Below are 144,179 nucleotides of genomic sequence, written 5' to 3' on the forward strand. Positions count from 1 at the left end.
AAGTTGAAAATGTTCATGAATTTTTTCGACTTCAAAAAAGTCTAAGATTTTCATGAAAAGATTTCTGCTTCAAAAACTTGAAAATTTTCATGAAAAGATTTCGGCTTCAAAAAAGTTGAAAATTTTCATGAAAAGATTTACACTTCAAAAAAGTTGAAAATGTTCATGAATTTTTTCGACTTCAAAAAAGTCTAAGATTTTCATGAAAAGATTTCTGCTTCAAAAACTTGAAAATTTTCATGAAAAGATTTCGGCTTCAAAAAAGTTGAAAATTTTCATGAAAAGATTTACACTTCAAAAAAGTTGAAAATGTTCATGAATTTTTTCGACTTCAAAAAAGTCTAAGATTTTCATGAAAAGATTTCTGCTTCAAAAACTTGAAAATTTTCATGAAAAGATTTCGGCTTCAAAAAAGTTGAAAATTTTCATGAAAAGATTTACACTTCAAAAAAGTTGAAAATGTTCATGAATTTTTTCGACTTCAAAAAAGTCTAAGATTTTCATGAAAAGATTTCTGCTTCAAAAACTTGAAAATTTTCATGAAAAGATTTCGGCTTCAAAAAAGTTGAAAATTTTCATGAAAAGATTTACACTTCAAAAAAGTTGAAAATGTTCATGAATTTTTTCGACTTCAAAAAAGTCTAAGATTTTCATGAAAAGATTTCTGCTTCAAAAACTTGAAAATTTTCATGAAAAGATTTCGGCTTCAAAAAAGTTGAAAATTTTCATGAAAAGATTTACACTTCAAAAAAGTTGAAAATGTTCATGAATTTTTTCGACTTCAAAAAAGTCTAAGATTTTCATGAAAAGATTTCTGCTTCAAAAACTTGAAAATTTTCATGAAAAGATTTCGGCTTCAAAAAAGTTGAAAATTTTCATGAAAAGATTTACACTTCAAAAAAGTTGAAAATGTTCATGAATTTTTTCGACTTCAAAAAAGTCTAAGATTTTCATGAAAAGATTTCTGCTTCAAAAACTTGAAAATTTTCATGAAAAGATTTCGGCTTCAAAAAAGTTGAAAATTTTCATGAAAAGATTTACACTTCAAAAAAGTTGAAAATGTTCATGAATTTTTTCGGCTTCAAAAAAGTCTAAGATTTTCATGAAAAGATTTCTGCTTCAAAAACTTGAAAATTTTCATGAAAAGATTTCGGCTTCAAAAAAGTTGAAAATTTTCATGAAAAGATTTCTGCTTCAAAAACTTCAAAATTTTCATGAAAAGATTTCGGCTTCAAAAAAGTTGAAAATGTTCATGAATTTTTTCGACTTCAAAAAAGTCTAAGATTTTCATGAAACGATTTCTGCTTCAAAAACTTGAAAATTTTCATGAGAAGATTTCGGCTTCAAAAAAGTGGAAAATTTTCATGAAAAGATTTACACTTCAAAAAAGTTGAAAATGTTCATGAATTTTTTCGACTTCAAAAAAGTCTAAGGTTTTCATGAAAAGATTTCTGCTTCAAAAACTTGAAAATTTTCATGAAAAGATTTCGGCTTCAAAAAAGTTGAAAATTTTCATGAAAAGATTTACACTTCAAAAAAGTTGAAAATGTTCATGAATTTTTTCGACTTCAAAAAAGTCTAAGATTTTCATGAAAAGATTTCTGCTTCAAAAACTTGAAAATTTTCATGAAAAGATTTCGGCTTCAAAAAAGTTGAAAATTTTCATGAAAAGATTTACACTTCAAAAAAGTTGAAAATGTTCATGAATTTTTTCGACTTCAAAAAAGTCTAAGATTTTCATGAAAAGATTTCTGCTTCAAAAACTTGAAAATTTTCATGAAAAGATTTCGGCTTCAAAAAAGTTGAAAATTTTCATGAAAAGATTTACACTTCAAAAAAGTTGAAAATGTTCATGAATTTTTTCGACTTCAAAAAAGTCTAAGATTTTCATGAAAAGATTTCTGCTTCAAAAACTTGAAAATTTTCATGAAAAGATTTCGGCTTCAAAAAAGTTGAAAATTTTCATGAAAAGATTTACACTTCAAAAAAGTTGAAAATGTTCATGAATTTTTTCGACTTCAAAAAAGTCTAAGATTTTCATGAAAAGATTTCGGCTTCAAAAAAGTTGAAAATTTTCATGAAAAGATTTACACTTCAAAAAAGTTGAAAATGTTCATGAATTTTTTCGACTTCAAAAAAGTCTAAGATTTTCATGAAAAGATTTCTGCTTCAAAAACTTGAAAATTTTCATGAAAAGATTTCGGCTTCAAAAAAGTTGAAAATTTTCATGAAAAGATTTACACTTCAAAAAAGTTGAAAATGTTCATGAATTTTTTCGACTTCAAAAAAGTCTAAGATTTTCATGAAAAGATTTCTGCTTCAAAAACTTGAAAATTTTCATGAAAAGATTTCGGCTTCAAAAAAGTTGAAAATTTTCATGAAAAGATTTACACTTCAAAAAAGTTGAAAATGTTCATGAATTTTTTCGACTTCAAAAAAGTCTAAGATTTTCATGAAAAGATTTCTGCTTCAAAAACTTGAAAATTTTCATGAAAAGATTTCGGCTTCAAAAAACTTGAAAATTTTCATGAAAAGATTTACACTTCAAAAAAGTTGAAAATGTTCATGAATTTTTTCGGCTTCAAAAAAGTCTAAGATTTTCATGAAAAGATTTCTGCTTCAAAAACTTGAAAATTTTCATGAAAAGATTTCGGCTTCAAAAAAGTTGAAAATTTTCATGAAAAGATTTCTGCTTCAAAAACTTCAAAATTTTCATGAAAAGATTTCGGCTTCAAAAAAGTTGAAAATGTTCATGAATTTTTTCGACTTCAAAAAAGTCTAAGATTTTCATGAAACGATTTCTGCTTCAAAAACTTGAAAATTTTCATGAGAAGATTTCGGCTTCAAAAAAGTGGAAAATTTTCATGAAAAGATTTACACTTCAAAAAAGTTGAAAATGTTCATGAATTTTTTCGACTTCAAAAAAGTCTAAGGTTTTCATGAAAAGATTTCTGCTTCAAAAACTTGAAAATTTTCATGAAAAGATTTCGGCTTCAAAAAAGTTGAAAATTTTCATGAAAAGATTTACACTTCAAAAAAGTTGAAAATGTTCATGAATTTTTTCGACTTCAAAAAAGTCTAAGATTTTCATGAAAAGATTTCTGCTTCAAAAACTTGAAAATTTTCATGAAAAGATTTCGGCTTCAAAAAAGTTGAAAATTTTCATGAAAAGATTTACACTTCAAAAAAGTTGAAAATGTTCATGAATTTTTTCGACTTCAAAAAAGTCTAAGATTTTCATGAAAAGATTTCTGCTTCAAAAACTTGAAAATTTTCATGAAAAGATTTCGGCTTCAAAAAAGTTGAAAATTTTCATGAAAAGATTTACACTTCAAAAAAGTTGAAAATGTTCATGAATTTTTTCGACTTCAAAAAAGTCTAAGATTTTCATGAAAAGATTTCGGCTTCAAAAAAGTTGAAAATTTTCATGAAAAGATTTACACTTCAAAAAAGTTGAAAATGTTCATGAATTTTTTCGACTTCAAAAAAGTCTAAGATTTTCATGAAAAGATTTCTGCTTCAAAAACTTGAAAATTTTCATGAAAAGATTTCGGCTTCAAAAAAGTTGAAAATTTTCATGAAAAGATTTACACTTCAAAAAAGTTGAAAATGTTCATGAATTTTTTCGACTTCAAAAAAGTCTAAGATTTTCATGAAAAGATTTCTGCTTCAAAAACTTGAAAATTTTCATGAAAAGATTTCGGCTTCAAAAAAGTTGAAAATTTTCATGAAAAGATTTACACTTCAAAAAAGTTGAAAATGTTCATGAATTTTTTCGACTTCAAAAAAGTCTAAGATTTTCATGAAAAGATTTCTGCTTCAAAAACTTGAAAATTTTCATGAAAAGATTTCGGCTTCAAAAAAGTTGAAAATTTTCATGAAAAGATTTACACTTCAAAAAAGTTGAAAATGTTCATGAATTTTTTCGACTTCAAAAAAGTCTAAGATTTTCATGAAAAGATTTCTGCTTCAAAAACTTGAAAATTTTCATGAAAAGATTTCGGCTTCAAAAAACTTGAAAATTTTCATGAAAAGATTTACACTTCAAAAAAGTTGAAAATGTTCATGAATTTTTTCGACTTCAAAAAAGTCTAAGATTTTCATGAAAAGATTTCTGCTTCAAAAACTTGAAAATTTTCATGAAAAGATTTCGGCTTCAAAAAAGTTGAAAATTTTCATGAAAAGATTTACACTTCAAAAAAGTTGAAAATGTTCATGAATTTTTTCGACTTCAAAAAAGTCTAAGATTTTCATGAAAAGATTTCTGCTTCAAAAAGTTGAAAATTTTCATGAAAAGATTTCGGCTTCAAAAAAGTTGAAAATTTTCATGAAAAGATTTACACTTCAAAAAAGTTGAAAATGTTCATGAATTTTTTCGACTTCAAAAAAGTCTAAGATTTTCATGAAAAGATTTCTGCTTCAAAAACTTGAAAATTTTCATGAAAAGATTTCGGCTTCAAAAAAGTTGAAAATTTTCATGAAAAGATTTACACTTCAAAAAAGTTGAAAATGTTCATGAATTTATTCGACTTCAAAAAAGTCTAAGATTTTCATGAAAAGATTTCTGCTTCAAAAACTTGAAAATTTTCATGAGAAGATTTCGGCTTCAAAAAAGTGGAAAATTTTCATGAAAAGATTTACACTTCAAAAAAGTTGAAAATGTTCATGAATTTTTTCGACTTAAAAAAAGTCGAACATTTTCATGAATAGATTTCGGCTTCAAAAATGTTGAAAATTTTCATGAACTATTTCGGCATCAAAAAATTGAAAATTTACATTAAAAGATTTCGGCTTCAAAAAAGTCAAAAATTTTCATGAAGTATTTCGGCTTCAAAAAAGTTGAAAATTTTCATGAAAAGATTTCTGCTTCAAAAAGTTGAAAATTTTCATGTATTTTTTCAACTTCAAAAAAGTTAAAAATTTTCATTAAAAGATTTCTGCTTCAAAATAGTTGACAATTTTCATGAAAAGATTTCTGCTTCAAAAAAGTTGAAAATTTTCATGAACTATTTCGGCATCAAAAAATTTGAAAATTTACATTAAAAGATTTCGGCTTTCAAAAAAGTCACAAATTTTCATGAATTATTTCGGCTTCAAAAAAGTTGAAAATTTTCATGAAAAGATTTCGGCTTCAAAAAGTTGAAAATTTTCATGAAAAGATTTCGGCTTCAAAAAAGTTGAAAATTTTCATGAACTATTTCGGCATCAAAAAAGTTGAAAATTTGCATGAAAAGATTTCGGCTTCAAAAAAGTTGAAAATTTTCATGAAGTATTTCGGCTTCAAAAAAGTCAAAGATTTTCATGAAAAGATTTCTGCTTCAGAAAAGTCGAACATTTTCATGAAGTATTTCGGCTTCAAAAAGGTTGAAAATTTACATTAAAAGATTTGGGCTTCAAAAAAGTCAACGATTTTCATGAAAAGATTTAGACTTCAAAAAAGATGAAAACTTTCATGACAAGATTTCGGCTCCAAAAAGTTGAAAATTTTCATGAAAAGATTTCGGCTTCAAATAAGTTGAAAATTTTCATGAAAAGATTTTGGCTTCAAAAAAGTATAAAATTTTCATCAAGTATTTCGGCTTCAAAAAAGTCAAAGTATTTCATGAAAAGATTTCTGCTTCAAAAAAGTTGAAAATTTTCATGAAAAGATTTCGGCTTCAAAAAAGTTGAAAATTTACATGAAAAGATTTCGGCTTCAAAAAAGTTGAAAATTTTCATGAAAAGATTTCAGCTTCAAAAAAGTTGAAAATTTTCATGACACCATTATGGCTTTAAAAAAGGTAAGAATTTTCATCAACTATTTCGGCTTCAAAAAAGTCGAAGTATTTCATGAAAAGATTTCTGCTTCAAAAAAGTTGAAAATTTTCATTAAAAGATTTCGGCTTCAAAAAGGTTGAAAACTTTCATGAACTATTTCGACTTCAAAAAAGTCGAAGATTTTCATGAAAAGATTTCTGCTTCAAAAAAGTTGAAAATTTTCATTAAAAGATTTCGGCTTCAAAAAATTCCAAAACTTTCATGAAGTATTTCGGCTTCAAAAAAGTTGAAAATTTTCATGAAAAGATTTCGGCTTCAAAAAAGTTGAAAATTTTCATCAAGTATTTCGGCTTCAAAGAAGTTGAAGATTTTCATGAAAAGATTTCTGCTTCAAAAAAGTTGAAAATTTTCGTGACAGGATTTTAGCTTTGAAAAAGGTAAAAATTTTCATGAAGTATTTCGGCTTCAAAAAGGTTGAAGATTTTCATGAAGTATTTCGGCTGCAAAAAAGTCGAAGATTTTCATGAAAAGATTTCTGCTTCAAAAAAGTTGAACATTTTCATGAAAAGATTTCGGCTTCAAAAAAGTTTAAAATGTTCATGAAAAGATTTCAGCATCAAAAAAGTTGAAAACTTTAATGAAGTGTTTCGGCTTCAAAAATGTTGAAAATTTTCATGAAAAGATTTCTATTTCAAAAAGGTTGAAAATTTTCATGAAAAGATTTCGGCTTCAAAAAGGTTGAAAATTTACATTAAAAGATTTGGGCTTCAAAAAAGTCAACGATTTTCATGAAAAGATTTCGGCTTCAAAAAAGTTGAAAATTTTCATGAAATAATTTCAGCTTCAGAAAAATTGAAAATTTTCATGACAGGATTATGGCTTTAAAAAAGGTAAGAATTTTCATGAAGTATTTCGGCTTCAAAAAATTTGAAAATTTTCATGAACTATTTCGGCATCAAAAAAGTCAACGATTTTCATGAAAAGATTTCTGCTTCAAAAAAGTTGAAAATTTTCATGAAAAGATTTCGGCATCAAAAAAAGTTGAAAATTTTCATGAAAAGATTTCGGCTTCAAAAAAGTTGAAAATGTTCATGAAAAGATTTCGGCTTCAAAAAGTTTGAAAATTTTCATGAAAAGATTTCGGCTTCAAAAAAGTTAAACATTTTCATCAAAAGATTTCTGCTTCAGAAAAGTTGAAAATTTTCATGAAAAGATTTCTGCTTCAAAAAAGTTGAAAATTTTCATGAAAAGATTTCGGCTTCAAAAAAGTTGAAAATTTTCATGACAAGATTTCGGCTTCAAAAAAGTTGAAAATTTTCATGAAATAATTTCGGCTTCAAAAAAGTTGAAAATTTTCATGAAAAGATTTCGGCTTCAAAAAAGTTGAAAATTTTCATGAACTATTTCGGCATCAAAAAAGTTGAAAATTTTCATGAAAAGATTTAGACTTCAAAAAAGTTGAACATGTCCATGAATTTTTTCGACTTCAAAAAAGTCTAAAATTTTGATGAAAAGATTTATGCTTCAAAAAAGATGAAAATTTTCATGAAAAGATTTCGGCTTCAAAAAGTTGAAAATTTTCATGAAAAGATTTTGACTTCAAAAAAGATGAAAATTTTCATGACAAGATTTCGGCTCCAAAAAGTTGAAAATTTTCATGAAAAGATTTAGACTTCAAAAAAGATGAAAACTTTCATGACAAGATTTCGGCTCCAAAAAGTTGAAAATGTTCATGAATTTTTTCGACGTCAAAAAATTCTAAGATTTTCATGAAAAGATTTCAGCTTCAAAAAAGTCAAAGATTTTCTTGAAAAGATTTCTGCTTCAAAAAATTTGAAAATTTTCATGACAGGATTTTGGCTTTAAAAAAAGGTAAAAATTTTCATGACAAGATTTCGGCTCCAAAAAGTTGAAAATTTTCATGAAAAGATTTCTGCTTCAAAAAAGTTGAAAATTTTCATGAAAAGATTTCGGCTACAAAAAAGTTGAAAATTTTCATGAAAAGATTTCAGCTTCAAAAAAGTTGAAAATTTTCATGACAGGATTTTGGCTTTAAAAAAGGTAAAAATTTTCATGACAAGATTTCGGCTCCAAAAAGTTGAAAATTTTCATGAAAAGATTTCGGCTTCAAAAAAGTTGAAAATTTTCATGAAAAGATTTCGGCTTCAAAAAAGTTGAAAATTTTCATCAAGTATTTCGGCTTCAAAAAAGTCAAAGTATTTCATGAAAAGATTTCTGCTTCAAAAAAGTTGAAAATTTTTATGAAAAGATTTCGGCTTCAAAAAAGTTGAAAATTTACATGAAAAGATTTCGGCTTCAAAAAAGTTGAAAATTTTCATGAAAAGATTTCAGCTTCAAAAAAGTTGAAAATTTTCATGACAGCATTATGGCTTTAAAAAAGGTAAGAATTTTCATCAAGTATTTCGGCTTCAAAAAAGTCGAAGTATTTCATGAAAAGATTTCTGCTTCAAAAAAGTTGAAAATTTTCATGAAAAGATTTTGGCTTCAAAAAAGTTGAAAATTTTCATGAAGTATTTCTGCTTTAAAAATGTCAAAGTGACCCGGTTGAGTTTTTATTTTCTACATCTTTGCAATAAATTCATCTCTTCATTCAGTATTCAAGGTATTCCTCAATTAACTTGTTTTTGATCATCATACATCCTTATTTTATTTTTTCCTTTCTTACTTTTTGAATAAAAAACATTTTTGTATCATTACCCTTCTAATGCACAACATGGGTCAAAAATGAATCCACTTTCTATGTTATTTCATGTATGGCTGAGTGTTTCTATGATATATCTTTGAAATAAATACATTTTATCATTTTCTTTTCCAAGTATGCAGTAAATATCTTGTTTTTGTTAAGCACAAATCATCATTTGTATTTTTCCTTTCTTACTTTATGAACGAGCACAGCTTTTGTATTTCTACATCAAGTCAGAAACGACCCCAGAAACGACCCACATGCATTTACTATAGCATTTGCTGTGAAACGTGGTTGTTTCAGACATTTCACAGCTCAGCACAGCTCCCTTGGAACATCTAATACATGTAAGTATTGTTTTTAAATTGTTCTAACATCACTTTAGAAAATATTTGATGACAATTGTGAAAGATAACTGTACATAACATTTGATTAGGTTTAGGTTACCTTGAGAGTGAGTACATTACTTGTCAGAAAGTTACAAGTAATTACTATTAGCTAGCTAGCTGTTGACACTTCTATTTTAGTTAGCTAATTCTATTGTAGTTAGCTAACTATTATGTAGATTGCTAGGCTACTTAGCAAAGTACTTAGCTAAGCTACTTAGCCAAGTCACCAAAATAAAACTCTATGTATGTGTATGTATATTGATGTGCATCTGAAAATTTTATTGTGCTTTTGATTTTCTTTATCCAGAGTATGGCTGGTCCCAGATTTACTACTGAGATGGTTGTAGCGATGCTGCAGGAAGAACCAGATGAGGAGGCAATTTGTCTTGATTCAGAGTCTGAAATTTCTGATGATGATGACCCAGAATATTTGCCAGAGGGTCAAGCTGGAGTTGTGGGTGTGTCTGGGAATCCATGAAGAAGACTCCTCTGATGATACAGAAGACTCATCTGATGAGTCCTCTGAAGAGGAAACTCAGACCCAGTCCAATAGATTGAGTAAAAACGGATCTTACTGGAATGAGAATCCCCCCATTCATGGCAGAACAAGAAGCCATAACATTCTGAGGAGCTGCCCAGGACCTACACCTGGATCACCAGCTGTTTCACCAAAAGATGCCTGGGATATGTTCATGAGTGACAACATCATTGAGGAGGTTCTAATATGTACCAACTTAGAGGGACAAAGAACAGCCACAGCAAAAGGGAAAGAGTGGAGAAGCATTGATAAAGAAGAATTGATGGCCTTCATCAATTCTTGCAGGGGGGGAGAAGAGCTGGGATGTGGCCTTGCAGGAGCTGTTTGTGGATCCGCTGCAAAATCCAATTTACAAGGCCACCATGGGGCTTAGGAGATATGAAGATATCCGCCGCGTCATACGGTTTGACGACAAGAGGACCAGGGCTCTGCGACTGGAAACACACCACATGGCGACATTTAGGTACGTGTGGGACTGTTTCCTGGACAACTGCAGAAGAAAGTTCATCCCCAGTGACTGTGTCACCATAGATGAGCAGCTTGTGCCATTCCGAGGCAGGTGCAAGTTACGGCAACACATGCCCAGCAAGCCTGCAAAATATGGGATAAAAATCTTCTGGATGTGCGACGCAAGGGTACCTTATGCAATAGATGGAATTGTCTATACCGGGAGACAGCCAGGTTCAGAGGAACCTTGGAGAGAATGTCGTCCAGCAATTGTGCAGTGGAATCAGACAGACAGGTGAATGTAAAGTACAATAGAGAAACTAATGTATTAAGTTTTAGCACAATACCTACATACTTTTTCCCAATCTTTAATAATGTGTATTTTATTTTTTTATTTGATTTCTCTGTAAGCAAAATAGTAAAACAGAATAAAATGCAATGCAATGCAACAGATTATGGCGTTAGAGTTTAAAGAATTCCATGTCGAGTAAATTTACAATCTTTTCCCCCTCTCATAGGTCGCAACATCACAATTAGCAACTTCTTCACCAGTGTCCCGCTGGCTGAGAAGCTCCTCGAGAAGAACCTGACCATTGTTGGGACTCTTTGCCAGAACAAATCGGACATACCACCTATCATGAAGCCATCCAAATCACGGGAGATTCATAGCTCAGAATTCGGATTCAATGGCAACATGACCATGGTGAGCTATGTGCAGAAGAAGGGAAAAGCTGTTGTCCTCCTGAGCACTATGCATGATGACAAAGCAGTGGATGACAGCAGTCAGAAGAAGAAACAATGGGAAGATGTGGGTTTAAAAAACAAAACACAGCCACCACCCAGCCACAAGAGGACATCAGACAGGAGGGCCAAAGGAAGAGGAAGAGGTGCACGATCTGCCCAGTTACCAAAGACAGAAAAGTCAGCAGCTAGTGTTCCCAGTGCACCAGGCCTGTGTGCAAGGAGCACAAACTCTTAGTGATCATTTGTGAGGCATGTCAAAATTGAGAAGGCAATTTGTGCTCTAGTGATGTGTTCAGTTGTATTTCATTTTGTTTGGTCACATTCACCAGTTTACAGTTGTTAAATTACAGATACAGTTCAGTTCAACAGCCGTGTTATCTGTTATCAGAGGTATGTGTATGTGTGACAAAATGACAAATAAACATGTTGCAAATATGAAATACATAAGTGTTTGGCTCCACTCACTGCTAAAGTAATTACTTGAAACAAATTATTATTATAGTATTAATTCATTTAATTTTAAATCACACTTGGATGTATGGGTCATTTTTGACCCATGTGTGTAAACTTGATGTAGTAATAAAAAAAGCTATTTTTGTTCATAAAGCATGAAAGTAAAAATGGAAATAGTGATTGGTGGTAATCAAAAACAAGATATTTAAAGAATACTTGGAATATTCAATCATAAAATAAATTGATTTGAAAAGATAGAACAAAGAACAACTCAGCCAGCATGAAGAAAGTCGAAGATTTTCATGAAAATTTTCAACTTTTTTGAAGCCGAAATACTTCATGAAAATCTTTGACTTTTTTGAAGCCGAAATCTTTTCATGAAAGTTTTCAACTTTTTTAAAGCCGAAATCTTTTCATGAAAATTTTGAACTTTTTTGAAGCAGAAATCTTTTCTTCAAAATTTTCAAATTTTTTGAAGCCGAAATACTTCATGAAAGTTTTCAACCTTTTTGAAGCTGAAATACTTCATGAAAATTTTTACCTTTTTAAAAGCCAAAATCCTGTCATGAAAATTTTCAACTTTGTTGAAGCCGAAATCTTTTCATGAAAATTTTCAACTTTTTTGAAGCTGAAATTTTTTCATGAAAATGTTCAACTTTTTTGAAGCAGAAATCGTTTCATGAAGATCTTCAACTTTTTTGAAGCAAAAATCTTTTCATCAAAATTTTCAAATTTTTTGAAGCTGAAATACTTCATGAAAATGTTCGACTTTTTTGAAGCCGAAATCTTTTCATGAAAATCTTCGACTTTTTTGAAGCAGAAATCTTTTTATGAAAATTTTCAACTTTTTTGAAGCAGAAATCTTTTCATGAAAATTTTCAACTTTTTTAAAGCCAAAATCCTGTAATGAAAAATTTCAACTTTTTTGAAGCTGAAATCTTTTCATGTAAATTTTCAACTTTTTTGAAACCAAAATACTTCATGAAAATTTTTGACTTTTTTGAAGCCGAAATCTTTTCATGAAAATCTTCGACTTTTTTGAAGCAGAAATCTTTTTATGAAAATTTTCAACTTTTTTGAAGCTGAAATCTTTTCATGAAAATTTTAAAGCAGAAATCTTTTCATGAAAATTTTCAACTTTTTTGAAGCTGAAATCTTTTCATGTAAATTTTCAACTTTTTTGAAACCAAAATACTTCATGAAAATTTTTGACTTTTTTGAAGCCGAAATCTTTTCATGAAAATCTTCGACTTTTTTGAAGCAGAAATCTTTTTATGAAAATTTTCAACTTTTTTGAAGCAGAAATCTTTTCATGAAAATTTTCAACTTTTTTAAAGCCAAAATCCTGTAATGAAAAATTTCAATTTTGTTGAAGCAGAAATCTTTTCATGAAAATTTTCAACTTTGTTGAAGCAGAAATCTTTTCATGAAAATTTTAAAGCAGAAATCTTTTCATGAAAATTTTCAACTTTTTTGAAGCTGAAATCTTTTCATGTAAATTTTCAACTTTTTTGAAACCAAAATACTTCATGAAAATTTTTGACTTTTTTGAAGCCGAAATCTTTTCATGAAAATTTTCAACTTTTTTGAAGCTGAAATTTTTTCATGAAAATGTTCAACTTTTTTGAAGCAGAAATCGTTTCATGAAGATCTTCAACTTTTTTGAAGCAAAAATCTTTTCATCAAAATTTTCAAATTTTTTGAAGCTGAAATACTTCATGAAAATGTTCGACTTTTTTGAAGCCGAAATCTTTTCATGAAAATCTTCGACTTTTTTGAAGCAGAAATCTTTTTATGAAAATTTTCAACTTTTTTGAAGCAGAAATCTTTTCATGAAAATTTTCAACTTTTTTAAAGCCAAAATCCTGTAATGAAAAATTTCAACTTTTTTGAAGCTGAAATCTTTTCATGTAAATTTTCAACTTTTTTGAAACCAAAATACTTCATGAAAATTTTTGACTTTTTTGAAGCCGAAATCTTTTCATGAAAATCTTCGACTTTTTTGAAGCAGAAATCTTTTTATGAAAATTTTCAAATTTTTTGAAGCTGAAATCTTTTCATGAAAATTTTAAAGCAGAAATCTTTTCATGAAAATTTTCAACTTTTTTGAAGCTGAAATCTTTTCATGTAAATTTTCAACTTTTTTGAAACCAAAATACTTCATGAAAATTTTTGACTTTTTTGAAGCCGAAATCTTTTCATGAAAATCTTCGACTTTTTTGAAGCAGAAATCTTTTTATGAAAATTTTCAACTTTTTTGAAGCAGAAATCTTTTCATGAAAATTTTCAACTTTTTTAAAGCCAAAATCCTGTAATGAAAATCTTCAATTTTGTTGAAGCAGAAATCTTTTCATGAAAATTTTCAACTTTGTTGAAGCAGAAATCTTTTCATGAAAATTTTAAAGCAGAAATCTTTTCATGAAAATTTTCAACTTTTTTGAAGCTGAAATCTTTTCATGTAAATTTTCAACTTTTTTGAAACCAAAATACTTCATGAAAATTTTTGACTTTTTTGAAGCCGAAATCTTTTCATGAAAATTTTCAACTTTTTTGAAGCTGAAATCTTTTCATGGAAATTTTCAACTTTTTTGAAGCCAAAATCTTGTCATGAAAATTTTCAACTTTTTTGAAGCAGAAATCTTTTCATAAAAATAATCAACTTTTTTGAAAATGAAACCTTTTCATCAAAATTTTCAACTTTTTTGAAGCCGAAATCTTTTCATGTAAATTTTTAACTTTTTTGAAACCGAAATACTTCATGAAAATTTTCAACTTTTTTGAAGCAAAAATCTTTTCATGAAAATCTTCAACTTTTTTGAAGCAGAAATACTTCATGGAAATGTTCAACTTTTTTGAAGCCGAAATCTTTTCATGAAAATTTTGAACTTTTTTGAAGCCGAAATCTTTTCATCAAAATTTTCAAATTTTTTGAAGCTGAAATACTTCATGAAATTGTTTACCTTTTTTAAAGCCAAAATCCTGTCATGAAAATTTTCAACTTTGTTGAAGCCGAAATCTTTTCATGAAAATTTTCAACTTTTTTGAAGGCTAAATCTTTTCATGAAAATTTTTAACTTTTTTGAAACCGAAATACTTCATGAAAATTTTCAACTTTTTTGAAGCAGAAATCTTTTCATGAAAATTTTCAAGCAGAAATCTTTTCATGAAAATTTTCAACTTTTTTGAAGCTGAAATCTTTTCATGTAAATTTTCAACTTTTTTGAAACCAAAATACTTCATGAAAATTTTTGACTTTTTTGAAGCCGAAATCTTTCCATGAAAATCTTCGACTTTTTTGAAGCAGAAATCTTTTTATGAAAATTTTCAACTTTTTTGTAGCCGAAATCTTTTCATGAAAATCTTCGACTTTTTTGAAGCAGAAATCTTTTCATGAAAATTTTCATGCAGAAATCTTTTCATGAAAATCTTCGACTTTTTTGAAGCCTAAATCTTTTCATGAAAATTTTCAACTTTTTTGAAGCAGAAATCTTTTTATGAAAATGTTCAACTTTTTTAAATCCGAAATCTTTTCATGAAAATCTTTGACTTTTTTAATGCAGAAATATTTTTATGAAAATTTTCAATTTTTTTAAGCAGAAATCTTTTCATGTAAATTTTCAACTTTTTTGAAGCCGAAATGTTTTCATTAAAATTTTCAACTTTTTTAAATCCGAAATCTTTTCATGAAAATCTTTGACTTTTTTAATGCAGAAATATTTTTATGAAAATTTTCAAGCAGAAATCTTTTCATGAAAATTTTCAATTTTTTTAAGCAGAAATCTTTTCATGTAAATTTTCAACTTTTTTGAATCCGAAATACTTCATGAAAATTTTCAACTTTTTTGAAGCCGAAATGTTTTCATTAAAATTTTCAACTTTTTTAAATCCGAAATCTTTTCATGAATCTTTTCATGAAAATTTTGAAGCAGAAATCTTTTCATGAAAATTTTCAACTTTTTTGAAGCCGAAATCTTTTCATGAAAGTTTTCAACTTTTTGAAGCAAAAATACTTCATGAAAATTTTCAACTTTTTAAAAAGCTTGAAATTTTCAACTTTTTTGAAACAGAAATCTTTTCATGTAAATTTTGAACTTTTTTGAAAATGAAAACTTTTCATGAAAATTTTCAACTTTTTTGAAGCCGAAATACTTCATGAAAGTTTTCAACTTTTTCAAAGCTGAAATACATCATGAAAGTTTTCAACTTTTTTAAAGCTGAAATCTTTATATGTAAATTTTCAACGTTATTCAAACTGATATTCTACATTTTCTAACTCAAAGTGTCGTTTCAAAGTAAAAATACTGTTAGAAGGAGTGATTCAGACAAAATTAGATGAAACAGCTGTACTGGTAACAAACAACGATATTAACAGCTTTAGTGGTCAAATTGAGCGTATCTTGCGAAGCTGAGCTCGAAAGTGACATGAAACATGTTTTTGAGACATAAAATGACACTTACTCTTCAGACTACATTTTCTAACTCAAAGTGCCGTTTCAAAGTAAAAATACTGTTAGAAGGAGTGATTCAGACAATATTAGATGAAACAGCTGTACTGGTAACAAATGAGCGCAGTTACATGAAATGACATCAAAATCAACATTCCCTGAGCCAGACAACGCTATTAACAGCTTTAGTGATCAAATTGAGCGTTTCTTGCGAAGCTGAGCTCGAAAGTGACATGAAACATGTTTTTGAGACATAAAGTGACACTTACAGTGAATACCTGTCCTGACTACATTTTTTAACTCAAAGTGTCGTTTCAAAGTAAAAATACTGTTAGAAGGAGTGATTCATCAAAAATAAGATGAAACAGCAGCACTGGTAACAAATGAGCGCAGTTACATGAAATGACATCAAAATCAACATTCCCTGAGCCAGACAACGCTATTAACAGCTTTAGTGATCAAATTGAGCGTATCTTGCGAAGTTGTGCTCGAAAGTGACATAAAACATGTTTTGAACAGTAAGTGTCACTTTATGTCTCAAAAACATGTTTCATGTAACTTTCGAGCTCAGCTTCGCAAGATACGCTCAATTTGATCACTAAAGCTGTTAATATCGTTGATTGTTAGCAGTACAGCTGCTTCAACTAATTTTGTCTGAAACACTCCTTCTAACAGTATTTTTACTTTGAAACGACGCTTTGAGTTAGAAAATGTAGTCAGAACAGGTATTCACTGTAAGTGTCACTTTATGTCTCAAAAACATGTTTCATGTCACTTTCGAGCTCAGCTTCGCAAGATACGCTCAATTTGATCACTAAAGCTGTTAATAGCGTTGTCTGGCTCAGGGAATGTTGATTTTGATGTCATTTCATGTAACTGCGCTCATTTGTTACCACTACAGCTGTTTCATCTAATTTTGTCTGAATCACTCCCTCTAACAGTATTTTTACTTTGAAACGACACTTTGAGTTAGAAAATGCAGTCTGAACAGTAAGTGTCACTTTTTGTCTGAAAAACATGTTTCATGTCACTTTCGAGCTCAGCTTCGCAAGATACGCTCAATTTGATCACTAAAGCTGTTAATATCGTTGTTTGTTAGCAGTACAGCTGTTTCATCTAATTTTGTCTGAATCACTCCCTCTAACAGTATTTTTACTTTGAAACGACACTTTGAGTTAGAAAATGTAGTCTGAACAGTAAGTGTCACTTTATGTCTCAAAAACATGTTTCTTGTCACTTTCGAGCTAAGCTTCGCAAGATACGCTCAATTTGATCACTAAAGCTGTTAATATCATTGTTTGTTACCAGTACAGCTGTTTCATCTAATTTTGTCTGAATCACTCCTTCTAACAGTATTTTTACTTTGAAAAGACACTTCGAGTTAGAAAATGCAGTCCGAACAGTAAGTGTCACTTTTTGTCTGAAAAACATGTTTCATGTCACTTTCGAGCTCAGCTTCGCAAGATACGCTCAATTTGATCACTAAAGCTGTTAATAGCGTTGTCTGGCTCAGGGAATGTTGATTTTGATGTCATTTCATGTAACTGCGCTCATTTGTTACCACTACAGCTGTTTCATCTAATTTTGTCTGAATCACTCCTTCTAACAGTATTTTTACTTTGAAACGACACTTTGAGTTAGAAAATGCAGTCTGAACAGTAAGCGTCACTTTTTGTCTGAAAAACATGTTTCATGTCACTTTCGAGCTCAGCTTCGCAAGATACGCTCAATTTGATCACTAAAGCTGTTAATAGCGTTGTCTGGCTCAGGGAATGTTGATTTTGATGTCATTTCATGTAACTGCGCTCATTTGTTACCACTACAGCTGTTTCATCTAATTTTGCCTGAAAAACTCCTTCTAACAGTATTTTTACTTTGAAACGACACTTTGAGTTAGAAAATGCAGTCTGAACAGTAAGTGTCACTTTTTGTCTGAAAAACATGTTTCATGTCACTTTCGAGCTCAGCTTCGCAAGATACGCTCAATTTGATCACTAAAGCTGTTAATATCGTTGTTTGTTAGCAGTACAGCTGTTTCATCTAATTTTGTCTGAATCACTCCCTCTAACAGTATTTTTACTTTGAAACGACACTTTGAGTTAGAAAATGTAGTCTGAACAGTAAGTGTCACTTTTTGTCTGAAAAACATGTTTCATGTCACTTTCGAGCTCAGCTTCGCAAGATACGCTCAATTTGATCACTAAAGCTGTTAATATCGTTGTTTGTTACCAGTACAGCTGTTTCATCTAATTTTGTCTGAATCACTCCTTCTAACAGTATTTTTACTTTGAAACGACGCTTTCAGTTAGAAAATGTAGTCAGGACAGGTATTCACTGTAAGTGTCACTTTATGTCTCAAAAACATGTTTCTTGTCACTTTCGAGCTCAGCTTCGCAAGATACGCTCAATTTGATCACTAAAGCTGTTAATAGCGTTGTCTGGCTCAGGGAATGTTGATTTTGATGTCATTTCATGTAACTGCGATCATTTGTTACCACTACAGCTGTTTCATCTAATTTTGTCTGAATCACTCCTTCTAACAGTATTTTTACTTTGAAACGACACTTTGAGTTAGAAAATGCAGTCTGAACAGTAAGTGTCACTTTATGTCTCAAAAACATGTTTCATGTCACTTTCGAGCTCAGCTTCGCAAGATACGCTCAATTTGATCACTAAAGCTGTTAATAGCGTTGTCTGGCTCAGGGAATGTTGATTTTGATGTCATTTTATGTAACTGCGCTCATTTGTTACCACTACAGCTGTTTCATCTAATTTTGTCTGAATCACTCCCTCTAACAGTATTTTTACTTTGAAACGACACTTTGAGTTAGAAAATGTAGTCACAACAGGTATTCACTGTAACTGTAACTTTATGTCTGAAAAACATGTTTCATGTCACTTTCGAGCTCAGCTTCCCAAGATACGCTCAATTTGATCACTAAAGCTGTTAATATCATTGTTTGTTACCAGTACAGCTGTTTCATCTAATTTTGTCTGAATCACTCCTTCTAACAGTATTTTTACTTTGAAACTACACTTTGAGTTAGAAAATGTAGAATATCAGTTTGAATAAAGTCGAAAATTTTCATGAAAAGATTTCTGCTTCAAAAAAGTTGAAAAAATGTCATGAAATATTTCGGCTTTAAAAAAGTTGAAAATTTTCATGAAAAGATTTCGGCTTCAAAAAAGTTGAAAATTTACATTAAAAGATTTGGGCTTCAAAAAAGTCAACGATTTTCATGAAAAGATTTGGGCTTCAAAAAAGTCAACGATTTTCATGAAAAGATTTCGGCTTCAAAAAAGTTGAAAATTTTCATGAAATAATTTCAGCTTCAGAAAAGTTGAAAATTTTCATGACAGGATTATGGCTTTAAAGAAGGTAGGAATTTTCATGAAGTATTTCGGCTTCAAAAAAGTTTAAAATTTTCATGAAAAGATTTCGGCTTCAAAAAAGTTGAAAATTTTCATGAACTATTTCGGCATCAAAAAAGTTGAAAATTTTAATGAAAAGATTTAGACTTCAAAACAATTGAACATGTCCATGAATTTTTTCGACTTCAAAAAAGTTGAACATTTTCATGAAAAGATTTCTGCTTCAAAAAAGATGAAAATTTTCATGAAAAGATTTCGGCTTCAAAAAGTTGAAAATTTTCATGAAAAGATTTCGGCTTCAAGAATGTTGAAAATTTTCATGAAAAGATTTCGGCTTCAAAAAAGTCGTACATTTTCATGAAAAGATTTCGGCTTCAAAAAAGTTGAACATGTCCATGAATTTTTTCGACTTCAAAAAAGTCTAAAATTTTGATGAAAAGATTTATGCTTCAAAAAAGATGAACATTTTCATGAAAAGATTTCGGCTTCAAAAAGTTGAAAATTTTCATGAAAAGATTTCGGCTTCAAAAACGTGAAAATTTTCATGAAAAGATTTAGACTTCAAAAAAGATGAAAATTTTCATGAAAAGATCTCGGCTCCAAAAAGATGAACATTTTCCTGAAAAGATTTCGGCTTCAAAAAAGTTGAAAATTTTCATGACAGGATTTTGGCTTTTAAAAAAGTAAAAATTTTCATGAAAAGATTTCTGCTTCAAAAAAGTTGAAAATTTCCATCAAGTATTTCGGCTTCAAAAAAGTCGACGATTTTCATGAAAAGATTTCGGCTTCAAAAAATCTGAAAATTTTCATGAAGTTTTTCGACTTCAAAAAAGTCTAAGATTTTCATGAAAAGAATTCTGCTTTAAAAAAGTTGAAAATTTTCATGAAAAGATTTCGGCTTCAAAAAGTTGAAAATTTTCATGAAAAGATTTCGGCTTCAAAAAAGTTGAACATTTTCATGAAAAGATTTCGGCTTTAAAAAAGTCGAAAATTTTCATGAAGTATTTCGGCTTCAAAGAAGTTGAAAAATTTCATGAAAAGATTTCGGCTTCAAAAAAGTTGAACATTTTCATGAAAAGATTTCGGCTTCAAAAAAGTAAAAATTTTCATGGAAAGATTTCTGCTTCAAAAAAGTTGAAAATTTTCATCAAGTTTTTCGACTTCAAAAACGTCGAAGATTTTCATGAAAAGATTTCTGCTTCAAAAAAGTTGAAAATTTTCATGAAAAGATTTCGGCTTCAAAAAGTTGAAAATTTTCATGAAAAGATTTCGGCTTCAAAAAAGTTGACCATTTTCATGAAAAGAATTCGGCTTCAAAAAAGTTGAAAATTTTCATGAAAAGATTTCGGTTTCATAAAGTTGAAAATTTCATGAAAAGATTTCGGCTTCAAAAAGTTGAAAATTTTCATGAAAAGATTTCGGCTTCAAAAAAGTTGAACATTTTCATGAAAAGATTTCGGCTTCAAAAAAGTTGAACATTTTCATGAAAAGATTTCGGCTTCAAAAAACTTGAACATTTTCATGAAAAGATTTCGGCTTCAAAAAAGTTGAACATTTTCATGAAATGATTTCTGCTTCAAAAAAGTTGAACATTTACATGAAAAGAATTCGACTTCAAAAAAGTCTAAGATTTTCATGAAAAGATTTCTGCTTCAAAAAAGTTGAAAATTTTCATGAAAAGATTTCGGCTTCAAAAAGTTGAAAATTTTCATGAAAAGATTTAGGCTTCAAAAAGTTGAAAATTTTCATGAAAAGATTTCGGCTTCAAAAAAGTTGACCATTTTCATGAAAAGAATTCGGCTTCAAAAAAGTTAAAAATTTTCATGAAAAGATTTCGGTTTCATGAAGTTGAAAATTTTCATGAAAAGATCTCGGCTTCAAAAAAGTTGAACATTTTCATGAAAAGATTTCGGCTTCAAAAAAGTTGAAAATTTTCATGAAAAGATTTCGGCTTCAAAAAAGTTGAAAATTTTCATGAAAAGATTTAGACTTCAAAAAAGTTGAATATTTTCATCAAGTATTTCGGCTTCAAAAAAGTCGAAGATTTTCATGAAAAGATTTCAGCTTCAAAAAAGTTGAACATTTTCATGAAAAGATTTCTGCTTCAAAAAGTTGAAAATTTTCATGAAAAGATTTCGGCTTCAAGAATGTTGAAAATTTTCATGAAAAGATTTCGGCTTCAAAAAAGTCGTACATTTTCATGAAAAGATTTCGGCTTCAAAAAAGTTGAAAATTTTCATGAACTATTTCGGCATCAAAAAAGTTGAAAATTTTCATGAAAAGATTTCGGCTTCAAAAAGTTGAAAATTTTCATGAAAAGATTTCGGCTTCAAAAAAGTTGAAAATTTTCATGAAAAGATTTAGGCTTCAAAAAAGTTGAAAATGTTCATGAACTATTTCAGCATCAAAAAAGTTGAAAATTTTCATGAAAAGATTTCTGCTTCAAAAAAGTTGAAAATTTTCATGACAGCATTTTGGCTTCAAAAAGGTTGAAAACTTTCATGAACTATTTCGACTTCAAAAAAGTCGAAGATTTTCATGAAAAGATTTCGGCTGCAAAAAAATGGAACATTTTCATGAAAAGATTTCGGTTTCAAAAAGTTGAAAATTTTCATGAAAAGATCTCGGCTTCAAAAAAGTTGAACATTTTCATGAAAAGATTTCGGCTTCAAAAAGTTGAAAATTTTCATGAAAAGATTTCGGCTTCAAAAAAGTTGACCATTTTCATGAAAAGATTTCGGCTTCAAAAAAGTTGAAAATTTTCATGAAAAGATTTCGGCTCCAAAAAGATGAACATTTTCATGAAAAGATTTCGGCTTCAAAAAAGTTGAAAATTTTCATGACAGGATTTTGGCTTTTAAAAAAGTAAAAATTTTCATGATAAGATTTCTGCTTCAAAAAAGTTGAAAATTTTCATCAAGTATTTCGGCTTCAAAAAAGTTGACGATTTTCATAAAAAAGATTTCGGCTTCAAAAAATCTGAAAATTTTCATGAAGTTTTTCGACTTCAAAAAAGTCTAAGAATTTCATGAAAAGAATTCTGCTTCAAAAAAGTCGAAAATTTTCATGAAGTATTTCAGCTTCAAAGAAGTTGAAAAATTTCATGAAAAGATTTCGGTTTCAAAAAAGTTGAACATTTTCATGAAAAGATTTCGGCTTCAAAAAAGTAAAAATTTTCATGAAAAGATTTCTGCTTCAAAAAAGTTGAAAATTTTCATCAAGTTTTTCGACTTCAAAAACGTCGAAGATTTTCATGAAAAGATTTCTGCTTCAAAAAAGTTGAAAATTTTCATCAAGTATTTCGGCTTCAAAAAAGTTGACCATTTTCATGAAAAGATTTCTGCTTCAAAAAAGTTAAAAATTTTCATGAAAAGATTTCAGTTTCATAAAGTTGAAAATTTTCATGAAAAGATCTCGGCTTCAAAAAAGTTGAACATTTTCATGAAAAGATTTCGGCTTCAAAAAAGTTGAAAATTTTCATGAAAAGATTTCGGCTTCAAAAAAGTTGAAAATTTTCATGAAAAGATTTCGGCTTCAAAAAAGTTGAAAATTTTCATGAACAGATTTCGGCTTCAAAAAGTTGAAAATTTTCATGAAAAGATCTCGGCTTCAAAAAAGTTCAACATTTTCATGAAAAGATTTCGGCTTCAAAAAAGTTGAAAATTTTCATGAAAAGATTTTGGTTTCAAAAAGTTGAACATTTTCATGAAAAGATTTCGGCTTCAAAAAAGTTGACCATTTTCATGAAAAGATTTCGGCTTTAAAAAAGTCGAAAATTTTCATGAAGTATTTCGGCTTCAAAGAAGTTGAAAAATTTCATGAAAAGATTTCGGCTTCAAAAAAGTTGAACATTTTCATGAAAAGAATTCTGCTTCAAAAAAGTTGAAAATTTTCATGAAAAGATTTCGGCTTCAAAAAGTTGAAAATTTTCATGAAAAGATTTCGGCTTCAAAAAAGTTGACCATTTTCATGAAAAGATTTCGGCTTTAAAAAAGTCGAAAATTTTCATGAAGTATTTCGGCTTCAAAGAAGTTGAAAAATTTCATGAAAAGATTTCGGCTTCAAAAAAGTTGAACATTTTCATGAAAAGATTTCGGCTTCAAAAAAGTAAAAATTTTCATGAAAAGATTTCTGCTTCAAAAAAGTTGAAAATTTTCATCAAGTATTTCGGCTTCAAAAAAGTCGACGATTTTCATGAAAAGATTTCGGCTTCAAAAAATTTGAAAATTTTCATGAAGTTTTTCGACTTCAAAAACGTCGAAGATTTTCATGAAAAGATTTCTGCTTCAAAAAAGTTGAAAATTTTCATGAAAAGATTTCGGCTTCAAAAAGTTGAAAATTTTCATGAAAAGATTTCGGCTTCAAAAAGTTGAACATTTTCATGAAAAGATTTCGGCTTCAAAAAAGTTGAACATTTTCATGAAAAGATTTCGGCTTCAAAAAAGTTGACCATTTTCATGAAAAGATTTCGGCTTCAAAAAAGTCTAAGAGTTTCATGAAAAGATTTCTGCTTCAAAAAAGTTGAAAATTTTCATGAAATGATTTCGGCTGCAAAAAAATGGAACATTTTCATGAAAAGATTTCTGCTTCAAAAAAGTTGAAAATTTTCATGAAAAGATTTAGACTTCAAAAAAGTTGAATATTTTCATCAAGTATTTCGGCTTCAAAAAAGTTGAAGATTTTCATGAAAAGATTTCTGCTTCAAAAAAGTTGAAAATTTTCATGAAGTATTTCGGCTTCAAAAAAATGGAACATTTTCATGAAAAGATTTCGAATTCAAAAAAGTTGAACATTTTCATGAAAAGATTTCTGCTTCAAAAAAGTTGAAAATTTACATGAAAAGATTTCGACTTCAAAAAAGTATAAGATTTTCATGAAAAGATTTCTGCTTCAAAAAAGTTGAAAATTTTCATGAAAAGATTAAGGCTTCAAAAAGTTGACCATTTTCATGAAAAGATTTCGGCTTCAAAAAAGTTGAAAATTTTCATGAAAAGATTTCGGTTTCAAAAAGTTGAAATTTTTCATGAAAAGATCTCGGCTTCAAAAAAGTTGAACATTTTCATGAAAAGATTTCGGCTTCAAAAAAGTTGAAAATTTTCATGAAAAGATTTTGGTTTCAGAAAGTTGAAAATTTTCATGAAAATATTTCGGCTTCAAAAAAGTTGAACATTTTCATGAAAAGATTTCGGCTTCAAAAAAGTTGAAAATTTTCATGAAGTATTTCGGCTTCAAAAAAATGGAACATTTTCATGAAAAGATTTCGGCTTCAAAAAACTTTAACATTTTCATGAAAAGATTTCGGCTTAAAAAAAGTTGAACATTTTCATGAAAAGATTTCTGCTTCAAAAAAGTTGAAAATTTACATGAAAAGATTTCGACTTCAAAAAAGTCTAAGATTTTCATGAAAAGATTTCTGCTTCAAAAAAGTTGAAAATTTTCATGAAAAGATTTCGGCTTCAAAAAGTTGAAAATTTTCATGAAAAGATTTCGGCTTCAAAAAAGTTGACCATTTTCATGAAAAGATTTCGGCTTCAAAAAAGTTGAAAATTTTCATGAAGTATTTCGGCTTCAAAAAAATGGAACATTTTCATGAAAAGATTTCGGCGTCAAAAAAGTTGAAAATTTTCATGAAGTATTTCGGCTTCAAAAAAATGGAACATTTTCATGAAAAGATTTCGGCGTCAAAAAAGTTGAACATTTTCATGAAAAGATTTCGGCTTCAAAAAAGTTGAAAATTTACATGAAAAGATTTCGACTTCAAAAAAGTTGAAAATTTTCATGAAGTATTTCGGCTTCAAAAAAATGGAACATTTTCATGAAAAGATTTCGGCTTCAAAAAAGTTAAACATTTTCATGAAAAGATTTCTGCTTCAAAAAAGTTGAAAATTAACATGAAAAGATTTCGACTTCAAAAAAGTTGAACATTTTCATGAAGTATTTCGGCTTCAAAAAAATGGAACATTTTCATGAAAAGATTTCGGCGTCAAAAAAGTTGAAAATTTTCATGAAAAGATTTCGGCTTCAAAAAAGTTGACCATTTTCATGAAAAGATTTCGGCTTCAAAAAAGTTGAACATTTTCATGAAAAGATTTCGGCTTCAAAAAGTTGAAAATTTTTATGAAAAGATTTCGGCTTCAAAAAAGTTGACCATTTTCATGAAAAGATTTCGGCTTCAAAAAAGTTGAAAATTTTCATGAACTATTTCGGCTTCAAAAAAATGTAACATTTTCATGAAAAGATTTCGGCTTCAAAAAAGTTGAACATTTTCATGAAAAGATTTCGGCTTCAAAAAAGTTGAACATTTTCATGAAAAGATCTCTGCTTCAAAAAAGTTGAAAATTTACATGAAAAGATTTCGACTTCAAAAAAGTTGAAAATTTACATGAAAAGATTTCGACTTCAAAAAAGTTGAAAATTTTCATGAACTATTTCGGCTTCAAAAAAATGGAACATTTTCATGAAAAGATTTCTGCTTCAAAAAAGTTGAACATTTTCATGAAAAGATTTCGGCTTCAAAAAAGTTGAACATTTTCATGAAAAGATTTCTGCTTCAAAAAAGTTGAAAATTTACATGAAAAGATTTCGACTTCAAAAAAGTTGAAAATTTTCATGAACTATTTCGGCTTCAAAAAAATGTAACATTTTCATGAAAAGATTTCGGCTTCAAAAAAGTTGACCATTTTCATGAAAAGATTTCGGCTTCAAAAAAGTTGAAAATTTTCATGAAGTATTTCGGTTTCAAAAAAATGGAACATTTTCATGAAAAGATTTCGGCGTCAAAAAAGTTGAACATTTTCATTAAAAGATTTCGGCTTCAAAAAAGTTGAAAATTTACATGAAAAGATTTCGACTTCAAAAAAGTTGAAAATTTTCATGAAGTATTTCGGCTTCAAAAAAGTTGAACATTTTCATGAAAAGATTTCTGCTTCAAAAAAGTTGAAAATTTTCATGAAAAGATTTCTGCTTCAAAAAAGTTGAAAATTAACATGAAAAGATTTCGACTTCAAAAAAGTTGAACATTTTCATGAAGTATTTCGGCTTCAAAAAAATGGAACATTTTCATGAAAAGATTTCGGCTTCAAAAAAGTTGAACATTTTCATGAAAAGATTTCAGCTTCAAAAAAGTTGAACATTTTCATGAAAAGATCTCTGCTTCAAAAAAGTTGAAAATTTACATGAAAAGATTTCGACTTCAAAAAAGTTGAAAATTTACATGAAAAGATTTCGACTTCAAAAAAGTTGAAAATTTTCATGAACTATTTCGGCTTCAAAAAAGTTGAAAATTTTCATGAAGTATTTCGGCTTCAAAAAAATGGAACATTTTCATGAAAAGATTTCGGCTTCAAAAAAGTTGAAAATTTTCATGAAGTATTTCGGTTTCAAAAAAATGGAACATTTTCATGAAAAGATTTCGGCGTCAAAAAAGTTGAACATTTTCATGAAAAGATTTCGGCTTCAAAAAAGTTGAAAATTTACATGAAAAGATTTCGACTTCAAAAAAGTTGAAAATTTTCATGAAGTATTTCGGCTTCAAAAAAATGGAACATTTTCATGAAAAGATTTCGGCTTCAAAAAAGTTGAACATTTTCATGAAAAGATTTCTGCTTAAAAAAGTTGAAAATTAACATGAAAAGATTTCGACTTCAAAAAAGTTGAACATTTTCATGAAGTATTTCGGCTTCAAAAAAGTTGAACATTTTCATGAAAAGATTTCGGCTTCAAAAAAGTTGACCATTTTCATGAAAAGATTTCGGCTTCAAAAAAGTTGAACATTTTCATGAAAAGATTTCGGCTTCAAAAAGTTGAAAATTTTCATGAAAAGATTTCGGCTTCAAAAAAGTTGACCATTTTCATGAAAAGATTTCGGCTTCAAAAAAGTTGAAAATTTTCATGAAAAGATTTCTGCTTCAAAAAAATGGAACATTTTCATGAAAAGATTTCGGCTTCAAAAAAGTTGAAAATTTTCATGAAGTATTTCGGTTTCAAAAAAATGGAACATTTTCATGAAAAGATTTCGGCGTCAAAAAAGTTGAACATTTTCATGAAAAGATTTCGGCTTCAAAAAAGTTGAAAATTTACATGAAAAGATTTCGACTTCAAAAAAGTTGAAAATTTTCATGAAGTATTTCGGCTTCAAAAAAATGGAACATTTTCATGAAAAGATTTCGGCTTCAAAAAAGTTGAACATTTTCATGAAAAGATTTCTGCTTCAAAAAAGTTGAAAATTAACATGAAAAGATTTCGACTTCAAAAAAGTTGAACATTTTCATGAAGTATTTCGGCTTCAAAAAAATGGAACATTTTCATGAAAAGATTTCGGCGTCAAAAAAGTTGAAAATTTTCAAAAAAGATTTCGGCTTCAAAAAAGTTGACCATTTTCATGAAAAGATTTCGGCTTCAAAAAAGTTGAACATTTTCATGAAAAGATTTCGGCTTCAAAAAGTTGAAAATTTTCATGAAAAGATTTCGGCTTCAAAAAAGTTGACCATTTTCATGAAAAGATTTCGGCTTCAAAAAAGTTGAAAATTTTCATGAACTATTTCGGCTTCAAAAAAATTTAACATTTTCATGAAAAGATTTCGGCTTCAAAAAAGTTGAACATTTTCATGAAAAGATTTCGGCTTCAAAAAAGTTGAACATTTTCATGAAAAGATTTCTGCTTCAAAAATGTTGAAAATTTACATGAAAAGATTTCGACTTCAAAAAAGTTGAAAATTTACATGAAAAGATTTCGACTTCAAAAAAGTTGAAAATTTTCATGAACTATTTCGGCTTCAAAAAAGTTGAAAATTTACATGAAAAGATTTCGACTTCAAAAAAGTTGACCATTTTCATGAAAAGATTTCGGCTTCAAAAAAGTTGAAAATTTTCATGAAGTATTTCGGTTTCAAAAAAATGGAACATTTTCATGAAAAGATTTCGGCGTCAAAAAAGTTGAACATTTTCATGAAAAGATTTCGGCTTCAAAAAAGTTGAAAATTTACATGAAAAGATTTCGACTTCAAAAAAGTTGAAAATTTTCATGAAGTATTTCGGCTTCAAAAAAATGGAACATTTTCATGAAAAGATTTCGGCTTCAAAAAAGTTGAACATTTTCATGAAAAGATTTCTGCTTCAAAAAAGTTGAAAATTAACATGAAAAGATTTCGACTTCAAAAAAGTTGAACATTTTCATGAAGTATTTCGGCTTCAAAAAAATGGAACATTTTCATGAAAAGATTTCGGCTTCAAAAAAGTTGAACATTTTCATGAAAAGATTTCAGCTTCAAAAAAGTTGAACATTTTCATGAAAAGATCTCTGCTTCAAAAAAGTTGAAAATTTACATGAAAAGATTTCGACTTCAAAAAAGTTGAAAATTTACATGAAAAGATTTCGACTTCAAAAAAGTTGAAAATTTTCATGAACTATTTCGGCTTCAAAAAAGTTGAAAATTTTCATGAAGTATTTCGGCTTCAAAAAAATGGAACATTTTCATGAAAAGATTTCGGCTTCAAAAAAGTTGAAAATTTTCATGAAGTATTTCGGTTTCAAAAAAATGGAACATTTTCATGAAAAGATTTCGGCGTCAAAAAAGTTGAACATTTTCATGAAAAGATTTCGGCTTCAAAAAAGTTGAAAATTTACATGAAAAGATTTCGACTTCAAAAAAGTTGAAAATTTTCATGAAGTATTTCGGCTTCAAAAAAATGGAACATTTTCATGAAAAGATTTCGGCTTCAAAAAAGTTGAACATTTTCATGAAAAGATTTCTGCTTAAAAAAGTTGAAAATTAACATGAAAAGATTTCGACTTCAAAAAAGTTGAACATTTTCATGAAGTATTTCGGCTTCAAAAAAGTTGAACATTTTCATGAAAAGATTTCGGCTTCAAAAAAGTTGACCATTTTCATGAAAAGATTTCGGCTTCAAAAAAGTTGAACATTTTCATGAAAAGATTTCGGCTTCAAAAAGTTGAAAATTTTCATGAAAAGATTTCGGCTTCAAAAAAGTTGACCATTTTCATGAAAAGATTTCGGCTTCAAAAAAGTTGAAAATTTTCATGAAAAGATTTCTGCTTCAAAAAAATGGAACATTTTCATGAAAAGATTTCGGCTTCAAAAAAGTTGAAAATTTTCATGAAGTATTTCGGTTTCAAAAAAATGGAACATTTTCATGAAAAGATTTCGGCGTCAAAAAAGTTGAACATTTTCATGAAAAGATTTCGGCTTCAAAAAAGTTGAAAATTTACATGAAAAGATTTCGACTTCAAAAAAGTTGAAAATTTTCATGAAGTATTTCGGCTTCAAAAAAATGGAACATTTTCATGAAAAGATTTCGGCTTCAAAAAAGTTGAACATTTTCATGAAAAGATTTCTGCTTCAAAAAAGTTGAAAATTAACATGAAAAGATTTCGACTTCAAAAAAGTTGAACATTTTCATGAAGTATTTCGGCTTCAAAAAAATGGAACATTTTCATGAAAAGATTTCGGCGTCAAAAAAGTTGAAAATTTTCAAAAAAGATTTCGGCTTCAAAAAAGTTGACCATTTTCATGAAAAGATTTCGGCTTCAAAAAAGTTGAACATTTTCATGAAAAGATTTCGGCTTCAAAAAGTTGAAAATTTTCATGAAAAGATTTCGGCTTCAAAAAAGTTGACCATTTTCATGAAAAGATTTCGGCTTCAAAAAAGTTGAAAATTTTCATGAACTATTTCGGCTTCAAAAAAATTTAACATTTTCATGAAAAGATTTCGGCTTCAAAAAAGTTGAACATTTTCATGAAAAGATTTCGGCTTCAAAAAAGTTGAACATTTTCATGAAAAGATTTCTGCTTCAAAAATGTTGAAAATTTACATGAAAAGATTTCGACTTCAAAAAAGTTGAAAATTTACATGAAAAGATTTCGACTTCAAAAAAGTTGAAAATTTTCATGAACTATTTCGGCTTCAAAAAAATGTAACATTTTCATGAAAAGATTTCGGCTTCAAAAAAGTTGAAAATTTTCATGAAAAGATTTCGGCTTCAAAAAAGTTGAAAATTTTCATGAAAAGATTTCGGCTTCAAAAAAGTTGAAAATTTTCATGAAAAGATTTCGGCTTCAAAAAAGTTGAAAATTTACATGAAAAGATTTCGACTTCAAAAAAGTCTAAGATTTTCATGAAAAGATTTCTGCTTCAAAAAAGTTGAACATTTTCATGAAAAGATTTCTGCTTCAAAAAAGTTGAAAATTTACATGAAAAGATTTCGACTTCAAAAAAGTTAAAAATTTTTATGAAGTATTTCGGCTTCAAAAAAGTATAAGATTTTCATGAAAAGATTTCGGCTTCAAAAAAATGGAACATTTTCATGAAAAGATTTTGGTTTCAAAAAGTTGAAAATTGTCATGAAAAGATTTCGGCTTCAAAAAAATGGAACATTTTCATGAAAAGATTTCGGCTTCAAAAAAGTTGAAAATTTTCATGAAAAGATTTCGGCTTCAAAAAAGTTGAAAATTTTCATGAAAAGATTTTGGTTTCAAAAAGTTGAAAATTGTCATGAAAAGATTTCGGCTTCAAAAAAATGGAACATTTTCATGAAAAGATTTCTGCTTCAAAAAAGTTGAAAATTTTCATGAAGTATTTCTGCTTCAAAAAAATGGAACATTTTCATGAAAAGATTTTGGCTTCAAAAAACTTGAACATTTTCATGAAAAGATTTCGGCTTCAAAAAAGTTGAACATTTTCATGAAAAGATTTCTGCTTCAAAAAAGTTGAAAATTTACATGAACAGATTTCGACTTCAAAAAAGTCTAAGATTTTCATGAAAAGATTTCTGCTTCAAAAAAGTTGAAAATTTTCATGAAAAGATTTCGGCTTCAAAAAGTTGAAAATTTTCATGAAAAGATTTCGGCTTCAAAAAAGTTGACCATTTTCATGAAAAGATTTCGGCTTCAAAAAAGTTGAAAATTTTCATGAAAAGATTTCGGCTTCAAAAAAGTTGAAAATTTTCATGAAAAGATTTCGGCTTCAAAAAAGTTGAAAATTTTCATGAAAAGATTTCGGCTTCAAAAAAGTTGAAAATTTACATGAAAAGATTTCGACTTCAAAAAAGTCTAAGATTTTCATGAAAAGATTTCTGCTTCAAAAAAGTTGAAAATTTTCATGAAAAGATTTCTGCTTCAAAAAAGTTGAAAATTTTCATGAAAAGATTTCGGCTTCAAAAAAGTTGACCATTTTCATGAAAAGATTTCGGCTTCAAAAAAGTTGAAAATTTTCATGAAGGATTTCGGTTTCAAAAAAATGGAACATTTTCATGAAAAGATTTCGGCGTCAAAAAAGTTGAAAATTTACATGAAAAGATTTCGACTTCAAAAAAGTTGAAAATTTTCATGAAGTATTTCGGCTTCAAAAAAATGGAACATTTTCATGAAAAGATTTCGGCTTCAAAAAAGTTGAACATTTTCATGAAAAGATTTCTGCTTCAAAAAAGTTGAAAATTAACATGAAAAGATTTCGACTTCAAAAAAGTTGAACATTTTCATGAAGTATTTCGGCTTCAAAAAAATGGAACATTTTCATGAAAAGATTTCGGCGTCAAAAAAGTTGAACATTTTCATGAAAAGATTTCGGCTTCAAAAAAGTTGAAAATTTACATGAAAAGATTTCGACTTCAAAAAAGTTGAAAATTTTCATGAAGTATTTCGGCTTCAAAAAAATGGAACATTTTCATGAAAAGATTTCGGCTTCAAAAAAGTTGAACATTTTCATGAAAAGATTTCTGCTTCAAAAAAGTTGAAAATTAACATGAAAAGATTTCGACTTCAAAAAAGTTGAACATTTTCATGAAGTATTTCGGCTTCAAAAAAATGGAACATTTTCATGAAAAGATTTCGGCGTCAAAAAAGTTGAAAATTTTCAAAAAAGATTTCGGCTTCAAAAAAGTTGACCATTTTCATGAAAAGATTTCGGCTTCAAAAAAGTTGAACATTTTCATGAAAAGATTTCGGCTTCAAAAAGTTGAAAATTTTCATGAAAAGATTTCGGCTTCAAAAAAGTTGACCATTTTCATGAAAAGATTTCGGCTTCAAAAAAGTTGAAAATTTTCATGAACTATTTCGGCTTCAAAAAAATTTAACATTTTCATGAAAAGATTTCGGCTTCAAAAAAGTTGAACATTTTCATGAAAAGATTTCGGCTTCAAAAAAGTTGAACATTTTCATGAAAAGATTTCTGCTTCAAAAATGTTGAAAATTTACATGAAAAGATTTCGACTTCAAAAAAGTTGAAAATTTACATGAAAAGATTTCGACTTCAAAAAAGTTGAAAATTTTCATGAACTATTTCGGCTTCAAAAAAATGTAACATTTTCATGAAAAGATTTCGGCTTCAAAAAAGTTGAAAATTTTCATGAAAAGATTTCGGCTTCAAAAAAGTTGAAAATTTTCATGAAAAGATTTCGGCTTCAAAAAAGTTGAAAATTTTCATGAAAAGATTTCGGCTTCAAAAAAGTTGAAAATTTACATGAAAAGATTTCGACTTCAAAAAAGTCTAAGATTTTCATGAAAAGATTTCTGCTTCAAAAAAGTTGAACATTTTCATGAAAAGATTTCTGCTTCAAAAAAGTTGAAAATTTACATGAAAAGATTTCGACTTCAAAAAAGTTAAAAATTTTTATGAAGTATTTCGGCTTCAAAAAAGTATAAGATTTTCATGAAAAGATTTCGGCTTCAAAAAAATGGAACATTTTCATGAAAAGATTTTGGTTTCAAAAAGTTGAAAATTGTCATGAAAAGATTTCGGCTTCAAAAAAATGGAACATTTTCATGAAAAGATTTCGACTTCAAAAAAGTCTAAGATTTTCATGAAAAGATTTCGGCTTCAAAAAAGTTGAAAATTTTCATGAAAAGATTTCGGCTTCAAAAAAGTTGAAAATTTTCATGAAAAGATTTCGGCTTCAAAAAAGTTGACCATTTTCATGAAAAGATTTCGGCTTCAAAAAAGTTGAACATTTTCATGAAGTATTTCGGCTTCAAAAAAATGGAACATTTTCATGAAAAGATTTCGGCTTCAAAAAAGTTGAAAATTTTCATGAAGTATTCCGGCTTCAAAAAAATGGAACATTTTCATGAAAAGATTTCGGCTACAAAAAAGTTGAACATTTTCATGAAAAGATTTCTGCTTCAAAAAAGTTGAAAATTTACATGAAAAGATTTCGACTTCAAAAAAGTTAAAAATTTTCATGAAGTATTTCGGCTTCAAAAAAGTATAAGATTTTCATGAAAAGATTTCTGCTTCAAAAAAGTTGAAAATTTTCATGAAAAGATTTCGGCTTCAAAAAAGTTGAAAATTTTCATGAAAAGATTTTGGTTTCAAAAAGTTGAAAATTTTCATGAAAAGATTTCGGCTTCAAAAAAATGGAACATTTTCATGAAAAGATTTTGGTTTCAAAAAGTTGAAAATTGTCATGAAAAGATTTCGGCTTCAAAAAAATGGAACATTTTCATGAAAAGATTTCGGCTTCAAAAAAGTTGAAAATTTTCATGAAAAGATTTCGGCTTCAAAAAAGTTGAAAATTTTCATGAAAAGATTTTGGTTTCAAAAAGTTGAAAATTGTCATGAAAAGATTTCGGCTTCAAAAAAATGGAACATTTTCATGAAAAGATTTCGGCTTCAAAAAAGTTGAAAATTTTCATGAAAAGATTTCGGCTTCAAAAAAGTTGAAAATTTTCATGAAAAGATTTCTGCTTCAAAAAAGTTGAAAATTTTCATGAAGTATTTCTGCTTCAAAAAAATGGAACATTTTCATGAAAAGATTTTGGCTTCAAAAAACTTGAACATTTTCATGAAAAGATTTCGGCTTCAAAAAAGTTGACCATTTTCATGAAAAGATTTCGGCTTCAAAAAAGTTGAAAATTTTCATGAAAAGATTTCGGCTTCAAAAAAGTTGAAAATTTTCATGAAAAGATTTCGGCTTCAAAAAAGTTGAAAATTTTCATGAAAAGATTTCGGCTTCAAAAAAGTTGAAAATTTTCATGAAAAGATTTCGGCTTCAAAAAAGTTGAAAATTTACATGAAAAGATTTCGACTTCAAAAAAGTCTAAGATTTTCATGAAAAGATTTCTGCTTCAAAAAAGTTGAACATTTTCATGAAAAGATTTCGGCTTCAAAAAGTTGAAAATTTTCATGAAAAGATTTCGGCTTCAAAAAAGTTGACCATTTTCATGAAAAGATTTCGGCTTCAAAAAAGTTGAAAATTTTCATGAAGTATTCCGGCTTCAAAAAGATGGAACATTTTCATGAAAAGATTTCGGCTACAAAAAAGTTGAACATTTTCATGAAAAGATTTCTGCTTCAAAAAAGTTGAAAATTTACATGAAAAGATTTCGACTTCAAAAAAGTTAAAAATTTTCATGAAGTATTTCGGCTTCAAAAAAGTATAAGATTTTCATGAAAAGATTTCTGCTTCAAAAAAGTTGAAAATTTTCATGAAAAGATTTCGGCTTCAAAAAAGTTGAAAATTTTCATGAAAAGATTTTGGTTTCAAAAAGTTGAAAATTTTCATGAAAAGATTTCGGCTTCAAAAAAATGGAACATTTTCATGAAAAGATTTCGGCTTCAAAAAAGTTGAAAATTTTCATGAAAAGATTTCGGCTTCAAAAAAGTTGAAAATTTTCATGAAAAGATTTTGGTTTCAAAAAGTTGAAAATTGTCATGAAAAGATTTCGGCTTCAAAAACATGGAACATTTTCATGAAAAGATTTCGGCTTCAAAAAAGTTGAAAATTTTCATGAAAAGATTTCGGCTTCAAAAAAGTTGAACATTTTCATGAAAAGATTTCTGCTTCAAAAAAGTTGAAAATTTTCATGAAGTATTTCTGCTTCAAAAAAATGGAACATTTTCATGAAAAGATTTTGGCTTCAAAAAACTTGAACATTTTCATGAAAAGATTTCTGCTTCAAAAAAGTTGAAAATTTACATGAACAGATTTCGACTTCAAAAAAGTCTAAGATTTTCATGAAAAGATTTCTGCTTCAAAAAAGTTGAAAATTTTCATGAAAAGATTTCGGCTTCAAAAAGTTGAAAATTTTCAAGAAAAGATTTCGGCTTCAAAAAAGTTGACCATTTTCATGAAAAGATTTCGGCTTCAAAAAAGTTGAAAATTTTCATGAAGTATTTCGGCTTCAAAAAAGTTGAAGATTTTAATGAAAAGATTTCTGCTTCAAAAAAGTTGAAAATTTTCATGAAAAGATTTCGGCTTCAAAAATGTTGAAAATTTTCATGAAAAGATTTCGGCTTCAAAAATGTTGAAAATTTTCATGAAAAGATTTCGGCTTCAAAAAAGTTGACCATTTTCATGAAAAGATTTCGGCTTCAAAAAAGTTGAAAATTTTCATGAACTATTACGGCTTCAAAAAAATGTAACATTTTCATGAAAAGATTTCTGCTTCAAAAAAGTTGAAAATTTCCATGAAAAAATTTCGACTCCAAAAAAGTTGAAAATTTACATGAAAAGATTTCGATTTCAAAAAAGTCTAAGATTTTCATGAAAAGATTTCGGCTTCAAAAAGTTGAAAATTTTCATGAAAAGATTTCTGCTTCAAAAAAGTTGAAAATTTTCATGAAAAGATTTCGGCTTCAAAAAGTTGACCATTTTCATGAAAAGATCTCGGCTTCAAAAAGTTGAACATTTTCATGAAAAGATTTCGGCTTCAAAAAAGTTGAAAATTTTCATGAAAAGATTTTGGTTTCAAAAAGTTGAAAATTTTCATGAAAAGATTTCTGCTTTAAAAAAGTGGAACATTTTCATGAAAAGATTTCGGCTTTAAAAAAGTTGAAAATTTTCATGAACTATTTCGGCTTCAAAAAAATGTAACATTTTCATGAAAAGATTTCTGCTTCAAAAAGTTGACCATTTTCATGAAAAGATCTCGGCTTCAAAAAGTTGAAAATTTACATGAAAAGATTTCGACTTCAAAAAAGTTGAAAATTTACATGAAAAGATTTCGACTTCAAAAAAGTTGAAAATTTACATGAAAAGATTTCGACTTCAAAAAAGTTGAAAATTTTCATGAACTATTTCGGCTTCAAAAAAATGTAACATTTTCATGAAAAGATTTCTGCTTCAAAAAAGTTGAACATTTTCATGAAAAGATTTCGGCTTCAAAAAAGTTGAACATTTTCATGAAAAGATTTCTGCTTCAAAAAAGTTGAAAATTTACATGAAAAGATTTCGACTTCAAAAAAGTTGAAAATTTACATGAAAAGATTTCGACTTCAAAAAAGTTGAAAATTTTCATGAACTATTTCGGCTTCAAAAAAATGTAACATTTTCATGAAAAGATTTCGGCTTCAAAAAAGTTGAACATTTTCATGAAAAGATTTCGGCTTCAAAAAAATGGAACATTTTCATGAAAAGATTTCGGCTTCAAAAAAGTTGAACATTTTCATGAAAAGATTTCTGCTTCAAAAAATTTGAAAATTTACATGAAAAGATTTCGACTTCAAAAAAGTATAAGATTTTCATGAAAAGATTTCTGCTTCAAAAAAGTTGAAAATTTTCATGAAAAGATTTCGGCTTCAAAAAGTTGAACATTTTCATGAAAAGATTTCTGCTTCAAAAAAGTTGAAAATTTTCATGAAGTATTTCTGCTTCAAAAAAATGGAACATTTTCATGAAAAGATTTCGGCTTCAAAAAAGTTGAACATTTTCATGAAAAGATTTCTGCTTCAAAAAAGTTGAAAATTTACATGAACAGATTTCGACGTCAAAAAAGTCTAAGATTTTCATGAAAAGATTTCTGCTTCAAAAAAGTTGAAAATTTTCATGAAAAGATTTCGGCTTCAAAAAGTATAAGATTTTCATGAAAAGATTTCTGCTTCAAAAAAGTTGAAAATTTTCATGAAAAGATTTCGGCTTCAAAAAGTTGACCATTTTCATGAAAAGATTTCGGCTTCAAAAAAGTTGAAAATTTTCATGAAAAGATTTCGGTTTCAAAAAGTTGAAAATTGTCATGAAAAGATTTCGGCTTCAAAAAAATGGAACATTTTCATGAAAAGATTTCGGCTTCAAAAAAGTCTAAGATTTTCATGAAAAGATTTCTGCTTCAAAAAGTTGACCATTTTCATGAAAAGATTTCGGCTTCAAAAAGTTGACCATTTTCATGAAAAGATTTCTGCTTCAAAAAAGTCTAAGATTTTCATGAAAAGATTTCTGCTTCAAAAAAGTTGAAAATTTTCATGAAAAGATTTCGGCTTCAAAAAGTTGACCATTTTCATGAAAAGATTTCTGCTTCAAAAAAGTTGAAAATTTTCATGAAAAGATTTCGGCTTCAAAAAAGTTGAAAATTTTCATGAAAAGATTTCGGCTTCAAAAAGTTGACCATTTTCATGAAAAGATTTCGGCTTCAAAAAAGTTGAAAATTTTCATGAAAAGATTTCGGTTTCAAAAAGTTGAAAATTTTCATGAAAAGATTTCGGCTTCAAAAAGTTGACCATTTTCATGAAAAGATTTCGGCTTCAAAAAAGTTGAAAATTTTCATGAAAAGATTTCGGTTTCAAAAAGTTGAAAATTTTCATGAAAAGATCTCGGCTTTAAAAAATTTGAACATTTTCATTAAAAGATTTCGGCTTCAAAAAAGTTGAAAATTTTCATGAAAAGATTTTGGTTTCAAAAAGTTGAAAATTGTCATGAAAAGATTTCGGCTTCAAAAAAATGGAACATTTTCATGAAAAGATTTCGGCTTCAAAAAAGTCCTAGATTTTCATGAAAAGATTTCTGCTTCAAAAAAGTTGAAAATTTTCATGAAAAGATTTCGGCTTCAAAAAGTTGACCATTTTCATGAAAAGATCTCGGCTTCAAAAAAGTTGAACATTTTCATGAAAAGATTTCGGCTTCAAAAAAGTTGAAAATTTTCATGAAAAGATTTTGGTTTCAAAAAGTTGAAAATTTTCATGAAGTATTTCTGCTTCAAAAAAAAGGAACATTTTCATGAAAAGATTTCGGCTTCAAAAAAGTTGAACATTTTCATGAAAAGATTTCTGCTTCAAAAAAGTTGAAAATTTACATGAACAGATTTCGACTTCAAAAAAGTCTAAGATTTTCATGAAAAGATTTCTGCTTCAAAAAAGTTGAAAATTTTCATGAAAAGATTTCGGCTTCAAAAAGTATAAGATTTTCATGAAAAGATTTCTGCTTCAAAAAAGTTGAAAATTTTCATGAAAAGATTTCGGCTTCAAAAAGTTGACCATTTTCATGAAAAGATTTCTGCTTCAAAAAAGTTGAAAATTTTCATGAAAAGATTTCGGCTTCAAAAAGTATAAGATTTTCATGAAAAGATTTCTGCTTCAAAAAAGTTGAAAATTTTCATGAAAAGATTTCGGCTTCAAAAAGTTGACCATTTTCATGAAAAGATTTCGGCTTCAAAAAAGTTGAAAATTTTCATGAAAAGATTTCGGTTTCAAAAAGTTGAAAATTTTCATGAAAAGATTTCGGCTTGAAAAAGTTGACCATTTTCATGAAAAGATTTCGGCTTCAAAAAAGTTGAAAATTTTCATGAAAAGATTTCGGTTTCAAAAAGTTGAACATTTTCATGAAAAGATCTCGGCTTCAAAAAAGTTGAACATTTTCATTAAAAGATTTCGGCTTCAAAAAAGTTGAAAATTTTCATGAAAAGATTTTGGTTTCAAAAAGTTGAAAATTGTCATGAAAAGATTTTGGCTTCAAAAAAATGGAACATTTTCATGAAAAGATTTCGGCTTCAAAAAAGTCTAAGATTTTCATGAAAAGATTTCTGCTTCAAAGAAGTTGAAAATTTTCATGAAAAGATTTCGGCTTCAAAAAGTTGACCATTTTCATGAAAAGATTTCGGCTTCAAAAAAGTTGAAAATTTTCATGAAAAGATTTCGGTTTCAAAAAGTTGAAAATTTTCATGAAAAGATTTCGGCTTCAAAAAGTTGACCATTTTCATGAAAAGATTTCGGCTTCAAAAAAGTTGAAAATTTTCATGAAAAGATTTCGGTTTCAAAAAGTTGAAAATTTTCATGAAAAGATCTCGGCTTCAAAAAAGTTGAACATTTTCATTAAAAGATTTCGGCTTCAAAAAAGTTGAAAATTTTCATGAAAAGATTTTGGTTTCAAAAAGTTGAAAATTGTCATGAAAAGATTTCGGCTTCAAAAAAATGGAACATTTTCATGAAAAGATTTCGGCTTCAAAAAAGTCCTAGATTTTCATGAAAAGATTTCTGCTTCAAAAAAGTTGAAAATTTTCATGAAAAGATTTCGGCTTCAAAAAGTTGAACATTTTCATGAAAAGATTTTGGTTTCAAAAAGTTGAACATTTTCATGAAAAGATTTCTGCTTCAAAAAAGTTGAAAATTTACATGAACAGATTTCGACTTCAAAAAAGTCTAAGATTTTCATGAAAAGATTTCTGCTTCAAAAAAGTTGAAAATTTTCATGAAAAGATTTCGGCTTCAAAAAAGTTGAAAATTTTCATGAAGTATTTCGGCTTCAAAAAAATGGAACATTTTCATGAAAAGATTTCGGCTTCAAAAAGTTGACCATTTTCATGAAAAGATTTCGGCTTCAAAAAAGTTGAAAATTTTCATGAAAAGATTTTGGTTTCAAAAAGTTGAACATTTTCATGAAAAGATTTCTGCTTCAAAAAAGTTGAAAATTTACATGAACAGATTTCGACTTCAAAAAAGTCTAAGATTTTCATGAAAAGATTTCTGCTTCAAAAAAGTTGAAAATTTTCATGAAAAGATTTCGGCTTCAAAAAGTTGACCATTTTCATGAAAAGATTTCTGCTTCAAAAAAGTTGAAAATTTTCATGAAAAGATTTCGGCTTCAAAAAGTATAAGATTTTCATGAAAAGATTTCTTCTTCAAAAAAGTTGAAAATTTTCATGAAAAGATTTCGGCTTCAAAAAGTTGACCATTTTCATGAAAAGATTTCGGCTTCAAAAAAGTTGAAAATTTTCATGAAAAGATTTCGGTTTCAAAAAGTTGAAAATTTTCATGAAAAGATTTCGGCTTCAAAAAGTTGACCATTTTCATGAAAAGATTTCGGCTTCAAAAAAGTTGAAAATTTTCATGAAAAGATTTCGGTTTCAAAAAGTTGAAAATTTTCATGAAAAGATCTCGGCTTCAAAAAAGTTGAACATTTTCATTAAAAGATTTCGGCTTCAAAAAAGTTGAAAATTTTCATGAAAAGATTTTGGTTTCAAAAAGTTGAAAATTGTCATGAAAAGATTTCGGCTTCAAAAAAATGGAACATTTTCATGAAAAGATTTCGGCTTCAAAAAAGTCCTAGATTTTCATGAAAAGATTTCTGCTTCAAAAAAGTTGAAAATTTTCATGAAAAGATTTCGGCTTCAAAAAGTTGACCATTTTCATGAAAAGATTTCGGCTTCAAAAAATTTGAAAATTTTCATGAAAAGATTTTGGTTTCAAAAAGTTGAACATTTTCATGAAAAGATTTCTGCTTCAAAAAAGTTGAAAATTTACATGAACAGATTTCGACTTCAAAAAAGTCTAAGATTTTCATGAAAAGATTTCTGCTTTTGAAAAAAGTTGAAAATTTTCATGAAAAGATTTCGGCTTCAAAAAGTTGAAAATTTTCATGAAAAGATTTCGGCTTCAAAAAAGTTGACCATTTTCATGAAAAGATTTCGGCTTCAAAAAAGTTGAAAATTTTCATGAAGTATTTCGGCTTCAAAAAAATGGAACATTTTCATGAAAAGATTTCGGCTTCAAAAAAGTTTAAGATTTTAATGAAAAGATTTCGGCTTCAAAAAAGTTGAAAATTTTCATGAAAAGATTTCGGCTTCAAAAAAGTTGAAAATTTTCATGAAAAGATCTCGGCTTCAAAAAAGTTGAACATTTTCATGAAAAGATTTCGGCTTTAAAAAAGTTGAAAATTTTCATGAAAAGATTTTGGTTTCAAAAAGTTGAAAATTTTCATGAAAAGATCTCGGCTTCAAAAAAGTTGAAAATTTTCATGAAAAGATTTCAGTTTCAAAAAGTTGAAAATTTTCATGAATAGATCTCGGCTTCAAAAAAGTTGAACATTTTCATGAAAAGATTTCGGCTTCAAAAAAGTTGAAAATTTTCATGAAAAGATTTTGGTTTCAAAAAGTTGAAAATTTTCATGAAAAGATTTCTGCTTTAAAAAAGTTTAACCTTTTTCATGAAAAGATTTCGGCTTCAAAAAAGTTGAAAATTTTCATGAACTATTACGGCTTCAAAAAAATGTAACATTTTCATGAAAAGATTTCTGCTTCAAAAAAGTTGAAAATTTACATGAAAAGATTTCGACTCCAAAAAAGTTGAAAATTTACATGAAAAGATTTCGATTTCAAAAAAGTCTAAGATTTTCATGAAAAGATTTCGGCTTCAAAAAAGTTGAACATTTTCATGAAAAGATTTCGGCTTCAAAAAAGTTGAAAATTTTCATGAAAAGATTTCGGTTTCAAAAAGTTGAAAATTTTCATGAAAAAATCTCGGCTTCAAAAAAGTTGAACATTTTCATGACAAGATTTCGGCTTCAAAAAAGTTGAAAATTTTCATGAAAAGATTTTGGTTTCAAAAAAATGGAACATTTTCATGAAAAGATTTCGGCTTCAAAAAAGTTGAACATTTTCATGAAAAGATTTCTGCTTCAAAAAAGTTGAAAATTTTCATGAAAAGATTTCGGCTTCAAAAAGTTGACCATTTTCATGAAAAGATCTCGGCTTCAAAAAAGTTGAACATTTTCATGAAGTATTTCGGCTTCAAAAAAATGGAACATTTTCATGAAAAGATTTCGGCTTCAAAAAAGTTGAACATTTTCATGAAAAGATTTCTGCTTCAAAAAAGTTGAAAATTTACATGAAAAGATTTCGACTTCAAAAAAGTATAAGATTTACATGAAAAGATTTCTGCTTCAAAAAAGTTGAAAATTTTCATGAAGTATTTCGGCTTCAAAAAAATGGATCATTTTCATGAAAAGATTTCGGCTTCAAAAAAGTGGAAAATTTTCATGAAGTATTTCGGCTTCAAAAAAGTTGAACATTTTAATGAAAATATTTCGACTTCAAAAAAGTTGAAAATTTTCATGAAAAGATTTCGGCTTCAAAAACTTGACCATTTTCATGAAAAGATCTCGGCTTCAAAAAAGTTGAACATTTTCATGAAAAGATTTCGGCTTCAAAAAAGTTGAAAATTTTCATGAAAAGATTTTGGTTTCAAAAAGTTGAAAATTTTCATGAAAAGATCTCGGCTTCAAAAAAGTTGAAAATTTTCATGAAAAGATCTCGGCTTCAAAAAAGTTGACCATTTTCATGAAAAGATTTCGGCTTCAAAAAAGTTGAAAATTTTCATGAAAAGATTTCGGTTTCAAAAAGTTGAAAATTTTCATGAAAAGATCTCGGCTTCAAAAAAGTTGAACATTTTCATTAAAAGATTTCGGCTTCAAAAAAGTTGAAAATTTTCATGAAAAGATTTTGGTTTCAAAAAGTTGAAAATTGTCATGAAAAGATTTCGGCTTCAAAAAAATGGAACATTTTCATGAAAAGATTTCGGCTTCAAAAAAGTCCTAGATTTTCATGAAAAGATTTCTGCTTCAAAAAAGTTGAAAATTTTCATGAAAAGATTTCGGCTTCAAAAAGTTGAACATTTTCATGAAAAGATTTTGGTTTCAAAAAGTTGAACATTTTCATGAAAAGATTTCTGCTTCAAAAAAGGTGAAAATTTACATGAACAGATTTCGACTTCAAAAAAGTATAAGATTTACATGAAAAGATTTCTGCTTCAAAAAAGTTGAAAATTTTCATGAAGTATTTCGGCTTCAAAAAAATGGATCATTTTCATGAAAAGATTTCGGCTTCAAAAAAGTGGAAAATTTTCATGAAGTATTTCGGCTTCAAAAAAGTTGAACATTTTAATGAAAATATTTCGACTTCAAAAAAGTTGAAAATTTTCATGAAAAGATTTCGGCTTCAAAAACTTGACCATTTTCATGAAAAGATCTCGGCTTCAAAAAAGTTGAACATTTTCATGAAAAGATTTCGGCTTCAAAAAAGTTGAAAATTTTCATGAAAAGATTTTGGTTTCAAAAAGTTGAAAATTTTCATGAAAAGATCTCGGCTTCAAAAAAGTTGAAAATTTTCATGAAAAGATCTCGGCTTCAAAAAAGTTGACCATTTTCATGAAAAGATTTCGGCTTCAAAAAAGTTGAAAATTTTCATGAAAAGATTTCGGTTTCAAAAAGTTGAAAATTTTCATGAAAAGATCTCGGCTTCAAAAAAGTTGAACATTTTCATTAAAAGATTTCGGCTTCAAAAAAGTTGAAAATTTTCATGAAAAGATTTTGGTTTCAAAAAGTTGAAAATTGTCATGAAAAGATTTCGGCTTCAAAAAAATGGAACATTTTCATGAAAAGATTTCGGCTTCAAAAAAGTCCTAGATTTTCATGAAAAGATTTCTGCTTCAAAAAAGTTGAAAATTTTCATGAAAAGATTTCGGCTTCAAAAAGTTGAACATTTTCATGAAAAGATTTTGGTTTCAAAAAGTTGAACATTTTCATGAAAAGATTTCTGCTTCAAAAAAGTTGAAAATTTACATGAACAGATTTCGACTTCAAAAAAGTCTAAGATTTTCATGAAAAGATTTCTGCTTCAAAAAAGTTGAAAATTTTCATGAAAAGATTTCGGCTTCAAAAAGTTGACCATTTTCATGAAAAGATTTCTGCTTCAAAAAAGTTGAAAATTTTCATGAAAAGATTTCGGCTTCAAAAAGTATAAGATTTTCATGAAAAGATTTCTTCTTCAAAAAAGTTGAAAATTTTCATGAAAAGATTTCGGCTTCAAAAAGTTGACCATTTTCATGAAAAGATTTCGGCTTCAAAAAAGTTGAAAATTTTCATGAAAAGATTTCGGTTTCAAAAAGTTGAAAATTTTCATGAAAAGATTTCGGCTTCAAAAAGTTGACCATTTTCATGAAAAGATTTCGGCTTCAAAAAAGTTGAAAATTTTCATGAAAAGATTTCGGTTTCAAAAAGTTGAAAATTTTCATGAAAAGATCTCGGCTTCAAAAAAGTTGAACATTTTCATTAAAAGATTTCGGCTTCAAAAAAGTTGAAAATTTTCATGAAAAGATTTTGGTTTCAAAAAGTTGAAAATTGTCATGAAAAGATTTCGGCTTCAAAAAAATGGAACATTTTCATGAAAAGATTTCGGCTTCAAAAAAGTCCTAGATTTTCATGAAAAGATTTCTGCTTCAAAAAAGTTGAAAATTTTCATGAAAAGATTTCGGCTTCAAAAAGTTGACCATTTTCATGAAAAGATTTCGGCTTCAAAAAAGTTGACCATTTTCATGAAAAGATTTCGGCTTCAAAAAAGTTGAAAATTTTCATGAAGTATTTCGGCTTCAAAAAAATGGAACATTTTCATGAAAAGATTTCGGCTTCAAAAAAGTTTAAGATTTTAATGAAAAGATTTCGGCTTCAAAAAAGTTGAAAATTTTCATGAAAAGATTTCGGCTTCAAAAAAGTTGAAAATTTTCATGAAAAGATCTCGGCTTCAAAAAAGTTGAACATTTTCATGAAAAGATTTCGGCTTTAAAAAAGTTGAAAATTTTCATGAAAAGATTTTGGTTTCAAAAAGTTGAAAATTTTCATGAAAAGATCTCGGCTTCAAAAAAGTTGAAAATTTTCATGAAAAGATTTCAGTTTCAAAAATTTGAAAATTTTCATGAATAGATCTCGGCTTCAAAAAAGTTGAACATTTTCATGAAAAGATTTCGGCTTCAAAAAAGTTGAAAATTTTCATGAAAAGATTTTGGTTTCAAAAAGTTGAAAATTTTCATGAAAAGATTTCTGCTTTAAAAAAGTTTAACCTTTTTCATGAAAAGATTTCGGCTTCAAAAAAGTTGAAAATTTTCATGAACTATTACGGCTTCAAAAAAATGTAACATTTTCATGAAAAGATTTCTGCTTCAAAAAAGTTGAAAATTTACATGAAAAGATTTCGACTCCAAAAAAGTTGAAAATTTACATGAAAAGATTTCGATTTCAAAAAAGTCTAAGATTTTCATGAAAAGATTTCGGCTTCAAAAAAGTTGAACATTTTCATGAAAAGATTTCGGCTTCAAAAAAGTTGAAAATTTTCATGAAAAGATTTCGGTTTCAAAAAGTTGAAAATTTTCATGAAAAAATCTCGGCTTCAAAAAAGTTGAACATTTTCATGACAAGATTTCGGCTTCAAAAAAGTTGAAAATTTTCATGAAAAGATTTTGGTTTCAAAAAAATGGAACATTTTCATGAAAAGATTTCGGCTTCAAAAAAGTTGAACATTTTCATGAAAAGATTTCTGCTTCAAAAAAGTTGAAAATTAACATGAAAAGATTTCGACTTCAAAAAAGTTGAACATTTTCATGAAGTATTTCGGCTTCAAAAAAATGGAACATTTTCATGAAAAGATTTCGGCTTCAAAAAAGTTGAACATTTTCATGAAAAGATTTCGGCTTCAAAAAAGTTGAACATTTTCATGAAAAGATCTCTGCTTCAAAAAAGTTGAAAATTTACATGAAAAGATTTCGACTTCAAAAAAGTATAAGATTTACATGAAAAGATTTCTGCTTCAAAAAAGTTGAAAATTTTCATGAAGTATTTCGGCTTCAAAAAAATGGATCATTTTCATGAAAAGATTTCGGCTTCAAAAAAGTGGAAAATTTTCATGAAGTATTTCGGCTTCAAAAAAGTTGAACATTTTAATGAAAATATTTCGACTTCAAAAAAGTTGAAAATTTTCATGAAAAGATTTCGGCTTCAAAAACTTGACCATTTTCATGAAAAGATCTCGGCTTCAAAAAAGTTGAACATTTTCATGAAAAGATTTCGGCTTCAAAAAAGTTGAAAATTTTCATGAAAAGATTTTGGTTTCAAAAAGTTGAAAATTTTCATGAAAAGATCTCGGCTTCAAAAAAGTTGAAAATTTTCATGAAAAGATTTCGGCTTTAAAAAAGTTGAAAATTTTCATGAAAAGATTTCGGCTTCAAAAAAGTTGAAAATTTTCATGAAAAGATTTCGGTTTCAAAAAAGTTGAACATTTTCATGAAAAGATTTCTGCTTCAAAAAAGTTGAAAATTTACATGAAAAGATTTCGACTTCAAAAAAGTTGAAAATTTACATGAAAAGATTTAGACTTCAAAAAAGTCTAAGATTTTCTTGAAAAGATTTCGGCTTCAAAAAAGTTGAACATTTTCATGAAAAGATTTCGACTTCAAAAAAGTTGAAAATTTTCATGAAAAGATTTCGGCTTCAAAAAAGTTGAAAATTTTCATGAAAAGATTTCGGCTTCAAAAAGTTAAAAATTTTCATGAAAAGATTTCGGCTTCAAAAAGTTGAACTTTTTAATGAAAAGATTTCTGCTTCAAAAAAGTTGAAAATTTTCATGAAGTATTTCGGCTTCAAAAAAATGGACCATTTTCATGAAAAGATTTCGGCTTCAAAAAGTTGAAAATTTTCATGAAAAGATTTCGGCTTCAAAAAAGTTGACCATTTTCATGAAAAGATTTCGGCTTCAAAAAAGTTGAAAATTTTCATGAAAAGATTTCGAATTCAAAAAAGTTTAAGATTTTCATGAAAAGATTTCTGCTTCAAAAAAGTTGAAAATTTTCATAAAAGGACTTCTGCTTCAAAAAGTTGAAAATTTTCATGAAAAGATTTCGAACTCAAAAAAGTTTAAGATTTTCATGAAAAGATTTATGCTTCAAAAAAGTTGAAAATTTACATGAAAAGATTTCTGCTTCAAAAAAATGGAACATTGTCATGAAAAGATTTCGGCTTCAAAAAAGTTGAACATTTTCATGAAAAGCTTTAGGCTTAAAAAAAGTTGAACATTTTCATGAAAAGATTTTTGTTTCAAAAAGTTGAAAATTTTCATGAAAAGATTTCTGCTTCAAAAAAGTTGAAAATTTTCATGAAAAGATTTCGGCTTCAAAAAGTTGAAAATTTTCATGAAAAGATTTCGGCTTCAAAAAAGTTGACCATTTTCATGAAAAGATTTCGGCTTCAAAAAAGTTGAAAATTTTCATGAAAAGATTTTGGTTTCAAAAAGTTGAACATTTTCATGAAAAGATTTCTGCTTCAAAAAAGTTGAAAATTTTCATGAAAAGATTTCTGCTTCAAAAAAGTTGAAAATTTTCATGAAAAGATTTCGGCTTCAAAAAAGTTGAAAATTTTCATGAAAAGATTTCGGCTTCAAAAAAGTTGAAAATTTTCATGAAAAGATTTCGGATTCAAAAAGTTGAAAATTTTCATGAAAAGATTTCGGCTTCAAAAAGTTGACCATTTTCATGAAAAGATTTCGGCTTCAAAAAAGTTGAAAATTTTCATGAAAAGATTTCGGTTTCAAAAAGTTGAAAATTTTCATGAAAAGATCTCGGCTTCAAAAAAGTTGAACATTTTCATGAAAAGATTTCGGCTTCAAAAAAGTTGAAAATTTTCATGAAAAGATTTCGGCTTCAAAAAGTTGAAAATTTTCATGAAAAGATTTCGGTTTCAAAAAGGTGAAAATTTTCATGAAAAGATCTCGGCTTCAAAAAAGTTGAACATTTTCATGAAAAGATTTCGGCTTCAAAAAAGTTGAACATTTTCATGAAAAGATTTCGGCTTCAAAAAAGTCTAAGATTTTCATGAAAAGATTTCTGCTTCAAAAAAGTTGAACATTTTCATGAAAAGATTTCGGCTTCAAAAAAGTTGAAAATTTTCATGAAGTATTTCGGCTTCAAAAAAATGGAACATTTTCATGAAAAGATTTCGGCTTCAAAAAAGTTGAACATTTTCATGAAAAGATTTCTGCTTCAAAAAAGTTGAAAATTTACATGAAAAGATTTCGACTTCAAAAAAGTTGAAAATTTTCATGAAGTATTTCGGCTTCAAAAAAATGGAACATTTTCATGAAAAGATTTCGGCTTCAAAAAAGTTGAAAATTTTCATGAAAAGATTTCTGCTTCAAAAAAGTTGAAAATTTACATGAAAAGATTTCGGCTTCAAAAAGTTGAAAATTTTCATGAAAAGATTTCGGCTTCAAAAAGTTGAACTTTTTCATGAAAAGATTTCTGCTTCAAAAAAGTTGAAAATTTACATGAAAAGATTTCGACTTCAAAAAAGTCTAAGATTTTTATGAAAAGATTTTGGTTTCAAAAAGTTGAAAATTTTCATGAAAAGATTTCTGCTTCAAAAAAGTTGAAAATTTACATGAAAAGATTTCGACTTCAAAAAAGTTGAAAATTTTCATGAAGTGTTTCGGCTTCAAAAAAATGGAACATTTTCATGAAAAGATTTCGGCTTCAAAAAAGTTGAACATTTTCATGAAAAGATTTCTGCTTCAAAAAAGTTGAAAATTTACATGAAAAGATTTCGACTTCAAAAAAGTTGAAAATTTTCATGAATTATTTCGGCTTCAAAAAAATGGAACATTTTCATGAAAAGATTTCGGCTTCAAAAAAGTTGAACATTTTCATGAAAAGATTTCTGCTTCAAAAAAGTTGAAAATTTACATGAAAAGATTTCGACTTCAAAAAAGTCAAAGATTTTCATGAATTATTTCGGCTTCAAAAAAATTGAACATTTTCATGAAAAGATTTCGGCTTCAAAAAAGTTGAACATTTTCATGAAAAGATTTCTGCTTCAAAAAAGTTGAACATTTACATGAAAAGATTTCGACTTCAAAAAAGTTGAAAATTTTCATGAAGTATTTCGGCTTCAAAAAAATGGAACATTTTCATGAAAAGATTTCGGCTTCAAAAAAGTTGAACATTTTCATGAAAAGATTTCTGCTTCAAAAAAGTTGAAAATTTACATGAAAAGATTTCGACTTCAAAAAAGTCAAAGATTTTCATGAAAAGATTTCTGCTTCAAAAAAGTTGAAAATTTTCATGAAAAGATTTCGGCTTCAAAAAGTTGAAAATTTTCATGAAAAGCTTTCGGCTTCAAAAAAGTTGAACATTTTCATGAAAAGTTTTCGGCTTCAAAAAAGTTGAAAATTTTCATGAAAAGATTTCGGGTTCAAAAAAGTTGAAGATTTTCATGAAGTATTTCGGCTTCAAAAAAGTTGAAAATTTACATGAAAGAATTTCGGCTTCAAAAAAGTTGAAAATTTTCATGAAAAGATTGAGGCTTCAAAGAAGTTGAAAATTTTTCATGACAGGATTTTGGCTTCAAAAAAGTTGACCATTTTCATGGAAAGATTTCTGCTTCAAAAAAGTTGAACATTTTCATGAAAAGATTTCAGTTTCAAAAAGTTGAAAATTTTCATGAAAAGATTTCTGCTTCAAAAAAGTTGAAAATTTTCATGACAGGATTTTGGTTTCAAAAAGTTGAAAATTTTCATGAAAAGATTTCTGCTTCAAAAAAGTTTAAAATTTTCATGAAAAGATTTCTGCTTCAAAAAAGTTGAAAATTTTCATGACAGGATTTTGGTTTCAAAAAGTTGAAAATTTTCCTGAAAAGATTTCGGTTTCAAAAAAGTTGAAAATTTTCATGAAAAGATTTCGGCTTCAAAAAATTTGAAAATTTTCATGAAAAGATTTTGGTTTCAAAAAGTTGAAAATTTTCATGAAAAGATTTCTGCTTCAAAAAAGTTGAAAATTTTCATGAAAAGATTTCGGTTTCAAAAAGTTGAAAATTTTCATGAAAAGATTTCTGCTTCAAAAAAGTTGAAAATTTTCATGACAGGATTTAGGCTTCAAAAAGGTTGAAAACTTTCATGAACTATTTCGACTTCAAAAAAGTCGAACATTTTCATGAAAAGATTTCGGCTTCAAAAAAGTTGAAAATTTTCACGAAGTATTTCGGCTTCAAAAAAATGGAACATTTTCAAGAAAAGATTTCGGCTTCAAAAAAGTTGAACATTTTCATGAAAAGATTTCGGGTTCAAAAAAGTTGAAAATTTTCATGAACTATTTCAGCATCAAAAAAGTTGAACATTTTCATGAAAAGATTTCAGCTTCAAAAAAGTTGAATATTTTCATGAAAAGATTTAGACTTCAAAAAGTTGAATATTTTCATGAAAAGATTTCGGTTTCAAAAAAGTTGAACATTTTCATGAAAAGATTTCGGCTTCAAAAAAGTTGAAAATTTTCATGAAGTATTTCGGCTGCAAAAAAATGGAACATTTTCATGAAAAGATTTCGGCTTCAAAAAAGTTGAACATTTTCATGAAAAGATTTCGGCTTCAAAAAAGTTGAAAATTTTCATGAAAAGATTTCGGTTTCAAAAAGTTGAAAATTTTCATGAAAAGATCTCGGCTTCAAAAAAGTTGAACATTTTCATGAAAAGATTTCGGCTTCAAAAAAGTTGAAAATTTACATGAAAAGATTTCGACTTCAAAAAAGTCTAAGATTTTCATGAAAAGATTTCTGCTTCAAAAAAGTTTAAAATTTTCATGAAAAGATTTTCGTTTCAAAAAGTTGAAAATTTTCATGAAAAGATCTCGGCTTCAAAAAAGTTGAACATTTTCATGAAAAGATTTCGGCTTCAAAAAAGTTGACCATTTTCATGAAAAGATTTCAGCTTCAAAAAAGTTGAAAATTTTCATGACAGGATTTTGGCTTTACAAAAAGTAAAAATTTTCATAAAGTATTTCAGCTTCAAAAAGGTTGAAAACTTTCATGAAGTTTTTAGGTTTCAAAAAAATGGAACATTTTCATGAAAAGATTTCGGCTTCAAAAAAGTTGAACATTTTCATGAAAAGATTTCTGCTTCAAAAAAGTTGAAAATTTACATAAAAAGATTTCGACTTCAAAAAAGTCTAAGATTTTCATGAAAAGATTTCTGCTTCAAAAAAGTTGAAAATTTTCATGAAAAGATTTCGGCTTCAAAAAGTTGAAAATTTTCATGAAAAGATTTCGGCTTCAAAAAAGTTGACCATTTTCATGAAAAGATTTCGGCTTCAAAAAAGTTGAAAATTTTCATGAAAAGATTTCGGCTTCAAAAAATTTGAAAATTTTCATGAAAAGATTTTGGTTTCAAAAAGTTGAAAATTTTCATGAAAAGATTTCTGCTTCAAAAAAGTTGAAAATTTTCATGAAAAGATTTCGGTTTCAAAAAGTTGAAAATTTTCATGAAAAGATTTCTGCTTCAAAAAAGTTGAAAATTTTCATGACATGATTTAGGCTTCAAAAAGGTTGAAAACTTTCATGAACTATTTCGACTTCAAAAAAGTCGAACATTTTCATGAAAAGATTTCGGCTTCAAAAAAGTTGAACATTTTCATGAAAAGATTTCGGGTTCAAAAAAGTTGAAAATTTTCATGAACTATTTCAGCATCAAAAAAGTTGAACATTTTCATGAAAAGATTTCAGCTTCAAAAAAGTTGAATATTTTCATGAAAAGATTTAGACTTCAAAAAGTTGAATATTTTCATGAAAAGATTTCGGTTTCAAAAAAGTTGAACATTTTCATGAAAAGATTTCGGCTTCAAAAAAGTTAAAAATTTTCATGAAAAGATTGAGGCTTCAAAGAAGTTGAAAATTTTTCATGACAGGATTTTGGCTTCAAAAAAGTTGACCATTTTCATGGAAAGATTTCTGCTTCAAAAAAGTTGAACATTTTCATGAAAAGATTTCAGTTTCAAAAAGTTGAAAATTTTCATGAAAAGATTTCTGCTTCAAAAAAGTTGAAAATTTTCATGACAGGATTTTGGCTTCAAAAAGTTGAAAACTTTCATGAACTATTTCGGCTGCAAAAAAATGGAACATTTTCATGAAAAGATTTCGGCTTCAAAAAAGTTGAACATTTTCATGAAAAGATTTCGGCTTCAAAAAAGTTGAAAATTTTCATGAAAAGATTTCGGTTTCAAAAAGTTGAAAATTTTCATGAAAAGATCTCGGCTTCAAAAAAGTTGAACATTTTCATGAAAAGATTTCGGCTTCAAAAAAGTTGAAAATTTACATGAAAAGATTTCGACTTCAAAAAAGTCTAAGATTTTCATGAAAAGATTTCTGCTTCAAAAAAGTTTAAAATTTTCATGAAAAGATTTTGGTTTCAAAAAGTTGAAAATTTTCATGAAAAGATCTCGGCTTCAAAAAAGTTGAACATTTTCATGAAAAGATTTCGGCTTCAAAAAAGTTGACCATTTTCATGAAAAGATTTCAGCTTCAAAAAAGTTGAAAATTTTCATGACAGGATTTTGGCTTTACAAAAAGTAAAAATTTTCATAAAGTATTTCAGCTTCAAAAAGGTTGAAAACTTTCATGAAGTTTTTAGGTTTCAAAAAAACTGGAACATTTTCATGAAAAGATTTCGGCTTCAAAAAAGTTGAACATTTTCATGAAAAGATTTCTGCTTCAAAAAAGTTGAAAATTTACATAAAAAGATTTCGACTTCAAAAAAGTCTAAGATTTTCATGAAAAGATTTCTGCTTCAAAAAAGTTGAAAATTTTCATGAAAAGATTTCGGCTTCAAAAAGTTGAAAATTTTCATGAAAAGATTTCGGCTTCAAAAAAGTTGAACATTTTCATGAAAAGATTTCGGCTTCAAAAAAGTTGAAAATTTTCATGAAAAGATTTCGGCTTCAAAAAATTTGAAAATTTTCATGAAAAGATTTTGGTTTCAAAAAGTTGAAAATTTTCATGAAAAGATTTCTGCTTCAAAAAAGTTGAAAATTTTCATGAAAAGATTTCGGTTTCAAAAAGTTGAAAATTTTCATGAAAAGATTTCTGCTTCAAAAAAGTTGAAAATTTTCATGACAGGATTTAGGCTTCAAAAAGGTTGAAAACTTTCATGAACTATTTCGACTTCAAAAAAGTCGAACATTTTCATGAAAAGATTTCGGCTTCAAAAAAGTTGAAAATTTTCACGAAGTATTTCGGCTTCAAAAAAATGGAACATTTTCAAGAAAAGATTTCGGCTTCAAAAAAGTTGAACATTTTCATGAAAAGATTTCGGGTTCAAAAAAGTTGAAAATTTTCATGAACTATTTCAGCATCAAAAAAGTTGAACATTTTCATGAAAAGATTTCAGCTTCAAAAAGTTGAATATTTTCATGAAAAGATTTAGACTTCAAAAAGTTGAATATTTTCATGAAAAGATTTCGGTTTCAAAAAAGTTGAACATTTTCATGAAAAGATTTTGGGTTCAAAAAACTTAAACATTTTCATGAACTATTTCGGCATCAAAAAAATGGAACATTTTCATGAAAAGATTTCGGCTTCAAAAAAGTTGAACATTTTCATGAAAATAATTCTGCTTCAAAAAAGTTGAAAAATTACATGAAAAGATTTTGGTTTCAAAAAGTTGAAAATTTTCATGAAAAGATTTCGGCTTCAAAAAAGTTGAACATTTTCATGAAAAGATTTCGGCTTCAAAAAAGTTGAAAATTTTCATGAAGTATTTCGGCTTCAAAAACATGTAACATTTTCATGAAAAGATTTCGGCTTCAAAAAAGTTGAACATTTTCATGAAAAGATTTCGGCTTAAAAAAATGGAACATTTTCATGAAAAGATTACGGCTTCAAAAAAGTTGAATATTTTCATGAAAAGATTTCTGCTTCAAAAAAGTTGAAAATTTTCATGAAATATTTCGGCATCAAAAAAGTTGAAAATTTTCATGAAAAGATTTAGACTTCAAAAAAGTTGAAAATTTTCATGAAGTATTTCGGCTTCAAAAACATGTATCATTTTCATGAAAAGATTTCGGCTTCAAAAAAGTTGAACATTTTCATGAAAAGATTTCGGCTTCAAAAAAATGGAACATTTTCATGAAAAGATTTCGGTTTCAAAAAAGTTGAACATTTTCATGAAAAGATTTCGGCTTCAAAAAAGTTGAAAATTTTCATGAAGTATTTCGGCTTCAAAAACATGTATCATTTTCATGAAAAGATTTCGGCTTCAAAAAAGTTGAACATTTTCATGAAAAGATTTCGGCTTCAAAAAAATGGAACATTTTCATGAAAAGATTTCGGCTTCAAAAAAGTTGAAGATTTTCATGAAAAGATTTCTGCTTCAAAAAAGTTGAAAATTTTCATGAACTATTTCGGCATCAAAAAAGTTCAACATTTTCATGAAAAGATTTCGGCTTCAAAAAAGTTGAAAATTTTCATGAACTATTTCGGCATCAAAAAAGTTCAACATTTTCATGAAAAGATTTCTGCTTCAAAAAAGTTAAAAATTTTCATGAAGTATTTCGGCTTCAAAAAAATGGAAGATTTTCATGAAAAGATTTCGACTTCAAAAAAGTATAAGATTTTCATGAAAAGATTTCTGCTTCAAAAAAGTTGAAAATTTTCATGAAAAGATTTTGGTTTCAAAAAGTTGAAAATTTTCATGAAAAGATTTCGGCTTCAAAAAAGTTGAAAATTTTCATGAAAAGATTTTGGTTTCAAAAAGTTGAAAATTGTCATGAAAAGATTTCTGCTTCAAAAAAGTTGAAAATTTACATGAAAAGATTTCGACTTCAAAAAAGTTGAAAATTTTCATGAATTATTTCGGCTTCAAAAAAATGGAACATTTTCATGAAAAGATTTCGGCTTCAAAAAAGTTGAACATTTTCATGAAAAGATTTCTGCTTCAAAAAAGTTGAAAATTTACATGAAAAGATTTCGACTTCAAAAAAGTCAAAGATTTTCATGAATTATTTCGGCTTCAAAAAAATTGAACATTTTCATGAAAAGATTTCGGCTTCAAAAAAGTTGAACATTTTCATGAAAAGATTTCTGCTTCAAAAAAGTTGAACATTTACATGAAAAGATTTCGACTTCAAAAAAGTTGAAAATTTTCATGAAGTATTTCGGCTTCAAAAAAATGGAACATTTTCATGAAAAGATTTCGGCTTCAAAAAAGTTGAACATTTTCATGAAAAGATTTCTGCTTCAAAAAAGTTGAAAATTTACATGAAAAGATTTCGACTTCAAAAAAGTCAAAGATTTTCATGAAAAGATTTCTGCTTCAAAAAAGTTGAAAATTTTCATGAAAAGATTTCGGCTTCAAAAAGTTGAAAATTTTCATGAAAAGCTTTCGGCTTCAAAAAAGTTGAACATTTTCATGAAAAGTTTTCGGCTTCAAAAAAGTTGAAAATTTTCATGAAAAGATTTCGGGTTCAAAAAAGTTGAAGATTTTCATGAAGTATTTCGGCTTCAAAAAAGTTGAAAATTTACATGAAAGAATTTCGGCTTCAAAAAAGTTGAAAATTTTCATGAAAAGATTGAGGCTTCAAAGAAGTTGAAAATTTTTCATGACAGGATTTTGGCTTCAAAAAAGTTGACCATTTTCATGGAAAGATTTCTGCTTCAAAAAAGTTGAACATTTTCATGAAAAGATTTCAGTTTCAAAAAGTTGAAAATTTTCATGAAAAGATTTCTGCTTCAAAAAAGTTGAAAATTTTCATGACAGGATTTTGGTTTCAAAAAGTTGAAAATTTTCATGAAAAGATTTCTGCTTCAAAAAAGTTTAAAATTTTCATGAAAAGATTTCTGCTTCAAAAAAGTTGAAAATTTTCATGACAGGATTTTGGTTTCAAAAAGTTGAAAATTTTCATGAAAAGATTTCTGCTTCAAAAAAGTTGAAAATTTTCATGAAAAGATTTCGGCTTCAAAAAATTTGAAAATTTTCATGAAAAGATTTTGGTTTCAAAAAGTTGAAAATTTTCATGAAAAGATTTCTGCTTCAAAAAAGTTGAAAATTTTCATGAAAAGATTTCGGTTTCAAAAAGTTGAAAATTTTCATGAAAAGATTTCTGCTTCAAAAAAGTTGAAAATTTTCATGACAGGATTTAGGCTTCAAAAAGGTTGAAAACTTTCATGAACTATTTCGACTTCAAAAAAGTCGAACATTTTCATGAAAAGATTTCGGCTTCAAAAAAGTTGAAAATTTTCACGAAGTATTTTGTCTTCAAAAAAATGGAACATTTTCAAGAAAAGATTTCGGCTTCAAAAAAGTTGAACATTTTCATGAAAAGATTTCGGGTTCAAAAAAGTTGAAAATTTTCATGAACTATTTCAGCATCAAAAAAGTTGAACATTTTCATGAAAAGATTTCAGCTTCAAAAAAGTTGAATATTTTCATGAAAAGATTTAGACTTCAAAAAGTTGAATATTTTCATGAAAAGATTTCGGTTTCAAAAAAGTTGAACATTTTCATGAAAAGATTTCGGCTTCAAAAAAGTTGAAAATTTTCATGAAGTATTTCGGCTGCAAAAAAATGGAACATTTTCATGAAAAGATTTCGGCTTCAAAAAAGTTGAACATTTTCATGAAAAGATTTCGGCTTCAAAAAAGTTGAAAATTTTCATGAAAAGATTTCGGTTTCAAAAAGTTGAAAATTTTCATGAAAAGATCTCGGCTTCAAAAAAGTTGAACATTTTCATGAAAAGATTTCGGCTTCAAAAAAGTTGAAAATTTACATGAAAAGATTTCGACTTCAAAAAAGTCTAAGATTTTCATGAAAAGATTTCTGCTTCAAAAAAGTTTAAAATTTTCATGAAAAGATTTTCGTTTCAAAAAGTTGAAAATTTTCATGAAAAGATCTCGGCTTCAAAAAAGTTGAACATTTTCATGAAAAGATTTCGGCTTCAAAAAAGTTGACCATTTTCATGAAAAGATTTCAGCTTCAAAAAAGTTGAAAATTTTCATGACAGGATTTTGGCTTTACAAAAAGTAAAAATTTTCATAAAGTATTTCAGCTTCAAAAAGGTTGAAAACTTTCATGAAGTTTTTAGGTTTCAAAAAAATGGAACATTTTCATGAAAAGATTTCGGCTTCAAAAAAGTTGAACATTTTCATGAAAAGATTTCTGCTTCAAAAAAGTTGAAAATTTACATAAAAAGATTTCGACTTCAAAAAAGTCTAAGATTTTCATGAAAAGATTTCTGCTTCAAAAAAGTTGAAAATTTTCATGAAAAGATTTCGGCTTCAAAAAGTTGAAAATTTTCATGAAAAGATTTCGGCTTCAAAAAAGTTGACCATTTTCATGAAAAGATTTCGGCTTCAAAAAAGTTGAAAATTTTCATGAAAAGATTTCGGCTTCAAAAAATTTGAAAATTTTCATGAAAAGATTTTGGTTTCAAAAAGTTGAAAATTTTCATGAAAAGATTTCTGCTTCAAAAAAGTTGAAAATTTTCATGAAAAGATTTCGGTTTCAAAAAGTTGAAAATTTTCATGAAAAGATTTCTGCTTCAAAAAAGTTGAAAATTTTCATGACATGATTTAGGCTTCAAAAAGGTTGAAAACTTTCATGAACTATTTCGACTTCAAAAAAGTCGAACATTTTCATGAAAAGATTTCGGCTTCAAAAAAGTTGAACATTTTCATGAACTATTTCGGCTTCAAAAAAGTTGAAAATTTTCATGAACTATTTCAGCATCAAAAAAGTTGAACATTTTCATGAAAAGATTTCAGCTTCAAAAAAGTTGAATATTTTCATGAAAAGATTTAGACTTCAAAAAGTTGAATATTTTCATGAAAAGATTTCGGTTTCAAAAAAGTTGAACATTTTCATGAAAAGATTTCGGCTTCAAAAAAGTTAAAAATTTTCATGAAAAGATTGAGGCTTCAAAGAAGTTGAAAATTTTTCATGACAGGATTTTGGCTTCAAAAAAGTTGACCATTTTCATGGAAAGATTTCTGCTTCAAAAAAGTTGAACATTTTCATGAAAAGATTTCAGTTTCAAAAAGTTGAAAATTTTCATGAAAAGATTTCTGCTTCAAAAAAGTTGAAAATTTTCATGACAGGATTTTGGCTTCAAAAAGTTGAAAACTTTCATGAACTATTTCGGCTGCAAAAAAATGGAACATTTTCATGAAAAGATTTCGGCTTCAAAAAAGTTGAACATTTTCATGAAAAGATTTCGGCTTCAAAAAAGTTGAAAATTTTCATGAAAAGATTTCGGTTTCAAAAAGTTGAAAATTTTCATGAAAAGATCTCGGCTTCAAAAAAGTTGAACATTTTCATGAAAAGATTTCGGCTTCAAAAAAGTTGAAAATTTACATGAAAAGATTTCGACTTCAAAAAAGTCTAAGATTTTCATGAAAAGATTTCTGCTTCAAAAAAGTTTAAAATTTTCATGAAAAGATTTTGGTTTCAAAAAGTTGAAAATTTTCATGAAAAGATCTCGGCTTCAAAAAAGTTGAACATTTTCATGAAAAGATTTCGGCTTCAAAAAAGTTGACCATTTTCATGAAAAGATTTCAGCTTCAAAAAAGTTGAAAATTTTCATGACAGGATTTTGGCTTTACAAAAAGTAAAAATTTTCATAAAGTATTTCAGCTTCAAAAAGGTTGAAAACTTTCATGAAGTTTTTAGGTTTCAAAAAAATGGAACATTTTCATGAAAAGATTTCGGCTTCAAAAAAGTTGAACATTTTCATGAAAAGATTTCTGCTTCAAAAAAGTTGAAAATTTACATAAAAAGATTTCGACTTCAAAAAAGTCTAAGATTTTCATGAAAAGATTTCTGCTTCAAAAAAGTTGAAAATTTTCATGAAAAGATTTCGGCTTCAAAAAGTTGAAAATTTTCATGAAAAGATTTCGGCTTCAAAAAAGTTGAACATTTTCATGAAAAGATTTCGGCTTCAAAAAAGTTGAAAATTTTCATGAAAAGATTTCGGCTTCAAAAAATTTGAAAATTTTCATGAAAAGATTTTGGTTTCAAAAAGTTGAAAATTTTCATGAAAAGATTTCTGCTTCAAAAAAGTTGAAAATTTTCATGAAAAGATTTCGGTTTCAAAAAGTTGAAAATTTTCATGAAAAGATTTCTGCTTCAAAAAAGTTGAAAATTTTCATGACAGGATTTAGGCTTCAAAAAGGTTGAAAACTTTCATGAACTATTTCGACTTCAAAAAAGTCGAACATTTTCATGAAAAGATTTCGGCTTCAAAAAAGTTGAAAATTTTCACGAAGTATTTCGGCTTCAAAAAAATGGAACATTTTCAAGAAAAGATTTCGGCTTCAAAAAAGTTGAACATTTTCATGAAAAGATTTCGGGTTCAAAAAAGTTGAAAATTTTCATGAACTATTTCAGCATCAAAAAAGTTGAACATTTTCATGAAAAGATTTCAGCTTCAAAAAGTTGAATATTTTCATGAAAAGATTTAGACTTCAAAAAGTTGAATATTTTCATGAAAAGATTTCGGTTTCAAAAAAGTTGAACATTTTCATGAAAAGATTTTGGGTTCAAAAAACTTAAACATTTTCATGAACTATTTCGGCATCAAAAAAATGGAACATTTTCATGAAAAGATTTCGGCTTCAAAAAAGTTGAACATTTTCATGAAAATAATTCTGCTTCAAAAAAGTTGAAAAATTACATGAAAAGATTTTGGTTTCAAAAAGTTGAAAATTTTCATGAAAAGATTTCGGCTTCAAAAAAGTTGAACATTTTCATGAAAAGATTTCGGCTTCAAAAAAGTTGAAAATTTTCATGAAGTATTTCGGCTTCAAAAACATGTAACATTTTCATGAAAAGATTTCGGCTTCAAAAAAGTTGAACATTTTCATGAAAAGATTTCGGCTTAAAAAAATGGAACATTTTCATGAAAAGATTACGGCTTCAAAAAAGTTGAATATTTTCATGAAAAGATTTCTGCTTCAAAAAAGTTGAAAATTTTCATGAAATATTTCGGCATCAAAAAAGTTGAAAATTTTCATGAAAAGATTTAGACTTCAAAAAAGTTGAAAATTTTCATGAAGTATTTCGGCTTCAAAAACATGTATCATTTTCATGAAAAGATTTCGGCTTCAAAAAAGTTGAACATTTTCATGAAAAGATTTCGGCTTCAAAAAAATGGAACATTTTCATGAAAAGATTTCGGTTTCAAAAAAGTTGAACATTTTCATGAAAAGATTTCGGCTTCAAAAAAGTTGAAAATTTTCATGAAGTATTTCGGCTTCAAAAACATGTATCATTTTCATGAAAAGATTTCGGCTTCAAAAAAGTTGAACATTTTCATGAAAAGATTTCGGCTTCAAAAAAATGGAACATTTTCATGAAAAGATTTCGGCTTCAAAAAAGTTGAAGATTTTCATGAAAAGATTTCTGCTTCAAAAAAGTTGAAAATTTTCATGAACTATTTCGGCATCAAAAAAGTTCAACATTTTCATGAAAAGATTTCGGCTTCAAAAAAGTTGAAAATTTTCATGAACTATTTCGGCATCAAAAAAGTTCAACATTTTCATGAAAAGATTTCTGCTTCAAAAAAGTTAAAAATTTTCATGAAGTATTTCGGCTTCAAAAAAATGGAAGATTTTCATGAAAAGATTTCGACTTCAAAAAAGTATAAGATTTTCATGAAAAGATTTCTGCTTCAAAAAAGTTGAAAATTTTCATGAAAAGATTTTGGTTTCAAAAAGTTGAAAATTTTCATGAAAAGATTTCGGCTTCAAAAAAGTTGAAAATTTTCATGAAAAGATTTTGGTTTCAAAAAGTTGAAAATTGTCATGAAAAGATTTCTGCTTTAAAAAAGTTGAAAATTTTCATGAAAAGATTTCGGCTTTAAAAAAGTTGAAAATTTTCATGAACTATTTCGGCTTCAAAAAAATGTAACATTTTCATGAAAAGATTTCGGCTTCAAAAAAGTTGAACATTTTCATGAAAAGATTTCGACTTAAAAAAAGTTGAACATTTTCATGAAAAGATTTCCGCTTCAAAAAAGTTGAAAATTTACATGAAAAGATTTCGACTCCAAAAAAGTTGAAAATTTACATGAAAAGATTTCTACTCCAAAAAAGTTGAAAATTTACATGAAAAGATTTCGATTTCAAAAAAGTCTAAGAGTTTCATGAAAAGATTTCGGCTTCAAAAAAGTTGAAAATTTTCATGAAGTATTTCGGCTTCAAAAAAGTTGACCATTTTCATGAAAAGATTTCTGCTTCAAAAAAGTTGAAAATTTACATGAAAAGATTTCGACTTCAAAAAAGTTGAAAATTTACATGAAAAGATTTCGACTTCAAAAAAGTTGAAAATTTTCATGAACTATTTCGGCTTCAAAAAAATGTAACATTTTCATGAAAAGATTTCGGCTTCAAAAAAGTTGACCATTTTCATGAAAAGATTTCGGCTTCAAAAAAGTTGAACATTTTCATGAAAAGATTTCGGCTTCAAAAAAGTTGAACATTTTCATGAAAAGATTTCGGCTTCAAAAAGTTGACCATTTTCATGAAAAGATTTCAGCTTCAAAAAAGTTGAACATTTTCATGAAAAGATTTCTGCTTCAAAAAAGTTGAACATTTTCATGAAAAGATTTCAGCTTCAAAAAAGTTGAAAATTTTCATGAAGAGATTTCGACTTCAAAAAAGTATAAGATTTTCATGAAAAGATTTCGGCTTCAAAAAAGTTGAAAATTTTAATGAAAAGATTTCGGCTTCAAAAAAGTTGAACATTTTCATGAAAAGATTTCTGCTTCAAAAAAGTTGAAAATTTTCATGAAGTATTTCTGCTTCAAAAAAATGGAACATTTTCATGAAAAGATTTCGGCTTCAAAAAGTTGACCATTTTCATGAAAAGATTTCGACTTCAAAAAAGTTGAAAATTTTCATGAAGTATTTCTGCTTCAAAATAATGGAACATTTTCATGAAAAGATTTCGGCTTCAAAAAAGTTGAACATTTTCATGAAAAGATTTCGGCTTCAAAAAAGTTGAACATTTTCATGAAAAGATTTCTGCTTCAAAAAAGTTGAAAATTTTCATGAAGTATTTCTGCTTCAAAAAAATGGAACATTTTCATGAAAAGATTTCGGCTTCAAAAAACTTGAACATTTTCATGAAAAGATTTCGGCTTCAAAAAAGTTGAACATTTTCATGAAAAGATTTCTGCTTCAAAAAAGTTGAAAATTTTCATGAAAAGATTTCGGCTTCAAAAAAGTTGAACATTTTCATGAAAAGATTTCTGCTTCAAAAAAGTTGAAAATTTTCATGAAGTATTTCTGCTTCAAAAAAATGGAACATTTTCATGAAAAGATTTCGGCTTCAAAAAACTTGAACATTTTCATGAAAAGATTTCGGCTTCAAAAAAGTTGAACATTTTCATGAAAAGATTTCTGCTTCAAAAAAGTTGAAAATTTTCATGAAAAGATTTCGGTTTCAAAAAGTTGAAAATTTTCATGAAAAGATTTCGGTTTCAAAAAGTTGAAAATTTTCATGAAAAGATCTCGGCTTCAAAAAAGTTGAACATTTTCATTAAAAGATTTCGGCTTCAAAAAAGTTGAAAATTTTCATGAAAAGATTTTGGTTTCAAAAAGTTGAAAATTGTCATGAAAAGATTTCGGCTTAAAAAAAATGGAACATTTTCATGAAAAGATTTCGGCTTCAAAAAAGTCTAAGATTTTCATGAAAAGATTTCGGCTTCAAAAAAGTTGAAAATTTTAATGAAAAGATTTCGGCTTCAAAAAAGTTGAAAATTTTAATGAAAAGATTTTGGTTTCAAAAAGTTGAAAATTGTCATGAAAAGATTTCGGCTTCAAAAAAATGGAACATTTTCATGAAAAGATTTCGGCTTCAAAAAAGTTGAAAATTTTCATGAAAAGATTTCGGCTTCAAAAAAGTTGAACATTTTCATGAAAAGATTTCTGCTTCAAAAAAGTTGAAAATTTTCATGAAGTATTTCTGCTTCAAAAAAATGGAACATTTTCATGAAAAGATTTCGGCTTCAAAAAACTTGAACATTTTCATGAAAAGATTTCGGCTTCAAAAAAGTTGAACATTTTCATGAAAAGATTTCTGCTTCAAAAAAGTTGAAAATTTTCATGAAAAGATTTCGGTTTCAAAAAGTTGAAAATTTTCATGAAAAGATTTCGGCTTCAAAAAGTTGACCATTTTCATGAAAAGATTTCTGCTTCAAAAAAGTTGAAAATTTTCATGAAAAGATTTCGGTTTCAAAAAGTTGAAAATTTTCATGAAAAGATCTCGGCTTCAAAAAAGTTGAACATTTTCATTAAAAGATTTCGGCTTCAAAAAAGTTGAAAATTTTCATGAAAAGATTTTGGTTTCAAAAAGTTGAAAATTGTCATGAAAAGATTTCGGCTTAAAAAAAATGGAACATTTTCATGAAAAGATTTCGGCTTCAAAAAAGTCTAAGATTTTCATGAAAAGATTTCTGCTTCAAAAAAGTTGAAAATTTTCATGAAAAGATTTCGGCTTCAAAAAGTATAAGATTTTCATGAAAAGATTTCTGCTTCAAAAAAGTTGAAAATTTTCATGAAAAGATTTCGGCTTCAAAAAGTTGACCATTTTCATGAAAAGATTTCGGCTTCAAAAAAGTTGAAAATTTTCATGAAAAGATTTTGGTTTCAAAAAGTTGAAAATTGTCATGAAAAGATTTCGGCTTCAAAAAAATGGAACATTTTCATGAAAAGATTTCGACTTCAAAAAAGTTGAAAATTTTCATGAAAAGATTTCGGCTTCAAAAAAGTTGAACATTTTCATGAAAAGATTTCTGCTTCAAAAAAGTTGAAAATTTTCATGAAGTATTTCTGCTTCAAAAAAATGGAACATTTTCATGAAAAGATTTCGGCTTCAAAAAAGTTGAAAATTTTCATGAAAAGATTTCGGCTTCAAAAAAGTTGAACATTTTCATGAAAAGATTTCGGCTTCAAAAAAGTTGAAAATTTTAATGAAAAGATTTCGGCTTCAAAAAAGTTGAAAATTTTAATGAAAAGATTTTGGTTTCAAAAAGTTGAAAATTGTCATGAAAAGATTTCGGCTTCAAAAAAATGGAACATTTTCATGAAAAGATTTCGGCTTCAAAAAAGTTGAAAATTTTCATGAAAAGATTTCGGCTTCAAAAAAGTTGAACATTTTCATGAAAAGATTTCTGCTTCAAAAAAGTTGAAAATTTTCATGAAGTATTTCTGCTTCAAAAAAATGGAACATTTTCATGAAAAGATTTCGGCTTCAAAAAACTTGAACATTTTCATGAAAAGATTTCGGCTTCAAAAAAGTTGAACATTTTCATGAAAAGATTTCTGCTTCAAAAAAGTTGAAAATTTTCATGAAAAGATTTCGGTTTCAAAAAGTTGAAAATTTTCATGAAAAGATTTCGGCTTCAAAAAGTTGACCATTTTCATGAAAAGATTTCGGCTTCAAAAAAGTTGAAAATTTTCATGAAAAGATTTCGGTTTCAAAAAGTTGAAAATTTTCATGAAAAGATCTCGGCTTCAAAAAAGTTGAACATTTTCATTAAAAGATTTCGGCTTCAAAAAAGTTGAAAATTTTCATGAAAAGATTTTGGTTTCAAAAAGTTGAAAATTGTCATGAAAAGATTTCGGCTTAAAAAAAATGGAACATTTTCATGAAAAGATTTCGGCTTCAAAAAAGTCTAAGATTTTCATGAAAAGATTTCTGCTTCAAAAAAGTTGAAAATTTTCATGAAAAGATTTCGGCTTCAAAAAGTATAAGATTTTCATGAAAAGATTTCTGCTTCAAAAAAGTTGAAAATTTTCATGAAAAGATTTCGGCTTCAAAAAGTTGACCATTTTCATGAAAAGATTTCGGCTTCAAAAAAGTTGAAAATTTTCATGAAAAGATTTTGGTTTCAAAAAGTTGAAAATTGTCATGAAAAGATTTCGGCTTCAAAAAAATGGAACATTTTCATGAAAAGATTTCGACTTCAAAAAAGTTGAAAATTTTCATGAAAAGATTTCGGCTTCAAAAAAGTTGAACATTTTCATGAAAAGATTTCTGCTTCAAAAAAGTTGAAAATTTTCATGAAGTATTTCTGCTTCAAAAAAATGGAACATTTTCATGAAAAGATTTCGGCTTCAAAAAAGTTGAAAATTTTCATGAAAAGATTTCGGCTTCAAAAAAGTTGAAAATTTTCATGAAAAGATCTCGGCTTCAAAAAAGTTGAACATTTTCATGAAAAGATTTCGGCTTTAAAAAAGTTGAAAATTTTCATGAAAAGATTTTGGTTTCATAAAGTTGAAAATTGTCATGAAAAGATTTCGGCTTCAAAAAAATGGAACATTTTCATGAAAAGATTTCGGCTTCAAAAAAGTCTAAGATTTTCATGAAAAGATTTCTGCTTCAAAAAAGTTGAAAATTTTCATGAAAAGATTTCGGCTTCAAAAAGTATAAGATTTTCATGAAAAGATTTCTGCTTCAAAAAAGTTGAAAATTTTCATGAAAAGATTTCGGCTTCAAAAAAGTTGAACATTTTCATGAAAAGATTTCTGCTTCAAAAAAGTTGAAAATTTTCATGAAGTATTTCTGCTTCAAAAAAATGGAACATTTTCATGAAAAGTTTTCTGCTTCAAAAAAGTTGAAAATTTTCATGAAGTATTTCTGCTTCAAAAAAATGGAACATTTTCATGAAAAGATTTCGGCTTCAAAAAACTTGAACATTTTCATGAAAAGATTTCGGCTTCAAAAAAGTTGAACATTTTCATGAAAAGATTTCTGCTTCAAAAAAGTTGAAAACTTTCATGAACTATTTCGACTTCAAAAAAGTCTAAGATTTTCATGAAAAGATTTCTGCTTCAAAAAAGTTGAAAATTTTCATGAAAAGATTTCGGCTTCAAAAAGTTGAAAATTTTCATGAAAAGATTTCGGCTTCAAAAAAGTTGACCATTTTCATGAAAAGATTTCGGCTTCAAAAAAGTTGAAAATTTTCATGAAGTATTTCGGCTTCAAAAAAATGGAACATTTTCATGAAAAGATTTCGGCTTCAAAAAAGTTTAAGATTTTAATGAAAAGATTTCTGCTTCAAAAAAGTTGAAAATTTTCATGAAAAGATTTCGGCTTCAAAAAAGTTGAAAATTTTCATGAAAAGATCTCGGCTTCAAAAAAGTTGAAAATTTACATGAAAAGATTTCGACTTCAAAAAAGTCTAAGATTTTCATGAAAAGATTTCTGCTTCAAAAAAGTTGAAAATTTTCATGAAAAGATTTCGGCTTCAAAAAGTTGAACATTTTCATGAAAAGATTTCGACTTCAAAAAAGTTGAACATTTTCATGAAAAGATTTCTGCTTCAAAAAAGTTGAAAATTTACATGAAAAGATTTCGACTTCAAAAAAGTTGAAAATTTACATGAAAAGATTTCGACTTCAAAAAAGTCTAAGATTTTCATGAAAAGATTTCGGCTTCAAAAAAGTTGAACATTTTCATGAAAAGATTTCGGCTTCAAAAAAGTTGAAAATTTTCATGAAAAGATTTTGGTTTCAAAAAGTTGAAAATTTTCATGAAAAGATTTCGGCTTCAAAAAAGTTGAAAATTTTCATGAAAATATTTCGGCTTCAAAAAAGTTGAAAATTTACATGAAAAGATTTTAACTTCAAAAAAGTCTAAGATTTTCATGAAAAGATTTCTGCTTCAAAAAAGTTGAAAATTTTCATGAAAAGATTTCGGCTTCAAAAAGTTGAACATTTTCATGAAAAGATTTCGGCTTCAAAAAAGTTGACCATTTTCATGAAAAGATTTCGGCTTCAAAAAAGTTGAAAATTTTCATGAAGTATTTCGGCTTCAAAAAAATGGAACATTTTCATGAAAAGATTTCGGCTTCAAAAAAGTTGAAAATTTTCATGAAGTATTTCGGCTTCAAAAAAATGGAACATTTTCATGAAAAGATTTCGGCTTCAAAAAAGTTGAACATTTTCATGAAAAGATTTCTGCTTCAAAAAAGTTGAAAATTTACATGAAAAGATTTCGACTTCAAAAAAGTATAAGATTTTCATGAAAAGATTTCTGCTTCAAAAAAGTTGAAAATTTTCATGAACTATTTCGGCTTCAAAAAAATGTAACATTTTCATGAAAAGATTTCGGCTTCAAAAAAGTTGAACATTTTCATGAAAAGATTTCGGCTTCAAAAAAGTTGAACATTTTCATGAAAAGATTTCGGATTCAAAAAAGTTGAAAATTTACATGAAAAGATTTCGACTTCAAAAAAGTTGAAAATTTACATGAAAAGATTTCGACTTCAAAAAAGTCTAAGATTTTCATGAAAAGATTTCGGCTTCAAAAAAGTTGAAAATTTTCATGAAAAGATTTTGGTTTCAAAAAGTTGAAAATTTTCATGAAAAGATTTCGGCTTCAAAAAAGTTGAAAATTTTCATGAAGTATTTCGGCTTCAAAAAAATGGAACATTTTCATGAAAAGATTTCGGCTTCAAAAAAGTTGAAAATTTTCATGAAGTATTTCGGCTTCAAAAAAATGGAACATTTTCATGAAAAGATTTCGGCTTCAAAAAAGTTGAAAATTTTCATGAAGTATTTCGGCTTCAAAAAAATGGAACATTTTCATGAAAAGATTTCGGCTTCAAAAAAGTTGAACATTTTCATGAAAAGATTTCTGCTTCAAAAAAGTTGAAAATTTACATGAAAAGATTTCGACTTCAAAAAAGTCTAAGATTTTCATGAAAAGATTTCTGCTTCAAAAAAGTTGAAAATTTTCATGAAAAGATTAAGGCTTCAAAAAGTTGACCATTTTCATGAAAAGATTTCGGCTTCAAAAAAGTTGAAAATTTACATGAAAAGATTTCGACTTCAAAAAAGTTGAAAATTTACATGAAAAGATTTCGACTTCAAAAAAGTCTAAGATTTTCATGAAAAGATTTCGGCTTCAAAAAAGTTGAAAATTTTCATGAAAAGATTTTGGTTTCAAAAAGTTGAAAATTTTCATGAAAAGATTTCGGCTTCAAAAAAGTTGAAAATTTTCATGAAGTATTTCGGCTTCAAAAAAATGGAACATTTTCATGAAAAGATTTCGGCTTCAAAAAAGTTGAAAATTTTCATGAAGTATTTCGGCTTCAAAAAAATGGAACATTTTCATGAAAAGATTTCGGCTTCAAAAAAGTTGAAAATTTTCATGAAGTATTTCGGCTTCAAAAAAATGGAACATTTTCATGAAAAGATTTCGGCTTCAAAAAAGTTGAACATTTTCATGAAAAGATTTCTGCTTCAAAAAAGTTGAAAATTTACATGAAAAGATTTCGACTTCAAAAAAGTCTAAGATTTTCATGAAAAGATTTCTGCTTCAAAAAAGTTGAAAATTTTCATGAAAAGATTAAGGCTTCAAAAAGTTGACCATTTTCATGAAAAGATTTCGGCTTCAAAAAAGTTGAAAATTTTCATGAAAAGATTTCGGTTTCAAAAAGTTGAAAATTTTCATGAAAAGATCTCGGCTTCAAAAAAGTTGAACATTTTCATGAAAAGATTTCGGCTTCAAGAAAGTTGAAAATTTTCATGAAAAGATTTTGGTTTCAAAAAGTTGAAAATTTTCATGAAAAGATTTCGGCTTCAAAAAAGTTGAACATTTTCATGAAAAGATTTCGGCTTCAAAAAAGTTGAAAATTTTCATGAAGTATTTCTGCTTCAAAAAAATGGAACATTTTCATGAAAAGATTTCGGCTTCAAAAAACTTGAACATTTTCATGAAAAGATTTCGGCTTAAAAAAAGTTGAACATTTTCATGAAAAGATTTCTGCTTCAAAAAAGTTGAAAATTTACATGAAAAGATTTCGACTTCAAAAAAGTCTAAGATTTTCATGAAAAAATTTCTGCTTCAAAAAAGTTGAAAATTTTCATGAAAAGATTTCGGCTTCAAAAAGTTGAAAATTTTCATGAAAAGATTTCGGCTTCAAAAAAGTTGACCATTTTCATGAAAAGATTTCGGCTTCAAAAAAGTTGAAAATTTTCATGAAGTATTTCGGCTTCAAAAAAATGGAACATTTTCATGAAAAGATTTCGGCGTCAAAAAAGTTGAAAATTTTCATGAAGTATTTCGGCTTCAAAAAAATGGAACATTTTCATGAAAAGATTTCGGCGTCAAAAAAGTTGAACATTTTCATGAAAAGATTTCGGCTTCAAAAAAGTTGAAAATTTACATGAAAAGATTTCGACTTCAAAAAAGTTGAAAATTTTCATGAAGTATTTCGGCTTCAAAAAAATGGAACATTTTCATGAAAAGATTTCGGCTTCAAAAAAGTTAAACATTTTCATGAAAAGATTTCTGCTTCAAAAAAGTTGAAAATTAACATGAAAAGATTTCGACTTCAAAAAAGTTGAACATTTTCATGAAGTATTTCGGCGTCAAAAAAGTTGAAAATTTTCATGAAAAGATTTCGGCTTCAAAAAAGTTGACCATTTTCATGAAAAGATTTCGGCTTCAAAAAAGTTGAAAATTTTCATGAAAAGATTTCGGCTTCAAAAAAGTTGACCATTTTCATGAAAAGATTTCGGCTTCAAAAAAGTTGAAAATTTTCATGAACTATTTCGTCTTCAAAAAAATGGAACATTTTCATGAAAAGATTTCGGCTTCAAAAAAGTTGAACATTTTCATGAAAAGATTTCGGCTTCAAAAAAGTTGAACATTTTCATGAAAAGATCTCTGCTTCAAAAAAGTTGAAAATTTACATGAAAAGATTTCGACTTCAAAAAAGTTGAAAATTTACATGAAAAGATTTCGACTTCAAAAAAGTTGAAAATTTTCATGAACTATTTCGGCTTCAAAAAAATGTAACATTTTCATGAAAAGATTTCTGCTTCAAAAAAGTTGAACATTTTCATGAAAAGATTTCGGCTTCAAAAAAGTTGAACATTTTCATGAAAAGATTTCTGCTTCAAAAAAGTTGAAAATTTACATGAAAAGATTTCGACTTCAAAAAAGTTGAAAATTTACATGAAAAGATTTCGACTTCAAAAAAGTTGAAAATTTTCATGAACTATTTCGGCTTCAAAAAAATGTAACATTTTCATGAAAAGATTTCGGCTTCAAAAAAGTTGACCATTTTCATGAAAAGATTTCGGCTTCAAAAAAGTTGAAAATTTTCATGAAGTATTTCGGTTTCAAAAAAATGGAACATTTTCATGAAAAGATTTCGGCGTCAAAAAAGTTGAACATTTTCATGAAAAGATTTCGGCTTCAAAAAAGTTGAAAATTTACATGAAAAGATTTCGACTTCAAAAAAGTTGAAAATTTTCATGAAGTATTTCGGCTTCAAAAAAATGGAACATTTTCATGAAAAGATTTCGGCTTCAAAAAAGTTGAACATTTTCATGAAAAGATTTCTGCTTCAAAAAAGTTGAAAATTAACATGAAAAGATTTCGACTTCAAAAAAGTTGAACATTTTCATGAAGTATTTCGGCTTCAAAAAAATGGAACATTTTCATGAAAAGATTTCGGCTTCAAAAAAGTTGAACATTTTCATGAAAAGATTTCGGCTTCAAAAAAGTTGAACATTTTCATGAAAAGATCTCTGCTTCAAAAAAGTTGAAAATTTACATGAAAAGATTTCGACTTCAAAAAAGTTGAAAATTTACATGAAAAGATTTCGACTTCAAAAAAGTTGAAAATTTTCATGAACTAGTTCGGCTTCAAAAAAATGTAACATTTTCATGAAAAGATTTCTGCTTCAAAAAAGTTGAACATTTTCATGAAAAGATTTCGGCTTCAAAAAAGTTGAACATTTTCATGAAAAGATTTCTGCTTCAAAAAAGTTGAAAATTTACATGAAAAGATTTCGACTTCAAAAAAGTTGAAAATTTACATGAAAAGATTTCGGCTTCAAAAAAGTTGAAAATTTTCATGAAAAGATCTCGGCTTCAAAAAAGTTGAACATTTTCATGAAAAGATTTCGGCTTCAAAAAAGTTGAAAATTTTCATGAAAAGATTTTGGTTTCAAAAAGTTGAAAATTTTCATGAAAAGATTTCGGCTTCAAAAAAGTTGAACATTTTCATGAAAAGATTTCGGCTTCAAAAAACTTGAACATTTTCATGAAAAGATTTCGGCTTAAAAAAAGTTGAACATTTTCATGAAAAGATTTCTGCTTCAAAAAAGTTGAAAATTTACATGAAAAGATTTCGACTTCAAAAAAGTCTAAGATTTTCATGAAAAGATTTCTGCTTCAAAAAAGTTGAAAATTTTCATGAAAAGATTTCGGCTTCAAAAAGTTGAAAATTTTCATGAAAAGATTTCGGCTTCAAAAAAGTTGACCATTTTCATGAAAAGATTTCGGCTTCAAAAAAGTTGAAAATTTTCATGAAGTATTTCGGCTTCAAAAAAATGGAACATTTTCATGAAAAGATTTCGGCGTCAAAAAAGTTGAAAATTTTCATGAAGTATTTCGGCTTCAAAAAAATGGAACATTTTCATGAAAAGATTTCGGCGTCAAAAAAGTTGAACATTTTCATGAAAAGATTTCGGCTTCAAAAAAGTTGAAAATTTACATGAAAAGATTTCGACTTCAAAAAAGTTGAAAATTTTCATGAAGTATTTCGGCTTCAAAAAAATGGAACATTTTCATGAAAAGATTTCGGCTTCAAAAAAGTTAAACATTTTCATGAAAAGATTTCTGCTTCAAAAAAGTTGAAAATTAACATGAAAAGATTTCGACTTCAAAAAAGTTGAAAATTTTCATGAAGTATTTCGGCTTCAAAAAAATGGAACATTTTCATGAAAAGATTTCGGCGTCAAAAAAGTTGAAAATTTTCATGAAGTATTTCGGCTTCAAAAAAATGGAACATTTTCATGAAAAGATTTCGGCGTCAAAAAAGTTGAACATTTTCATGAAAAGATTTCGGCTTCAAAAAAGTTGAAAATTTACATGAAAAGATTTCGACTTCAAAAAAGTTGAAAATTTTCATGAAGTATTTCGGCTTCAAAAAAATGGAACATTTTCATGAAAAGATTTCGGCTTCAAAAAAGTTAAACATTTTCATGAAAAGATTTCTGCTTCAAAAAAGTTGAAAATTAACATGAAAAGATTTCGACTTCAAAAAAGTTGAACATTTTCATGAAGTATTTCGGCGTCAAAAAAGTTGAAAATTTTCATGAAAAGATTTCGGCTTCAAAAAAGTTGACCATTTTCATGAAAAGATTTCGGCTTCAAAAAAGTTGAAAATTTTCATGAAAAGATTTCGGCTTCAAAAAAGTTGACCATTTTCATGAAAAGATTTCGGCTTCAAAAAAGTTGAAAATTTTCATGAACTATTTCGTCTTCAAAAAAATGGAACATTTTCATGAAAAGATTTCGGCTTCAAAAAAGTTGAACATTTTCATGAAAAGATTTCGGCTTCAAAAAAGTTGAACATTTTCATGAAAAGATCTCTGCTTCAAAAAAGTTGAAAATTTACATGAAAAGATTTCGACTTCAAAAAAGTTGAAAATTTACATGAAAAGATTTCGACTTCAAAAAAGTTGAAAATTTTCATGAACTATTTCGGCTTCAAAAAAATGTAACATTTTCATGAAAAGATTTCTGCTTCAAAAAAGTTGAACATTTTCATGAAAAGATTTCGGCTTCAAAAAAGTTGAACATTTTCATGAAAAGATTTCTGCTTCAAAAAAGTTGAAAATTTACATGAAAAGATTTCGACTTCAAAAAAGTTGAAAATTTACATGAAAAGATTTCGACTTCAAAAAAGTTGAAAATTTTCATGAACTATTTCGGCTTCAAAAAAATGTAACATTTTCATGAAAAGATTTCGGCTTCAAAAAAGTTGACCATTTTCATGAAAAGATTTCGGCTTCAAAAAAGTTGAAAATTTTCATGAAGTATTTCGGTTTCAAAAAAATGGAACATTTTCATGAAAAGATTTCGGCGTCAAAAAAGTTGAACATTTTCATGAAAAGATTTCGGCTTCAAAAAAGTTGAAAATTTACATGAAAAGATTTCGACTTCAAAAAAGTTGAAAATTTTCATGAAGTATTTCGGCTTCAAAAAAATGGAACATTTTCATGAAAAGATTTCGGCTTCAAAAAAGTTGAACATTTTCATGAAAAGATTTCTGCTTCAAAAAAGTTGAAAATTAACATGAAAAGATTTCGACTTCAAAAAAGTTGAACATTTTCATGAAGTATTTCGGCTTCAAAAAAATGGAACATTTTCATGAAAAGATTTCGGCTTCAAAAAAGTTGAACATTTTCATGAAAAGATTTCGGCTTCAAAAAAGTTGAACATTTTCATGAAAAGATCTCTGCTTCAAAAAAGTTGAAAATTTACATGAAAAGATTTCGACTTCAAAAAAGTTGAAAATTTACATGAAAAGATTTCGACTTCAAAAAAGTTGAAAATTTTCATGAACTAGTTCGGCTTCAAAAAAATGTAACATTTTCATGAAAAGATTTCTGCTTCAAAAAAGTTGAACATTTTCATGAAAAGATTTCGGCTTCAAAAAAGTTGAACATTTTCATGAAAAGATTTCTGCTTCAAAAAAGTTGAAAATTTACATGAAAAGATTTCGACTTCAAAAAAGTTGAAAATTTACATGAAAAGATTTCGGCTTCAAAAAAGTTGAAAATTTTCATGAACTATTTCGGCTTCAAAAAAATGTAACATTTTCATGAAAAGATTTCGGTTTCAAAAAAGTTGAACATTTTCATGAAAAGATTTCGGCTTCAAAAAAGTTGAACATTTTCATGAAAAGATTTCGGATTCAAAAAAGTTGAACATTTACATGAAAAGATTTCGACTTCAAAAAAGTTGAACATTTTCATGAAAAGATTTCTGCTTCAAAAAAGTTGAAAATTTACATGAAAAGATTTCGACTTCAAAAAAGTCTAAGATTTTCATGAAAAGATTTCGGCTTCAAAAAAGTTGAAAATTTTCATGAAAAGATTTCGGCTTCAAAAAGTTGAAAATTTTCATGAAAAGATTTCGGCTTCAAAAAAGTTGACCATTTTCATGAAAAGATTTCGGCTTCAAAAAAGTTGAAAATTTTCATGAAGTATTTCGGCTTCAAAAAAATGGAACATTTTCATGAAAAGATTTCGGCTTCAAAAAAGTTGAAAATTTTCATGAAGTATTTCGGTTTCAAAAAAATGGAACATTTTCATGAAAAGATTTCTGCTTCAAAAAAGTTGAACATTTTCATGAAAAGATTTCGGCTTCAAAAAAGTTGAACATTTTCATGAAAAGATTTCGGCTTCAAAAAAGTTGAACATTTTCATGAAAAGATTTCGGATTCAAAAAAGTTGAACATTTACATGAAAAGATTTCGACTTCAAAAAAGTTGAACATTTTCATGAAAAGATTTCTGCTTCAAAAAAGTTGAAAATTTACATGAAAAGATTTCGACTTCAAAAAAGTCTAAGATTTTCATGAAAAGATTTCGGCTTCAAAAAAGTTGAAAATTTTCATGAAAAGATTTCGGCTTCAAAAAGTTGAAAATTTTCATGAAAAGATTTCGGCTTCAAAAAAGTTGACCATTTTCATGAAAAGATTTCGGCTTCAAAAAAGTTGAAAATTTTCATGAAGTATTTCGGCTTCAAAAAAATGGAACATTTTCATGAAAAGATTTCGGCTTCAAAAAAGTTGAACATTTTCATGAAGTATTTCGGCTTCAAAAAAATGGAACATTTTCATGAAAAGATTTCGGCTTCAAAAAAGTTGAAAATTTTCATGAAGTATTTCGGTTTCAAAAAAATGGAACATTTTCATGAAAAGATTTCGGCTTCAAAAAAGTTGACCATTTTCATGAAAAGATTTCGGCTTCAAAAAAGTTGAACATTTTCATGAAGTATTTCGGCTTCAAAAAAATGGAACATTTTCATGAAAAGATTTCGGCGTCAAAAAAGTTGAAAATTTTCATGAAAAGATTTCGGCTTCAAAAAAGTTGACCATTTTCATGAAAAGATTTCGGCTTCAAAAAAGTTGAACATTTTCATGAAAAGATTTCGGCTTCAAAAAGTTGAAAATTTTCATGAAAAGATTTCGGCTTCAAAAAAGTTGACCATTTTCATGAAAAGATTTCGGCTTCAAAAAAGTTGAAAATTTTCATGAAAAGATTTCTGCTTCAAAAAAATTTAAAATTTTCATGAAAAGATTTCGGCTTCAAAAAAGTTGAAAATTTTCATGAAAAGATTTCGGCTTCAAAAAAGTTGAACATTTTCATGAAAAGATTTCTGCTTCAAAAATGTTGAAAATTTACATGAAAAGATTTCGACTTCAAAAAAGTTGAAAATTTACATGAAAAGATTTCGAATGCAAAAAAGTTGAAAATTTTCATGAACTATTTCGGCTTCAAAAAAATGTAACATTTTCATGAAAAGATTTCGGCTTCAAAAAAGTTGAACATTTTCATGAAAAGATTTCTGCTTCAAAAAAGTTGAAAATTTACATGAAAAGATTTCGACTTCAAAAAAGTTGAAAATTTACATGAAAAGATTTCGACTTCAAAAAAGTTGAAAATTTTCATGAACTATTTCGGCTTCAAAAAAATGTAACATTTTCATGAAAAGATTTCGGCTTCAAAAAAGTTGAACATTTTCATGAAAAGATTTCGGCTTCAAAAAAGTTGAACATTTTCATGAAAAGATTTCGGATTCAAAAAAGTTGAAAATTTACATGAAAAGATTTCGACTTCAAAAAAGTTGAAAATTTACATGAAAAGATTTCGACTTCAAAAAAGTCTAAGATTTTCATGAAAAGATTTCGGCTTCAAAAAAGTTGAAAATTTTCATGAAAAGATTTCGGCTTCAAAAAAGTTGAAAATTTTCATGAAAAGATTTCGGCTTCAAAAAAGTTGAAAATTTTCATGAAAAGATTTCGGCTTCAAAAAAGTTGAAAATTTTCATGAAAAGATTTCGGCTTCAAAAAAGTTGAAAATTTTCATGAAAAGATTTCTGCTTCAAAAAAGTTGAAAATTTTCATGAAAAGATTTCGGCTTCAAAAAGTTGAACATTTTCATGAAAAGATTTTGACTTCAAAAAAGTTGAAAATTTACATGAAAAGATTTCGACTTCAAAAAAGTTGAAAATTTTCATGAACTATTTTGGCTTCAAAAAAATGTAACATTTTCATGAAAAGATTTCTGCTTCAAAAAAGTTGAACATTTTCATGAAAAGATTTCGGCTTCAAAAAAGTTGAACATTTTCATGAAAAGATTTCTGCTTCAAAAAAGTTGAAAATTTACATGAAAAGATTTCGACTTCAAAAAAGTTGAAAATTTACATGAAAAGATTTCGACTTCAAAAAAGTTGAAAATTTTCATGAACTATTTCGGCTTCAAAAAAATGTAACATTTTCATGAAAAGATTTCGGCTTCAAAAAAGTTGAACATTTTCATGAAAAGATTTCGGCTTCAAAAAAGTTGAACATTTTCATGAAAAGATTTCGGATTCAAAAAAGTTGAACATTTACATGAAAAGATTTCGACTTCAAAAAAGTTGAACATTTTCATGAAAAGATTTCTGCTTCAAAAAAGTTGAAAATTTACATGAAAAGATTTCGACTTCAAAAAAGTCTAAGATTTTCATGAAAAGATTTCTGCTTCAAAAAAGTTGAAAATTTTCATGAAAAGATTTCGGCTTCAAAAAGTTGAAAATTTTCATGAAAAGATTTCGGCTTCAAAAAAGTTGACCATTTTCATGAAAAGATTTCGGCTTCAAAAAAGTTGAAAATTTTCATGAACTATTTCGGCTTCAAAAAAATGGAACATTTTCATGAAAAGATTTCGGCTTCAAAAAAGTTGAAAATTTTCATGAAGTATTTCGGTTTCAAAAAAATGGAACATTTTCATGAAAAGATTTCGGCGTCAAAAAAGTTGAACATTTTCATGAAAAGATTTCGGCTTCAAAAAAGTTGAAAATTTACATGAAAAGATTTCGACTTCAAAAAAGTTGAAAATTTTCATGAAGTATTTCGGCTTCAAAAAAATGGAACATTTTCATGAAAAGATTTCGGCTTCAAAAAAGTTGAACATTTTCATGAAAAGATTTCTGCTTCAAAAAAGTTGAAAATTAACATGAAAAGATTTCGACTTCAAAAAAGTTGAACATTTTCATGAAGTATTTCGGCTTCAAAAAAATGGAACATTTTCATGAAAAGATTTCGGCGTCAAAAAAGTTGAAAATTTTCATGAAAAGATTTCGGCTTCAAAAAAGTTGAAAATTTTCATGAAAAGATTTCGGCTTCAAAAAGTTGAACATTTTCATGAAAAGATTTCGACTTCAAAAAAGTTGAAAATTTACATGAAAAGATTTCGACTTCAAAAAAGTTGAAAATTTTCATGAACTATTTCGGCTTCAAAAAAATGTAACATTTTCATGAAAAGATTTCTGCTTCAAAAAAGTTGAACATTTTCATGAAAAGATTTCGGCTTCAAAAAAGTTGAACATTTTCATGAAAAGATTTCTGCTTCAAAAAAGTTGAAAATTTACATGAAAAGATTTCGACTTCAAAAAAGTTGAAAATTTACATGAAAAGATTTCGACTTCAAAAAAGTTGAAAATTTTCATGAACTATTTCGGCTTCAAAAAAATGTAACATTTTCATGAAAAGATTTCGGCTTCAAAAAAGTTGAACATTTTCATGAAAAGATTTCGGCTTCAAAAAAGTTGAACATTTTCATGAAAAGATTTCGGATTCAAAAAAGTTGAACATTTACATGAAAAGATTTCGACTTCAAAAAAGTTGAACATTTTCATGAAAAGATTTCTGCTTCAAAAAAGTTGAAAATTTACATGAAAAGATTTCGACTTCAAAAAAGTCTAAGATTTTCATGAAAAGATTTCTGCTTCAAAAAAGTTGACCATTTTCATGAAAAGATTTCGGCTTCAAAAAAGTTGAAAATTTTCATGAAGTATTTCGGCTTCAAAAAAATGGAACATTTTCATGAAAAGATTTCGGCTTCAAAAAAGTTGAAAATTTTCATGAAGTATTTCGGTTTCAAAAAAATGGAACATTTTCATGAAAAGATTTCGGCGTCAAAAAAGTTGAACATTTTCATGAAAAGATTTCGGCTTCAAAAAAGTTGAAAATTTACATGAAAAGATTTCGACTTCAAAAAAGTTGAAAATTTTCATGAAGTATTTCGGCTTCAAAAAAATGGAACATTTTCATGAAAAGATTTCGGCTTCAAAAAAGTTGAACATTTTCATGAAAAGATTTCTGCTTCAAAAAAGTTGAAAATTAACATGAAAAGATTTCGACTTCAAAAAAGTTGAACATTTTCATGAAGTATTTCGGCTTCAAAAAAATGGAACATTTTCATGAAAAGATTTCGGCGTCAAAAAAGTTGAAAATTTTCATGAAAAGATTTCGGCTTCAAAAAAGTTGACCATTTTCATGAAAAGATTTCGGCTTCAAAAAAGTTGAAAATTTTCATGAAAAGATTTCTGCTTCAAAAAAATTTAACATTTTCATGAAAAGATTTCGGCTTCAAAAAAGTTGAACATTTTCATGAAAAGATTTCGGCTTCAAAAAAGTTGAACATTTTCATGAAAAGATTTCTGCTTCAAAAATGTTGAAAATTTACATGAAAAGATTTCGACTTCAAAAAAGTTGAAAATTTACATGAAAAGATTTCGACTGCAAAAAAGTTGAAAATTTTCATGAACTATTTCGGCTTCAAAAAAATGTAACATTTTCATGAAAAGATTTCGGCTTCAAAAAAGTTGAACATTTTCATGAAAAGATTTCTGCTTCAAAAAAGTTGAAAATTTACATGAAAAGATTTCGACTTCAAAAAAGTTGAAAATTTACATGAAAAGATTTCGACTTCAAAAAAGTTGAAAATTTTCATGAACTATTTCGGCTTCAAAAAAATGTAACATTTTCATGAAAAGATTTCGGCTTCAAAAAAGTTGAACATTTTCATGAAAAGATTTCGGCTTCAAAAAAGTTGAACATTTTCATGAAAAGATTTCGGATTCAAAAAAGTTGAAAATTTACATGAAAAGATTTCGACTTCAAAAAAGTTGAAAATTTACATGAAAAGATTTCGACTTCAAAAAAGTCTAAGATTTTCATGAAAAGATTTCGGCTTCAAAAAAGTTGAAAATTTTCATGAAAAGATTTCGGCTTCAAAAAAGTTGAAAATTTTCATGAAAAGATTTCGGCTTCAAAAAAGTTGAAAATTTTCATGAAAAGATTTCGGCTTCAAAAAAGTTGAAAATTTTCATGAAAAGATTTCTGCTTCAAAAAAGTTGAAAATTTTCATGAAAAGATTTCGGCTTCAAAAAGTTGAACATTTTCATGAAAAGATTTCGACTTCAAAAAAGTTGAACATTTTCATGAAAAGATTTCTGCTTCAAAAAAGTTGAAAATTTACATGAAAAGATTTCGACTTCAAAAAAGTCTAAGATTTTCATGAAAAGATTTCTGCTTCAAAAAAGTTGAAAATTTTCATGAAAAGATTTCGGCTTCAAAAAGTTGAAAATTTTCATGAAAAGATTTCGGCTTCAAAAAAGTTGACCATTTTCATGAAAAGATTTCGGCTTCAAAAAAGTTGAAAATTTTCATGAAGTATTTCGGTTTCAAAAAAATGGAACATTTTCATGAAAAGATTTCGGCGTCAAAAAAGTTGAACATTTTCATGAAAAGATTTCGGCTTCAAAAAAGTTGAAAATTTACATGAAAAGATTTCGACTTCAAAAAAGTTGAAAATTTTCATGAAGTATTTCGGCTTCAAAAAAATGGAACATTTTCATGAAAAGATTTCGGCTTCAAAAAAGTTGAACATTTTCATGAAAAGATTTCGACTTCAAAAAAGTTGAAAATTAACATGAAAAGATTTCGACTTCAAAAAAGTTGAACATTTTCAAGAAGTATTTCGGCTTCAAAAAAATGGAACATTTTCATGAAAAGATTTCGGCGTCAAAAAAGTTGAAAATTTTCATGAAAAGATTTCGGCTTCAAAAAAGTTGACCATTTTCATGAAAAGATTTCGGCTTCAAAAAAGTTGAACATTTTCATGAAAAGATTTCGGCTTCAAAAAGTTGAAAATTTTCATGAAAAGATTTCAGCTTCAAAAAAGTTGACCATTTTCATGAAAAGATTTCGGCTTCAAAAAAGTTGAAAATTTTCATGAACTATTTCGGCTTCAAAAAAATGTAACATTTTCATGAAAAGATTTCGGCTTCAAAAAAGTTGAACATTTTCATGAAAAGATTTCTGCTTCAAAAATGTTGAAAATTTACATGAAAAGATTTCGACTTCAAAAAAGTTGAAAATTTACATGAAAAGATTTCGACTTCAAAAAAGTTGAAAATTTTCATGAACTATTTCGGCTTCAAAAAAATGTAACATTTTCATGAAAAGATTTCGGCTTCAAAAAAGTTGAACATTTTCATGAAAAGATTTCTGCTTCAAAAAAGTTGAAAATTTACATGAAAAGATTTCGACTTCAAAAAAGTTGAAAATTTACATGAAAAGATTTCGACTTCAAAAAAGTTGAAAATTTTCATGAACTATTTCGGCTTCAAAAAAATGTAACATTTTCATGAAAAGATTTCGGCTTCAAAAAAGTTGAACATTTTCATGAAAAGATTTCGGCTTCAAAAAAGTTGAACATTTTCATGAAAAGATTTCGGATTCAAAAAAGTTGAAAATTTACATGAAAAGATTTCGACTTCAAAAAAGTTGAAAATTTAAATGAAAAGATTTCGACTTCAAAAAAGTCTAAGATTTTCATGAAAAGATTTCGGCTTCAAAAAAGTTGAAAATTTTCATGAAAAGATTTCGGCTTCAAAAAAGTTGAAAATTTTCATGAAAAGATTTCGGCTTCAAAAAAGTTGAAAATTTTCATGAAAAGATTTCGGCTTCAAAAAAGTTGAAAATTTACATGAAAAGATTTCGACTTCAAAAAAGTCTAAGATTTTCATGAAAAGATTTCTGCTTCAAAAAAGTTGAAAATTTTCATGAAAAGATTTCGGCTTCAAAAAGTTGAAAATTTTCATGAAAAGATTTCTGCTTCAAAAAAGTTGAAAATTAACATGAAAAGATTTCGACTTCAAAAAAGTTGAACATTTTCATGAAGTATTTCGGCTTCAAAAAAATGGAACATTTTCATGAAAAGATTTCGGCTTCAAAAAAATGTAACATTTTCATGAAAAGATTTCGGCTTCAAAAAAGTTGAACATTTTCATGAAAAGATCTCTGCTTCAAAAAAGTTGAAAATTTACATGAAAAGATTTCGACTTCAAAAAAGTTGAAAATTTACATGAAAAGATTTCGACTTCAAAAAAGTTGAAAATTTTCATGAACTATTTCGGCTTCAAAAAAATGTAACATTTTCATGAAAAGATTTCTGCTTCAAAAAAGTTGAAAATTTACATGAAAAGATTTCGACTTCAAAAAAGTTGAAAATTTACATGAAAAGATTTCGACTTCAAAAAAGTTGAACATTTTCATGAAGTATTTCGGCTTCAAAAAAATGGAACATTTTCATGAAAAGATTTCTGCTTCAAAAAAGTTGAACATTTTCATGAAAAGATTTCTGCTTCAAAAAAGTTGAAAATTAACATGAAAAGATTTCGACTTCAAAAAAGTTGAACATTTTCATGAAGTATTTCGGCTTCAAAAAAATGGAACATTTTCATGAAAAGATTTCGGCGTCAAAAAAGTTGAAAATTTTCATGAAAAGATTTCGGCTTCAAAAAAGTTGACCATTTTCATGAAAAGATTTCGGCTTCAAAAAAGTTGAACATTTTCATGAAAAGATTTCGGCTTCAAAAAGTTGAAAATTTTCATGAAAAGATTTCGGCTTCAAAAAAGTTGATCATTTTCATGAAAAGATTTCAGCTTCAAAAAAGTTGAAAATTTTCATGAACTATTTCGGCTTCAAAAAAATTTAACATTTTCATGAAAAGATTTCGGCTTCAAAAAAGTTGAACATTTTCATGAAAAGATTTCGGCTTCAAAAAAGTTGAACATTTTCATGAAAAGATTTCTGCTTCAAAAATGTTGAAAATTTACATGAAAAGATTTCGACTTCAAAAAAAGTTGAAAATTTACATGAAAAGATTTCGACTGCAAAAAAGTTGAAAATTTTCATGAACTATTTCGGCTTCAAAAAAATGTAACATTTTCATGAAAAGATTTCGGCTTCAAAAAAGTTGAACATTTTCATGAAAAGATTTCGGCTTCAAAAAAGTTGAACATTTTCATGAAAAGATTTCTGCTTCAAAAAAGTTGAAAATTTACATGAAAAGATTTCGACTTCAAAAAAGTTGAAAATTTACATGAAAAGATTTCGACTTCAAAAAAGTTGAAAATTTTCATGAACTATTTCGGCTTCAAAAAAATGTAACATTTTCATGAAAAGATTTCGGCTTCAAAAAAGTTGAACATTTTCATGAAAAGATTTCGGCTTCAAAAAAGTTGAACATTTTCATGAAAAGATTTCGGATTCAAAAAAGTTGAAAATTTACATGAAAAGATTTCGACTTCAAAAAAGTTGAAAATTTACATGAAAAGATTTCGACTTCAAAAAAGTCTAAGATTTTCATGAAAAGATTTCGGCTTCAAAAAAGTTGAAAATTTTCATGAAAAGATTTCTGCTTCAAAAAAGTTGAAAATTTTCATGAAAAGATTTCGGCTTCAAAAAGTTGAACATTTTCATGAAAAGATTTCGACTTCAAAAAAGTTGAACATTTTCATGAAAAGATTTCTGCTTCAAAAAAGTTGAAAATTTACATGAAAAGATTTCGACTTCAAAAAAGTCTAAGATTTTCATGAAAAGATTTCTGCTTCAAAAAAGTTGAAAATTTACATGAAAAGATTTCGACTTCAAAAAAGTTGAAAATTTTCATGAACTATTTCGGCTTCAAAAAAATGTAACATTTTCATGAAAAGATTTCGGCTTCAAAAAAGTTGAACATTTTCATGAAAAGATTTCGGCTTCAAGAAAGTTGAACATTTTCATGAAAAGATTTCTGCTTCAAAAAAGTTTAAAATTTACATGAAAAGATTTCGACTTCAAAAAAGTTGAAAATTTACATGAAAAGATTTCGACTTCAAAAAAGTTGAAAATTTTCATGAACTATTTCGGCTTCAAAAAAATGTAACATTTTCATGAAAAGATTTCTGCTTCAAAAAAGTTGAAAATTTACATGAAAAGATTTCGACTTCAAAAAAGTCTAAGATTTTCATGAAAAGATTTCTGCTTCAAAAAAGTTGAAAATTTTCATGAAAAGATTTCGGCTTCAAAAAGTTGAAAATTTTCATGAAAAGATTTCGGCTTCAAAAAAGTTGACCATTTTCATGAAAAGATTTCGGCTTCAAAAAAGTTGAAAATTTTCATGAAGTATTTCGGCTTCAAAAAAATGGAACATTTTCATGAAAAGATTTCGGCTTCAAAAAAGTTGAAAATTTTCATGAAGTATTTCGGTTTCAAAAAAATGGAACATTTTCATGAAAAGATTTCGGCGTCAAAAAAGTTGAACATTTTCATGAAAAGATTTCGGCTTCAAAAAAGTTGAACATTTTCATGAAAAGATTTCGGCTTCAAAAAAGTTGAAAATTTACATGAAAAGATTTCGACTTCAAAAAAGTTGAAAATTTTCATGAAGTATTTCGGCTTCAAAAAAATGGAACATTTTCATGAAAAGATTTCTGCTTCAAAAAAGTTGAACATTTTCATGAAAAGATTTCGGCTTCAAAAAGTTGAACATTTTCATGAAAAGATTTCGGCTTCAAAAAAGTTGAACATTTTCATGAAAAGATTTCTGCTTCAAAAAAGTTGAAAATTTACATGAAAAGATTTCGACTTCAAAAAAGTTGAAAATTTTCATAAACTATTTCGGCTTCAAAAAAATTTAACATTTTCATGAAAAGATTTCGGCTTCAAAAAAGTTGAACATTTTCATGAAAAGATTTCGGCTTCAAGAAAGTTGAACATTTTCATGAAAAGATTTCTGCTTCAAAAAAGTTTAAAATTTACATGAAAAGATTTCGACTTCAAAAAAGTTGAAAATTTACATGAAAAGATTTCGACTTCAAAAAAGTTGAAAATTTTCATGAACTATTTCGGCTTCAAAAAAATGTAACATTTTCATGAAAAGATTTCGGCTTCAAAAAAGTTGAACATTTTCATGAAAAGATTTCGGCTTCAAAAAAGTTGAACATTTTCATGAAAAGATTTCGGCTTCAAAAAAGTTGAACATTTACATGAAAAGATTTCGACTTCAAAAAAGTTGAAAATTTTCATGAAAAGATTTCGGCTTCAAAAAAGTTGAAAATTTTCATGAAAAGATTTCGGCTTCAAAAAAGTTGACCATTTTCATGAAAAGATTTCGGCTTCAAAAAAGTTGAAAATTTTCATGAAGTATTTCGGCTTCAAAAAAATGGAACATTTTCATGAAAAGATTTCGGCTTCAAAAAAGTTGAAAATTTTCATGAAGTATTTCGGTTTCAAAAAAATGGAACATTTTCATGAAAAGATTTCGGCGTCAAAAAAGTTGAACATTTTCATGAAAAGATTTCGGCTTCAAAAAAGTTGAAAATTTACATGAAAAGATTTCGACTTCAAAAAAGTTGAAAATTTTCATGAAGTATTTCGGCTTCAAAAAAATGGAACATTTTCATGAAAAGATTTCTGCTTCAAAAAAGTTGAACATTTTCATGAAAAGATTTCTGCTTCAAAAAAGTTGAAAATTAACATGAAAAGATTTCGACTTCAAAAAAGTTGAACATTTTCATGAAGTATTTAGGCTTCAAAAAAATGGAACATTTTCATGAAAAGATTTCGGCGTCAAAAAAGTTGAAAATTTTCATGAAAAGATTTCGGCTTCAAAAAAGTTGACCATTTTCATGAAAAGATTTTGGCTTCAAAAAAGTTGAACATTTTCATGAAAAGATTTCGGCTTCAAAAAGTTGAAAATTTTCATGAAAAGATTTCGGCTTCAAAAAAGTTGAACATTTTCATGAAAAGATTTCTGCTTCAAAAATGTTGAAAATTTACATGAAAAGATTTCGACTTCAAAAAAGTTGAAAATTTACATGAAAAGATTTCGACTGCAAAAAAGTTGAAAATTTTCATGAACTATTTCGGCTTCAAAAAAATGTAACATTTTCATGAAAAGATTTCGGCTTCAAAAAAGTTGAACATTTTCATGAAAAGATTTCGGCTTCAAAAAAGTTGAACATTTTCATGAAAAGATTTCTGCTTCAAAAATGTTGAAAATTTACATGAAAAGATTTCGACTTCAAAAAAGTTGAAAATTTACATGAAAAGATTTCGACTGCAAAAAAGTTGAAAATTTTCATGAACTATTTCGGCTTCAAAAAAATGTAACATTTTCATGAAAAGATTTCGGCTTCAAAAAAGTTGAACATTTTCATGAAAAGATTTCGGCTTCAAAAAAGTTGAACATTTTCATGAAAAGATTTCTGCTTCAAAAAAGTTGAAAATTTACATGAAAAGATTTCGACTTCAAAAAAGTTGAAAATTTACATGAAAAGATTTCGACTTCAAAAAAGTTTAAAATTTTCATGAACTATTTCGGCTTCAAAAAAATGTAACATTTTCATGAAAAGATTTCGGCTTCAAAAAAGTTGAACATTTTCATGAAAAGATTTCGGCTTCAAAAAAGTTGAACATTTTCATGAAAACATTTCGGATTCAAAAAAGTTGAAAATTTACATGAAAAGATTTCGGCTTCAAAAAAGTTGAAAATTTTCATGAAAAGATTTCGGCTTCAAAAAAGTTGAAAATTTTCATGAAAAGATTTCGGCTTCAAAAAAGTTGAAAATTTTCATGAAAAGATTTCGGCTTCAAAAAAGTTGACCATTTTCATGAAAAGATTTCGGCTTCAAAAAAGTTGAAAATTTTCATGAAGTATTTCGGTTTCAAAAAAATGGAACATTTTCATGAAAAGATTTCGGCTTCAAAAAAGTTGAACATTTTCATGAAAAGATTTCGGCTTCAAAAAAGTTGAAAATTTACATGAAAAGATTTCGACTTCAAAAAAGTTGAAAATTTTCATGAAGTATTTCGGCTTCAAAAAAATGGAACATTTTCATGAAAAGATTTCGGCTTCAAAAAGTTGAAAATTTTCATGAAAAGATTTCAGCTTCAAAAAAGTTGACCATTTTCATGAAAAGATTTCGGCTTCAAAAAAGTTGAAAATTTTCATGAACTATTTCGGCTTCAAAAAAATGTAACATTTTCATGAAAAGATTTCGGCTTCAAAAAAGTTGAACATTTTCATGAAAAGATTTCGGCTTCAAAAAAGTTGAACATTTTCATGAAAAGATTTCTGCTTCAAAAATGTTGAAAATTTACATGAAAAGATTTCGACTTCAAAAAAGTTGAAAATTTACATGAAAAGATTTCGACTTCAAAAAAGTTGAAAATTTTCATGAACTATTTCGGCTTCAAAAAAATGTAACATTTTCATGAAAAGATTTCGGCTTCAAAAAAGTTGACCATTTTCATGAAAAGATTTCGGCTTCAAAAAAGTTGAACATTTTCATGAAAAGATTTCTGTTTCAAAAAAGTTGAAAATTTACATGAAAAGATTTCGACTTCAAAAAAGTTGAAAATTTACATGAAAAGATTTCGACTTCAAAAAAGTTGAAAATTTTCATGAACTATTTCGGCTTCAAAAAAATGTAACATTTTCATGAAAAGATTTCGGCTTCAAAAAAGTTGAACATTTTCATGAAAAGATTTCGGCTTCAAAAAAGTTGAACATTTTCATGAAAAGATTTCGGATTCAAAAAAGTTGAAAATTTACATGAAAAGATTTCGACTTCAAAAAAGTTGAAAATTTACATGAAAAGATTTCGACTTCAAAAAAGTCTAAGATTTTCATGAAAAGATTTCGGCTTCAAAAAAGTTGAAAATTTTCATGAAAAGATTTCAGCTTCAAAAAGTTGAAAATTTTCATGAAAAGATTTCTGCTTCAAAAAAGTTGAAAATTAACATGAAAAGATTTCGACTTCAAAAAAGTTGAACATTTTCATGAAGTATTTCGGCTTCAAAAAAATGGAACATTTTCATGAAAAGATTTCGGCTTCAAAAAAGTTGAACATTTTCATGAAAAGATTTCGGCTTCAAAAAAGTTGAACATTTTCATGAAAAGATCTCTGCTTCAAAAAAGTTGAAAATTTACATGAAAAGATTTCGACTTCAAAAAAGTTGAAAATTTACATGAAAAGATTTCGACTTCAAAAAAGTTGAAAATTTTCATGAACTATTTCGGCTTCAAAAAAATGTAACATTTTCATGAAAAGATTTCGGCTTCAAAAAAGTTGAACATTTTCATGAAAAGATTTCTGCTTCAAAAAAGTTGAAAATTTACATGAAAAGATTTCGACTTCAAAAAAGTTGAAAATTTTCATGAACTATTTCGGCTTCAAAAAAATGTAACATTTTCATGAAAAGATTTCGGCTTCAAAAAAGTTGAACATTTTCATGAAAAGATTTCGGCTTCAAAAAAGTTGAACATTTTCATGAAAAGATTTCGGATTCAAAAAAGTTGAAAATTTACATGAAAAGATTTCGACTTCAAAAAAGTTGAACATTTTCATGAAAAGATTTCTGCTTCAAAAAAGTTGAAAATTTACATGAAAAGATTTCGACTTCAAAAAAGTCTAAGATTTTCATGAAAAGATTTCTGCTTCAAAAAAGTTGAAAATTTTCATGAAAACATTTCGGCTTCAAAAAGTTGAAAATTTTCATGAAAAGATTTCGGCTTCAAAAAAGTTGACCATTTTCATGAAAAGATTTCGGCTTCAAAAAAGTTGAAAATTTTCATGAAGTATTTCGGCTTCAAAAAAATGGAACATTTTCATGAAAAGATTTCGGCTTCAAAAAAGTTGAAAATTTTCATGAAGTATTTCGGTTTCAAAAAAATGGAACATTTTCATGAAAAGATTTCGGCGTCAAAAAACTTGAACATTTTCATGAAAAGATTTCGGCTTCAAAAAAGTTGAAAATTTACATGAAAAGATTTCGACTTCAAAAAAGTTGAAAATTTTCATGAAGTATTTCGGCTTCAAAAAAATGGAACATTTTCATGAAAAGATTTCTGCTTCAAAAAAGTTGAACATTTTCATGAAAAGATTTCTGCTTCAAAAAAGTTGAAAATTAACATGAAAAGATTTCGACTTCAAAAAAGTTGAACATTTTCATGAAGTATTTCGGCTTCAAAAAAATGGAACATTTTCATGAAAAGATTTCGGCGTCAAAAAAGTTGAAAATTTTCATGAAAAGATTTCGGCTTCAAAAAAGTTGACCATTTTCATGAAAAGATTTCGGCTTCAAAAAAGTTGAACATTTTCATGAAAAGATTTCGGCTTCAAAAAGTTGAAAATTTTCATGAAAAGATTTCGGCTTCAAAAAAGTTGACCATTTTCATGAAAAGATTTCGGCTTCAAAAAAGTTGAAAATTTTCATGAACTATTTCGGCTTCAAAAAAATGTAACATTTTCATGAAAAGATTTCGGCTTCAAAAAAGTTGAACATTTTCATGAAAAGATTTCGGCTTCAAAAAAGTTGAACATTTTCATGAAAAGATTTCTGCTTCAAAAATGTTGAAAATTTACATGAAAAGATTTCGACTTCAAAAAAGTTGAAAATTTACATGAAAAGATTTCGACTTCAAAAAAGTTGAAAATTTTCATGAACTATTTCGGCTTCAAAAAAATGTAACATTTTCATGAAAAGATTTCGGCTTCAAAAAAGTTGACCATTTTCATGAAAAGATTTCGGCTTCAAAAAAGTTGAACATTTTCATGAAAAGATTTCTGTTTCAAAAAAGTTGAAAATTTACATGAAAAGATTTCGACTTCAAAAAAGTTGAAAATTTACATGAAAAGATTTCGACTTCAAAAAAGTTGAAAATTTTCATGAACTATTTCGGCTTCAAAAAAATGTAACATTTTCATGAAAAGATTTCGGCTTCAAAAAAGTTGAACATTTTCATGAAAAGATTTCGGCTTCAAAAAAGTTGAACATTTTCATGAAAAGATTTCGGATTCAAAAAAGTTGAAAATTTACATGAAAAGATTTCGACTTCAAAAAAGTTGAAAATTTACATGAAAAGATTTCGACTTCAAAAAAGTCTAAGATTTTCATGAAAAGATTTCGGCTTCAAAAAAGTTGAAAATTTTCATGAAAAGATTTCAGCTTCAAAAAGTTGAAAATTTTCATGAAAAGATTTCTGCTTCAAAAAAGTTGAAAATTAACATGAAAAGATTTCGACTTCAAAAAAGTTGAACATTTTCATGAAGTATTTCGGCTTCAAAAAAATGGAACATTTTCATGAAAAGATTTCGGCTTCAAAAAAGTTGAACATTTTCATGAAAAGATTTCGGCTTCAAAAAAGTTGAACATTTTCATGAAAAGATCTCTGCTTCAAAAAAGTTGAAAATTTACATGAAAAGATTTCGACTTCAAAAAAGTTGAAAATTTACATGAAAAGATTTCGACTTCAAAAAAGTTGAAAATTTTCATGAACTATTTCGGCTTCAAAAAAATGTAACATTTTCATGAAAAGATTTCGGCTTCAAAAAAGTTGAACATTTTCATGAAAAGATTTCTGCTTCAAAAAAGTTGAAAATTTACATGAAAAGATTTCGACTTCAAAAAAGTTGAAAATTTTCATGAACTATTTCGGCTTCAAAAAAATGTAACATTTTCATGAAAAGATTTCGGCTTCAAAAAAGTTGAACATTTTCATGAAAAGATTTCGGCTTCAAAAAAGTTGAACATTTTCATGAAAAGATTTCGGATTCAAAAAAGTTGAAAATTTACATGAAAAGATTTCGACTTCAAAAAAGTTGAACATTTTCATGAAAAGATTTCTGCTTCAAAAAAGTTGAAAATTTACATGAAAAGATTTCGACTTCAAAAAAGTCTAAGATTTTCATGAAAAGATTTCTGCTTCAAAAAAGTTGAAAATTTTCATGAAAACATTTCGGCTTCAAAAAGTTGAAAATTTTCATGAAAAGATTTCGGCTTCAAAAAAGTTGACCATTTTCATGAAAAGATTTCGGCTTCAAAAAAGTTGAAAATTTTCATGAAGTATTTCGGCTTCAAAAAAATGGAACATTTTCATGAAAAGATTTCGGCTTCAAAAAAGTTGAAAATTTTCATGAAGTATTTCGGTTTCAAAAAAATGGAACATTTTCATGAAAAGATTTCGGCGTCAAAAAACTTGAACATTTTCATGAAAAGATTTCGGCTTCAAAAAAGTTGAAAATTTACATGAAAAGATTTCGACTTCAAAAAAGTTGAAAATTTTCATGAAGTATTTCGGCTTCAAAAAAATGGAACATTTTCATGAAAAGATTTCTGCTTCAAAAAAGTTGAACATTTTCATGAAAAGATTTCTGCTTCAAAAAAGTTGAAAATTAACATGAAAAGATTTCGACTTCAAAAAAGTTGAACATTTTCATGAAGTATTTCGGCTTCAAAAAAATGGAACATTTTCATGAAAAGATTTCGGCGTCAAAAAAGTTGAAAATTTTCATGAAAAGATTTCGGCTTCAAAAAAGTTGACCATTTTCATGAAAAGATTTCGGCTTCAAAAAAGTTGAACATTTTCATGAAAAGATTTCGGCTTCAAAAAGTTGAAAATTTTCATGAAAAGATTTCGGCTTCAAAAAAGTTGACCATTTTCATGAAAAGATTTCGGCTTCAAAAAAGTTGAAAATTTTCATGAACTATTTCGGCTTCAAAAAAATGTAACATTTTCATGAAAAGATTTCGGCTTCAAAAAAGTTGAACATTTTCATGAAAAGATTTCGGCTTCAAAAAAGTTGAACATTTTCATGAAAAGATTTCTGCTTCAAAAATGTTGAAAATTTACATGAAAAGATTTCGACTTCAAAAAAGTTGAAAATTTACATGAAAAGATTTCGACTTCAAAAAAGTTGAAAATTTTCATGAACTATTTCGGCTTCAAAAAAATGTAACATTTTCATGAAAAGATTTCGGCTTCAAAAAAGTTGACCATTTTCATGAAAAGATTTCGGCTTCAAAAAAGTTGAACATTTTCATGAAAAGATTTCTGTTTCAAAAAAGTTGAAAATTTACATGAAAAGATTTCGACTTCAAAAAAGTTGAAAATTTACATGAAAAGATTTCGACTTCAAAAAAGTTGAAAATTTTCATGAACTATTTCGGCTTCAAAAAAATGTAACATTTTCATGAAAAGATTTCGGCTTCAAAAAAGTTGAACATTTTCATGAAAAGATTTCGGCTTCAAAAAAGTTGAACATTTTCATGAAAAGATTTCGGATTCAAAAAAGTTGAAAATTTACATGAAAAGATTTCGACTTCAAAAAAGTTGAAAATTTACATGAAAAGATTTCGACTTCAAAAAAGTCTAAGATTTTCATGAAAAGATTTCGGCTTCAAAAAAGTTGAAAATTTTCATGAAAAGATTTCAGCTTCAAAAAGTTGAAAATTTTCATGAAAAGATTTCTGCTTCAAAAAAGTTGAAAATTAACATGAAAAGATTTCGACTTCAAAAAAGTTGAACATTTTCATGAAGTATTTCGGCTTCAAAAAAATGGAACATTTTCATGAAAAGATTTCGGCTTCAAAAAAGTTGAACATTTTCATGAAAAGATTTCGGCTTCAAAAAAGTTGAACATTTTCATGAAAAGATCTCTGCTTCAAAAAAGTTGAAAATTTACATGAAAAGATTTCGACTTCAAAAAAGTTGAAAATTTACATGAAAAGATTTCGACTTCAAAAAAGTTGAAAATTTTCATGAACTATTTCGGCTTCAAAAAAATGTAACATTTTCATGAAAAGATTTCGGCTTCAAAAAAGTTGAACATTTTCATGAAAAGATTTCTGCTTCAAAAAAGTTGAAAATTTACATGAAAAGATTTCGACTTCAAAAAAGTTGAAAATTTTCATGAACTATTTCGGCTTCAAAAAAATGTAACATTTTCATGAAAAGATTTCGGCTTCAAAAAAGTTGAACATTTTCATGAAAAGATTTCGGCTTCAAAAAAGTTGAACATTTTCATGAAAAGATTTCGGATTCAAAAAAGTTGAAAATTTACATGAAAAGATTTCGACTTCAAAAAAGTTGAACATTTTCATGAAAAGATTTCTGCTTCAAAAAAGTTGAAAATTTACATGAAAAGATTTCGACTTCAAAAAAGTCTAAGATTTTCATGAAAAGATTTCTGCTTCAAAAAAGTTGAAAATTTTCATGAAAACATTTCGGCTTCAAAAAGTTGAAAATTTTCATGAAAAGATTTCGGCTTCAAAAAAGTTGACCATTTTCATGAAAAGATTTCGGCTTCAAAAAAGTTGAAAATTTTCATGAAGTATTTCGGCTTCAAAAAAATGGAACATTTTCATGAAAAGATTTCGGCTTCAAAAAAGTTGAAAATTTTCATGAAGTATTTCGGTTTCAAAAAAATGGAACATTTTCATGAAAAGATTTCGGCGTCAAAAAACTTGAACATTTTCATGAAAAGATTTCGGCTTCAAAAAAGTTGAAAATTTACATGAAAAGATTTCGACTTCAAAAAAGTTGAAAATTTTCATGAAGTATTTCGGCTTCAAAAAAATGGAACATTTTCATGAAAAGATTTCTGCTTCAAAAAAGTTGAACATTTTCATGAAAAGATTTCTGCTTCAAAAAAGTTGAAAATTAACATGAAAAGATTTCGACTTCAAAAAAGTTGAACATTTTCATGAAGTATTTCGGCTTCAAAAAAATGGAACATTTTCATGAAAAGATTTCGGCGTCAAAAAAGTTGAAAATTTTCATGAAAAGATTTCGGCTTCAAAAAAGTTGACCATTTTCATGAAAAGATTTCGGCTTCAAAAAAGTTGAACATTTTCATGAAAAGATTTCGGCTTCAAAAAGTTGAAAATTTTCATGAAAAGATTTCGGCTTCAAAAAAGTTGACCATTTTCATGAAAAGATTTCGGCTTCAAAAAAGTTGAAAATTTTCATGAACTATTTCGGCTTCAAAAAAATTTAACATTTTCATGAAAAGATTTCGGCTTCAAAAAAGTTGAACATTTTCATGAAAAGATTTCGGCTTCAAAAAAGTTGAACATTTTCATGAAAAGATTTCTGCTTCAAAAATGTTGAAAATTTACATGAAAAGATTTCGCCTTCAAAAAAGTTGAAAATTTACATGAAAAGATTTCGACTGCAAAAAAGTTGAAAATTTTCATGAACTATTTCGGCTTCAAAAAAATGTAACATTTTCATGAAAAGATTTCGGCTTCAAAAAAGTTGAACATTTTCATGAAAAGATTTCGGCTTCAAAAAAGTTGAACATTTTCATGAAAAGATTTCTGCTTCAAAAAAGTTGAAAATTTACATGAAAAGATTTCGACTTCAAAAAAGTTGAAAATTTACATGAAAAGATTTCGACTTCAAAAAAGTTGAAAATTTTCATGAACTATTTCGGCTTCAAAAAAATGTAACATTTTCATGAAAAGATTTCGGCTTCAAAAAAGTTGAAAATTTTCATGAAAAGATTTCGGCTTCAAAAAAGTTGAACATTTTCATGAAAAGATTTCGGATTCAAAAAAGTTGAAAATTTACATGAAAAGATTTCGACTTCAAAAAAGTTGAAAATTTACATGAAAAGATTTCGACTTCAAAAAAGTCTAAGATTTTCATGAAAAGATTTCGGCTTCAAAAAAGTTGAAAATTTTCATGAAAAGATTTCGGCTTCAAAAAAGTTGAAAATTTTCATGAAAAGATTTTGGTTTCAAAAAAGTTGTAAATTTTCATGAAAAGATTTCGGCTTCAAAAAAGTTGAAAATTTACATGAAAAGATTTCGACTTCAAAAAAGTCTAATATTTTCATGAAAAGATTTCTGCTTCAAAAAAGTTGAAAATTTTCATGAAAAGATTTCGGCTTCAAAAAGTTGAACATTTTCATGAAAAGATTTCGACTTCAAAAAAGTTGAACATTTTCATGAAAAGATTTCTGCTTCAAAAAAGTTGAAAATTTACATGAAAAGATTTCGACTTCAAAAAAGTCTAAGATTTTCATGAAAACATTTCTGCTTCAAAAAAGTTGAAAATTTTCATGAAAAGATTTCGGCTTCAAAAAGTTGAAAATTTTCATGAAAAGATTTCGGCTTCAAAAAAGTTGACCATTTTCATGAAAAGATTTCGGCTTCAAAAAAGTTGAAAATTTTCATGAAGTATTTCGGTTTCAAAAAAATGGAACATTTTCATGAAAAGATTTCGGCGTCAAAAAAGTTGAACATTTTCATGAAAAGATTTCGGCTTCAAAAAAGTTGAAAATTTACATGAAAAGATTTCGACTTCAAAAAAGTTGAAAATTTTCATGAAGTATTTCGGCTTCAAAAAAATGGAACATTTTCATGAAAAGATTTCGGCTTCAAAAAAGTTGACCATTTTCATGAAGTATTTCGGCTTCAAAAAAATGGAACATTTTCATGAAAAGATTTCGGCATCAAAAAAGTTGAAAATTTTCATGAAAAGATTTCGGCTTCAAAAAAGTTGACCATTTTCATGAAAAGATTTCGGCTTCAAAAAAGTTGAACATTTTCATGAAAAGATTTCGGCTTCAAAAAGTTGAAAATTTTCATGAAAAGATTTCGGCTTCAAAAAAGTTGACCATTTTCATGAAAAGATTTCGGCTTCAAAAAAGTTGAAAATTTTCATGAACTATTTCGGCTTCAAAAAAATTTAACATTTTCATGAAAAGATTTCGGCTTCAAAAAAGTTGAACATTTTCATGAAAAGATTTCGGCTTCAAAAAAGTTGAACATTTTCATGAAAAGATTTCTGCTTCAAAAATGTTGAAAATTTACATGAAAAGATTTCGACTTCAAAAAAGTTGAAAATTTACATGAAAAGATTTCGACTTCAAAAAAGTTGAAAATTTTCATGAACTATTTCGGCTTCAAAAAAATGTAACATTTTCATGAAAAGATTTCGGCTTCAAAAAAGTTGAACATTTTCATGAAAAGATTTCGGCTTCAAAAAAGTTGAACATTTTCATGAAAAGATTTCTGCTTCAAAAAAGTTGAAAATTTACATGAAAAGATTTCGACTTCAAAAAAGTTGAAAATTTACATGAAAAGATTTCGACTTCAAAAAAGTTGAAAATTTTCATGAACTATTTCGGCTTCAAAAAAATGTAACATTTTCATGAAAAGATTTCGGCTTCAAAAAATTTGAACATTTTCATGAAAAGATTTCGGCTTCAAAAAAGTTGAACATTTTCATGAAAAGATTTCGGATTCAAAAAAGTTGAAAATTTACATGAAAAGATTTCGACTTCAAAAAAGTTGAAAATTTACATGAAAAGATTTCGACTTCAAAAAAGTCTAAGATTTTCATGAAAAGATTTCGGCTTCAAAAAAGTTGAAAATTTTCATGAAAAGATTTCGGCTTCAAAAAAGTTGAAAATTTACATGAAAAGATTTCGACTTCAAAAAAGTCTAAGATTTTCATGAAAAGATTTCTGCTTCAAAAAAGTTGAAAATTTTCATGAAAAGATTTCGGCTTCAAAAAGTTGAACATTTTCATGAAAAGATTTCGACTTCAAAAAAGTTGAACATTTTCATGAAAAGATTTCTGCTTCAAAAAAGTTGAAAATTTTCATGAAAAGATTTCGGATTCAAAAAAGTTGAAAATTTACATGAAAAGATTTCGACTTCAAAAAAGTCTAATATTTTCATGAAAAGATTTCTGCTTCAAAAAAGTTGAAAATTTTCATGAAAAGATTTCGGCTTCAAAAAAGTTGAACATTTTCATGAAAAGATTTCGGCTTCAAAAAGTTGAAAATTTTCATGAAAAGATTTCGGCTTCAAAAAAGTTGACCATTTTCATGAAAAGATTTCGGCGTCAAAAAAGTTGAAAATTTTCATGAAAAGATTTCGGCTTCAAAAAAGTTGACCATTTTCATGAAAAGATTTCGGCTTCAAAAAAGTTGAACATTTTCATGAAAAGATTTCGGCTTCAAAAAGTTGAAAATTTTCATGAAAAGATTTCGGCTTCAAAAAAGTTGACCATTTTCATGAAAAGATTTCGGCTTCAAAAAAGTTGAAAATTTTCATGAACTATTTCGGCTTCAAAAAAATTTAACATTTTCATGAAAAGATTTCGGCTTCAAAAAAGTTGAACATTTTCATGAAAAGATTTCGGCTTCAAAAAAGTTGAACATTTTCATGAAAAGATTTCTGCTTCAAAAATGTTGAAAATTTACATGAAAAGATTTCGACTTCAAAAAAGTTGAAAATTTACATGAAAAGATTTCGACTTCAAAAAAGTTGAAAATTTTCATGAACTATTTCGGCTTCAAAAAAATTTAACATTTTCATGAAAAGATTTCGGCTTCAAAAAAGTTGAACATTTTCATGAAAAGATTTCGGCTTCAAAAAAGTTGAACATTTTCATGAAAAGATTTCTGCTTCAAAAAAGTTGAAAATTTACATGAAAAGATTTCGACTTCAAAAAAGTTGAAAATTTACATGAAAAGATTTCGACTTCAAAAAAGTTGAAAATTTTCATGAACTATTTCGGCTTCAAAAAAATGTAACATTTTCATGAAAAGATTTCGGCTTCAAAAAAGTTGAACATTTTCATGAAAAGATTTCGGCTTCAAAAAAGTTGAAAATTTTCATGAAAAGATTTCGGCTTCAAAAAAGTTGAAAATTTTCATGAAAAGATTTCGGCTTCAAAAAAGTTGAAAATTTACATGAAAAGATTTCGACTTCAAAAAAGTCTAAGATTTTCATGAAAAGATTTCTGCTTCAAAAAAGTTGAAAATTTTCATGAAAAGATTTCGGCTTCAAAAAGTTAAACATTTTCATGAAAAGATTTCGACTTCAAAAAAGTTGAACATTTTCATGAAAAGATTTCTGCTTCAAAAAAGTTGAAAATTTACATGAAAAGATTTCGACTTCAAAAAAGTCTAAGATTTTCATGAAAAGATTTCTGCTTCAAAAAAGTTGAAAATTTTCATGAAAAGATTTCGGCTTCAAAAAGTTGAAAATTTTCATGAAAAGATTTCGGCTTCAAAAAAGTTGACCATTTTCATGAAAAGATTTCGGCTTCAAAAAAGTTGAAAATTTTCATGAAGTATTTTGGTTTCAAAAAAATGGAACATTTTCATGAAAAGATTTCGGCGTCAAAAAAGTTGAAAATTTACATGAAAAGATTTCGACTTCAAAAAAGTTGAAAATTTTCATGAAGTATTTCGGCTTCAAAAAAATGGAACATTTTCATGAAAAGATTTCGGCTTCAAAAAAGTTGAACATTTTCATGAAAAGATTTCTGCTTCAAAAAAGTTGAAAATTAACATGAAAAGATTTCGACTTCAAAAAAGTTGAACATTTTCATGAAGTATTTCGGCTTCAAAAAAATGGAACATTTTCATGAAAAGATTTCGGCGTCAAAAAAGTTGAAAATTTTCATGAAAAGATTTCGGCTTCAAAAAAGTTGAAAATTTTCATGAACTATTTCGGCTTCAAAAAAATGTAACATTTTCATGAAAAGATTTCGGCTTCAAAAAAGTTGAACATTTTAATGAAAAGATTTCGGCTTCAAAAAAGTTGAACATTTTCATGAAAAGATTTCTGCTTCAAAAATGTTGAAAATTTACATGAAAAGATTTCGACTTCAAAAAAGTTGAAAATTTACATGAAAAGATTTCGACTTCAAAAAAGTTGAAAATTTTCATGAACTATTTCGGCTTCAAAAAAATGTAACATTTTCATGAAAAGATTTCGGCTTCAAAAAAGTTTAACATTTTCATGAAAAGATTTCGGCTTCAAAAAAGTTGAACATTTTCATGAAAAGATTTCTGCTTCAAAAAAGTTGAACATTTTCATGAAAAGATTTCGACTTCAAAAAAGTTGAAAATTTACATGAAAAGATTTCGACTTCAAAAAAGTTGAAAATTTTCATGAACTATTTCGGCTTCAAAAAAATGTAACATTTTCATGAAAAGATTTCGGCTTCAAAAAAGTTGAACATTTTCATGAAAAGATTTCGGCTTCAAAAAAGTTGAACATTTTCATGAAAAGATTTCGGCTTCAAAAAAGTTGAAAATTTACATGAAAAGATTTCGACTTCAAAAAAGTCTAAGATTTTCATGAAAAGATTTCTGCTTCAAAAAAGTTGAAAATTTTCATGAAAAGATTTCGGCTTCAAAAAGTTAAACATTTTCATGAAAAGATTTCGACTTCAAAAAAGTTGAACATTTTCATGAAAAGATTTCTGCTTCAAAAAAGTTGAAAATTTACATGAAAAGATTTCGACTTCAAAAAAGTCTAAGATTTTCATGAAAAGATTTCTGCTTCAAAAAAGTTGAAAATTTTCATGAAAAGATTTCGGCTTCAAAAAGTTGAAAATTTTCATGAAAAGATTTCGGCTTCAAAAAAGTTGACCATTTTCATGAAAAGATTTCGGCTTCAAAAAAGTTGAAAATTTTCATGAAGTATTTTGGTTTCAAAAAAATGGAACATTTTCATGAAAAGATTTCGGCGTCAAAAAAGTTGAAAATTTACATGAAAAGATTTCGACTTCAAAAAAGTTGAAAATTTTCATGAAGTATTTCGGCTTCAAAAAAATGGAACATTTTCATGAAAAGATTTCGGCTTCAAAAAAGTTGAACATTTTCATGAAAAGATTTCGGCTTCAAAAAGTTGAAAATTTTCATGAAAAGATTTCGGCTTCAAAAAAGTTGACCATTTTCATGAAAAGATTTCGGCTTCAAAAAAGTTGAAAATTTTCATGAACTATTTCGGCTTCAAAAAAATGTAACATTTTCATGAAAAGATTTCGGCTTCAAAAAAGTTGAACATTTTCATGAAAAGATTTCGGCTTCAAAAAAGTTGAACATTTTCATGAAAAGATTTCTGCTTCAAAAATGTTGAAAATTTACATGAAAAGATTTCGACTTCAAAAAAGTTGAAAATTTACATGAAAAGATTTCGACTTCAAAAAAGTTGAAAATTTTCATGAACTATTTCGGCTTCAAAAAAATGTAACATTTTCATGAAAAGATTTCGGCTTCAAAAAAGTTTAACATTTTCATGAAAAGATTTCGGCTTCAAAAAAGTTGAACATTTTCATGAAAAGATTTCTGCTTCAAAAAAGTTGAAAATTTACATGAAAAGATTTCGACTTCAAAAAAGTTGAAAATTTACATGAAAAGATTTCGACTTCAAAAAAGTTGAAAATTTACATGAAAAGATTTCGACTTCAAAAAAGTTGAAAATTTTCATGAACTATTTCGGCTTCAAAAAAATGTAACATTTTCATGAAAAGATTTCGGCTTCAAAAAAGTTGAACATTTTCATGAAAAGATTTCGGATTCAAAAAAGTTGAAAATTTACATGAAAAGATTTCGACTTCAAAAAAGTTGAAAATTTACATGAAAAGATTTCGACTTCAAAAAAGTCTAAGATTTTCATGAAAAGATTTCGGCTTCAAAAAAGTTGAAAATTTTCATGAAAAGATTTCTGCTTCAAAAAAGTTGAAAATTTTCATGAAAAGATTTCGGCTTCAAAAAAGTTGAAAATTTTCATGAAAAGATTTCGGCTTCAAAAAAGTTGAAAATTTACATGAAAAGATTTCGACTTCAAAAAAGTCTAAGATTTTCATGAAAGGATTTCTGCTTCAAAAAAGTTGAAAATTTTCATGAAAAGATTTCGGCTTCAAAAAGTTGAAAATTTTCATGAAAAGATTTCGGCTTCAAAAAGTTGAAAATTTTCATGAAAAGATTTCGGCTTCAAAAAAGTTGACCATTTTCATGAAAAGATTTCGGCTTCAAAAAAGTTGAAAATTTTCATGAAGTATTCCGGCTTCAAAAAAATGGAACATTTTCATGAAAAGATTTCGGCTACAAAAAAGTTGAACATTTTCATGAAAAGATTTCTGCTTCAAAAAAGTTAAAAATTTACATGAAAAGATTTCGACTTCAAAAAAGTTAAAAATTTTCATGAAGTATTTCGGCTTCAAAAAAGTATAAGATTTTCATGAAAAGATTTCTGCTTCAAAAAAGTTGAAAATTTTCATGAAAAGATTTCGGCTTCAAAAAAGTTGAAAATTTTCATGAAAAGATTTTGGTTTCAAAAAGTTGAAAATTTTCATGAAAAGATTTCGGCTTCAAAAAAATGGAACATTTTCATGAAAAGATTTCGGCTTCAAAAAAGTTGAAAATTTTCATGAAAAGATTTCGGCTTCAAAAAAGTTGAAAATTTTCATGAAAAGATTTTGGTTTCAAAAAGTTGAAAATTGTCATGAAAAGATTTCGGCTTCAAAAAAATGGAACATTTTCATGAAAAGATTTCGGCTTCAAAAAAGTATAAGATTTTCATGAAAAGATTTCTGCTTCAAAAAAGTTGAAAATTTTCATGAAAAGATTTCGGCTTCAAAAAAGTTGAAAATTTTCATGAAAAGATTTTGGTTTCAAAAAGTTGAAAATTTTCATGAAAAGATTTCGGCTTCAAAAAAATGGAACATTTTCATGAAAAGATTTCGGCTTCAAAAAAGTTGAAAATTTTCATGAAAAGATTTCGGCTTCAAAAAAGTTGAAAATTTTCATGAAAAGATTTTGGTTTCAAAAAGTTGAAAATTGTCATGAAAAGATTTCGGCTTCAAAAAAATGGAACATTTTCATGAAAAGATTTCGGCTTCAAAAAAGTTGAAAATTTTCATGAAAAGATTTCGGCTTCAAAAAAGTTGAACATTTTCATGAAAAGATTTCTGCTTCAAAAAAGTTGAAAATTTTCATGAAGTATTTCTGCTTCAAAAAAATGGAACATTTTCATGAAAAGATTTTGGCTTCAAAAAACTTGAACATTTTCATGAAAAGATTTCGGCTTCAAAAAAGTTGAACATTTTCATGAAAAGATTTCTGCTTCAAAAAAGTTGAAAATTTACATGAACAGATTTCGACTTCAAAAAAGTCTAAGATTTTCATGAAAAGATTTCTGCTTCAAAAAAGTTGAAAATTTTCATGAAGTATTTCGGCTTCAAAAAGTTGAAAATTTTCATGAAAAGATTTCGGCTTCAAAAAAGTTGACCATTTTCATGAAAAGATTTCGGCTTCAAAAAAGTTGAAAATTTTCATGAAAAGATTTCGGCTTCAAAAAAGTTGAAAATTTTCATGAAAAGATTTCGGCTTCAAAAAAGTTGAAAATTTTCATGAAAAGATTTCGGCTTCAAAAAAGTTGAAAATTTTCATGAAAAGATTTCGGCTTCAAAAAAGTTGAAAATTTACATGGAAAGATTTCGACTTCAAAAAAGTCTAAGATTTTCATGAAAAGATTTCTGCTTCAAAAAAGTTGAAAATTTTCATGAAAAGATTTCGGCTTCAAAAAGTTGAAAATTTTCATGAAAAGATTTCGGCTTCAAAAAAATGGAACATTTTCATGAAAAGATTTCGGCTTCAAAAAAGTTGAAAATTTTCATGAAGTATTCCGGCTTCAAAAAAATGGAACATTTTCATGAAAAGATTTCTGCTTCAAAAAAGTTGAAAATTTACATGAACAGATTTCGACTTCAAAAAAGTCTAAGATTTTCATGAAAAGATTTCTGCTTCAAAAAAGTTGAAAATTTTCATGAAAAGATTTCGGCTTCAAAAAGTTGAAAATTTTCATGAAAAGATTTCGGCTTCAAAAAAGTTGACCATTTTCATGAAAAGATTTCGGCTTCAAAAAAGTTGAAAATTTTCATGAAGTATTTCGGCTTCAAAAAAATGGAACATTTTCATGAAAAGATTTCGGCTTCAAAAAAGTTGAAGATTTTAATGAAAAGATTTCTGCTTCAAAAAAGTTGAAAATTTTCATGAAAAGATTTCGGCTTCAAAAAAGTTGAAAATTTTCATGAAAAGATCTCGGCTTCAAAAAAGTTGAACATTTTCATGAAAAGATTTCGGCTTCAAAAAAGTTGAAAATTTTCATGAAAAGATTTTGGTTTTAAAAAGTTGAAAATTTTCATGAAAAGATTTCTGCTTTAAAAAAGTTGAACATTTTCATGAAAAGATTTCGGCTTCAAAAAAGTTGAAAATTTTCATGAACTATTACGGCTTCAAAAAAATGTAACATTTTCATGAAAAGATTTCTGCTTCAAAAAAGTTGAAAATTTACATGAAAAGATTTCGACTCAAAAAAGTTGAAAATTTACATGAAAAGATTTCGATTTCAAAAAAGTCTAAGATTTTCATGAAAAGATTTCGGCTTCAAAAAAGTTGAAAATTTTCATGAAAAGATTTCGGCTTCAAAAAAGTTGAAAATTTTCATGAAAAGATTTCGGTTTCAAAAAGTTGAAAATTTTCATGAAAAAATCTCGGCTTCAAAAAAGTTGAACATTTTCATGACAAGATTTCGGCTTCAAAAAAGTTGAAAATTTTCATGAAAAGATTTTGGTTTCAAACAAATGGAACATTTTCATTAAAAGATTTCGGCTTCAAAAAAGTTGAACATTTTCATGAAAAGATTTCTGCTTCAAAAAAGTTGAAAATTTTCATGAAAAGATTTCGGCTTCAAAAAGTTGACCATTTTCATGAAAAGATCTCGGCTTCAAAAAGTTGAAAATTTTCATGAAAAGATTTCGACTTCAAAAAAGTTGAAAATTTTCATGAAAAGATTTTGGTTTCAAAAAGTTGAAAATTTTCATGAAAAGATCTCGGCTTCAAAAAAGTTGAAAATTTTCATGAAAAGATTTCGGTTTCAAAAAGTTGAACATTTTCATGAAAAGATTTCTGCTTCAAAAAAGTTGAAAATTAACATGAAAAGATTTCGACTTCAAAAAAGTTGAACATTTTCATGAAGTATTTCGGCTTCAAAAAAATGGAACATTTTCATGAAAAGATTTCGGCTTCAAAAAAGTTGAAAATTTTCATGAACTATTTCGGCTTCAAAAAAATGTAACATTTTCATGAAAAGATTTCGGCTTCAAAAAAGTTGAACATTTTCATGAAAAGATTTCTGATTCAAAAAAGTTGAAAATTTACATGAAAAGATTTCGACTTCAAAAAAGTTGAAAATTTACATGAAAAGATTTCTGCTTCAAAAAAGTTGAAAATTTACATGAAAAGATTTCGACTTCAAAAAAGTTGAAAATTTACATGAAAAGATTTCGACTTCAAAAAAGTTGAAAATTTTCATGAACTATTTCGGCTTCAAAAAAATGTAACATTTTCATGAAAAGATTTCTGCTTCAAAAAAGTTGAACATTTTCATGAAAAGATTTCGGCTTCAAAAAAGTTGAACATTTTCATGAAAAGATTTCTGCTTCAAAAAAGTTGAAAATTTACATGAAAAGATTTCGACTTCAAAAAAGTTGAAAATTTACATGAAAAGATTTCGACTTCAAAAAAGTTGAAAATTTTCATGAACTATTTCGGCTTCAAAAAAATGTAAAATTTTCATGAAAAGATTTCGGCTTCAAAAAAGTTGAACATTTTCATGAAAAGATTTCGGCTTCAAAAAAATGGAACATTTTCATGAAAAGATTTCGGCTTCAAAAAAGTTGAACATTTTCATGAAAAGATCTCGGCTTCAAAAAATTTGAAAATTTACATGAAAAGATTTCGACTTCAAAAAAGTATAAGATTTTCATGAAAAGATTTCTGCTTCAAAAAAGTTGAAAATTTTCATGAAAAGATTTCGGCTTCAAAAAGTTGACCATTTTCATGAAAAGATTTCGGCTTCAAAAAAGTTGAAAATTTTCATGAAAAGATTTCGGTTTCAAAAAGTTGAAAATTTTCATGAAAAGATCTCGGCTTCAAAAAGTTGACCATTTTCATGAAAAGATTTCGGCTTCAAAAAAGTTGAAAATTTTCATGAAAAGATTTCGGTTTCAAAAAGTTGAAAATTTTCATGAAAAGATCTCGGCTTCAAAAAAGTTGAACATTTTCATTAAAAGATTTCGGCTTCAAAAAAGTTGAAAATTTTCATGAAAAGATTTTGGTTTCAAAAAGTTGAAAATTGTCATGAAAAGATTTCGGTTTCAAAAAAATGGAACATTTTCATGAAAAGATTTCGGCTTCAAAAAAGTCTAAGATTTTCATGAAAAGATTTCTGCTTCAAAAAAGTTGAAAATTTTCATGAAAAGATTTCGGCTTCAAAAAGTTGAAAATTTTCATGAAAAGATTTCGGCTTCAAAAAGTTGAACTTTTTCATGAAAAGATTTCTGCTTCAAAAAAGTTGAAAATTTTCATGAAAAGATTTCGACTTCAAAAAAGTCTAAGATTTTCATGAAAAGATTTTGGTTTCAAAAAGTTGAAAATTTTCATGAAAAGATTTCTGCTTCAAAAAAGTTGAAAATTTACATGAAAAGATTTCGACTTCAAAAAAGTTGAAAATTTTCATGAAGTGTTTCGGCTTCAAAAAAATGGAACATTTTCATGAAAAGATTTCGGCTTCAAAAAAGTTGAACATTTTCATGAAAAGATTTCTGCTTCAAAAAAGTTGAAAATTTACATGAAAAGATTTCGACTTCAAAAAAGTTGAAAATTTTCATGAAAAGATTGAGGCTTCAAAGAAGTTGAAAATTTTTCATGACAGGATTTTGGCTTCAAAAAAGTTGACCATTTTCATGGAAAGATTTCTGCTTCAAAAAAGTTGAACATTTTCATGAAAAGATTTCAGTTTCAAAAAGTTGAAAATTTTCATGAAAAGATTTCTGCTTCAAAAAAGTTGAAAATTTTCATGACAGGATTTTGGCTTCAAAAAGTTGAAAACTTTCATGAACTATTTCGACTTCAAAAAAGTCGAAGATTTTCATGAAAAGATTTCGGCTTCAAAAAAGTCGAAGATTTTCATGAAAAGATTTCGGCTTCAAAAAAGTTGAAAATTTTCATGAAGTATTTCGGCTGCAAAAAAATGGAACATTTTCATGAAAAGATTTCGGCTTCAAAAAAGTTGAACATTTTCATGAAAAGATTTCGGCTTCAAAAAAGTTGAAAATTTTCATGAAAAGATTTCGGTTTCAAAAAGTTGAAAATTTTCATGAAAAGATCTCGGCTTCAAAAAAGTTGAACATTTTCATGAAAAGATTTCGGCTTCAAAAAAGTTGAAAATTTACATGAAAAGATTTCGACTTCAAAAAAGTCTAAGATTTTCATGAAAAGATTTCTGCTTCAAAAAAGTTTAAAATTTTCATGAAAAGATTTTGGTTTCAAAAAGTTGAAAATTTTCATGAAAAGATCTCGGCTTCAAAAAAGTTGAACATTTTCATGAAAAGATTTCGGCTTCAAAAAAGTTGACCATTTTCATGAAAAGATTTCAGCTTCAAAAAAGTTGAAAATTTTCATGACAGGATTTTGGCTTTACAAAAAGTAAAAATTTTCATAAAGTATTTCAGCTTCAAAAAGGTTGAAATATTTCATGAAGTTTTTCGGTTGCAAAAAAATGGAACATTTTCATGAAAAGATTTCGGCTTCAAAAAAGTTGAACATTTTCATGAAAAGATTTCTGCTTCAAAAAAGTTGAAAATTTACATAAAAAGATTTCGACTTCAAAAAAGTCTAAGATTTTCATGAAAAGATTTCTGCTTCAAAAAAGTTGAAAATTTTCATGAAAAGATTTCGGCTTCAAAAAGTTGAAAATTTTCATGAAAAGATTTCGGCTTCAAAAACGTTGACCATTTTCATGAAAAGATTTCGGCTTCAAAAAAGTTGAAAATTTTCATGAAAAGATTTCGGCTTCAAAAAGTTGAAAATTTTCATGAAAAGATTTCGGCTTCAAAAAATTTGAAAATTTTCATGAAAAGATTTTGGTTTCAAAAAGTTGAAAATTTTCATGAAAAGATTTCTGCTTCAAAAAAGTTGAAAATTTTCATGAAAAGATTTCGGTTTCAAAAAGTTGAAAATTTTCATGAAAAGATTTCTGCTTCAAAAAAGTTGAAAATTTTCATGACAGGATTTAGGCTTCAAAAAGGTTGAAAACTTTCATGAACTATTTCGAGTTCAAAAAAGTCGAACATTTTCAAGAAAAGATTTCGGCTTCAAAAAAGTTGAACATTTTCATGAAAAGATTTAGACTTCAAAAAGTTGAACATTTTCATGAAAAGATTTCGGTTTCAAAAAAGTTGAACATTTTCATGAAAAGATTTCGGCTTCAAAAAAGTTGAACATTTTCATGAAAAGAATTCTGCTTCAAAAAAGTTGAAAAATTACATGAAAAGATTTCGGCTTCAAAAAAGTTGAAAATTTTCATGAAGTATTTCGGCTTCAAAAACATGTAACATTTTCATGAAAAGATTTCGGCTTCAAAAAAGTTGAACATTTTCATGAAAAGATTTCGGCTTAAAAAAATGGAATATTTTCATGAAAAGATTACGGCTTCAAAAAAGTTGAAGATTTTCATGAAAAGATTTCTGCTTCAAAAAAGTTGAAAATTTTCATGAAATATTTCGGCATCAAAAAAGTTGAAAATTTTCATGAAGTATTTCGGCTTCAAAAACATGTATCATTTTCATGAAAAGATTTCGGCTTCAAAAAAGTTGAAAATTTTCATGAAAAGATTTCGGCTTCAAAAAAATGGAACATTTTCATGAAAAGATTTCGGTTTCAAAAAAGTTGAACATTTTCATGAAAAGATTTCGGCTTCAAAAAAGTTGAAAATTTTCATGAAGTATTTCGGCTTCAAAAAAATGGAACATTTTCATGAAAAGATTTCGAATTCAAAAAAGTTGAAAATTTTCATGAAAAGATTTCGGCTTCAAAAAAGTTGAACATTTTCATGAAAAGATTTCTGCTTCAAAAAAGTTGAAAATTTTCATGAAAAGATTTCGGCTTCAAAAAGTTGACCATTTTCATGAAAAGATTTCTGCTTCAAAAAAGTTGAAAATTTTCATGAAAAGATTTCGGCTTCAAAAAGTTGAAAATTTTCATGAAAAGATTTCGGCTTCAAAAAAGTTGACCATTTTCATGAAAAGATTTCGGCTTCAAAAAAGTTGAAAATTTTCATGAAGTATTTCGGCTTCAAAAAAATGGAACATTTTCATGAAAAGATTTCGGCTTCAAAAAAGTTGAAAATTTTCATGAAAAGATTTCGGCTTCAAAAAAATGGAACATTTTCATGAAAAGATTTCGGTTTCAAAAAAGTTGAACATTTTCATGAAAAGATTTCGGCTTCAAAAAAGTTGAAAATTTTCATGAAGTATTTCGGCTTCAAAAAAATGGAACATTTTCATGAAAAGATTTCGACTTCAAAAAAGTTGAAAATTTTCATGAAAAGATTTCGGCTTCAAAAAAGTTTAACATTTTCATGAAAAGATTTCTGCTTCAAAAAAGTTGAAAATTTTCATGAAAAGATTTCGGCATCAAAAAGTTGACCATTTTCATGAAAAGATTTCTGCTTCAAAAAAGTTGAAAATTTTCATGAAAAGATTTCGGCTTCAAAAAGTTGAAAATTTTCATGAAAAGATTTCGGCTTCAAAAAAGTTGACCATTTTCATGAAAAGATTTCGGCTTCAAAAAAGTTGAAAATTTTCATGAAGTATTTCGGCTTCAAAAAAATGGAACATTTTCATGAAAAGATTTCGGCTTCAAAAAAGTTTAAGATTTTCATGAAAAGATTTCTGCTTCAAAAAAGTTGAAAATTTTCATGAAAAGATTTCGGCTTCAAAAAAGTTGAAAATTTTCATGAAAAGATCTCGGCTTCAAAAAAGTTGAACATTTTCATGAAAAGATTTCGGCTTTAAAAAAGTTTAAAATTTTCATGAAAAGATTTTGGTTTCAAAAAGTTGAAAATTTTCATGAAAAGATCTCGGCTTCAAAAAAGTTGAACATTTTCATTAAAAGATTTCGGCTTCAAAAAAGTTGAAAATTTTCATGAAAAGCTTTAGGCTTAAAAAAAGTTGAACATTTTCATGAAAAGATTTTTGTTTCAAAAAGTTGAAAATTTTCATGAAAAGATTTCTGCTTCAAAAAAGTTGACCATTTTCATGAAAAGATTTCGGCTTCAAAAAAGTTGAAAATTTTCATGAAGTATTTCGGCTTCAAAAAAATGGAACATTTTCATGAAAAGATTTCGGCTTCAAAAAAGTTTAAGATTTTCATGAAAAGATTTCTGCTTCAAAAAAGTTGAAAATTTTCATGAAAAGATTTCGGCTTCAAAAAAGTTGAAAATTTTCATGAAAAGATCTCGGCTTCAAAAAAGTTGAACATTTTCATGAAAAGATTTCGGCTTTAAAAAAGTTGAACATTTTCATGAAAAGATTTTGGTTTCAAAAAGTTGAACATTTTCATGAAAAGATCTCGGCTTCAAAAAAGTTGAACATTTTCATTAAAAGATTTCGGCTTCAAAAAAGTTGAAAATTTTCATGAAAAGCTTTAGGCTTAAAAAAAGTTGAACATTTTCATGAAAAGATTTTTGTTTCAAAAAGTTGAAAATTTTCATGAAAAGATTTCTGCTTCAAAAAAGTTCAAAATTTTCATGAAAAGATTTCTGCTTCAAAAAAGTTGAAAATTTTCATGAAAAGATTTCGGCTTCAAAAAGTTGACCATTTTCATGAAAAGATTTCGGCTTCAAAAAAGTTGAAAATTTTCATGAAAAGATTTCTGCTTCAAAAAGTTGAAAATTGTCATGAAAAGATTTCGGCTTCAAAAAAATGGAACATTTTCATGAAAAGATTTCGACTTCAAAAAAGTTGAAAATTTTCATGAAAAGATTTCGGCTTCAAAAAAGTTGAACATTTTCATGAAAAGATTTCTGCTTCAAAAAAGTTGAAAATTTTCATGAAGTATTTCTGCTTCAAAAAAATGGAACATTTTCATGAAAAGATTTCGGCTTCAAAAAAATGGAACATTTTCATGAAAAGATTTCGGCTTCAAAAAAGTTTAAGATTTTCATGAAAAGATTTCTGCTTCAAAAAAGTTGAAAATTTTCATGAAAAGATTTCGGCTTCAAAAAAGTTGAAAATTTTCATGAAAAGATCTCGGCTTCAAAAAAGTTGAACATTTTCATGAAAAGATTTCGGCTTTAAAAAAGTTTAAAATTTTCATGAAAAGATTTTGGTTTCAAAAAGTTGAAAATTTTCATGAAAAGATCTCGGCTTCAAAAAAGTTGAACATTTTCATTAAAAGATTTCGGCTTCAAAAAAGTTGAAAATTTTCATGAAAAGCTTTAGGCTTAAAAAAAGTTGAACATTTTCATGAAAAGATTTTTGTTTCAAAAAGTTGAAAATTTTCATGAAAAGATTTCTGCTTCAAAAAAGTTGACCATTTTCATGAAAAGATTTCGGCTTCAAAAAAGTTGAAAATTTTCATGAAGTATTTCGGCTTCAAAAAAATGGAACATTTTCATGAAAAGATTTCGGCTTCAAAAAAGTTTAAGATTTTCATGAAAAGATTTCTGCTTCAAAAAAGTTGAAAATTTTCATGAAAAGATTTCGGCTTCAAAAAAGTTGAAAATTTTCATGAAAAGATCTCGGCTTCAAAAAAGTTGAACATTTTCATGAAAAGATTTCGGCTTTAAAAAAGTTGAACATTTTCATGAAAAGATTTTGGTTTCAAAAAGTTGAACATTTTCATGAAAAGATCTCGGCTTCAAAAAAGTTGAACATTTTCATTAAAAGATTTCGGCTTCAAAAAAGTTGAAAATTTTCATGAAAAGCTTTAGGCTTAAAAAAAGTTGAACATTTTCATGAAAAGATTTTTGTTTCAAAAAGTTGAAAATTTTCATGAAAAGATTTCTGCTTCAAAAAAGTTGAAAATTTTCATGAAAAGATTTCTGCTTCAAAAAAGTTGAAAATTTTCATGAAAAGATTTCGGCTTCAAAAAGTTGACCATTTTCATGAAAAGATTTCGGCTTCAAAAAAGTTGAAAATTTTCATGAAAAGATTTCTGCTTCAAAAAGTTGAAAATTGTCATGAAAAGATTTCGGCTTCAAAAAAATGGAACATTTTCATGAAAAGATTTCGACTTCAAAAAAGTTGAAAATTTTCATGAAAAGATTTCGGCTTCAAAAAAGTTGAACATTTTCATGAAAAGATTTCTGCTTCAAAAAAGTTGAAAATTTTCATGAAGTATTTCTGCTTCAAAAAAATGGAACATTTTCATGAAAAGATTTCGGCTTCAAAAAAATGGAACATTTTCATGAAAAGATTTCGGCTTCAAAAAAGTCTAAGATTTTCATGAAAAGATTTCTGCTTCAAAAAAGTTGAAAATTTTCATGAAAAGATTTCGGCTTCAAAAAGTATAAGATTTTCATGAAAAGATTTCTGCTTCAAAAAAGTTGAAAATTTTCATGAAAAGATTTCGGCTTCAAAAAGTTGACCATTTTCATGAAAAGATTTCGGCTTCAAAAAAGTTGAAAATTTTCATGAAAAGATTTTGGTTTCAAAAAGTTGAAAATTGTCATGAAAAGATTTCGGCTTCAAAAAAATGGAACATTTTCATGAAAAGATTTCGACTTCAAAAAAGTTGAAAATTTTCATGAAAAGATTTCGGCTTCAAAAAAGTTGAACATTTTCATGAAAAGATTTCTGCTTCAAAAAAGTTGAAAATTTTCATGAAGTATTTCTGCTTCAAAAAACTTGAACATTTTCATGAAAAGATTTCGGCTTCAAAAAGTTGACCATTTTCATGAAAAGATTTCGGCTTCAAAAAAGTTGAAAATTTTCATGAAAAGATTTCTGCTTCAAAAAGTTGAAAATTGTCATGAAAAGATTTCGGCTTCAAAAAAATGGAACATTTTCATGAAAAGATTTCGACTTCAAAAAAGTTGAAAATTTTCATGAAAAGATTTCGGCTTCAAAAAAGTTGAACATTTTCATGAAAAGATTTCTGCTTCAAAAAAGTTGAACATTTTCATGAAAAGATTTCTGCTTCAAAAAAGTTGAAAATTTTCATGAAGTATTTCTGCTTCAAAAAACTTGAAAATTTTCATGAAAAGATTTCGGCTTCAAAAAGTTGACCATTTTCATGAAAAGATTTCGGCTTCAAAAAAGTTGAAAATTTTCATGAAAAGATTTCTGCTTCAAAAAAGTTGAAAATTTTCATGAAGTATTTCTGCTTCAAAAAAATGGAACATTTTCATGAAAAGATTTCGGCTTCAAAAAACTTGAACATTTTCATGAAAAGATTTCGGCTTCAAAAAAGTTGAACATTTTCATGAAAAGATTTCTGCTTCAAAAAAGTTGAAAATTTACATGAACAGATTTCGACTTCAAAAAAGTCTAAGATTTTCATGAAAAGATTTCGGCTTCAAAAAGTTGACCATTTTCATGAAAAGATTTCGGCTTCAAAAAAGTTGAAAATTTTCATGAAAAGATTTCTGCTTCAAAAAGTTGAAAATTGTCATGAAAAGATTTCGGCTTCAAAAAAATGGAACATTTTCATGAAAAGATTTCGACTTCAAAAAAGTTGAAAATTTTCATGAAAAGATCTCGGCTTCAAAAAAGTTGAACATTTTCATGAAAAGATTTCTGCTTCAAAAAAGTTGAAAATTTTCATGAAGTATTTCTGCTTCAAAAAACTTGAAAATTTTCATGAAAAGATTTCGGCTTCAAAAAGTTGACCATTTTCATGAAAAGATTTCGGCTTCAAAAAAGTTGAAAATTTTCATGAAAAGATTTCTGCTTCAAAAAGTTGAAAATTGTCATGAAAAGATTTCGGCTTCAAAAAAATGGAACATTTTCATGAAAAGATTTCGACTTCAAAAAAGTTGAAAATTTTCATGAAAAGATTTCGGCTTCAAAAAAGTTGAACATTTTCATGAAAAGATTTCTGCTTCAAAAAAGTTGAAAATTTTCATGAAGTATTTCTGCTTCAAAAAAATGGAACATTTTCATGAAAAGATTTCGGCTTCAAAAAACTTGAACATTTTCATGAAAAGATTTCGGCTTCAAAAAAGTTGAACATTTTCATGAAAAAATTTCTGCTTCAAAAAAGTTGAAAATTTACATGAACAGATTTCGACTTCAAAAAAGTCTAAGATTTTCATGAAAAGATTTCTGCTTCAAAAAAGTTGAAAATTTTCATGAAAAGATTTCGGCTTCAAAAAGTTGAAAATTTTCATGAAAAGATTTCGGCTTCAAAAAAGTTGACCATTTTCATGAAAAGATTTCGGCTTCAAAAAAGTTGAAGATTTTCATGAAAAGATTTCTGCTTCAAAAAAGTTGAAAATTTTCATGAAAAGATTTCGGCTTCAAAAAAGTTGAAAATTTTCATGAAAAGATCTCGGCTTCAAAAAAGTTGAACATTTTCATGAAAAGATTTCGGCTTTAAAAAAGTTGAAAATTTTCATGAAAAGATTTTGGTTTCAAAAAGTTGAAAATTTTCATGAAAAGATCTCGGCTTCAAAAAAGTTGAACATTTTCATTAAAAGATTTCGGCTTCAAAAAAGTTGAAAATTTTCATGAAAAGATTTTGGTTTCATAAAGTTGAAAATTGTCATGAAAAGATTTCGGCTTCAAAAAAATGGAACATTTTCATGAAAAGATTTCTGCTTCAAAAAAGTTGAAAATTTTCATGAAAAGATTTCGGCTTCAAAAAGTATAAGATTTTCATGAAAAGATTTCTGCTTCAAAAAAGTTGAAAATTTTCATGAAAAGATTTCGGCTTCAAAAAGTTGACCATTTTCATGAAAAGATTTCGGCTTCAAAAAAGTTGAAAATTTTCATGAAAAGATTTTGGTTTCAAAAAGTTGAAAATTGTCATGAAAAGATTTCGGCTTCAAAAAAGTTGAACATTTTCATGAAAAGATTTCGACTTCAAAAAAGTTGAAAATTTTCATGAAAAGATTTCGGCTTCAAAAAAGTTGAACATTTTCATGAAAAGATTTCTGCTTCAAAAAAGTTGAAAATTTTCATGAAGTATTTCTGCTTCAAAAAACTTGAACATTTTCATGAAAAGATTTCGGCTTCAAAAAAGTTGAACATTTTCATGAAAAGATTTCTGCTTCAAAAAAGTTGAAAATTTTCATGAACTATTACGGCTTCAAAAAAATGTAACATTTTCATGAAAAGATTTCTGCTTCAAAAAAGTTGAAAATTTACATGAAAAGATTTCGACTCCAAAAAAGTTGAAAATTTTCATGAAAAGATTTCGGCTTCAAAAAAGTTGAAAATTTTCATGAAAAGATTTCGGCTTCAAAAAAGTTGAAAATTTTCATGAAAAGATTTCGGTTTCAAAAAGTTGAAAATTTTCATGAAAAAATCTCGGCTTCAAAAAAGTTGAACATTTTCATGACAAGATTTCGGCTTCAAAAAAGTTGAAAATTTTCATGAAAAGATTTTGGTTTCAAAAAAATGGAACATTTTCATGAAAAGATTTCGGCATCAAAAAAGTTGAACATTTTCATGAAAAGATTTCTGCTTCAAAAAAGTTGAAAATTTACATGAAAAGATTTCGACTTCAAAAAAGTATAAGATTTACATGAAAAGATTTCTGCTTCAAAAAAGTTGAAAATTTTCATGAAGTATTTCGGCTTCAAAAAAATGGATCATTTTCATGAACTATTTCTGCTTCAAAAAACTTGAAAATTTTCATGAAAAGATTTCGGCTTCAAAAAGTTGACCATTTTCATGAAAAGATTTCGGCTTCAAAAAAGTTGAAAATTTTCATGAAAAGATTTCTGCTTCAAAAAGTTGAAAATTGTCATGAAAAGATTTCGGCTTCAAAAAAATGGAACATTTTCATGAAAAGATTTCGACTTCAAAAAAGTTGAAAATTTTCATGAAAAGATCTCGGCTTCAAAAAAGTTGAACATTTTCATGAAAAGATTTCTGCTTCAAAAAAGTTGAAAATTTTCATGAAGTATTTCTGCTTCAAAAAACTTGAAAATTTTCATGAAAAGATTTCGGCTTCAAAAAGTTGACCATTTTCATGAAAAGATTTCGGCTTCAAAAAAGTTGAAAATTTTCATGAAAAGATTTCTGCTTCAAAAAGTTGAAAATTGTCATGAAAAGATTTCGGCTTCAAAAAAATGGAACATTTTCATGAAAAGATTTCGACTTCAAAAAAGTTGAAAATTTTCATGAAAAGATTTCGGCTTCAAAAAAGTTGAACATTTTCATGAAAAGATTTCTGCTTCAAAAAAGTTGAAAATTTTCATGAAGTATTTCTGCTTCAAAAAAATGGAACATTTTCATGAAAAGATTTCGGCTTCAAAAAACTTGAACATTTTCATGAAAAGATTTCGGCTTCAAAAAAGTTGAACATTTTCATGAAAAAATTTCTGCTTCAAAAAAGTTGAAAATTTACATGAACAGATTTCGACTTCAAAAAAGTCTAAGATTTTCATGAAAAGATTTCTGCTTCAAAAAAGTTGAAAATTTTCATGAAAAGATTTCGGCTTCAAAAAGTTGAAAATTTTCATGAAAAGATTTCGGCTTCAAAAAAGTTGACCATTTTCATGAAAAGATTTCGGCTTCAAAAAAGTTGAAAATTTTCATGAAGTATTTCGGCTTCAAAAAAATGGAACATTTTCATGAAAAGATTTCGGCTTCAAAAAAGTTTAAGATTTTCATGAAAAGATTTCTGCTTCAAAAAAGTTGAAAATTTTCATGAAAAGATTTCGGCTTCAAAAAAGTTGAAAATTTTCATGAAAAGATCTCGGCTTCAAAAAAGTTGAACATTTTCATGAAAAGATTTCGGCTTTAAAAAAGTTGAAAATTTTCATGAAAAGATTTTGGTTTCAAAAAGTTGAAAATTTTCATGAAAAGATCTCGGCTTCAAAAAAGTTGAACATTTTCATTAAAAGATTTCGGCTTCAAAAAAGTTGAAAATTTTCATGAAAAGATTTTGGTTTCATAAAGTTGAAAATTGTCATGAAAAGATTTCGGCTTCAAAAAAATGGAACATTTTCATGAAAAGATTTCGGCTTCAAAAAAGTCTAAGATTTTCATGAAAAGATTTCTGCTTCAAAAAAGTTGAAAATTTTCATGAAAAGATTTCGGCTTCAAAAAGTATAAGATTTTCATGAAAAGATTTCTGCTTCAAAAAAGTTGAAAATTTTCATGAAAAGATTTCGGCTTCAAAAAGTTGACCATTTTCATGAAAAGATTTCGGCTTCAAAAAAGTTGAAAATTTTCATGAAAAGATTTTGGTTTCAAAAAGTTGAAAATTGTCATGAAAAGATTTCGGCTTCAAAAAAGTTGAACATTTTCATGAAAAGATTTCGACTTCAAAAAAGTTGAAAATTTTCATGAAAAGATTTCGGCTTCAAAAAAGTTGAACATTTTCATGAAAAGATTTCTGCTTCAAAAAAGTTAAAAATTTTCATGAAGTATTTCTGCTTCAAAAAACTTGAACATTTTCATGAAAAGATTTCGGCTTCAAAAAAGTTGAACATTTTCATGAAAAGATTTCTGCTTCAAAAAAGTTGAAAATTTTCATGAACTATTACGGCTTCAAAAAAATGTAACATTTTCATGAAAAGATTTCTGCTTCAAAAAAGTTGAAAATTTACATGAAAAGATTTCGACTCCAAAAAAGTTGAAAATTTTCATGAAAAGATTTCGGCTTCAAAAAAGTTGAAAATTTTCATGAAAAGATTTCGGCTTCAAAAAAGTTGAAAATTTTCATGAAAAGATTTCGGTTTCAAAAAGTTGAAAATTTTCATGAAAAAATCTCGGCTTCAAAAAAGTTGAACATTTTCATGACAAGATTTCGGCTTCAAAAAAGTTGAAAATTTTCATGAAAAGATTTTGGTTTCAAAAAAATGGAACATTTTCATGAAAAGATTTCGGCATCAAAAAAGTTGAACATTTTCATGAAAAGATTTCTGCTTCAAAAAAGTTGAAAATTTACATGAAAAGATTTCGACTTCAAAAAAGTATAAGATTTACATGAAAAGATTTCTGCTTCAAAAAAGTTGAAAATTTTCATGAAGTATTTCGGCTTCAAAAAAATGGATCATTTTCATGAACTATTTCGGCTTCAAAAAAATTTAACATTTTCATGAAAAGATTTTGGTTTCAAAAAGTCTAAAATTTTCATGAAAAGATTTCGGCTTTAAAAAAGTTGAACATTTTCATGAAAAGATTTCGGCTTCAAAATAGTTGAAAATTTTCATGAACTATTTCGGCTTCAAAAAAATGTAACATTTTCATGAAAAGATTTCGGCTTCAAAAAAGTTGAACATTTTCATGAAAAGATTTCTGCTTCAAAAAAGTTGAAAATTTACATGAACAGATTTCGACTTCAAAAAAGTCTAAGATTTTCATGAAAAGATTTCTGCTTCAAAAAAGTTGAAAATTTTCATGAAAAGATTTCGGCTTCAAAAAGTTGAAAATTTTCATGAAAAGATTTCGGCTTCAAAAAAGTTGACCATTTTCATGAAAAGATTTCGGCTTCAAAAAAGTTGAACATTTTCATGAAAAGATTTCGGCTTCAAAAAAGTTGAACATTTTCATGAAAAGATTTCTGCTTCAAAAAAGTTGAAAATTTACATGAAAAGATTTCGACTTCAAAAAAGTTGAAAATTTACATGAAAAGATTTCGACTTCAAAAAAGTCTAAGATTTTCTTGAAAAGATTTCGGCTTCAAAAAAGTTTAAAATTTTCATGAAAAGATTTCGGCTTCAAAAAGTTGAAAATTTTCATGAAAAGATTTCGGCTTCAAAAAAGTTGACCATTTTCATGAAAAGATTTCGGCTTCAAAAAAGTTGAAAATTTTCATGAAGTATTTCGGCTTCAAAAAAATGGAACATTTTCATGAAAAGATTTCGGCTTCAAAAAAGTTTAAGATTTTCATGAAAAGATTTCTGCTTCAAAAAAGTTGAAAATTTTCATGAAAAGATTTCGGCTTCAAAAAAGTTGAAAATTTTCATGAAAAGATCTCGGCTTCAAAAAAATTGAACATTTTCATGAAAAGATTTCGGCTTTAAAAAAGTTGAAAATTTTCATTAAAAGATTTTGGTTTCAAAAAGTTGAAAATTTTCATGAAAAGATCTCGGCTTCAAAAAAGTTGAACATTTTCATTAAAAGATTTCGGCTTCAAAAAAGTTGAAAATTTTCATGAAAAGATTTTGGTTTCATAAAGTTGAAAATTGTCATGAAAAGATTTCGGCTTCAAAAAAATGGAACATTTTCATGAAAAGATTTCGGCTTCAAAAAAGTCTAAGATTTTCATGAAAAGATTTCTGCTTCAAAAAAGTTGAAAATTTTCATGAAAAGATTTCGGCTTCAAAAAGTTGACCATTTTCATGAAAAGATTTCGGCTTCAAAAAAGTTGAAAATTTTCATGAAAAGATTTTGGTTTCAAAAAGTTGAAAATTGTCATGAAAAGATTTCGGCTTCAAAAAAATGGAACATTTTCATGAAAAGATTTCGACTTCAAAAAAGTTGAAAATTTTCATGAAAAGATTTCGGCTTCAAAAAAGTTGAACATTTTCATGAAAAGATTTCTGCTTCAAAAAAGTTGAAAATTTTCATGAAGTATTTCTGCTTCAAAAAACTTGAACATTTTCATGAAAAGATTTCGGCTTCAAAAAAGTTGAACATTTTCATGAAAAGATTTCTGCTTCAAAAAAGTTGAAAATTTACATGAACAGATTTCGATTTCAAAAAAGTCTAAGATTTTCATGAAAAGATTTCTGCTTCAAAAAAGTTGAAAATTTTCATGAAAAGATTTCGGCTTCAAAAAGTTGAAAATTTTCATGAAAAGATTTCGGCTTCAAAAAAGTTGACCATTTTCATGAAAAGATTTCGGCTTCAAAAAAGTTGAAAATTTTCATGAAGTATTTCGGCTTCAAAAAAATGGAACATTTTCATGAAAAGATTTCGGCTTCAAAAAAGTTTAAGATTTTAATGAAAAGATTTCTGCTTCAAAAAAGTTGAAAATTTTCATGAAAAGATTTCGGCTTCAAAAAAGTTGAAAATTTTCATGAAAAGATCTCGGCTTCAAAAAAGTTGAACATTTTCATGAAAAGATTTCGGCTTTAAAAAAGTTGAAAATTTTCATGAAAAGATTTTGGTTTCAAAAAGTTGAAAATTTTCATGAAAAGATTTTGGTTTCAAAAAGTTGAAAATTTTCATGAAAAGATCTAGGCTTCAAAAAAGTTGAAAATTTTCATGAAAAGATTTCGGTTTCAAAAAGTTGAAAATTTTCATGAATAGATCTCGGCTTCAAAAAAGTTGAACATTTTCATGAAAAGATTTCGGCTTCAAAAAAGTTGAAAATTTTCATGAAAAGATTTCGGCTTCAAAAAAGTTGAAAATTTTCATGAAAAGATTTCGGTTTCAAAAAGTTGAAAATTTTCATGAAAAAATCTCGGCTTCAAAAAAGTTGAACATTTTCATGACAAGATTTCGGCTTCAAAAAAGTTGAAAATTTTCATGAAAAGATTTTGGTTTCAAAAAAATGGAACATTTTCATGAAAAGATTTCGGCTTCAAAAAAGTTGAACATTTTCATGAAAAGATTTCTGCTTCAAAAAAGTTGAAAATTTTCATGAAAAGATTTCGGTTTCAAAAAGTTGAAAATTTTCATGAAAAGATCTCGGCTTCAAAAAAGTTGAACATTTTCATGAAAAGATTTCGACTTCAAAAAAGTTGAAAATTTTCATGAAGTATTTCGGCTTCAAAAAAATGGAACATTTTCATGAAAAGATTTCGGCTTCAAAAAAGTTGAACATTTTCATGAAAAGATTTCTGCTTCAAAAAAGTTGAAAATTTACATGAAAAGATTTCGACTTCAAAAAAGTATAAGATTTACATGAAAAGATTTCTGCTTCAAAAAAGTTGAAAATTTTCATGAAGTATTTCGGCTTCAAAAAAATGGATCATTTTCATGAACTATTTCGGCTTCAAAAAAATTTAACATTTTCATGAAAAGATTTTGGTTTCAAAAAGTCTAAAATTTTCATGAAAAGATTTCGGCTTTAAAAAAGTTGAACATTTTCATGAAAAGATTTCGGCTTCAAAATAGTTGAAAATTTTCATGAACTATTTCGGCTTCAAAAAAATGTAACATTTTCATGAAAAGATTTCGGCTTCAAAAAAGTTGAACATTTTCATGAAAAGATTTCGGCTTCAAAAAAGTTGAACATTTTCATGAAAAGATTTCTGCTTCAAAAAAGTTGAAAATTTACATGAAAAGATTTCGACTTCAAAAAAGTTGAAAATTTACATGAAAAGATTTCGACTTCAAAAAAGTCTAAGATTTTCTTGAAAAGATTTCGGCTTCAAAAAAGTTTAAAATTTTCATGAAAAGATTTCGGCTTCAAAAAGTTGAAAATTTTCATGAAAAGATTTCGGCTTCAAAAAAGTTGAAAATTTTCATGAAGTATTTCGGCTTCAAAAAAATGGAACATTTTCATGAAAAGATTTCGGCTTCAAAAAAGTTTAAGATTTTCTTGAAAAGATTTCGGCTTCAAAAAAGTTTAAAATTTTCATGAAAAGATTTCGGCTTCAAAAAGTTGAAAATTTTCATGAAAAGATTTCGGCTTCAAAAAAGTTGAAAATTTTCATGAAGTATTTCGGCTTCAAAAAAGTTGAAAATTTTCATGAAAAGATTTCGGCTTCAAAAAAGTTGAAAATTTTCATGAAAAGATTTCGGCTTTAAAAAAGTTGAAAATTTTCATGAAAAGATTTTGGTTTCAAAAAGTTGAAAATTTTCATGAAAAGATTTCGGTTTCAAAAAGTTGAAAATTTTCATGAATAGATCTCGGCTTCAAAAAAGTTGAACATTTTCATGAAAAGATTTCGGCTTCAAAAAAGTTGAAAATTTTCATGAAAAGATTTTGGTTTCAAAAAGTTGAAAATTTTCATGAAAAGATTTCTGCTTTAAAAAAGTTTAACCTTTTTCATGAAAAGATTTCGGCTTCAAAAAAGTTGAAAATTTTCATGAACTATTACGGCTTCAAAAAAATGTAACATTTTCATGAAAAGATTTCTGCTTCAAAAAAGTTGAAAATTTACATGAAAAGATTTCGACTCCAAAAAAGTTGAAAATTTACATGAAAAGATTTCGATTTCAAAAAAGTCTAAGATTTTCATGAAAAGATTTCGGCTTCAAAAAAGTTGAAAATTTTCATGAAAAGATTTCGGCTTCAAAAAAGTTGAAAATTTTCATGAAAAGATTTCGGTTTCAAAAAGTTGAAAATTTTCATGAAAAAATCTCGGCTTCAAAAAAGTTGAACATTTTCATGAAAAGATTTCGGCTTCAAAAAAGTTGAAAATTTTCATGAAAAGATTTTGGTTTCAAAAAAATGGAACATTTTCATGAAAAGATTTCGGCTTCAAAAAAGTTGAACATTTTCATGAAAAGATTTCTGCTTCAAAAAAGTTGAAAATTTTCATGAAAAGATTTCGACTTCAAAAAAGTTGAAAATTTTCATGAATTATTTCGGCTTCAAAAAAATGGAACATTTTCATGAAAAGATTTCGGCTTCAAAAAAGTTGAACATTTTCATGAAAAGATTTCTGCTTCAAAAAAGTTGAAAATTTACATGAAAAGATTTCGACTTCAAAAAGTTGAAAATTTTCATGAAAAGATTTCGGTTTCAAAAAAATGGAACATTTTCATGAAAAGATTTCGGCTTCAAAAAAGTTGAAAATTTTCATGAAAAGATTTCGGATTCAAAAAGTTGAAAATTTTCATGAAAAGATTTCGGCTTCAAAAAGTTGACCATTTTCATGAAAAGATTTCGGCTTCAAAAAAGTTGAACATTTTCATGAAAAGATTTCTGCTTCAAAAAAGTTGAAAATTTTCATGAAGTATTTCTGCTTCAAAAAAATGGAACATTTTCATGAAAAGATTTCGGCTTCAAAAAAATGGAACATTTTCATGAAAAGATTTCGGCTTCAAAAAAGTCTAAGATTTTCATGAAAAGATTTCTGCTTCAAAAAAGTTGAAAATTTTCATGAAAAGATTTCGGCTTCAAAAAGTATAAGATTTTCATGAAAAGATTTCTGCTTCAAAAAAGTTGAAAATTTTCATGAAAAGATTTCGGCTTCAAAAAGTTGACCATTTTCATGAAAAGATTTCGGCTTCAAAAAAGTTGAAAATTTTCATGAAAAGATTTCTGCTTCAAAAAAGTTGAAAATTTTCATGAAGTATTTCTGCTTCAAAAAAATGGAACATTTTCATGAAAAGATTTCGGCTTCAAAAAACTTGAACATTTTCATGAAAAGATTTCGGCTTCAAAAAAGTTGAACATTTTCATGAAAAGATTTCTGCTTCAAAAAAGTTGAAAATTTACATGAACAGATTTCGACTTCAAAAAAGTCTAAGATTTTCATGAAAAGATTTCTGCTTCAAAAAAGTTGAAAATTTTCATGAAAAGATTTCGGCTTCAAAAAGTTGAAAATTTTCATGAAAAGATTTCGGCTTCAAAAAAGTTGACCATTTTCATGAAAAGATTTCGGCTTCAAAAAAGTTGAAAATTTTCATGAAGTATTTCGGCTTCAAAAAAATGGAACATTTTCATGAAAAGATTTCGGCTTCAAAAAAGTTTAAGATTTTCATGAAAAGATTTCTGCTTCAAAAAGTTGAAAATTGTCATGAAAAGATTTTGGCTTCAAAAAAATGGAACATTTTCATGAAAAGATTTCGACTTCAAAAAAGTTGAAAATTTTCATGAAAAGATTTCGGCTTCAAAAAAGTTGAACATTTTCATGAAAAGATTTCTGCTTCAAAAAAGTTGAAAATTTTCATGAAGTATTTCTGCTTCAAAAAACTTGAAAATTTTCATGAAAAGATTTCGGCTTCAAAAAGTTGACCATTTTCATGAAAAGATTTCGGCTTCAAAAAAGTTGAAAATTTTCATGAAAAGATTTCTGCTTCAAAAAGTTGAAAATTGTCATGAAAAGATTTCGGCTTCAAAAAAATGGAACATTTTCATGAAAAGATTTCGACTTCAAAAAAGTTGAAAATTTTCATGAAAAGATTTCTGCTTCAAAAAAGTTGAAAATTTTCATGAAGTATTTCTGCTTCAAAAAAATGGAACATTTTCATGAAAAGATTTCGGCTTCAAAAAACTTGAACATTTTCATGAAAAGATTTCGGCTTCAAAAAAGTTGAACATTTTCATGAAAAGATTTCTGCTTCAAAAAAGTTGAAAATTTACATGAACAGATTTCGACTTCAAAAAAGTCTAAGATTTTCATGAAAAGATTTCTGCTTCAAAAAAGTTGAAAATTTTCATGAAAAGATTTCGGCTTCAAAAAGTTGAAAATTTTCATGAAAAGATTTCGGCTTCAAAAAAGTTGACCATTTTCATGAAAAGATTTCGGCTTCAAAAAAGTTGAAAATTTTCATGAAGTATTTCGGCTTCAAAAAAATGGAACATTTTCATGAAAAGATTTCGGCTTCAAAAAAGTTTAAGATTTTCATGAAAAGATTTCTGCTTCAAAAAAGTTGAAAATTTTCATGAAAAGATTTCGGCTTCAAAAAAGTTGAAAATTTTCATGAAAAGATCTCGGCTTCAAAAAAGTTGAACATTTTCATGAAAAGATTTCGGCTTTAAAAAAGTTGAAAATTTTCATGAAAAGATTTTGGTTTCAAAAAGTTGAAAATTTTCATGAAAAGATCTCGGCTTCAAAAAAGTTGAACATTTTCATTAAAAGATTTCGGCTTCAAAAAAGTTGAAAATTTTCATGAAAAGATTTTGGTTTCATAAAGTTGAAAATTGTCATGAAAAGATTTCGGCTTCAAAAAAATGGAACATTTTCATGAAAAGATTTCGGCTTCAAAAAAGTCTAAGATTTTCATGAAAAGATTTCTGCTTCAAAAAAGTTGAAAATTTTCATGAAAAGATTTCGGCTTCAAAAAGTTGACCATTTTCATGAAAAGATTTCGGCTTCAAAAAAGTTGAAAATTTTCATGAAAAGATTTCTGCTTCAAAAAGTTGAAAATTGTCATGAAAAGATTTCGGCTTCAAAAAAATTGAACATTTTCATGAAAAGATTTCTGCTTCAAAAAAGTTGAAAATTTTCATGAAGTATTTCTGCTTCAAAAAAATTGAACATTTTCACGAAAAGATTTCGGCTTTAAAAAAGTTGAAAATTTTCATGAAAAGATTTTGGTTTCAAAAAGTTGAAAATTTTCATGAAAAGATCTCGGCTTCAAAAAAGTTGAACATTTTCATTAAAAGATTTCGGCTTCAAAAAAGTTGAAAATTTTCATGAAAAGCTTTAGGCTTAAAAAAAGTTGAACATTTTCATGAAAAGATTTTTGTTTCAAAAAGTTGAAAATTGTCATGAAAAGATTTCGGCTTCAAAAAAATGGAACATTTTCATGAAAAGATTTCGACTTCAAAAAAGTTGAAAATTTTCATGAAAAGATTTCGGCTTCAAAAAAGTTGAACATTTTCATGAAAAGATTTCTGCTTCAAAAAAGTTGAAAATTTTCATGAAGTATTTCTGCTTCAAAAAAATGGAACATTTTCATGAAAAGATTTCGGCTTCAAAAAAATGGAACATTTTCATGAAAAGATTTCGGCTTCAAAAAAGTCTAAGATTTTCATGAAAAGATTTCTGCTTCAAAAAAGTTGAAAATTTTCATGAAAAGATTTCGGCTTCAAAAAGTATAAGATTTTCATGAAAAGATTTCTGCTTCAAAAAAGTTGAAAATTTTCATGAAAAGATTTCGGCTTCAAAAAGTTGACCATTTTCATGAAAAGATTTCGGCTTCAAAAAAGTTGAAAATTTTCATGAAAAGATTTTGGTTTCAAAAAGTTGAAAATTGTCATGAAAAGATTTCGGCTTCAAAAAAATGGAACATTTTCATGAAAAGATTTCGACTTCAAAAAAGTTGAACATTTTCATGAAAAGATTTCGGCTTCAAAAAGTTGACCATTTTCATGAAAAGATTTCGGCTTCAAAAAAATGGAACATTTTCATGAAAAGATTTCGACTTCAAAAAAGTTGAACATTTTCATGAAAAGATTTCGGCTTCAAAAAGTTGACCATTTTCATGAAAAGATTTCGGCTTCAAAAAAGTTGAAAATTTTCATGAAAAGATTTCTGCTTCAAAAAGTTGAAAATTGTCATGAAAAGATTTCGGCTTCAAAAAAATGGAACATTTTCATGAAAAGATTTCGACTTCAAAAAAGTTGAAAATTTTCATGAAAAGATTTCGGCTTCAAAAAGTTGACCATTTTCATGAAAAGATTTCGGCTTCAAAAAAGTTGAAAATTTTCATGAAAAGATTTCTGCTTCAAAAAAGTTGAAAATTTTCATGAAGTATTTCTGCTTCAAAAAAATGGAACATTTTCATGAAAAGATTTCGGCTTCAAAAAACTTGAACATTTTCATGAAAAGATTTCGGCTTCAAAAAAGTTGAACATTTTCATGAAAAGATTTCTGCTTCAAAAAAGTTGAAAATTTACATGAAAAGATTTCGACTTCAAAAAAGTGTAAGATTTTCATGAAAAGATTTCTGCTTCAAAAAAGTTGAAAATTTTCATGAAAAGATTTCGGCTTCAAAAAGTTGAAAATTTTCATGAAAAGATTTCGGCTTCAAAAAAGTTGACCATTTTCATGAAAAGATTTCGGCTTCAAAAAAGTTGAAAATTTTCATGAAGTATTTCGGCTTCAAAAAAATGGAACATTTTCATGAAAAGATTTCGGCTTCAAAAAAGTTTAAGATTTTCATGAAAAGATTTCTGCTTCAAAAAGTTGAAAATTGTCATGAAAAGATTTCGGCTTCAAAAAAATGGAACATTTTCATGAAAAGATTTCGACTTCAAAAAAGTTGAAAATTTTCATGAAAAGATTTCGGCTTCAAAAAAGTTGAACATTTTCATGAAAAGATTTCTGCTTCAAAAAAGTTGAAAATTTTCATGAAGTATTTCTGCTTCAAAAAAGTTGAAAATTTTCATGAAAAGATTTCGGCTTCAAAAAGTTGACCATTTTCATGAAAAGATTTCGGCTTCAAAAAAGTTGAAAATTTTCATGAAAAGATTTCTGCTTCAAAAAGTTGAAAATTGTCATGAAAAGATTTCGGCTTCAAAAAAATGGAACATTTTCATGAAAAGATTTCGACTTCAAAAAAGTTGAAAATTTTCATGAAAAGATTTCGGCTTCAAAAAAGTTGAACATTTTCATGAAAAGATTTCTGCTTCAAAAAAGTTGAAAATTTTCATGAAGTATTTCTGCTTCAAAAAAATGGAACATTTTCATGAAAAGATTTCGGCTTCAAAAAACTTGAACATTTTCATGAAAAGATTTCGGCTTCAAAAAAGTTGAACATTTTCATGAAAAGATTTCTGCTTCAAAAAAGTTGAAAATTTACATGAACAGATTTCGACTTCAAAAAAGTCTATGATTTTCATGAAAAGATTTCTGCTTCAAAAAAGTTGAAAATTTTCATGAAAAGATTTCGGCTTCAAAAAGTTGAAAATTTTCATGAAAAGATTTCGGCTTTAAAAAAGTTGACCATTTTCATGAAAAGATTTCGGCTTCAAAAAAGTTGAAAATTTTCATGAAGTATTTCGGCTTCAAAAAAATGGAACATTTTCATGAAAAGATTTCGGCTTCAAAAAAGTTTAAGATTTTCATGAAAAGATTTCTGCTTCAAAAAAGTTGAAAATTTTCATGAAAAGATTTCGGCTTCAAAAAAGTTGAAAATTTTCATGAAAAGATCTCGGCTTCAAAAAAGTTGACCATTTTCATGAAAAGATTTCGGCTTTAAAAAAGTTGAAAATTTTCATGAAAAGATTTTGGTTTCAAAAAGTTGAAAATTTTCATGAAAAGATCTCGGCTTCAAAAAAGTTGAACATTTTCATTAAAAGATTTCGGCTTCAAAAAAGTTGAAAATTTTCATGAAAAGATTTTGGTTTCATAAAGTTGAAAATTGTCATGAAAAGATTTCGGCTTCAAAAAAATGGAACATTTTCATGAAAAGATTTCGGCTTCAAAAAAGTCTAAGATTTTCATGAAAAGATTTCTGCTTCAAAAAAGTTGAAAATTTTCATGAAAAGATTTCGGCTTCAAAAAGTATAAGATTTTCATGAAAAGATTTCTGCTTCAAAAAAGTTGAAAATTTTCATGAAAAGATTTCGGCTTCAAAAAGTTGACCATTTTCATGAAAAGATTTCGGCTTCAAAAAAGTTGAAAATTTTCATGAAAAGATTTTGGTTTCAAAAAGTTGAAAATTGTCATGAAAAGATTTCGGCTTCAAAAAAATGGAACATTTTCATGAAAAGATTTCGACTTCAAAAAAGTTGAAAATTTTCATGAAAAGATTTCGGCTTCAAAAAAGTTGAACATTTTCATGAAAAGATTTCTGCTTCAAAAAAGTTGAAAATTTTCATGAAGTATTTCTGCTTCAAAAAACTTGAACATTTTCATGAAAAGATTTCGGCTTCAAAAAAGTTGAACATTTTCATGAAAAGATTTCTGCTTCAAAAAGTTGAAAATTGTCATGAAAAGATTTCGGCTTCAAAAAAATGGAACATTTTCATGAAAAGATTTCGACTTCAAAAAAGTTGAAAATTTTCATGAAAAGATTTCGGCTTCAAAAAAGTTGAACATTTTCATGAAAAGATTTCTGCTTCAAAAAAGTTGAAAATTTTCATGAAGTATTTCTGCTTCAAAAAACTTGAAAATTTTCATGAAAAGATTTCGGCTTCAAAAAGTTGACCATTTTCATGAAAAGATTTCGGCTTCAAAAAAGTTGAAAATTTTCATGAAAAGATTTCTGCTTCAAAAAGTTGAAAATTGTCATGAAAAGATTTCGGCTTCAAAAAAATGGAACATTTTCATGAAAAGATTTCGACTTCAAAAAAGTTGAAAATTTTCATGAAAAGATTTCGGCTTCAAAAAAGTTGAACATTTTCATGAAAAGATTTCTGCTTCAAAAAAGTTGAAAATTTTCATGAAGTATTTCTGCTTCAAAAAACTTGAAAATTTTCATGAAAAGATTTCGGCTTCAAAAAGTTGACCATTTTCATGAAAAGATTTCGGCTTCAAAAAAGTTGAAAATTTTCATGAAAAGATTTCTGCTTCAAAAAGTTGAAAATTGTCATGAAAAGATTTCGGCTTCAAAAAAATGGAACATTTTCATGAAAAGATTTCGACTTCAAAAAAGTTGAAAATTTTCATGAAAAGATTTCGGCTTCAAAAAAGTTGAACATTTTCATGAAAAGATTTCTGCTTCAAAAAAGTTGAAAATTTTCATGAAGTATTTATGCTTCAAAAAAATGGAACATTTTCATGAAAAGATTTCGGCTTCAAAAAACTTGAACATTTTCATGAAAAGATTTCGGCTTCAAAAAAGTTGAACATTTTCATGAAAAAATTTCTGCTTCAAAAAAGTTGAAAATTTACATGAACAGATTTCGACTTCAAAAAAGTCTAAGATTTTCATGAAAAGATTTCTGCTTCAAAAAAGTTGAAAATTTTCATGAAAAGATTTCGGCTTCAAAAAGTTGAAAATTTTCATGAAAAGATTTCGGCTTCAAAAAAGTTGACCATTTTCATGAAAAGATTTCGGCTTCAAAAAAGTTGAAAATTTTCATGAAGTATTTCGGCTTAAAAAAAATGGAACATTTTCATGAAAAGATCTCGGCTTCAAAAAAGTTGAACATTTTCATTAAAAGATTTCGGCTTCAAAAAAGTTGAAAATTTTCATGAAAAGATTTTGGTTTCATAAAGTTGAAAATTGTCATGAAAAGATTTCGGCTTCAAAAAAATGGAACATTTTCATGAAAAGATTTCGGCTTCAAAAAAGTCTAAGATTTTCATGAAAAGATTTCTGCTTCAAAAAAGTTGAAAATTTTCATGAAAAGATTTCGGCTTCAAAAAGTATAAGATATTCATGAAAATATTTCTGCTTCAAAAAAGTTGAAAATTGTCATGAAAAGATTTCGGCTTCAAAAAAGTTGAACATTTTCATGAAAAGATTTCGACTTCAAAAAAGTTGAAAATTTTCATGAAAAGATTTCGGCTTCAAAAAAGTTGAACATTTTCATGAAAAGATTTCTGCTTCAAAAAAGTTGAAAATTTTCATGAACTATTACGGCTTCAAAAAAATGTAACATTTTCATGAAAAGATTTCTGCTTCAAAAAAGTTGAAAATTTACATGAAAAGATTTCGACTCCAAAAAAGTTGAAAATTTTCATGAAAAGATTTCGGCTTCAAAAAAGTTGAAAATTTTCATGAAAAGATTTCGGCTTCAAAAAAGTTGAAAATTTTCATGAAAAGATTTCGGTTTCAAAAAGTTGAAAATTTTCATGAAAAAATCTCGGCTTCAAAAAAGTTGAACATTTTCATGACAAGATTTCGGCTTCAAAAAAGTTGAAAATTTTCATGAAAAGATTTTGGTTTCAAAAAAATGGAACATTTTCATGAAAAGATTTCGGCTTCAAAAAAGTTGAACATTTTCATGAAAAGATTTCTGCTTCAAAAAAGTTGAAAATTTACATGAAAAGATTTCGACTTCAAAAAATTATAAGATTTACATGAAAAGATTTCTGCTTCAAAAAAGTTGAAAATTTTCATGAAGTATTTCGGCTTCAAAAAAATGGATCATTTTCATGAACTATTTCGGCTTCAAAAAAATTTAACATTTTCATGAAAAGATTTTGGTTTCAAAAAGTCTAAAATTTTCATGAAAAGATTTCGGCTTTAAAAAAGTTGAACATTTTCATGAAAAGATTTCGGCTTCAAAATAGTTGAAAATTTTCATGAACTATTTCGGCTTCAAAAAAATGTAACATTTTCATGAAAAGATTTCGGCTTCAAAAAAGTTGAACATTTTCATGAAAAGATTTCTGCTTCAAAAAAGTTGAAAATTTACATGAACAGATTTCGACTTCAAAAAAGTCTAAGATTTTCATGAAAAGATTTCTGCTTCAAAAAAGTTGAAAATTTTCATGAAAAGATTTCGGCTTCAAAAAGTTGAAAATTTTCATGAAAAGATTTCGGCTTCAAAAAAGTTGACCATTTTCATGAAAAGATTTCGGCTTCAAAAAGTTGAAAATTTTCATGAAGTATTTCGGCTTCAAAAAAATGGAACATTTTCATGAAAAGATTTCGGCTTCAAAAAAGTTTAAGATTTTAATGAAAAGATTTCTGCTTCAAAAAAGTTGAAAATTTTCATGAAAAGATTTCGGCTTCAAAAAAGTTGAAAATTTTCATGAAAAGATCTCGGCTTCAAAAAAGTTGAACATTTTCATGAAAAGATTTCGGCTTTAAAAAAGTTGAAAATTTTCATGAAAAGATTTTGGTTTCAAAAAGTTGAAAATTTTCATGAAAAGATCTCGGCTTCAAAAAAGTTGAAAATTTTCATGAAAAGATTTCGGTTTCAAAAAGTTGAAAATTTTCATGAATAGATCTCGGCTTCAAAAAAGTTGAACATTTTCATGAAAAGATTTCGGCTTCAAAAAAGTTGAAAATTTTCATGAAAAGATTTTGGTTTCAAAAAGTTGAAAATTTTCATGAAAAGATTTCTGCTTTAAAAAAGTTTAACCTTTTTCATGAAAAGATTTCGGCTTCAAAAAAGTTGAAAATTTTCATGAAGTATTACGGCTTCAAAAAAATGTAACATTTTCATGAAAAGATTTCTGCTTCAAAAAAGTTGAAAATTTACATGAAAAGATTTCGACTCCAAAAAAGTTGAAAATTTTCATGAAAAGATTTCGGCTTCAAAAAAGTTGAAAATTTTCATGAAAAGATTTCGGCTTCAAAAAAGTTGAAAATTTTCATGAAAAGATTTCGGTTTCAAAAAGTTGAAAATTTTCATGAAAAAATCTCGGCTTCAAAAAAGTTGAACATTTTCATGACAAGATTTCGGCTTCAAAAAAGTTGAAAATTTTCATGAAAAGATTTTGGTTTCAAAAAAATGGAACATTTTCATGAAAAGATTTCGGCTTCAAAAAAGTTGAACATTTTCATGAAAAGATTTCTGCTTCAAAAAAGTTGAAAATTTTCATGAAAAGATTTCGGTTTCAAAAAGTTGAAAATTTTCATGAAAAGATCTCGGCTTCAAAAAAGTTGAACATTTTCATGAAAAGATTTCGACTTCAAAAAAGTTGAAAATTTTCATGAAGTATTTCGGCTTCAAAAAAATGGAACATTTTCATGAAAAGATTTCGGCTTCAAAAAAGTTGAACATTTTCATGAAAAGATTTCTGCTTCAAAAAAGTTGAAAATTTACATGAAAAGATTTCGACTCCAAAAAAGTTGAAAATTTTCATGAAAAGATTTCGGCTTCAAAAAAGTTGAAAATTTTCATGAAAAGATTTCGGCTTCAAAAAAGTTGAAAATTTTCATGAAAAGATTTCAGTTTCAAAAAGTTGAAAATTTTCATGAAAAAATCTCGGCTTCAAAAAAGTTGAACATTTTCATGACAAGATTTCGGCTTCAAAAAAGTTGAAAATTTTCATGAAAAGATTTTGGTTTCAAAAAAATGGAACATTTTCATGAAAAGATTTCGGCTTCAAAAAAGTTGAACATTTTCATGAAAAGATTTCTGCTTCAAAAAAGTTGAAAATTTACATGAAAAGATTTCGACTTCAAAAAATTATAAGATTTACATGAAAAATTTCTGCTTCAAAAAAGTTGAAAATTTTCATGAAGTATTTCGGCTTCAAAAAAATGGATCATTTTCATGAACTATTTCGGCTTCAAAAAAATTTAACATTTTCATGAAAAGATTTTGGTTTCAAAAAGTCTAAAATTTTCATGAAAAGATTTCGGCTTTAAAAAAGTTGAACATTTTCATGAAAAGATTTCGGCTTCAAAATAGTTGAAAATTTTCATGAACTATTTCGGCTTCAAAAAAATGTAACATTTTCATGAAAAGATTTCGGCTTCAAAAAAGTTGAACATTTTCATGAAAAGATTTCGGCTTCAAAAAAGTTGAACATTTTCATGAAAAGATTTCTGCTTCAAAAAAGTTGAAAATTTACATGAAAAGATTTCGACTTCAAAAAAGTTGAAAATTTACATGAAAAGATTTCGACTTCAAAAAAGTCTAAGATTTTCTTGAAAAGATTTCGGCTTCAAAAAAGTTTAAAATTTTCATGAAAAGATTTCGGCTTCAAAAAGTTGAAAATTTTCATGAAAAGATTTCGGCTTCAAAAAAGTTGACCATTTTCATGAAAAGATTTCGGCTTCAAAAAAGTTGAAAATTTTCATGAAGTATTTCGGCTTCAAAAAAATGGAACATTTTCATGAAAAGATTTCGGCTTCAAAAAAGTTTAAGATTTTCATGAAAAGATTTCGGCTTTAAAAAAGTTGAAAATTTTCATTAAAAGATTTTGGTTTCAAAAAGTTGAAAATTTTCATGAAAAGATCTCGGCTTCAAAAAAGTTGAACATTTTCATTAAAAGATTTCGGCTTCAAAAAAGTTGAAAATTTTCATGAAAAGATTTTGGTTTCATAAAGTTGAAAATTGTCATGAAAAGATTTCGGCTTCAAAAAAATGGAACATTTTCATGAAAAGATTTCGGCTTCAAAAAAGTCTAAGATTTTCATGAAAAGATTTCTGCTTCAAAAAAGTTGAAAATTTTCATGAAAAGATTTCGGCTTCAAAAAGTATAAGATTTTCATGAAAAGATTTCGGCTTCAAAAAAGTTGACCATTTTCATGAAAAGATTTCGGCTTCAAAAAAGTTGAAAATTTACATGAAAAGATTTCGACTCCAAAAAAGTTGAAAATTTTCATGAAAAGATTTCGGCTTCAAAAAAGTTGAAAATTTTCATGAAAAGATTTCGGCTTCAAAAAAGTTGAAAATTTTCATGAAAAGATTTCAGTTTCAAAAAGTTGAAAATTTTCATGAAAAAATCTCGGCTTCAAAAAAGTTGAACATTTTCATGACAAGATTTCGGCTTCAAAAAAGTTGAAAATTTTCATGAAAAGATTTTGGTTTCAAAAAAATGGAACATTTTCATGAAAAGATTTCGGCTTCAAAAAAGTTGAACATTTTCATGAAAAGATTTTGGTTTCAAAAAGTCTAAAATTTTCATGAAAAGATTTCGGCTTTAAAAAAGTTGAACATTTTCATGAAAAGATTTCGGCTTCAAAATAGTTGAAAATTTTCATGAACTATTTCGGCTTCAAAAAAATGTAACATTTTCATGAAAAGATTTCGGCTTCAAAAAAGTTGAACATTTTCATGAAAAGATTTCGGCTTCAAAAAAGTTGAACATTTTCATGAAAAGATTTCTGCTTCAAAAAAGTTGAAAATTTACATGAAAAGATTTCGACTTCAAAAAAGTTGAAAATTTACATGAAAAGATTTCGACTTCAAAAAAGTCTAAGATTTTCTTGAAAAGATTTCGGCTTCAAAAAAGTTTAAAATTTTCATGAAAAGATTTCGGCTTCAAAAAGTTGAAAATTTTCATGAAAAGATTTCGGCTTCAAAAAAGTTGACCATTTTCATGAAAAGATTTCGGCTTCAAAAAAGTTGAAAATTTTCATGAAGTATTTCGGCTTCAAAAAAATGGAACATTTTCATGAAAAGATTTCGGCTTCAAAAAAGTTTAAGATTTTCATGAAAAGATTTCGGCTTTAAAAAAGTTGAAAATTTTCATTAAAAGATTTTGGTTTCAAAAAGTTGAAAATTTTCATGAAAAGATCTCGGCTTCAAAAAAGTTGAACATTTTCATTAAAAGATTTCGGCTTCAAAAAAGTTGAAAATTTTCATGAAAAGATTTTGGTTTCATAAAGTTGAAAATTGTCATGAAAAGATTTCGGCTTCAAAAAAATGGAACATTTTCATGAAAAGATTTCGGCTTCAAAAAAGTCTAAGATTTTCATGAAAAGATTTCTGCTTCAAAAAAGTTGAAAATTTTCATGAAAAGATTTCGGCTTCAAAAAGTATAAGATTTTCATGAAAAGATTTCTGCTTCAAAAAAGTTGAAAATTTTCATGAAAAGATTTCGGCTTCAAAAAGTTGACCATTTTCATGAAAAGATTTCGGCTTCAAAAAAGTTGAAAATTTTCATGAAAAGATTTTGGTTTCAAAAAGTTGAAAATTGTCATGAAAAGATTTCGGCTTCAAAAAAATGGAACATTTTCATGAAAAGATTTCGACTTCAAAAAAGTTGAAAATTTTCATGAAAAGATTTCTGCTTCAAAAAAGTTGAAAATTTTCATGAAGTATTTCTGCTTCAAAAAACTTGAACATTTTCATGAAAAGATTTCGGCTTCAAAAAAGTTGAACATTTTCATGAAAAGATTTCTGCTTCAAAAAAGTTGAAAATTTACATGAACAGATTTCGATTTCAAAAAAGTCTAAGATTTTCATGAAAAGATTTCTGCTTCAAAAAAGTTGAAAATTTTCATGAAAAGATTTCGGCTTCAAAAAGTTGAAAATTTTCATGAAAAGATTTCGGCTTCAAAAAAGTTGACCATTTTCATGAAAAGATTTTGGCTTCAAAAAAGTTGAAAATTTTCATGAAGTATTTCGGCTTCAAAAAAATGGAACATTTTCATGAAAAGATTTCGGCTTCAAAAAAGTTTAAGATTTTAATGAAAAGATTTCGGTTTCAAAAAGTTGAAAATTTTCATGAATAGATCTCGGCTTCAAAAAAGTTGAAAATTTTCATGAAAAGATTTCGGCTTCAAAAAAGTTGAAAATTTTCATGAAAAGATTTTGGTTTCAAAAAGTTGAAAATTTTCATGAAAAGATTTCTGCTTTAAAAAAGTTTAACCTTTTTCATGAAAAGATTTCGGCTTCAAAAAAGTTGAAAATTTTCATGAACTATTACGGCTTCAAAAAAATGTAACATTTTCATGAAAAGATTTCTGCTTCAAAAAAGTTGAAAATTTACATGAAAAGATTTCGACTCCAAAAAAGTTGAAAATTTTCATGAAAAGATTTCGGCTTCAAAAAAGTTGAAAATTTTCATGAAAAGATTTCGGCTTCAAAAAAGTTGAACATTTTCATGACAAGATTTCGGTTTCAAAAAGTTGAAAATTTTCATGAAAAAATCTCGGCTTCAAAAAAGTTGAACATTTTCATGACAAGATTTCGGCTTCAAAAAAGTTGAAAATTTTCATGAAAAGATTTTGGTTTCAAAAAAATGGAACATTTTCATGAAAAGATTTCGGCTTCAAAAAAGTTGAACATTTTCATGAACTATTTCGGCTTCAAAAAAGTTGAAAATTTTCATGAAAAGATTTCGGTTTCAAAAAGTTTAAAATTTTCATGAAAAGATCTCGGCTTCAAAAAAGTTGAACATTTTCATGAAAAGATTTCGACTTCAAAAAAGTTGAAAATTTTCATGAAGTATTTCGGCTTCAAAAAAATGGAACATTTTCATGAAAAGATTTCGGCTTCAAAAAAGTTGAACATTTTCATGAAAAGATTTCTGCTTCAAAAAAGTTGAAAATTTACATGAAAAGATTTCGACTTCAAAAAAGTATAAGATTTACATGAAAAGATTTCTGCTTCAAAAAAGTTGAAAATTTTCATGAAGTATTTCGGCTTCAAAAAAATGGATCATTTTCATGAACTATTTCGGCTTCAAAAAAATTTAACATTTTCATGAAAAGATTTTGGTTTCAAAAAGTCTAAAATTTTCATGAAAAGATTTCGGCTTTAAAAAAGTTGAACATTTTCATGAAAAGATTTCGGCTTCAAAATAGTTGAAAATTTTCATGAACTATTTCGGCTTCAAAAAAATGTAACATTTTCATGAAAAGATTTCGGCTTCAAAAAAGTTGAACATTTTCATGAAAAGATTTCGGCTTCAAAAAAGTTGAACATTTTCATGAAAAGATTTCTGCTTCAAAAAAGTTGAAAATTTACATGAAAAGATTTCGACTTCAAAAAAGTTGAAAATTTACATGAAAAGATTTCGACTTCAAAAAAGTCTAAGATTTTCTTGAAAAGATTTCGGCTTCAAAAAAGTTTAAAATTTTCATGAAAAGATTTCGGCTTCAAAAAGTTGAAAATTTTCATGAAAAGATTTCTGCTTCAAAAAAGTTGAAAATTTTCATGAAAAGATCTCGGCTTCAAAAAAGTTGAACATTTTCATGAAAAGATTTCGGCTTCAAAAAAGTTGAACATTTTCATGAAAAGATTTCGGCTTCAAAAAAGTTGAAAATTTTTCATGAAAAGATTTCGGCTTCAAAAAGTTGAAAATTTTCATGAAAAGATTTCGGCTTCAAAAAGTTGAAAATATTCATGAAAAGATTTCGGTTTCAAAAAGTTGAAAATTTTCATGAAAAGATCTCGGCTTCAAAAAAGTTGAACATTTTCATGAAAAGATTTCGGCTTCAAAAAAGTTGAACATTATCATGAAAAGATTTCGGCTTCAAAAAAGTCTAAGATTTTCATGAAAAGATTTCTGCTTCAAAAAAGTTGAGATTTTCATGAAAAGACTTTGGTTTCAAAAAGTTGAAAATTTTCATGAAAAGATTTCGGCTTCAAAAAAGTTGAACATTTTCATGAAAAGATTTCGGCTTCAAAAAAGTTGAAAATTTTCATGAAGTATTTCGGCTTCAAAAAAATGGAACATTTTCATGAAAAGATTTCGGCTTCAAAAAAGTTGAACATTTTCATGAAAAGATTTCGGCTTCAAAAAAGTTTAAAATTTTCATGAAAAGATTTCGGCTTCAAAAAGTTGAAAATTTTCATGAAAAGATTTCGGCTTCAAAAAAGTTGAAAATTTTCATGAAAAGATTTCGGCTTCAAAAAGTTGAAAATTTTCATGAAAAGATTTCGGCTTCAAAAAGTTGAAAATTTTCATGAAAAGATTTCGGTTTCAAAAAGTTGAAAATTTTCATGAAAAGATCTCGGCTTCAAAAAAGTTGAACATTTTCATGAAAAGATTTCGGCTTCAAAAAAGTTGAACATTATCATGAAAAGATTTCGGCTTCAAAAAAGTCTAAGATTTTCATGAAAAGATTTTCTGCTTCAAAAAAGTTGAGATTTTCATGAAAAGACTTTGGTTTCAAAAAGTTGAAAATTTTCATGAAAAGATTTCGGCTTCAAAAAAGTTGAACATTTTCATGAAAAGATTTCGGCTTCAAAAAAGTTGAAAATTTTCATGAAGTATTTCGGCTTCAAAAAAATGGAACATTTTCATGAAAAGATTTCGGCTTCAAAAAAGTTGAACATTTTCATGAAAAGATTTCGGCTTCAAAAAAGTTGAACATTTTCATGAAAAGATTTCGGCTTCAAAAAAGTTGAAAATTTTCATGAAAAGATTTCGGCTTCAAAAAGTTGAAAATTTTCATGAAAAGATTTCGGCTTCAATAAGTTGAAAATTTTCATGAAAAGATTTCGGCTTCAAAAAAGTTGAACATTATCATGAAAAGATTTCGGCTTCAAAAAAGTCTAAGATTTTCATGAAAAGATTTCTGCTTCAAAAAAGTTGAGATTTTCATGAAAAGACTTTGGTTTCAAAAAGTTGAAAATTTTCATGAAAAGATTTCGGCTTCAAAAAAGTTGAACATTTTCATGAAAAGATTTCGGCTTCAAAAAAGTTGAAAATTTTCATGAAGTATTTCGGCTTCAAAAAAATGGAACATTTTCATGAAAAGATTTCGGCTTCAAAAAAGTTGAACATTTTCATGAAAAGATTTCGGCTTCAAAAAAGTTGAACATTTTCATGAAAAGATTTCGGCTTCAAAAAAGTTGAAAATTTTCATGAAAAGATTTCGGCTTCAAAAAGTTGAAAATTTTCATGAAAAGATTTCGGTTTCAAAAAGTTGAAAATTTTCATGAAAAGATCTCGGCTTCAAAAAAGTCTAAGATTTTCATGAAAAGATTTCTGCTTCAAAAAAGTTGAGATTTTCATGAAAAGACTTTGGTTTCAAAAAGTTGAAAATTTTCATGAAAAGATTTCTGCTTCAAAAAAGTTGAACATTTTCATGAAAAGATTTCGGCTTCAAAAAAGTTGAAAATTTACATGAAAAGATTTCGACTTCAAAAAAGTTGAAAATTTTCATGAAGTATTTCGGCTTCAAAAAAATGGAACATTTTCATGAAAAGATTTCGGCTTCAAAAAAGTTGAACATTTTCATGAAAAGATTTCTGCTTCAAAAAAGTTGAAAATTTACATGAAAAGATTTCGACTTCAAAAAAGTTGAAAATTTTCATGAAGTATTTCGGCTTCAAAAAAATGGAACATTTTCATGAAAAGATTTCGGCTTCAAAAAAGTTGAAAATTTTCATGAAGTATTTCGGCTTCAAAAAAATGGAACATTTTCATGAAAAGATTTCGGCTTCAAAAAAGTTGAAAATTTTCATGAAAAGATTTCTGCTTCAAAAAAGTTGAAAATTTACATGAAACGATTTCGACTTCAAAAAAGTCTAAGATTTTCATGAAAAGATTTCTGCTTCAAAAAAGTTGAAAATTTTCATGAAAAGATTTCGGCTTCAAAAAGTTGAAAATTTTCATGAAAAGATTTCGGCTTCAAAAAGTTGAACTTTTTCATGAAAAGATTTCTGCTTCAAAAAAGTTGAAAATTTTCATGAAGTATTTCGGCTTCAAAAAAATGAACCATTTTCATGAAAAGATTTCGGCTTCAAAAAGTTGAAAATTTTCATGAAAAGATTTCGGCTTCAAAAAAGTTGACCATTTTCATGAAAAGATTTCGGCTTCAAAAAAGTTGAAAATTTTCATGAAAAGATTTCGACTTCAAAAAAGTTTAAGATTTTCATGAAAAGATTTCTGCTTCAAAAAAGTTGAATATTTTCATAAAAGGACTTCTGCTTCAAAAAGTTGAAAATTTTCATGAAAAGATTTCGGTTTCAAAAAAATGGAACATTTTCATGAAAAGATTTCGGCTTCAAAAAAGTTGAAAATTTTCATGAAAAGATTTCGGATTCAAAAAGTTGAAAATTTTCATGAAAAGATTTCGGCTTCAAAAAGTTGACCATTTTCATGAAAAGATTTCGGCTTCAAAAAAGTTGAAAATTTTCATGAAAAGATTTCGGCTTCAAAAAAGTTGACTATTTTCATGAAAAGATTTCGGTTTCAAAAAAATGGAACATTTTCATGAAAAGATTTCGGCTTCAAAAAAGTTGAACATTTTCATGAAAAGATTTCTGCTTCAAAAAAGTTGAAAATTTTCATGAAAAGATTTCGGTTTCAAAAAGTTTAAAATTTTCATGAAAAGATCTCGGCTTCAAAAAAGTTGAACATTTTCATGAAAAGATTTCGACTTCAAAAAAGTTGAAAATTTTCATGAAGTATTTCGGCTTCAAAAAAATGGAACATTTTCATGAAAAGATTTCGGCTTCAAAAAAGTTGAACATTTTCATGAAAAGATTTCTGCTTCAAAAAAGTTGAAAATTTACATGAAAAGATTTCGACTTCAAAAAAGTATAAGATTTACATGAAAAGATTTCTGCTTCAAAAAAGTTGAAAATTTTCATGAAGTATTTCGGCTTCAAAAAAATGGATCATTTTCATGAACTATTTCGGCTTCAAAAAAATTTAACATTTTCATGAAAAGATTTTGGTTTCAAAAAGTCTAAAATTTTCATGAAAAGATTTCGGCTTTAAAAAAGTTGAACATTTTCATGAAAAGATTTCGGCTTCAAAATAGTTGAAAATTTTCATGAACTATTTCGGCTTCAAAAAAATGTAACATTTTCATGAAAAGATTTCGGCTTCAAAAAAGTTGAACATTTTCATGAAAAGATTTCGGCTTCAAAAAAGTTGAACATTTTCATGAAAAGATTTCTGCTTCAAAAAAGTTGAAAATTTACATGAAAAGATTTCGACTTCAAAAAAGTTGAAAATTTACATGAAAAGATTTCGACTTCAAAAAAGTCTAAGATTTTCTTGAAAAGATTTCGGCTTCAAAAAAGTTTAAAATTTTCATGAAAAGATTTCGGCTTCAAAAAGTTGAAAATTTTCATGAAAAGATTTCTGCTTCAAAAAAGTTGAAAATTTTCATGAAAAGATCTCGGCTTCAAAAAAGTTGAACATTTTCATGAAAAGATTTCGGCTTCAAAAAAGTTGAACATTTTCATGAAAAGATTTCGGCTTCAAAAAAGTTGAAAATTTTTCATGAAAAGATTTCGGCTTCAAAAAGTTGAAAATTTTCATGAAAAGATTTCGGCTTCAAAAAGTTGAAAATTTTCATGAAAAGATTTCGGTTTCAAAAAGTTGAAAATTTTCATGAAAAGATCTCGGCTTCAAAAAAGTTGAACATTTTCATGAAAAGATTTCGGCTTCAAAAAAGTTGAACATTATCATGAAAAGATTTCGGCTTCAAAAAAGTCTAAGATTTTCATGAAAAGATTTCTGCTTCAAAAAAGTTGAGATTTTCATGAAAAGACTTTGGTTTCAAAAAGTTGAAAATTTTCATGAAAAGATTTCGGCTTCAAAAAAGTTGAACATTTTCATGAAAAGATTTCGGCTTCAAAAAAGTTGAAAATTTTCATGAAGTATTTCGGCTTCAAAAAAATGGAACATTTTCATGAAAAGATTTCGGCTTCAAAAAAGTTGAACATTTTCATGAAAAGATTTCGGCTTCAAAAAAGTTTAAAATTTTCATGAAAAGATTTCGGCTTCAAAAAGTTGAAAATTTTCATGAAAAGATTTCGGCTTCAAAAAAGTTGAAAATTTTCATGAAAAGATTTCGGCTTCAAAAAGTTGAAAATTTTCATGAAAAGATTTCGGCTTCAAAAAGTTGAAAATTTTCATGAAAAGATTTCGGTTTCAAAAAGTTGAAAATTTTCATGAAAAGATCTCGGCTTCAAAAAAGTTGAACATTTTCATGAAAAGATTTCGGCTTCAAAAAAGTTGAACATTATCATGAAAAGATTTCGGCTTCAAAAAAGTCTAAGATTTTCATGAAAAGATTTTCTGCTTCAAAAAAGTTGAGATTTTCATGAAAAGACTTTGGTTTCAAAAAGTTGAAAATTTTCATGAAAAGATTTCGGCTTCAAAAAAGTTGAACATTTTCATGAAAAGATTTCGGCTTCAAAAAAGTTGAAAATTTTCATGAAGTATTTCGGCTTCAAAAAAATGGAACATTTTCATGAAAAGATTTCGGCTTCAAAAAAGTTGAACATTTTCATGAAAAGATTTCGGCTTCAAAAAAGTTGAACATTTTCATGAAAAGATTTCGGCTTCAAAAAAGTTGAAAATTTTCATGAAAAGATTTCGGCTTCAAAAAGTTGAAAATTTTCATGAAAAGATTTCGGCTTCAATAAGTTGAAAATTTTCATGAAAAGATTTCGGCTTCAAAAAAGTTGAACATTATCATGAAAAGATTTCGGCTTCAAAAAAGTCTAAGATTTTCATGAAAAGATTTCTGCTTCAAAAAAGTTGAGATTTTCATGAAAAGACTTTGGTTTCAAAAAGTTGAAAATTTTCATGAAAAGATTTCGGCTTCAAAAAAGTTGAACATTTTCATGAAAAGATTTCGGCTTCAAAAAAGTTGAAAATTTTCATGAAGTATTTCGGCTTCAAAAAAATGGAACATTTTCATGAAAAGATTTCGGCTTCAAAAAAGTTGAACATTTTCATGAAAAGATTTCGGCTTCAAAAAAGTTGAACATTTTCATGAAAAGATTTCGGCTTCAAAAAAGTTGAAAATTTTCATGAAAAGATTTCGGCTTCAAAAAGTTGAAAATTTTCATGAAAAGATTTCGGTTTCAAAAAGTTGAAAATTTTCATGAAAAGATCTCGGCTTCAAAAAAGTCTAAGATTTTCATGAAAAGATTTCTGCTTCAAAAAAGTTGAGATTTTCATGAAAAGACTTTGGTTTCAAAAAGTTGAAAATTTTCATGAAAAGATTTCTGCTTCAAAAAAGTTGAACATTTTCATGAAAAGATTTCGGCTTCAAAAAAGTTGAAAATTTACATGAAAAGATTTCGACTTCAAAAAAGTTGAAAATTTTCATGAAGTATTTCGGCTTCAAAAAAATGGAACATTTTCATGAAAAGATTTCGGCTTCAAAAAAGTTGAACATTTTCATGAAAAGATTTCTGCTTCAAAAAAGTTGAAAATTTACATGAAAAGATTTCGACTTCAAAAAAGTTGAAAATTTTCATGAAGTATTTCGGCTTCAAAAAAATGGAACATTTTCATGAAAAGATTTCGGCTTCAAAAAAGTTGAAAATTTTCATGAAGTATTTCGGCTTCAAAAAAATGGAACATTTTCATGAAAAGATTTCGGCTTCAAAAAAGTTGAAAATTTTCATGAAAAGATTTCTGCTTCAAAAAAGTTGAAAATTTACATGAAACGATTTCGACTTCAAAAAAGTCTAAGATTTTCATGAAAAGATTTCTGCTTCAAAAAAGTTGAAAATTTTCATGAAAAGATTTCGGCTTCAAAAAGTTGAAAATTTTCATGAAAAGATTTCGGCTTCAAAAAGTTGAACTTTTTCATGAAAAGATTTCGACTTCAAAAAAGTTTAAGATTTTCATGAAAAGATTTCTGCTTCAAAAAAGTTGAATATTTTCATAAAAGGACTTCTGCTTCAAAAAGTTGAAAATTTTCATGAAAAGATTTCGGTTTCAAAAAAATGGAACATTTTCATGAAAAGATTTCGGCTTCAAAAAAGTTGAAAATTTTCATGAAAAGATTTCGGATTCAAAAAGTTGAAAATTTTCATGAAAAGATTTCGGCTTCAAAAAGTTGACCATTTTCATGAAAAGATTTCGGCTTCAAAAAAGTTGAAAATTTTCATGAAAAGATTTCGGCTTCAAAAAAGTTGACTATTTTCATGAAAAGATTTCGGCTTCAAAAACGTTGAAAATTTTCATGAAAAGATTTCGGCTTCAAAAAGTTGAAAATTTTCATGAAAAGATTTCGGTTTCAAAAAGTTGAAAATTTTCATGAAAAGATTTCGGTTTCAAAAAGTTGAAAATTTTCATGAAAAGATCTCGGCTTCAAAAAAGTTGAACATTTTCATGAAAAGATTTCGGCTTCAAAAAAGTTGAACATTTTCATGAAAAGATTTCGGCTTCAAAAAAGTCTAAGATTTTCATGAAAAGATTTCTGCTTCAAAAAAGTTGAGATTTTCATTAAAAGATTTTGGTTTCAAAAAGTTGAAAATTTTCATGAAAAGATTTCGGCTTCAAAAAAGTTGAACATTTTCATGAAAAGCTTTAGGCTTAAAAAAAGTTGAACATTTTCATGAAAAGATTTCTGCTTCAAAAAAGTTGAAAATTTTCATGAAAAGATTTCTGCTTCAAAAAAGTTGAAAATTTTCATGAAAAGATTTCGGCTTCAAAAAAATGAACCATTTTCATGAAAAGATTTCGGCTTCAAAAAGTTGAAAATTTTCATGAAAAGATTTCGGCTTCAAAAAAGTTGACCATTTTCATGAAAAGATTTCGGCTTCAAAAAAGTTGAAAATTTTCATGAAAAGATTTCGACTTCAAAAAAGTTTAAGATTTTCATGAAAAGATTTCTGCTTCAAAAAAGTTGAAAATTTTCATAAAAGGACTTCTGCTTCAAAAAGTTGAAAATTTTCATGAAAAGATTTCGGTTTCAAAAAAATGGAACATTTTCATGAAAAGATTTCGGCTTCAAAAAAGTTGAAAATTTTCATGAAAAGATTTCGGATTCAAAAAGTTGAAAATTTTCATGAAAAGATTTCGGCTTCAAAAAGTTGACCATTTTCATGAAAAGATTTCGGCTTCAAAAAAGTTGAAAATTTTCATGAAAAGATTTCGGTTTCAAAAAGTTGAAAATTTTCATGAAAAGATCTCGGCTTCAAAAAAGTTGAACATTTTCATGAAAAGATTTCGGCTTCAAAAAAGTTGACCATTTTCATGAAAAGATTTCGGCTTCAAAAACGTTGAAAATTTTCATGAAAAGATTTCGGCTTCAAAAAGTTGAAAATTTTCATGAAAAGATTTCGGCTTCAAAAAGTTGAAAATTTTCATGAAAAGATTTCGGTTTCAAAAAGTTGAAAATTTTCATGAAAAGATCTCGGCTTCAAAAAAGTTGAACATTTTCATGAAAAGATTTCGGCTTCAAAAAAGTTGACCATTTTCATGAAAAGATTTCGGCTTCAAAAAAGTTGAAAATTTTCATGAAAAGCTTTCGGCTTCAAAAAAGTTGAACATTTTCATGAAAAGATTTCTGCTTCAAAAAAGTTGAAAATTTTCATGAAAAGATTTCTGCTTCAAAAAAGTTGAAAATTTTCATGAAAAGATTTCGGCTTCAAAAAAGTTGAACATTTTCATGAAAAGATTTCGGCTTCAAAAAAGTTGAAAATTTTCATGAAAAGATTTCGGCTTCAAAAAGTTGAAAATTTTCATGAAAAGATTTCGGCTTCAAAAAGTTGAAAATTTTCATGAAAAGATTTCGGTTTCAAAAAGTTGAAAATTTTCATGAAAAGATCTCGGCTTCAAAAAAGTTGAACATTTTCATGAAAAGATTTCGGCTTCAAAAAAGTTGAACATTTTCATGAAAAGATCTCGGCTTCAAAAAAGTTGAACATTTTCATGAAAAGATTTCGGCTTCAAAAAAGTTGAACATCTTCATGAAAAGATTTTGGCTTCAAAAAAGTCTAAGATTTTCATGAAAAGATTTCTGCTTCAAAAAAGTTGAGATTTTCATGAAAAGATTTTGGTTTCAAAAAGTTGAAAATTTTCATGAAAAGATTTCGGCTTCAAAAAAGTTGAACATTTTCATGAAAAGCTTTAGGCTTAAAAAAAGTTGAACATTTTCATGAAAAGATTTTTGTTTCAAAAAGTTGAAAATTTTCATGAAGTATTTCGGCTGCAAAAAAGTCTAAAATTTTCATGAAAATATTTATGCTTCAAAAAAGATGAAAATTTTCATGAAAAGATTTCGGCTTTAAAAAGATGAAAATTTTCATGAAAAGATTTCGGTTTCAAAAAAGTTGAAAAATTTCATGAAAAGATTTCGGCTTCAAAAAGTTGAAAATTTTCATGAAGTATTTCGGCTGCAAAAAAGTCTAAAATTTTCATGAAAATATTTATGCTTCAAAAAAGATGAAAATTTTCATGAAAAGATTTCGGCTTTAAAAAGTTGAAAATTTTCATGAAAAGATTTCTGCTTCAAAAAAGTTGAAAAATTTCATGAAAAGATTTCGGCTTCAAAAAGTTGAAAATTTTCATGAAAAGATCTCGGCTTCAAAAAAGTTGAACATTTTCATGAAAAGATTTCTGCTTCAAAAAAGTTGAGATTTTCATGAAAAGATTTTGGTTTCAAAAAGTTGAAAATTTTCATGAAAAGATTTCGGCTTCAAAAAAGTTGAAAATTTTCATGAAAAGCTTTAGGCTTAAAAAAAGTTGAACATTTTCATGAAAAGATTTCGGCTTCAAAAAAGTTGAAAATTTTCATGAAAAGCTTTAGGCTTAAAAAAAGTTGAACATTTTCATGAAAAGTTTTCGGCTTCAAAAAAGTTGAAAATTTTCATGAAAAGATTTCGACTTCAAAAAAGTTGAAAATTTTCATGAAGTATTTCGGCTTCAAAAAAATGGAACATTTTCATGAAAAGATTTCGGCTTCAAAAAAGTTGAACATTTTCATGAAAAGATTTCGGCTTCAAAAAAGTTGAAAATTTTCATGAAAAGATTTCGGATTCAAAAAGTTGAAAATTTTCATGAAAAGATTTCGGCTTCAAAAAGTTGACCATTTTCATGAAAAGATTTCGGCTTCAAAAAAGTTGAAAATTTTCATGAAAAGATTTCGGTTTCAAAAAGTTGAAAATTTTCATGAAAAGATCTCGGCTTCAAAAAAGTTGAACATTTTCATGAAAAGATTTCGGCTTCAAAAAAGTTGACCATTTTCATGAAAAGATTTCGGCTTCAAAAACGTTGAAAATTTTCATGAAAAGATTTCGGCTTCAAAAAGTTGAAAATTTTCATGAAAAGATTTCGGCTTCAAAAAGTTGAAAATTTTCATGAAAAGATTTCGGTTTCAAAAAGTTGAAAATTTTCATGAAAAGATCTCGGCTTCAAAAAAGTTGAACATTTTCATGAAAAGATTTCGGCTTCAAAAAAGTTGAACATTTT

The sequence above is a fragment of the Labrus bergylta genome, chromosome 18, assembly GCF_963930695.1.
Source record: "Labrus bergylta chromosome 18, fLabBer1.1, whole genome shotgun sequence".
In the NCBI taxonomy this organism is placed as follows: domain Eukaryota; kingdom Metazoa; phylum Chordata; class Actinopteri; order Labriformes; family Labridae; genus Labrus; species Labrus bergylta.